At 45.7% G+C, this 144,179-nt stretch overlaps 2 protein-coding genes and 1 long non-coding RNA gene across 3 annotated transcripts; 1 reads left to right on the top strand and 2 right to left on the bottom strand.

Moving 5' to 3' along the window:
* The first annotated feature begins 12,085 nt into the window (after positions 1 to 12,085).
* On the top strand, positions 12,086 to 18,228 carry LOC142559547 (uncharacterized). Its single transcript, XM_075671128.1, has 4 exons — positions 12,086 to 12,331; positions 14,352 to 14,435; positions 15,650 to 15,745; positions 17,197 to 18,228. Exons 1-4 carry the CDS (start codon positions 12,165 to 12,167, stop codon positions 17,648 to 17,650), a joined length of 801 nt encoding a protein of 266 aa, XP_075527243.1. The 5' UTR covers positions 12,086 to 12,164; the 3' UTR covers positions 17,651 to 18,228.
* Positions 18,229 to 39,209: 20,981 nt separating this feature from the next.
* On the bottom strand, positions 39,210 to 116,605 carry LOC142559549 (uncharacterized). The gene is made up of 8 exons (XM_075671129.1): positions 116,438 to 116,605; positions 86,244 to 86,341; positions 73,533 to 73,734; positions 58,718 to 58,769; positions 54,838 to 54,932; positions 48,955 to 49,040; positions 46,034 to 46,259; positions 39,210 to 39,347 (listed from the first exon to the last, which is right to left on the bottom strand). The coding sequence occupies exons 1-8, from the start codon at positions 116,528 to 116,530 to the stop codon at positions 39,330 to 39,332; spliced, it is 870 nt and encodes a 289-aa protein (XP_075527244.1). The 5' UTR covers positions 116,531 to 116,605; the 3' UTR covers positions 39,210 to 39,329.
* LOC142559548 (uncharacterized) lies at positions 87,813 to 103,596 on the bottom strand. Its single transcript, XR_012823153.1, has 2 exons — positions 103,180 to 103,596; positions 87,813 to 87,940 (listed from the first exon to the last, which is right to left on the bottom strand). It is a non-coding gene; the product is annotated as an uncharacterized LOC142559548 (long non-coding RNA).
* Positions 116,606 to 144,179: the final 27,574 nt, after the last annotated feature.

The following is a 144,179-nucleotide window of genomic DNA, read 5'->3' on the forward strand; positions in this document are numbered from 1 at the left end:
GAGATCATACATTAGCTTTACATATTTCCTTAAAGTACGCTCTAATCCTGAAGATCCATGTTTTGATACCGTTACTGATATGACGTGCGCTACACTTTTCAGCAATCGTCCCTCCATAAGACAGCCTTTCTCGCTGCGTGTGAAGGAGCTTAGCGATGAAATGCATGTCCCACTCCTCGAGCATCGCTTAATGCAATTAAACAAGCTCTTACCTCCTTGGGAGTGGCAGGTAATACAATGTGACATATCCTTTATAAAAGTTACAAAGCACGCTCCTGAGGCCGAAACCCGAATGCATTTCCTAGAACTCCAGCACAAGCACTCCTGCGCAGAGTTCTACACAGACGCTTCGAAGTCAAATGCCGGGGTATCCTATGCAGCCGTCGGCCCATCGTTTTCGGAATCCGATGTACTGCAGCCGGAAACAAGTATTTTTACGGCCGAGGCCTACGCATTACTCTCTGCTGTAAAGCACATAAGAAAATCGAAACTTCCAAAAGCAGCGATCTATACAGACTCTCTCAGCGTCGTGAAGGTCTTAATGTCACTCAGCAAACATAAACATCCCGTATTTAATGAGCTATATTCGGTCTTGTGCAAAGCGTACTCATCTAACCAGAATATCATAATATGCTGGGTCCCTGGCCATAGGGGAATCGAAGGTAACGTTCTGGCGGACGAGATGGCCACGTCAATCACATTGCAAGCTGTTAACCCTACCGCTGCGGTGCCTGTCACAGATCTGAGGCCTTTCTTGCGAAGGAGGCTGCGAGATCACTGGCAACACATGTGGGATGAGGAAACGGATAATAAGCTCCACCTGATAAAACCACAGTTAGGATTCTGGCCCTCTACTACAAAATCGCGCCGAACAGATGTCCTATTCTGTCGTCTCAGAATAGGACACACGTTTGGCACCCATAATTTTCTACTCACCGGAAGTGAGCCTCCAACCTGTGGTAGATGCGGGGAGAGGCTGACCGTACTCCACGTCCTCCTGGAGTGTCGGGAAGCCGAATCTGAGAGAAAGAGATATTTTTCCTTAGCATACCGCCGACACATTCCTCTTCATCCTCTAATGTTTCTCGGTCCAGAACCATTTTTTAATACAAACAGTGTCCTAGGTTTCCTCAGAGATGTCGTCTTACATGTTATTAGTCCCATGAACTCGTAGCGCCTCCTCTCTCGAGAGGATGCCACTGCGATAATTGTTTTGCGTAGCACATGCCTCCAGGCCCTTGTGCTTCAAAGGCTCTAAGGAGGCAGTAGTGCTCTGGCATTTCTTATAATCGTGATATATTTTACCTATCGTATCATTCTTTTTATATGCATCTAAATTTTCATAGTACAAGTCATACGTCATCGCCATAATTTTATCATACAGATTTTACGCACTTTAGAGCGTATATTTTAAGGCCTCTTTACAGCCACCTCACACCAACTTCATAGCAATCATAATTACACCGCAAACTCATTACCACAGACATGGCGCTCTTTGGCCACACCTGGCCCTTGCGCCATAAAACTCCACACATCATCATCATCATCATTCGTTTTCTTTTTCGTTTTTTTTTGCAGCGGAATAACATTCTGCGTTATACCACCCACCAGCAAGCCCGTCTTCCAGCGGTATATACGGCTATATTTGGCCAAGGGCAAGATGGCAAACACGCTGTTGTGTGGTAACGCAGGGCAGCGTTTCGTGCCCATCTATGCAGATGGAGATGCAGCGGTGGCGTAGAGGTGGAACACCCACCTCGCGTGCAAGAGGTCCATGGTTCGAATCCCGGTGCTGCGCAATTTTCCACCAGATTAAAAGAAAATCCGCGTGTTGATAAAAATTGCATAAACAGGCCTGGAATGCGGCCTGATCCCGGTGACCAGAACTGGTAACGGAGTCCCTCACCAGAGCAGGATTGGCCACCCTGGGGCAGTACTTGGCCACAACCTCCTATATGAACACAAGGTAGCGAGGCACTGGAAGTGGTAAGGGAATACATCTACTTAGGGCAGGTAGTGACGGTGGATCCGGATCATGTGACGGCAATAATCAGAAGAATAAGAATGGGCTGCGGTGCGTTTGGTAGGCATTCTCAGATCATGAACAGCAGGTTGCCATTATCCCTCAAGAGAAAAGTGTATAATAGCTGTGTCTTACCAGTACTCACCTACGGGGAAGAAACCTGGAGAATTACGAAAACGGTTCTACTTAAATTGAGGACGACGCAATGAGCTATGGAAAGAACAATGATGGGTGTAACGTTAAGGGATAAGAAAAGAGCAGATTGGGTGAGGGAACAAACGCGAGTTAATGACATCTTAGTTGAAATCAAGAAAAAGAAATGTTCATGGGCAGGGCATGTAATGAGGAGGGAAGATAACCGATGGTCATTAAGGGTTACGGACTGGATTCCAAGGGAAGGGAAGCGTAGCAGGGGGCGGCAGAAAGTTAGGTGGGCGGATGAGATGAAGTTTGCAGGGACGACATGGCCACAATTAGTACATGACCGAGGTTGTTGGAGAGGTATGGGAGAGGCCTTTGCCCTGCAGTGAGCGTAACCAGGCTGATGATGATGATGCAGGTGGCACTTGAAGTATAAAGTACTGACATTGACTGATACTTACCGATGCTAAGCGGGCGATGCAGTTGTAAATTAGCGCCGTGTGTGTTCCGTCCTCTTTTCTGTGTCTTGTGTCGTTAGCGCTTTTTTTAAACACTATAAAAAACCACCAACTCGCCCAATCTGCCGATCACTGCCTGTCAGTGCTTATGTCGTCTTCTCGATTGTGCATGCGCTTCGCGCTGTATTTAGTTTGGGAATCGAAATTATCGTTTAAGACAATTGATTGTTCTGGCCTACCGTATAAAAGATCGTCTTAACACAGGAAACATGCACTTGTGGAAGATAACCAACTAATTCGCAGTTAAACATGAGCAAAAAACGTGACGCTGTGAGTGAGTGAAGCAATATTCGCAAGGTATTATCTGAAGTGTAATGGCGCGTATTTGGAGGGGTGCTTGAAGACATGCGTAAATGTAGCAGATGCTGGTGTGTCCCGTGAACTTGCTTCAAGGAATATTGCTCACTCCGACTTCCAGGCTTTGAAAATTTAGGCACATTTTCAGTGTTATACTATAGCATTCGTCACTCTGATCAAACAAAAGAAAACACAAAAATAACGTGCCTATTTCACCGGTAGGCTGAAAGACCTAAGCAAAACGATCGCTACCGTCGAAAAGCCCTTCCTCGTTCCTTTAGTCCAAAGATGGTTAAAAGTAGGCAAGGTAATTTTTTTCTCAGCATTCGATTACGCGCCGAAGAAATTTTCTCCACGCCTGTCACCTTACAATGAACATAGTCAACGAGTGTTAACCCCGTTCGCTTAACATCGGACTTGTTTTAGCAGTTGATAATTTACTGCCATTGTCGCACTGCAAATTGGCAGCCGCGTAATTTTTAGCCACATCATTAAGAAGCTGGCGTCACAGTCAACTGCAGGTAATTTGCTAAACGCGTTAGCCTACCACTGTTCCTTCCAGTACATTTGCATTTCGCGGACGTATTGCGGGCTTTCAGTGGTCCGTGTGACGAAACAAGTGCTAATGCTGAGAAGCGATTTAGCGAGTACCCGGCCTTCATCGCAAAGCACGTGAAACAGCTGCATTTAGCATGGAACACCATTTCGAGTCCTGTATCCTGCTTTTCTCTCCCTAGCTTTCTCTCTTTGTCCATCAAACCATTCAAAGGTTTCAAATTAAAACTCCGGGTATGCGTGTCGTCCCACCCTGTACAACGGCCGCGCTTTCAGCTTCCGGAGGTTTACAGCAGAAATCTGTTGGCGCGTCTTCAATGATTGCAAGCTCCTAATTTTTAGCTTCCCTTAGCCGAGCCAAACCTTTTAACGTTGCTCAAGGAGATCGCATCAGCTTAGGTGCAGTGGATGCGACTTGTTTTTCTTCTGGAAGTTTAGTGGGCCTTTCCTTCGTTTTTCATTGGGATGAATGAACAAGGAGATATATTAACAACATATACTGTCTGCTATTTCTTTTCGCATGAGTTCTTTGTTACATATTGTGCCCTCTTGAGCAACGTTCTCGTGGGGAACATTCTTTTCGCTCGTGTAATACACAAAAGTTAAGTGTCGAATTTAGTCCAGTTATTTTTAGGACTACATATCTTGTCTTGCGAGCGCGTAAACCCGAGATATCTTGCGCAATTTGAAGAAGCAGTCAGTGAAAGTGGGCAGCATGCCAGGGGTTGTAGCGTTTTTCGACATTCGTATTGTGGTTTCTTGTCTCTCTATTTGATTCCAAGCGCCTAGCTCTTAAGAACAACGCGTTGAGGACGCGCCATGTAGTTCAAGTAAGGCAAAAAAAACTACACTTTGGGACGTTTCCTTTGTGCTTAAGGCAACATTTGACAGAAACCTTCTCAGCTTGATTTTGCTTTTAACAAACATGTTTGAGGTCTTCTATGAACTCCGTCCTCATATTGCGGTGTTGGGAAGCAAGCACGTACAGAATATTTCCTTCTTTTTTCGGCTTTGTGATACACTACGGCGCGTTCCTGAACGACAGCTCATCGCTACAAATAAATAAGCAAAGCATGTTTTGATCATCAGGCCTTTAGTAAAACGAATGTTCGCAGCCGTGGATTCCAGCAGTTCGGTTTCTTGCCATCAGAGCAGCATGGGAAGCCAGCGCCAGCAATAAAATACTTCATCACCCGCACGCGAAAACAGCGTTTTTAGGCATTCTTTTCCTCGGGGAATTCCGGGAAATTTTCTTCAAAAAATGGAAGCATAAATAAAAGCAACGTAGCATCTCAGGATCAAATGAGGGCAGTCTTTTAGAGCTCGGTAATTTAAATTCTTGCTCGCTAGCCGAGCAGATAGATTGAAACCGCGAACTTGCTTCATTTTCTCATGAATGTTAGAGCAAATGGAAGCACTGTTCTTGAAGCAGCAAGAGTCTCCTGGGGAACCAGCCTGGTGTGCTCTCGTGTTCCCTTAGGCTGCTTCACCTTGATTGCTTCGTTATATTATAGCAAAAAAGATTGATGCGCAACAGCGCTATGCAATTCAATCAAGCTACAATTCTTTTTTTTATTTTGTGTTTGGTCGCTTATTCTTAAGTTCCCCCTAATCGTATGGTTTAGAAGCAACGTGTAGCATTATTTTTGCAATCATTTAGTCACAGAATCAACCATGCGCATGCGCAAATGTTATGAAACGGAAGACACCTGTTATATATGCACGGCCGGCTTCTATACGTGGAAGCTACAGCTAAATTATTCGTAGAAAAGAACATATTGCTTCCTTTTCTTTGTCGTCCCCCCCCCCCCCCAATGGTGGCATTACAGTACTTTTCATAGGGAATAATTTTGGTCGGGCGTGCGCCGCAATCACGCACCGGCCCACTTTATTTTCATCTTTCTTTTTTTGCATTGCCGACCGAGAGCGCCAACCTTTTAAGCGGGCGCTTCGAGTACTATCGGTCGTTACGTCCGCAAGGGGCGTTTATCGGAAAACTAAAATGAGAAAGTTCTGACAGGGCCCCAGATCTGCAGGACAGTCACCCAACTACATCTATAGCTATAGCCGACGATCGTCCCTCTGCGTTCCTCCTTTCGTGTAACGTGTCCTGATTCCTCCTGTGAAAATGCTTGTAGAGCCTTCCCAGGACAATTTGTGGCACTCTTAATACAAAAAAATAAAGGAACAAGGTGTTCGGTCTGCTGTTTTTTTGTTTAAGTGGGGCCCTTTATCGTTATTCTGTAGCGGTAGCAGTTAAGAGCTCAGAGCTGGTTTTGCCGTGTCGGTCCACATTCGTTGCGCTGCGTTGGCGTTTGAGACTACCTCCTCAACGCAACCCCAAAGAATGGCCCAGTTGTTTGCGCTGTTATTGGATCTACACCACCCTGCGAAAAACAAGCTACACTTCATCCACCACAGTCGCTATATAATCGACTCGAGCCTTTGCACCGATGCCCAGTTAAGGTGCACCTAAGGAAGCCTTACCCGAAATTTGTAGTAAACATAATGACGATCATTTCTATCGTCTTAACCTTTGAAATGGGACAGTCATCAATTGTAACCCTAGCGTGCTTGAGCTCGGTTACCTGAAACAGCATGTTTTACGACGTATATTGTAGTCTAGCATTCTGTCTATTTACGCTTAAACTATCTCGATCTCCTTAACAACTATACCTGTAGTATGTTGTACAGTTACCTATGCCTGTAATAGGTTCCGCTCTGTGGATCTCTTTCCAGTATTTCTTTTTTCACTGCTACTCTAAACGTTTCTTGCTCGTTGCGACGGTTAGCACTCCCATAAGCTTTGACTCGCTGCACTCGTACAAGGTGTGTGTATTCTATCGTGCGCGTGCGCGCGCGTTAGTGTGTGAATGTGCGTGCGTGTGAGCGTGAGTGTGCGTGTGTGTGAGAGAGAGACAGAAAACTGGATACCGCCAACACAAACGAATAGAACTTGAACGTTCCGGTAAAGGAGGGGGAAACAACTGTTAATCGTCTGACGTCATGTCCAACAAATGAATGCAACCACGCCTTCGAGCGGTCGAGTTCTTTAGTTTCATAGGAAGACGTGGCTCGAGCTCCAGCAAGAAGCCGCTTTATCACCCGCCCGTGAAAACAACGTCTTTAGGCGTTCCTCTATTCGGAATATTTGAGGTCGTGCTTCGAAAATGAAAAGAAAGTAATAATAATATGGATAAAGCAAAACAAGAAAGGCAAATTATGAGGTTTAATAGAGGTCAGTCTTTACGGCGTCTTATATTGAATTCTTGTCCGCTGGCAGGGCGGATGGATTGAAATCGAGAAGTTGCTGCATTTTCTTTGTGAACGTTTGAAAGAAGGACAGCGTTGACAAAGGAGCAAAGAAGAGTTTGGTACGCTGTTATGCTTATTTGGGCACCTTTACCTACAGCCTTCCTGCATGCACACACACATGCAAAAAATAATAATTAAAGGGTGTGTTTGTGTGTGAGAGAGAGAGAGAGCATTGCTTATACTATAAATGAAACTGACAATTTTTAATATTATTTCTAGGTTTCGCTTTATTATTTATTTGTACATATGGTTCCAGTTTTAAAATAGCTTCTAATATTATTTGAATATAATTTAATCACGGAATAGATAATGCGCATCCAAAAATGTGATGAAGCGGAATGCACTTGTTATATATGCATGCGCGCCTTCATCAGGTGCTATAGCTACAGCTATATATTTCTGACGAGAAAGTGAGTCATCTCACTCTATTCCAAGAGGTATATAATCACGTCACGCTACACGACGATATTATTTCACCATCGGGGTACATCTCCCGCCGTAATGATCATCGGCACAAGGTTGGCATAAAAAATGCAATACTAAAGCTGTTTTTCAGTCTTACCTTTCCCGGACGTCTGTTGAATTGAACCGCCTCCCTCACGATACTGCAGTCATCGAAGATAATCAAGGATTTCGCGGTGCACTAACAACCTTTGTTTGTTTTGGAGAATGATGAAATTGTGTTTTAACAAAATTCACTCTATTGTATTGATTGTCTTTGTATCCTATATTACCCACTCCCCTTTGTAATGCCTTTGGCCCAGAGCGTATAATAAATAAATGAATAAAAAATAAATAATTCTGAGAGCACAATAATGAAAACCGTTGAAATTTTGAGGCGAGTCAGTGCACTTCCACGTTTGCTTACAGCCTCCCTATTCTGCCATTCTCCGTTTTTGCTCAATCTGTTTCTTTCGAGCTGTAAACAAACATTAGATCTGCTGAATGGTTATCCAGGTTTAGCTGTTATTGTTGTTGTTGTTGGCTCAGAACATGATACGAACCTACTAGAGCGATTGGCCACACTAGGTTGAGAACTGCCCCCAAGAAAACACACAGAGGGCTAAACAAGCAAACTAATCATGCCAACATTGCCCTCCTCTTCTGTCTTTCTTTCGCGTCGCATCTCGAAGTCCTTGCTGCGACGCAAACACAAAAGGTACATAGAGCTGTCACAATACGATGGTTGACATTCTCAGGAAATAAACGAGATGTTTGATGAACTCTCTCTTCGTCATGTGGGGTCATTGGTGTTATTTTGTTGTAGAAGCAGTTAACAGCTGGAAACATGTTTGGCTCTGTCCATCCGAATTTTCGCAGTTACTCCGACGTCATACGACCTCCTCTCCCGCTCTAAACCGACTGGCCCATCAGTTTGCCTGACTACTTTATCCTGGTCACATGACGAAAATCAAACCACGCTCTAACCATTACCATCACTGGGGATTGAGCCCGTGCGCCAACAGTAATGCGGAGATAAGAGCCGGATCTAAACACTGAGCTAGCGCAGTACAATTGTTCTAACAAAATGACGCTGCGCGAGCCACAAAGCAGTTGGTTGTTCTTGAAAACATGACGGGCCACCGCTATCGCATTCTACTGCTGTTGCAGTAAGTAGCATTACAGGCGTGGAATTACTGAAGTACGTTGATACTTCTCAAAGTCATCACCCTTATGAGATCCTTCCCCTTGTTGTTTGGATGTCTGCGGCCGAGGTAAATGTCCGCCGGTCTCCGTCAGAAAAATCCCAATGTCCTTGAGAAGTTTATAAAGAAGTGAATAAAATGGAGTTGAGGTACGATGTTCAACGTCCCAGCCATTTCTAGTAATCCAGTTCAAAGAATGGAATTATGCTGTGTGCCACAGTCGAGGTTTCAAAGCACTGCATTGCCTAAGAAAAACGCATGGTACAAACGTTGTTTTCAGGAACACACCGTTGATAATATAGCTTTGTAGGTTCTCATTGGCGTTCCTTTTTTACGTTCTCCCCATCGCTTCCATACTCTGCTGTTTCAGGCTGTTGGTAAGGTTTCCTTGCTCAAAATGCCATCTATCATCAATGTGTACCCGTTGTTAACTTCAGTTAAGACTTATATTAAACGCCAACAGCAAAAAAATTAACAATTTCACTAGATTTGTTTTTAATGAGTTGTTTAGGCCACTGAAGCAATCTCAGCAAGCCCGTAGCGCTAATAATTGCAGTCACACAAATGTCACCAATGTCATGATGTTATGTCACCGTGAAATTTAATATTTGTGTTTCAAAACAAATGTCCCTCCCAGATATCTCAATGTTGGCTGATTCCTGCGCATGAAGAATCTACCCGCACCTTAATTATTTTTATCCCGCCGCCTACTCTGTCTCGCCTGCCCCTTTCTGCCGTAGTTGGGACATTCCGTAGTTGTGTTTGATCTCAATCCCATGCGGCTGACTTTCCGTCTGCTAACTTTAGAAATGTGTCATTCCCACTTCCCGCATTGCAAACGCTCCTTCTTCGTTTGAATGTTTTTTTTTAGCTAGCTCATTCGTTACAGTTGCTGTTAATTACTACTGGCAGGATGTAGGCGAACTGCGACTCATCGTTTGAAAGTCTTCGGTAGTATCATTGATGGATGTTAACGTAAAACACCTAAGGGCTTTTTTTTTCAAACTGCTATTAATCAAGAACAGCGAAGGGCGTCTAAGCCAATGCATGGATGGGTTAAATGCGCCTATTGTAATTCGCGCCGCGCAGATGGCGACAAGAGCGGGAACAGCCACTTGCAGCAAAGAGGCGCGCCCTGGTGATGTTTGTAAGAAGCCTGATTCCTGTCGTTCGGTGCACGTAGTCTCGCATTCCATGTCTCGGAACGGCCTCCCCCAAAATTGATGAACCATCCGTCGACGAATTCGCCCTGCGCGTTCGAGCTGAATAGAACGAGTTTCGCCGCCTCGTGGCATCCGAATGTAGCTCAACATGTTGATTCAGCTTTGTGTTGCGAGGTGGCGCGACAGTAGAGGAAACTGTTAGCAGTAGCATGACGCTGTGGTTATGCCCTACACCGGCGGTGTGTGCTCGTGGACAAGTTTGTCCGCAAAGTCACGCACTCAGATCTCACACGTAGCCATCGTACTTCTCTCTCCATCGCACTGTGCTCTTCGCGATCAGCCCAAATGGGAAGTTGCTCTACTGTCTACTAGTGCTGCCTAACCGATGCATGTTCAGTTTTAAACTGTACAAATGTGTAGAGCATACATATCATCTCCATATATTCGAATATGCTTTACCGTATTTAAGAATACATACAAAGCAATTAAACCACATTAACGTAAACATCCTGCAATTATATTTACCATAGAACCCTCTTTCTATCTCGTTAGTTCCAGCATCGCGAGAATCCATCACGTATAATTACTAATCAAATACCTGTCGCGACAAAGAATGCTAATCGCGTTACCGTCGCCACTCAGCTCGGTAGTATGAGTGCGCCGTCAACTTTTTTTGTCCAGTTTATTATTTCTTCAGACATTACACATTTCCGTTAAATAAACAAGTAATGCCTCATTTGCTTTCCTTGTTGTCATTGTCCTGTTGGCTTCATCTAGTTGTGACTTACGAAAAACCGTGCCCCTCGGTTTCCCTTCTCCTTGATTACTTCCTAGTAATTAAATAATTTCTTCCGAAAGGTACTAATTGGTCACTGCAGTCCATGACATTCCTGTTTTGAAGTAACTGTAATTTTAATAAATTACTTTCTTTTTTCTGTAATATGTACAATCTTGGCCGGAACCAAAATCTTCGAGACTGCGTGTGGGATATTGGTATAAGCCCATTATTGGCCAATGTCGCAGAATGATTCCATTAAGAGGACAAAAGGGGCCTTAAATATAATAAATGTATAGCTTTCCATCGAGAGTGGTCACTCCATGGATAGTAATTGCAGCAATATCTTAGCAACGGTACTAGAAATAACGGAGGTTGCTACGGAGTTTGAAATGGGTTGCTGCGATTACTGGATGTATTATGTCGTGGGCCCGTAATTTTCTTTGTACCGAACTTTACCCTGATATCTTTGACAAGATTTCGAAGACAACAATTGGTCGGTCGCAAAAAAAAGTCGCAGGCCTGCGAAGCACACGCAGCAGTCACAGCGTATGCTGGAGGAGCGGCTCCTCAGCGGCTTCATTTTCGGTGCCACGCACCACAAGGTCTTCGCGGCGAAGTCTCTTTGTGTCGTTTCCACGAGAACGATCTGAACTGTCCGCCTGGCGTCAGTTTCGAACATATGCAGAGTGTTCTTCAACATTACATTTCGTGACTTATGAAATCACTAAGCGAATTTTGTAAATGACGTGAGGCGCAAAATGCTGTGTAAGGTGGCTCGAAATCGCAAGCGGTTTGAGAGGGAGCAAGCTAAAGACTAGCATAGCTCCCATTCGCGCATGTCGAAGACGCGGCGCGTTGCAGTGGGAAAGGTGATGTCAAACTGCAGTAGCGTAACCGCATCTCCCATCTATAAACCGCTTGACATGACCACGGCGTTTACTTAATATTATTTTTGGAGGGTGTGGGTGGTGGAGAGAGGAGGATTTCCTAAAACATGGTGCTGACGAAAAATAGTTGGGAAAATAGAGCTTGCGAAGCAATTAGCCATTACAGAGGACATGTCATATTGTAGTGACTGTGGAAAAAAAAGACAATGGAACAACTGTTAGTCCCAAAAACTCGTTATTGGGAGAACGTGTGTCCATAAAATCAGCTGAGAATCATGCACAACGGCAGCGGCGAGCGTGGACTTCGATCGTAGAAAAATTTGATATGCGGATTAGACTCATCGGCTATTTTTAAACACGACTAATTGAGCCTTCTAGCGTAATCTCTGGTGCCTACGTAACTACTGCCAATGTACACCACTATTCTCCTCGCGCACACAATCTGATTACACAAGGCTCGGCGACAACATGAACCACCGATAAAGGCAGCGACAACGTTCGACAAAATGCCGATACAGAGATGCCCGTCTTGCTCTGGGCGATTACTTTGAACATCTTGGTTTTAGCCAGGGAAAGCCGGTCTCCGGGAAAGATAGATAAGAACACGTGGCAATATAGAAGCTGGTCTTGCCATGAGGAGCGCATGCCGACAACGTCCGAAAATTGTGCCGAGGGTTGTGGCGCCCTCTGCAAGGCGTGGAAGAGAGCACAGAGTTTCGACTAGTTTCACACAGTTTGCTCTTTTTAACGAAACAGCAGTGATGCTCGCTCGTGTGCCCTCGGCGATAAAACTGCAGTCTTTTCTCGGCTGAGACGCTTCCTCTAAACGGAATGCTGCTGCATGGTGAATTGTCAATCAGTAGCGAACTCGTTGAGGTGGTGTGCAGCAATGGCCGAAGAAAAAAATGCGGGTCCGCCGTCTCCGTTGAACCCCGCGAATGATGACACAGAGCCGAGTACAAGCGACGCCGGAACTGAGGAAGCCTCTAATGTGGAAGAGAACTTCAGGTAAGGCCTGCCACTTTTCAAGTCTTCCACGGACTAAGCTCGCTCAGACTCCACCTGGTGCGCAGTCTATAGTATATTCAGATCCGTTTCAACCGAAATATCTTTATTTGCTGCAAATAGTTTCTAATTTCTTAAGCAGAAAGTGCCTTCAGCAATAAAGGTCCTGTTTCTTTTTTTTTTTTTGTCGGGGCTTGTCAGCGTACGGGTGTTTAGAAAATTCTGCCATGTACTGTAGATCTTGCGTAAATACTGCTACGTAACTTGTCAACATGTCAGAATCATGAGCAGTAAATTAGAAATTAAATATGGCTTGAATTGACTAGAACTTAGACGGCATACACAGCGGTTAACTGCTAAAAGGTTTCGCGCATGCGTAGTAAGCGACGTGTTTAGGGTCGTGGCAAAGCAGGTCATTCGCGCGTTTCTAGAGTACACAGTCTGGTCAGTCTGTTATCCAGTGTTTCGTAGGCGGCAAGAGAATAAAACGAGGAAAAATATTACATCGTAGTTTTTACCGTTTGAGCTCGCGCTTATTGCTGCTTATGTATAGGGCGACGTTTAGCTAATGTAGGAAATCTTAGACAAGTGCGCGAAGTTGGGTGGGTTGGTAAAGCGAACAGATTTTATACTCGTCTTAACAGAGTGGTCTCATGAGATCTCTGGCTTTTTTTTCTTAGTCTCTTTCTTCCACCTGTTTATTATGCGTATTAGTCAGCTGCGCAGTCCGAGGCGAATTGCTAGTGGCCAGCGTAGTACCCTAAGATGGTTTTTGACTGCGAAATCTTCTTCCCAGCGTCCAGCTGGCTAGTACTTAGCAACGACACTGGGGAAATTGCAAACACCAGCCAACACGAGACCGCCGCACGTACTAATGCACGCATATGTGCAGTGCCGTCCACTGCTGAGTAGAGCACGCGAACGGCCGGCTTTGATCTCCGGGACGCCACCTGGCAACAATTAATGGGTCTGAGACAGCGTGCACAGATGCATGCGTGGCCTAATAAGCGTGCAATCTTGCGCGTGTTGCATTTAACCAGAAGGCATGTTCGTAAGCGCCTTTGTTATCTCGAAAAGCCCGTGAGCGCGCTTCATTCGTTGCGAAATGACCGGCGCGCGTTATCAGCCCATGCGCTTGATTCTATATGACATTTGCCGTGCCGCAAGCGCCATCAGTCCGAGTGCAGGCTAGGGAAAACAAAGGCGCTTTTCAACGTCGCTACTCGTCAAAAACAGTTTTGCATGTTTATCAGGCCGCGCATGCTCCTGGGCACGCTATCTCGCATCCAGGAACCGCCGTCAGGTGTCGCCCTGCAGAGCGAAGCCTGCAGCTCGTGCGCTCTACACAGCAGTGGAAGGCACTGTACAGCCACTTTGATAGTTCATACACAATTTGGCGGATGTGCGGCGCTGGCTTAGTCAAAGCTTGCCATCATCCTAAACGCTGGGAGGTGGCGCTATTGATGATGACTATTGTTTATTGACATCACCTTTGAAACGGGGCGGTGACAAATCGCCACCTAGCCTGCTCGAGTTATTCAAGTATGCCATGCGTGCTTGTCTTTCTTTGGTATTTGTATACATCTTATTCTTTTATCTCTTCCTCAAGACTTTACTGCTTACTTGTACCGCTGCCTGTGTGTAACGAATCAGGTCGTATCAATCACTTTCCTGCGTTTTTTTCACTAATACTCTAAATAGTATTTTGCTTATCCCGACTGCTGACCGTTTGATGCTTCCGTTCACTTTAAAGCTCCAAGTTGATGGCCTTTCTGTAGCCATCTGGGCAGCAGGAAGGTGAGCAAAACTTAACTTCATTGCCATAATTTATAACTAACTTAAGCAACAACGCTGCTTGCTCGTTTGCTGTTAGAATATAAAAATGTACTTAAACATGTTTGCGCAATTAAATTTAAAAAAACACTGTTTCCGTTGCTGCTACAATGAATGCCATCCGCGTTAATATGCGAGTGCATCACATGACGTTATCGATAATTTATGTTGATGTGGCTCTATGTACAAGTGCTACCGAAGAGTCAATTAAGGAAGCCGAAGCTTCAGAGCGCCAGCTACCTGAAGAGGTTGGGCCAGTCCAGGCTTCAGAAAGGTGAGCAAAGCTTTCGTTCATAACTCCATTGCCTGATGTCAGAACTCATTTGAACCGACAAACTTCTAAATCGCTCGCTGTAAAATGTGGAAACTTTGCCCTCATGAAAAGGTGCGTTAAAAAATTTTGCTAGTTAAACATGAGGCACAGGCAAAGCTTTTCAGTGAGGCAAATACTTGGCATCTAATTTTTTTATAATATTACGACACGCGGAGCAAACCCTGAAGACCACTGTGTAGTCTGGCACAGCGTGCGCGTCATCCAGCGGCGGTGGAAGGTGGGGGCGCCAGGTTCGTCAGGTTACGGTGGCGCAAGAATCAACCGACCTCATCATAGTCCACCTCCTGCGCCGAGCTGCGGCGCCTTGACGCATGCGCATCTAATGCGAATCTAGGAGCCCCGGGACAATACGAAACTGCGAGCTCGCTGCATTGTGCAGGGGTACGCGCCCCCATAGAGTTTCATACAATGTGCGCGCCGCCACCGACACCGGAGGAAGGAGAAAGTCAGGAAGGAGCATAGCGGAACGCCGTTTGCAGCCAAGCCTGTCGGCCCAACACGTGATCGCACGCGCAGCAGGTCAGCCGAAACGCTAGTGTACTTATAATGTTCCGGCGGACAGCACATACACCAGCAGCAAAAGTAGTAAACTCCTGTCCTTGCTGTATGACCGAGGCCATTTAACGTAGCGTTGACGACGCTCCCTCTTCGTCTTTACTCTTCCGTTCCTGCATTTAACGTCGGCGTCCCTCGACGTAACCGAGCGAACGCAGAGTGCAGCGGGGGTACGAAACACGGCGACAGCGAAGAGCGCACGAGGTGGGAAGCGGAGGAGGGTATGGCGAGAGCGTCAGGAGAAAATCTTAGTGCTGCGCAAGACGGGCTCTGTGGCAACGACCGCCACGATACGCGCGAGAGTAGCGCGCTCGTGTGTGGTCACTGATGGTGCGTGCGTGTGTGTGGGCTGCATGACAAAGCGCTGCATGAGCGGAGGTCTGTCTGCGGTAGCTGCTGTGAATCGCGTCCATGCATCACCCACGCGCTGCCTCTCGCGATATCCTGATTAGGAAGGCGCCTCATTTCGCTCCGTTTGCAATGTGCAGCACGAGACAACTTGTCCGCGACAGCCGATATATCGCATTGGGGAGTTTCGCATAAGGGAGTATCGTAACCATCGGTTAGTTTTGTTCTTTATTTTCTTTCTTTTTTTGCAGCCAAACAGACTTGGCGTCTGTGGAGACTCCGAGCACTCCACGCGTAAGCCAGGACGTCATGGTGGTGGCTACAGCGGTTGTGGCGGTCCCGATTGCGTGAGTGCGTTTTGCGCATCCGTATAATTGCTATCGGAATAAAGAAAATGTTTTATAACAAACGGTTTGTGTTTGCAATTCGCAATGTGGGAAAATGAACGAGAGGTTATATATATGGAACTGAATATATCAACTTCTTTCTCTAGCGTAATTACTGGGAGCGTCGAATATTTTTGGCAAGCAGTTGGTTAAGAAGTAGTAAAACAAACTGTGACTGGCTGAATATGTTTGGTAATCCATAATTCTCTGAGTAATTAGTCCTTGGCGCGACAAGTAGGCGTCTAGCAGTGCATTTTATGATACTTCAGGACGTGTCAATTTCTTTTAATACCGAAGGTGTTAAATCTATGAAACAATATCATATTAAGTTTGTTTAACGTGAATAGCTAATGTAAACAGTCGAGTAAAGGACTTTTTTGTAAAACAAGTTTCCTCTTTAGTGAAGATGTTTGGTGCTACTAAGGCTGCGAATCTACGCACAATCAGTGGATTTTTTTCGTTGATAACTCATTGTAATGCTTTTATTTTTTTTCAATATAAGGCATTTGTTAGAAGTTAATAAATGTTCCGAGGGGCAAAAATACCGAGTTACCTTTAGCTGTGTCAGCAAAGACTATTTTCAATGTAGCCAGAGCAGCAACTTTCCCGAGGTTGTTGTAGTTTTGTTGTATGGTACATTTAGCGGTATCAGTGATTCAGTTCAGTGGAAGCGCGTGATTTTCAATACTTCACGAGTCTACGTCTCTCGTTTAAGCTCTGAAAAGGTCAACTTGCTCATGGAAAGATCTATGATGGCGTAGATTTCAGCGTAAAATCACTATTCGCATCGTGTACAGTCCTCGAGCCGACTCTGTTCCTTAGCCAATTTTAGGAAAAACAGTGATATTTCCTTTGAAGCAGTCATTAATGCAATGTGAAGGGTAATATGTTCCTGTGTAACATGTGTGTTCCTGCGTAACCATTCCATCCCAGTGTAACCGCCAATTTGACTATATGATCAGTCAATTCTCAGAGACAGCATGTCAGAACTCACGCAAAATGCACCTGTTAGACCAAATGAGAAGAAAGGGGGTTAACCGAAGGACCCGATTTTTATTGGTCATACCATAAGAAGCCAACAAACACTGACACCAAGGACACCACAGGGGAAATTACTTGTGCATAGTAAATGAAATAAAGAAGCGATAAATTAATGAAAATCAAATTGGATGAACAAACAACTTGCCGCAGGTGGGGAACGATCGCACAACCTTCACATTACGCTATTACGCAATACGCTGTTAGACCAAAGGTAAATGCCATGCGCGATCCCGCCAGCGGGTGGCATTTAGTTGCTCGGAATCTCGATGAGACGACTACGCTGTTGCGTCCATCCACTTCGTTTTCGGTGAAAACGATGCGCCTATAAGACTACTCCGAAATACCGAGACCGCCTATCCACCCACTTCTAGGGAAGCTGATGGAAGTAGCCAAGACCACCAAGGAAGCAGACGCGTCGGCGATGAGTGCGGCGAGGTCTTCGGCCATTTGCACGACCTGGAAACTCCTCCCAGCACGCCGATGGCTGGGGGAACGTGCGTTTGCGAGGGATCCGGTGGGTCTTCGCCTCCGCATGACGTGCGCGTATTGCGTCGCCGACGACCTACGTGCGAGAGGCTTTACGACTGCGAAGAATGTGCCAAGTCTTTCGTTCAAAGGGGCCGGTGCCTCGCCGTTCACCGCCGCAGGTACAGGTCCGAATGTCTCTTTGAGTGCCCGGAGTGCGATTCTCACTTCGTCCGCAGAGCAAGCTTAGACAGACATCTCACGCTCGATCATCACAAATGTCGTGTGTGCCCAGCCACGTTTCCGGAAATTTCTGGACTGGCAGCCCACCTTATCGCGCACTCGCTTGATTTCATGTGATCACGTTGCGCGTGCGATTGTGATTTCCTTGGCAAACAGCAGGTTTGTTAGCCCTAGCGAAGACTCGACATTTTCGGGTTCAAAGAGTTTCTGGTAGGAATTCTGCGCTTGAAGGAATAAAATATCCAATTCCTGCCGCAAGAAGAGTGAAATGGTATTGCAGAACAATGTCTGCCAATGCGTGTTACCATGCGCGGGCAAGCTTCCGGATGTAGTACATGAACTCGTCGATGTTCGAAAGACAAGAATTTGTTAATGACTTAGATGACAAGGAGCTGTTATTTCACTTTGCTTTGCCTGCCTCATTCCATGTATCCCGCGCTCTGAACAACTGCTAGAATATAAGGTTCCCTGCAAAGTTAACTGCGCTGTTCTTTATTTTTATTACTCGTGTGCAGCCCAAGAATGCCTGCATAGAAATCATGTGTCACCGCCGAATAAACTTCTTTAGAAATGTTTTTGACGGCTTTCATTCCGAAAGTGTTTATTCCTTTTGTTATTGTTTTCTTATCTGTTGACGAAGTGTGAACCCTTATTATCCGTCGAGTAGAAAAAGGCAATAAATATCTGCTGAATTATGAAGTTTATGTTCTTTGTCATGTTGGGTAGCTCATCTCAGTAAAAACATTTGCCAGAAACAGTCACACGATGACCGTTGGCGGTAATGCAGTAACGTAGCGACACAACGTATTGCCACCGTCCTAGCAGGTCACGTGTCTCCTGCCTAGTGATGAAGCCGGACTCATCTCTCGCGCTTCTCTCTCTGATCACGCTGCGCCATCTAATGGCGCTGGCAAGACATCCACGCGCTGGCCTACGAGAAGAGACCCGTGGCGCGCCAGTACGTGCGAACGCTTGGAATTGCTTCTTCAGCGGCCGCACACTTCGTGACTCATACTCGGGGACCCAAGCTGGGTCATTTAAGGGTGGTGAGTCACATACCGAGTCCATGCTTGGCGCAGCCTGTTAGAGGGCCCCGCTGCTGTCCCTGAGGAACCCGCTTGATGTGGCTTCTGTGCCACCCAGCACAGAAGAAATGGCAAATATTTTCCAATATCAGATTCTGCTGGCTCGACGTGGCCCATCTCCAAATCGGCTAGGCGAAACCCAGTCGGGCTCCACTCTCGCACTTCAAACTCCGTGTTTTCAAAACGCGCAGACTTGGTCTAATACATTTCAAGATTTACAAAATTGCTGCGTGCATTCTGCAAGTGATTTGAGGCGTAAGATGCCGTAGAATATGGCTTTAAATCACAAGCGATTTCAGAAAGCGCCAGCTAACGCGTTGCGTAGTACCAGTTTGCGCCGCGCGTTGCAATGGCGTAGCAGATTTCAAGCCACGTTGCAGCGTTACCGCATCTCCCATCTGTGCACAGCTGTTATGACGACGTTTATTGTGTTCTTTTATTCCTAAAGTGCTCACGACTATGTGATGCGAAATCGGCACTTGTGAAAGGATTCCCCGAATTAAGCTAGACCTTCTACTGCCACAATTAAAGATCTGCCGCAAGATTGCTCTATTGTGCTTATTCCACAAATATACTTACACTAATAAACGAATCCGGTTACAGCTACAAATACCCCACTCTTTCTCACGCATACTACATAATCAGTTCAATTTCATGCACATATACGGTAAAACAAATGCATTTAATTAATCTACACTACCTCGTGCCATTCGTCTTTGGAATGATCTCCCTGATAACATAGCCTCCATATCTAACCCCGATACGTTCCGCTGCCAGTTACTCACGCTTTGCTCATTTAGTACCGTTCACGAATGCCCCATCTAGTGCATTTGATTGCGTATTTTTGCAATTTTGTACAGTATTTTCATAAATACTATTCCTTATGCTCTGTTAATGGTAACAAGTGTTCGTGTGCCGTCAGATATTGCTTTGAATTCCGTGTGCCTTGAATATTGTATAACACGGCAACCTTTTTTTATAGCACCGTTCCTGTTGGAAATTTGTACTTTTTATCTGTTTAGTGTTCAAAATGCCCCCGTTACTTTATGCCCTGCCATAGGGCCTGTAAGGTACTATTGAATAAATAAATAAATAAATAAATAAATAAATAAATAAATAAATAAATAAATAAATAGCACATTTACAAGCCACTCTTGCCAAGAGGAGCGTAAGGTGACTGGGCACGACAAATTTCTTTAGTGCTGTGGCGCCCTGTGCAAGACGTGCAACGAAGCACAGTGGTTCTCCCTCGCGTCCCTGTAGCGAAAAACCTAAACACAATTTGTTTAGTTCCCACACTTCCTTGGCACCGCATTCAGCTTGTGGTCGATCAGTAGCAAAGAGATGTATGCACTGGTCAGTCTTGGTGTCCACAAACGGCAGAAGAAAAAAAAAAGCTGGCCTTCGCTTTCCGTCGAACTCCACCAGTGTCGAGGCAGAGCGTATAACATTTTGGGAGGCAGTCCCAGGTAAGCCCTCCTGCTTTTAAAATTTGACGACTGAAGGAAGGAAGGAAAAAGTGGACAAGGAAAGGCACGGAGGTTAACCAGTTTAGCTTAACCGGTTTGCTACCCTGCACATGGGAGAAGGATGGGGGCGATGAAAGATGGGGAAGGGGTAGAGAGAGAGAGAGAGAGCGCGCATAGCACAGCACACACACATCGTTCGTCAGAGTCCATGAATCTGGCATGGTACGTGACATCACTGTCACAGCCGCTTGTCCAACCTCGTCTCTTTCAAATAGCGAAGTAGTACCTTCGTCGCCTTCACCTGCGATGTCTTCTGTCGGCGGCATGTGAAAATCGTGTCGAGGGACAACGGTCTAGCGTCAAGGTGCGCTAGAATAGATGCCAGGGACTGTCGTTGAACATTATATTCAGGACAGTCGCACAGAATGTGTTCCAGCGTCTCCTCGCAAAGACAGGCATTACAAAGATCGTTGTCGGCCATTCCAATGCGAAATGAGTACGATTTTGTGAAAGCCACCCCTAGCCATAAGCGATAAAGCAGAGTCGCCTCTCTTCGGCGTAGTCCAGTTGGCATATAGAGATTCATCAAAGAGGGCAGGTGGTATTGACGGTTGCTCTGGTTGGTCTGGCTGTTTGGTGCGCATCATAGAGAGAGCGTGATCTCCTGTGCAAGCACTCGAAGTCTGCTAGCTGCGTCGGATCGTGAAAGCGGTATGGCCTCTTCTTGTGCGTCTTCAATAGCTGCCCGAGCGGCGTTATCGGCGTCTTCGTTTCCAGTGACGCTGCAGTGACTTGGCAGCCACTGAAATGTCACGTGGTGTCCTTTCTCCTGTGATGTATGGAGTAGGCATCTAATATCGAATAGGAGCACTTCGAATGGCCCGCGACGCAGAGCTGATAGTACAGATTGTAGGGCTGCCTTTGAGTCGCTGAAGATTGACCATTGTCGAGGTAGCTCCCGATTGACGAAACAAAGTGCAGCGCGAAGAGCAGCTAGTTCAGCAGATGTCGATGTTGTAGAGTGGTCAGTCCTAAAGCTGAAGATAATAGCTTTTGCTGGGACAACCACAGCACCGGATGAACACTGGACGTTTGTGGAACCATCAGTATAAATGTGTTCACATTCCGCGTAACTCTCGTTCAGAAGAAGCAGAGACAGTTGTTTCAGCACAGGCGACGACATTTCAGACTTTTTCCCGATTCCTGGTACACTGAGATGGACTGTGGGGCTGATAAGACACCAAGGGGGTATCGATGGTTTAGATGCAGCGGTGAAGCCCGAGGGAAGTTTGTCGTTGTACTTGATGATAGTTTTAGAGAATGATGATTGGTGCCTGTCTGAAGGTAGCGTTGCAAGGTGGTATAGGGGACACGTACAAAATGTCTAATGTGCGTTCTCAGGGCTTCCACCGTAAGGTGAGTTCGCATTGGATGGTCCCGAGCAATCGCAAGAGTTGCCTCTGTTGACGTGCATCTGGGCAAACCAAGGCAGACTCTGAGTGCTTGAGCTTGTGCTGCCTGCAGAACACGAATATTTGTCTTGCAGGTGTTGGTCAGTACAGGTAGACTATATCCTAACAAACCGAGAAAGAGAGCTCTGTAGAGTTGAAGCATTGCGTCTACTGACATCCCCCCCGTCTTTCCTGTCAAGTATTTAAACAACTGTGAAGTTGCTGTCAGGCGCCGTTTCATGTAGGCCACGTCCGGGCTCCAACAGAGGTCTCGGTCAATAATTACGCCAAGGAATCTGTGGGTTCGGACATACGAAATGGTCCGCCCATTGACTGAGATGGCATAAGCCGTCATCGGTTTGCGAGTAAATGCTACTAGTGCGCATGTTTCTGGTGATATGCTGAGACCCTGTTTACACAAGTAGTGCGCTGTCAAAGTGGCCGCTCTTTGAAGCCGCGCACGTATCTGAGGACGTGTGACTGCCGAAGTCCAGACACAGATGTCGTCAGCGTATATTGAAATTTTGATGGTAGTTGGCAAGTATTCAGCAAGTCCAACAAGAGCGACGTTGAATAGCGTCGGGCTGAGAGCACCGCCTTTAGGAACACCCCTGCTGGTAAAGCGTCGCGTAGTTGGGCCATCGTCAGTTAACACATAGAATTATCTTGCAGATAGGTAACTTGCAGTCCACAAAAAACTCGACCACCTAGGCCAACCGTCGCAAGAGCGTCGAGAATGTCCTCATGTAATACGTTATCGTACGCCCCCTTCACATCTAAGAATAAAGCTGGAGGTAAACGCTTACGGGATCTTTTGTGCTGGACATATGAAACGAGATCAACTACATTGTCGATGGAAGAGCAGTCACGTCGGAAACCAGCCATGGAAATCGGATAAATCTTGTGGTATTCAAGGTACCATTCCAGGTGGCCAAGGACCATCCGTTCCATTATCTTTCCAACACAGCTGGCCAGCGCTATTGGGCGGTAAGAGGTGAGTTCTAGTGGGGATTGGCCCTGCTTTAAGAGTGGCACCAGGCGGCTTACTTTCCATTCGCCAGGAACATTTCCCTCCTGCCATGAGGAGTAGTAAAGGCTCAACAATTCTACCCGTGCGGACTCTCCGGGATAGCACAAGGCCCGGTATGATATACCATCTGGACCCGGAGATGATGAGCGCCTGCAGAGAGCTAGTGCCGCTTCGAGCTCCTCCATTGTAAAAAGAAGGTCCATGCGGCAATCACGGGAATGGGGGACGTCAGCTCGAGCTGGAGGATCTGCACGAGTCGATTGGTTTGCAATCCGCACACAAAAGTCTTCTGCGACATTGATGTCTTGCTGCCCTTGGAAAAGCGCTAGCGCCTTGAATGGAAAACGCCGTTCCGGAAGGCAACGCAGACCTTGCACCGTTTTCCAAATGTGAGACGGTGGCTTGCGGGGGTCGAGTGTCTGGCAAAATGTTGCCCAACGTTCCGATGCTAATCTATCCATACGACGCTGAATCTTCTGTTGCATCGTCCTGGCTGCCCTAAGGCCATGGATTGATCTTGTACGCCGATATTGCCGTTCCGCCCGGCGACGAAGCGCTCGAAGTCGCTCTAATTCTATGTCGAAGTCATTTCGCGTGGAAGAGATTGTCATCATGCGAGTGGCGTTTTGCACCGTAATGTTAATCGCTTGCTCTAACCCAGGGGGTAGGCCGTTGCGGCAGGCATCTTCCATCTCAGATTTGAAGTGGGCCCATTGAATCGTCCGAATGGTATTCCGTGGGCCTGATCTAGACGACAAGCCTTTGATGTTCAGATGTGGTCAGAATATGGTCACTCCCACGTGTCTCAATGTCTGGAAATCACTTCACACATCTGGCGAGAGAGTTGGAGATGAAAGCAAGGTCGAGGCAGCTGCCGTATGCCACGCCTCGAAGAAAGGTGGGGCTACCATCGTTCAGGAGAGTAAGGCCATAGTTGTGGGCGATGCTTGGTAATCTTTGTCCTTTTGCATTTGTCCTTGTACTTCCCCATGCTGGATGGTGTGCATTGAAATCTCCTATGATGACCCATGGGGTGGGACAAACACTCAAGATATCCGCAAATCTTTTGGTATCTAAATTGCTGGAGGGCGATATATAAATGCCTATGAGAGTGAACAAGAGTTTGTTCTTTTTAACTGTGATGCATATATTGATTGTCGTCGTGGGGCGCAATTGGTTGCAAAACATAGGTGATTTCACGACGAACAAAAACGACGATTTTGCTGCATGCACCATTTGTTGATGACATTATAAATTCGTATTTGACAGTCTTATTGGTTTCGACAAGTTGGGCTCGAAAATGACGGTGAGTGGGAACACATTGGTGTACACAAACTGACGAAAATCTGAACTTCGTGATTTTAGCCCTCTGGCGTTCCACTGGATGACGGACTCTGCCTTGACTTCTTTCCGGAAGGATGGAGTATGGGTAGCCATCTTTCTAGTTGAGGGATGCAAGCACTGGGCTTAAGGCGTCCAGCACTTTAAGTGCGCTCCAAGCAGTCGGTGTCCCCATGTCCACTAAAAGCGCTGGAATGGCCTCCATGAGAGAACGTAGCACCGAGATGACGGTCTGTTTTAGGTGAATCATTCATGGCCGGAGAAGGCTTAGGTGGGGCCCCGACCTTCTGAGGTTCCTTAGCAAGGGAGCGGCTCGGTAGCGTAGGCGATTCCTCTAAAGATAGTCTTTTCTGCTTCCTTCGTGGAAGTGGTGGGCCTTTTCGCGGCGCGACTAACTGGCACCGCAGCTGAGTGGGTACTGTCGCTTCGCGCATGCGCCTTCTTCGAAGACGTACGATGGTGCCGACGTCGACGCCGACGCCGGACTACTTCGGCTGCCTCCCTGTGGGCTGAATTGTCTCTGGCCATTTGCTTGAGAACCGCGTGCTCCCTCTTGATGCGGGGACAGTCTTTCGACGAGGCCGCGTGAGGGCCGCTACAGTTGGCAAACTTCAGAACCTTGGCACCGCAGGTCTGTTCTGCATGAGGTTCAGCGCAACGGGGACACAGTAGCGAGTTGGGACACACGCCCTTGACGTGTCCTAGCCTGAAACGCTGATGGCATTGAAGCGACTTCTGGATGAATAGACGACTGAAGTCACTCAGAGTCCACCTGGGGTGTAGTCTATAGCATATTCAGATTCAGTTCGACCAAAATATCTTTATTTGCGGCATACAGTTCCTGCTTCTGTCTGCATTCATAATTTTTTCGCGTGGGCGGGCCAGCGTGCGAGTAGTTAGAAAGTACTGCGATATCTTGCGCAACTGCTGCTACGTAATATGTCAATGCACTCTCTTGCAGTAACCTCACCAAAATTGTGAGCAATAAAGTAATACTAAAATGACAAGCTTCATAAATTGAACAAGCTAGATAGTTCGGAGTGCGCGCTCAGCGCGATTCAGCAGGGAAGAAAACTTAAATTGTACCTTGTCGGGGTGCAAGCAAGATCTGTGCGCCAACCCAACAGAATGTGTTCTGCCTCCTTAGCCCTAACATTCAGGAAAAAAGTTCTACAGTAGGTACAGTGGAACATTGCAAAAATCGGCGTCGTCCACTTAGGTCACTTAAAGGTCCACGCTTTCAAAGAGCCTCACGTGGGCTTTCAAACTAGCAGCATTCATTCAGCACTCTAAGAAACATTTGCACCCTTTGGTGTTCATCTCTACCACACAACGATAATCGTCATCTGCCTTGATGCATTTCCAATATTGAAAACGCCGTGTCCGCTACTTTCCTCTCGGGAATGCTATGTCATGCTGATAACGAGCATGCCGTTAGTTACTGGAAAGTACCGGGCTCGCAGCGTTAAAGAAAGGAAACGGGTCAAGGCAGATGGCGATTATTGTTGTGTGGCAGATATACACCCTAACGGGTGCAAATTTTTTCAGAGTGAGCCACTTGGCGCCTAGAATAGCAAGAACGCGCAAAAAAGGAAAATAATAGTACGGAGATATACGCACTTTTTTAGGCCTACATTTTATACCCACAAGTAAGCTTTACACGTGAAACGTTTTCCTGAAATCCTTATTGCTAGTCAGAACACCTATACGCCCGCGTCAACGGGTGAAATTACTTTTCTCTTTAGCGCCAACTGGCGCCGCTCAATGACCGTTTTTGCTCCTGTCAAGGATTGATCAGTTGCCGATGCTGCAATACTCTCAAACCTCCAGGAAGGAAGTTGAACTTATTTGCGAGTGTATTTTTTTATCAATAGTGAAAGGGAACGTGGCAGTGCGTGGCCCAACTTAAGTCACTACGCAACGGTCGCTGTCGGATACAAAGTGGAAGGAGAGCTGGTGTTCAGCTATGCTGTGGCATTGTCAAATCCCTTTGTTTCTGCAGTGCGGCTTTGTTTCTGCAGAGCGACAGATACGGACCGCGCGCCGGATTCTGAGAGCGACACGGTGGCACCCGCGCGTGCGCGTCACGTGACTGCCTCGCCGACAACAGCCTCGGCGACGACAACCCGCCTCGCCCCGAGGCGCTGAGTCGCCGTATATGCTCCGTCTATGGAGAGAAGTGGTTCTTGAGGGGAAGGAGAAAAGGCTAGCGCTATTTTCTGCAACCGATGCGGGAGCACGGCTCAGCGCCAGCAGGGTGGAGGGGATGGGGTTAAAAGAGAGAAATAGAGAGAGCTCCGTCTAGGCGTTCTAGTGACATGGCGTCGCGGTGATGTCCTCTCCCCTCGCCCAACACTTGGCGCGCTAAGGGGGCAGCAGGTGTTCTGATTCGCATGCCCCGCTCCTTGAGGCGCGCACGTGGCGTGTCGTCACAGCTAATGAGAATTTAGGGGCTGCTACGCTGCTACAGACGCCGGATTTTTCGTTCAAGGCGCCGTTTGATGCTTTCGCATCAATAAGTTTGTTGAGCGTCAAACGCAAGAGAAAACGCTTACTAGAAATCGGTAGTTTCGGCAGAAAGGCGAAGCAACGGCAGTGATTGCAATGTTTCGGCATTGTGCAAAAAAAATGAAAATAAGTCGTAGTTAGTCGGCACAGTGGTAACCGACGAGGCGAATTGTAGTAAAACTGTGGGCTTGGACGGGGAAGTTTCTTTGCGATTCCTCGCGCAATTTTCGTGACCGTAGGTGGCGGGTGTTTTTGCAGTCTTGCCCAGCAGCTGTTACCTACAAAAAATGAAATACTTGCCCGATGGTGATATACATCTTCAACTCACCGGCACAGCAGCCCGATGCACTAACAATTAGTACCAAATTTGTTCCTTTTTCTTTCGTAAGCATTTATTTCAGGGACGGAGCAACGGAGTCTTCTCCGTGAGCATGGCGTCGCATACACACGCAGAACACAATACAGTTGTTACTCATCCTTGAAACGTGTTGCTCAGGTGACTGTAGATCTTCGCAAGAAACAGTAGCGTGGTGGTAACGATGAGCACCTTACCAATGCAGAATGCCAACCGAGACAAAATTCAATTTGTTTATGTAGACATTTAGTTGGACGAACATTTGAATGAAATAAGTTGCTGATAAAAATAACAAGCTCGGGCATTTCGATATAACAAGCGCATCTTTCGCAGGATATATCAAACTTGACCCCCAACTTAAGTCAAACTTGACCCCCAACTTAAGTTTAACTTGCATGCTGACATGGTCTCAAAAAAATTGCCTTTGGAATGAGAGTACTAATCCTAACGCGCTCGCATTTTCCACAAAACGTTAGAACTTCACTTTATTACGTATTTATTCATTGTCACCTGCAATACTGCATCTCAGTTTGGGGAAACAGATATAGCTCGCACATAATACATCTACAACATTTACAAAATCAAGCCTTGAGGATCATCAATATCTCTAGTTACATGTCACATGCAGTACCAATTTTCAGTTCTTTAAAAATGCTACCATTACGTTACATGCTCCAGCTCAAATTGGTTTTACTAATATCATCATCATCATCATCATCATCAGCCTAGTTACGCCCACTGCAGGGCAAAGGCCTCTCCCATACTTCTCCAACTACCCCGGTCATGTACTAATTGTGGCCATGCCGTCCCTGCAAACTTCTTAATCTCATCCGCCCACCTAACTTTCTGCCGCCCCCTGCTACGCTTCCCTTCCCTTGGAATCCAGTCCGTAACCCTTAGTGACCATCGGTTATCTTCCCTCCTCATTACATGTCCTGCCCATGCCCATTTCTTTTTCTTGATTTCAACTAAGATGTCGTTTACCCGCGTTTGTTGCCTCACCCAATCTGCTCTTTTCTTATCCCTTAACGTTACACCCATCATTCTTCTTTCCATAGCTCGTTGCGTCGTCCTCAATTTCAGCAGAACCCTTTTCGTAAGCCTCCAGGTTTCTGCCCCATATGTGAGTACTGGTAACACACAGCTGTTATACACTTTCCTTTTGAGGGATAGTGGCAACCTGCTGTTCATGATTTGAGAATGCCTGCCAAATGCACCCCAGCCCATTCTTATTCTTCTGGTTATTTCAGTCTCGTGATCCGGATCCGTGGTCACTACCTGCCCTAAGTAGATGTATTCGCTTACCACTTCCAGTGCTTCGCTACCTATCGTAAACTGCTGTTCTCTTCCGAGACTGTTAAACAATACTTTAGTTTTCTGCAGATTAATTTTCGGACCCACCCTTCTGCTTTGCCTCTCCAGGTCAGTGAGCATGCATTTCAATTGGTCTCCTGAGTTACTAAGCAAGGCAATATCATCAGCGAATCGCAAGTTGCTAAGGTATTCTCCATCAACTTTTATCCCCAATTCTTCCCACTCCAGGCCTCTGAATACCTCCTGTAATACTAATATACCGCACACTAAATCATGAAATAATTTTAGATGCATTTAATAACTCTGCTCTTACCAACATTAACAATAGGAGATTTTCATCTAACAACAATTTTTTACTCCCTCGAATAAACACTAATTATGGAATGTTTACTTCCCTTTTTACGGCCATTAAATACTGGAACAAACTACCACCCCATATTAAAGCCTGCCGCACAACATTAACATTCAGGAGAGATACGAAGAAATATTTACTAACGACACTACTGGCTACTGATTCATTACTATAAGCATATATTGTCTAGAAATCTATTTACCAGTTTTCGATGATTCTGTATTACCTATTGTATCGACAGCCTTTATTTATTTTTATACTGTATCTTCCTTTGTCTTCTTTTTCCTTCTTTCTTAGGCATTTTAAATTTTTTGTCGCATAGTCTATATAACATTTGTACTTTGCGTATTGTAAGCATATATTTGTTTCTAATTATCTGTTAAATTGACCTCGTGTTCTTTGATATGTGTCATTCCTATGTTTCCATAACGTGTCAATTACTACATATTTATTTATTCATACGCTGTGTCGGTTTCATTTGCTTGTGTTTTGAACTTCTATTATTGCAAGCAACTTTTTGAATTTGTTTATTTTTTCATAGCCTTCGTGTTTTCTTACGTCTGTCGCTGCTATGTTGCCATAATGTATTAATACATGCTATGTTAAATTACTAATAGGAGGTCCCCCTGACAGTTCTTGCAACTACGGGACCTCCTCCTGTACTAATGAATGATGAAATATGCATTCACATGAGTAGAAACATATCGCAGCTTAAATCGCCGCAACTATTTGGCACATGATATCACACGGTATGAAGATTTAGAGCAGTCCTTTTTGAAGAGTTTGTTGAAGTACATCCCAAACTTTGGCATTAGCACCGTAGAAGTGTTTAGACAATATAGGAAATATACAGCCCAGACGCGCCACTGCTCTAACTAAACGCTGGGAGAATATATTAACGCATAAAATGGTGTAGAGCGGTGGCAAGCATTGCACTTAAGCACGTGTCTTTCAGAGTTTCGTATTTAAGCACGAAATAAAAACCCTTTAAGTAAACTGATAGTTGAATCTGAAAAATTGATAGTTCAGGTTTTCAGTGTTTGGGCCCCACCCCCACCATGCCTTTCATAGCTTTGTCAAAAAAAAGAGTAACCTTTATTAAATGATTAACCAACACATCGCTATTTAAGTCTCTTGTGCGTGCGTACGTGCGTGTGTATGTGTGTGCGTGCGTGCTTGCGTACGTATATATATATATATATATATATATATATATATATATATATATATATATATATATATATGCTCGCCAATTTTCAGATAATATGTTGAAGTTATTGCCTGTGTTGTGCCCGTCCTTTGTCGCTGTTATTGTGCTTCACTTGCAACGACAAGGCTGGATTTATATCCCCCAGATAACCCTTAATTGCACACAATCACGTTCACAGAACTACACTATTGCGTTTATTGCTTTGTTTTTATTTTAATGTCTTACAATTTGTCTTTAGCTTTTTAGTTCATTGCTTTACTAAATTGTCTTTAGCAGCATTACGAATAGTACAGCTATTGTCCTCTCCCTTCGGAAGGCTGTTGAAGCAAGCAAAGACGAAGGAAACGGACAACGTGTCTGCGATAGGTCCGGCAAGGTTATCGGCCGCCCGCCTGACCTGGAAACACCTTTCGGCATGCAGACGGGCGAGAGACAATTGTTATGCGAAGAATCTGGCAGAAATTCCGGCAGGCCTCTCGGCACGGAGACGGACGAGAGACCATTGGTATGCGAAGGATCTGGCAGAAATTCCGACAGGCCTTTCGGCACGCAGACGGGAGAGAACATTCCTATGCGAAGGATCTGGCAGAAATTCTGGCACTCTTTCGACACGCAGACGAGCTAAATACCATCCCTATGCAAGGGATCTGACTGAAATTCCGGCATGCCCATCGGCACGCAGACGAGCTAGAGACCATTCCTATGCAAAGGATCTGACAGAAATTCCGGCAGGCCTATCGGCACGCAGACGAGCTAAATACCATCCCTATGCAAAGGATCTGACAGAAATTCCGGCAGGCCTATGGGCACGCAGACGAGCTAGAGACCATTCCTATGCAAAGGATCTGACAGAAATTCCGGCATGCCCATCGGCACGCAGACGAGCTAGAGACCATTCCTATGCAAAGGATCTGACTGAAATTCCGGCATGCCCATCGGCACGCAGACGAGCTAGAGACCATTCCTATGCAAAGGATCTGACAGAAATTCCGGCAGGCCTATGGGCACGCAGACGAGCTAGAGACCATTCCTATGCAAAGGATCTGACAGAAATTCCGGCAGGCCTATCGGCACGCAGACGAGCTAGAGACCATTCCTATGCAAAGGATCTGACAGAAATTCCGGCAGGCCTATGGGCACGCAGACGAGCTAGAGACCATTCCTATGCAAAGGATCTGACAGAAATTCCGGCAGGCCTATCGGCACGCAGACGAGCTAGAGACCATTCCTATGCAAAGGATCTGACAGAAATTCCGGCAGGCCTATGGGCACGCAGACGAGCTAGAGACCATTCCTATGCAAAGGATCTGACAGAAATTCCGGCAGGCCTATCGGCACGCAGACGAGCTAAATACCATCCCTATGCAAGGGATCTGACTGAAATTCCGGCATGCCCATCGGCACGCAGACGGGCGAGAGACCATTCGTATGCGAAAGACCTGGCAGAAATTCCGGCAGGCCTTTCGGCTCGCAAACGGGCGAGAGGCCATAGCTGCATAAGAATCGTTTGTCATCGGTGTGTCAACTTTTAAACTGCTTTTCTTTTCTTATGTGCATTTGGTTACCGCTTGTATTCTGTGCTGTTTTCTCTCCTTTTTTTAGCCGGGCGGAAAAAGGCAATAAATATTTTATGAAGGATGAAGTGCCTTTCTTTGTTTCATTTCAGATCGCTTATCTTATAAATACATCAAAGCTAATTCCTTCTTCATGATTCAAATATTGCTACATAGTTCAACAGTAACTAGGGCGTACCAAAGCATTAATGATATTCGCTATAATAAGTATATTGTAAGCGCTAACCAATTATATTAATGCCGGCGGAACATGACTGATTCCTCGGCTGAAAAGGAAGCTTTAGCTCCGGCCCAACCCCGATGCCTCCTATTCAAATATATTTAAAACGCAGAAGCGCTCTTCTGAGGTAACCATTGGGGCGATTTTAATGGTTTGTTTCATTTGAGGGGGAGTTACATTTCAATAGGTGGTGGAAGCGCAATTTCTATTTCGACCTGAATGCTTCAAATGGAATTTTCAAATGTTCGTAAGTTTGCAAAAAAAAAAAAAAATAGAAGCACGAAGGTTACAAATTCGTAGCTCTGCACCGAGAACACATATCGCAGTTCTATGAACTCCATCCATTAGAGCATTCAAAGCGGACAAATTTCATATCAATTTTTAGGTTACTTTAATTTGTAATTTTTTACAAGGGTCTTGTACAGGTTTTACTCGTAAATGGTCTATTTGAAGGCCAAGTATAATACAGAAGTTTTGTCTGGTTTAGGCACACTGTTAGGTGCAATTTACAACATTATAGTTTCGTTTTTCGTTGATGAGTTACATACTTCTAAATTTGATAGTTTAGTCTTCTGGAAATTTTCGATTTTCATGATCTTTTCAAAAGAAAGAAATATTGAGCTAAATCAGGAATTCCCTACCAACAGTAACTAGTTTCTACTTTTTCTTTTAAATGTAACAAGCCTCATCAAATTTGGTGCATTGGGTGCCAAGAAATACTATTTCTCCTTTCCCGTGTGTTTGGACAGGAGGCCCCGAGCTAAAGCTTCCTTTGAGATGCTCGCTTAACCAAGTCACAGAGAATAACGACGCGACAATAATCAATGCAAAATTCCTCATTATTTCGATGTGGATATCTTGTAGGCAGGCAGCGTCTGTTTTCAGGAGTGGTACCTATAAAGCTGTGTGAGTGTCTATGGGTGGGGCGTGCCACAAAACTCGGCTTCCTCAGTACTACATACTTAATCCTTCGCGCTCCTATAGAAAGAGTGTGTGAACGGCAGAGCTGACTTTTATGTTCATTTTGAATTTATGTACATATTGAGTGGAAAACGTTGTTATAAACCGGCGTCGCATACTAGAACATGTATTCACTGACGCTTTCATTCCTGCCTGATTGTAAATGTGTACATTGGAATTAGCCCAAATATTTGCATCTGATTTTTAGACGTCAACGGTACCAGTCTTGGTGAATACTGCAATTAAGCGAACTTGTTCCCGAAGTCTCCTGCACCTAATGATATCTAATGATATTTAGAATACAACGCGTTCAAGAACGGGCTACGTAGACCAAACGCTGCGACTATTTAACACGCTATAGCGCACGAAAAAATGGATGTCATGCCACGCATGCATTTTGGCTACATGCTTCCTGCGTGCTATCAAACCAAGATACTAAATATTTCAGTTATTCAATTCTTCAGCTGCACTTTAGCTTTTGCGCGGAACAACGTGCATGATACAGTTTTGAGTGATACAATGATCGCTTCGCAAATGAAAAAAAAAAAACGGGGGGTGGGGGGAATAGCTTATACATCTGTGTAGTCTTAGTAATTATACTTTAAGGCGAGAACCTTACATGCCCCATGAAGCGACAATTTCGCCGTCCGTCCGGCGTTAACAACCGATGTTACCAACACCCACGTGACCAAGTTATAACGTCACGTTACCGGCGCCGGAGCTGATGCAGCTCGCACTGTGAAGTCTCACGCTGAGAAAGTCATGGTGTCGGACGCGCGCCGTTGCCTACACCCAAAAAACTGACCTGGTCCACCCCTTAAATTAGATTAGGGTGAATGAGAATGTATTAAGGTGGATTAAGACAGGTACAAATTAGAGCAAGGTGGATTAAGGTAGATGTTTAATGTAAGGCGATAACTTCGAGAAGTTATGCTTTCGCGTTGAAATCATCTGACTGTCATTTTTTTGGTTGCTCCAGTGCGTGATGTTGGTTGACTCAATTTGAGTCTGTATAAACTAGGTCTTTCTCTGTTAGTTAGCGCATTGCATGTTATCTGTTGAGTGAAGTTTCTGTCCCGCATGCGAAAACATGTGCATATGGGATTCTCTCTTCTTTGCGGATATGTTGAAATTTAATCTGTTGGCATTTTTCTGCTCACTTGCGCATGTGCACATGCCTGTATCTACTCATGTTTAGTACGGTTTTCTTTCCCGAACTGCCTTGTGTTCCGTTCCACAGATCATTGTCAAGCCGACATGTGGCTTTTGCGCTTGGTCTCCGCGGCATATTGGTGTCAAAAGTAATGTTTTTATTTGATTTGAAATGCACTGATAATCATTATTTGTACATAATTATGACCACATCGATAGGATGTATGTGCTTCGTAGATAATCATGAAGTACTACTTGCCAAAGAACTTGAAAAGAAAGGGGGTTAACCGAGGGGCCCAATTTTTATTAATCATATCACGAGAAGCCAACAAACAAACGCCAAGGACAACATAGAGGAAATTGTTTGTACTTACTAATTTATTAAAGAAATAAATTAATAGCAATGAAAGTGGTGGAAAAAACAACTTGCCGCAGGTGGGGAACAATCGCACGTCTTCGCGTTACATTTGAAGAATCGCACGCGTAATGCGAAGACGTGGGATCGTTCCCCACCTGCGGCAAGTTTTCTTTTTCAAACACTTTCATTGCCATTACTTTATCATTTCTTTAATTCATTTATTAAGTGCAAGCAATTTCCCTCATGTTGTCCCTGGCGTCTGTTTGTTGGCTTCTCATTGTGCACACGCAGACGTCCTATAGACTTACGAGCACCTGAGATACCGTTACTACTGGCGAGGAATGTTTAGCTCCGTCCTAAAACATGTTAGCTCGTGCCCGTAGTGTTAGCGCCTCGTCCGGACGACGCTTTATCACAGCCGTTTCGGTGCCTTCCTTTGGGCCTTCGACTGTGTGAGGAGTCACCTTCATGGGCGGCATTCGCTAACACCCGCGTGTATACGATGGATCGTAGTCGCAGTTGACCATTTTACACGGTACCGTGAAGCCACTCCTCTACCTGCAGCCACTGCCAGTGACACTGCATCTTTTCTACTCCACTGTTTGCTTCTTCTTCCTCGTCCCGACTAGGGAACTGCTGAGCGACCGACGGCATTTCTTTTTCCCGCCGGTGGTTGAAGCCCTGCGAGTGGGAGCCGCTCGGGCTTTCAGCTATTGCTATGCGTTCCTTGGAAATTGGCCGACGCGAACATCAGCGGGATCCGCTATGAAGGCGCTGCCGCGGTATTTAAAAAGATACGGGACTGTCTGACAAATTCTGACCGTACAGTGTGTGACGTAGGGTTGTTCGTTGACAGTGCGTAACACTAGGAACGCCTTTGCGGGCTGCATGACAGTGCCCACAGAAACAGTTCGTCTTACGTGCGTGTGTGTGTGTGTAGGTTTATTTTTTATATTTTTTTATCCTTCTCTCTCTGACCTATCACATCCACTTGCCCCTCCCCCAGTACAGGCTAGTCAACCGGAGATAATGTCTGGTTAACCTCTCCGTCTTTCCTTTACCTTTCTCTCTCTCTTTCTTGCTATGCGTCGCTTGACTGCTTGCTTGCTTACGCCTTACGCTGCCTGATGAACTGTTTGTATTGAAGAAAGCAAGACGACGATGAATCAGCCAAGCAAATCGGACTGTTGGTGGTAGCCATGGAATCCGTTCTTGTGCTTGCCCGGATTTCTGACCGCCTGACGCCCGCCGTTTCTTGATGGTCGCCTTTGACGCTCCTCGTCGTTCCTTGACGTCTACACGTCGATAAATGCGACCCCGTACCAAGAACCAAGTGACCCTGGAGCAAGAACTGCTGGAAGCCCGAATAGCTCACACTCACGCCAAGCCCTGGCGATTCAAATGGCTTTGTCGCTGAACTGCAGCTATCGTGCAGCGCAGCGACCAAGTTCTGTCGTCAGACCGCTGACGACCGAGCACCATATATTCTGTAATTGTACCTTGCACCGCGCTCTTCTCACCCCTTTTTGTTTCTTTTGAAGAGCTTGGCAAAAGCTAGCTGGGGCGCCCTATATATTTCAGTCGGTGCATGATATCGCTTGTTCCGTCATTCATGCAGCATCATCCCTGGCGTTGACAGTGGTTTTGCAACAGCCGTGCTCCAGATGGCCCGATTCGAGCACAGCCTAGGCTCGGTGGGCCTACTGCCGTCGACGTGGAGTAGCGCCTGGTCCGGTCGCCGCAGATAGTCGCGTCCAGAAGGCAGCAGATGTGCGCCCACTGCGCAGGCTGTCAGTTCTTGGAGAGCAGCAGCAGCGAAAGGCGTCGGGCACAACGGGGGCACTTCCATGAAATCGAGCAATTCGAGCTTTCTTCAGCGCCGTCTCTTGAACGCACTCCAGGGTAAGCAAAATTTATTTCGTCCCTCCTACCGCTAACATTTCATTTACGTTGGCGAATGGTTTTAAGTGCGCAAGTACGTTGGCTTTCGTTGTATAGTGCCGTAATGACTCTTAGAATCGTGAAGTTAGGCTTTGGGGCGGAGCTTTTCTGGTAATTAAAGAATTATTGGGTTTCACGTGGCAAAACGACTTTCTGATTATGAGGCGCGTCGTAGTGGAGGACTCCGGAAATTTTGACCATCTGGGCTTCCTTAATGTGTGCCTAAATTTAAGTACGCGGTCGTTTTTCGCACTTCACCTCCATCGAAATGCGGCCCCCGTGGCCGGGATTCGATTCCGCGACCTTGTGCTCAGCAGCCCAACACTGAGCAACCACGGCGGGTCTTCTCGTAAATTAGAATGAAGTTCTTTGTGGAGACATTACTTTCGTTAATAAACGTCGCTGTAAATGTTCTCTAATGTTCTCCCCAGGAAGAGCAAGAATTCTTTTTTTTTAGCTTTCTTTTGCGAGTAATGTTAAGCTGAATACCCATGATGGCACCAGATGCGTCGCTACACTATACTTGCGTATATGTCGAGTTATTTGACCATCTTCCTTTAGCATTTAACGCACCATACATCATAAAAACAGCTCTATTGTAATTCTACCCTTGTCAAAGTGGGGTTTTTAACATATAACACATGCTCGTCTTTGTCGGCTGTTTGTTGATTCCCGTTCTAATGTATGATAGCTTAATATGGAGAGAATGATTGGATCCTATCAGGTTAGGATAGAACCACATATGCATAAGGCCTTCCGTTATATTTAGCGACAAAGAATTCTAGGAAGAAAGGATAAATAACTTTGCTCAACCGAAAATTGTCGGTGCCTCAGTGAGCATCTCCGTCGAAAGCTCGCGGACGTGTTACTTCAGCCTGCCATACATGTAATGTGCTACTTCACGCATCGTTCCTCAGCGATGGGCATTGTACCGTTTGTGTTTTCATAGTTTGTGAAAATGAAAAGCCAAACACGGGTAATGCAAATGGCATTATCGTTTGGTTTTGGAAGAGGGGTCGCCAAAAATGTAGTGTCCGATAACAGTGCTACCTATGCTAGGATAAAACGAAAACGTGACACAAACTCATACTCGACGAACTCTCACCGTCATAGTAGCCGAATCGCGTGAGAAGTAACGTACGAATTAAGAACTCATGCAAAGCACGTCGCAGTGTTCTCAGTCATACACTCAAACCTCTCCCATCGTTGAATACCAGCGAAGTCACTTATTGTCATGTGGCTCAATGCTAAGCACGAAGTGGCCAGATCAAATCCCGGCCACTGGGGCTGCATTTCGATGGCGGCGAAATGCGAAAACACCCGTGTACTTAGATTTATGTGCCCGTTAAACAACCCCAGATGGTCCAAATAATGCCGGAGTCCCCCGTTACGGCGTGTCTCATAATCAGACTGGTTTTGGCACGTAAAATGCAATAATTTAATTTCTTAATTACAACATAATTATGATGATGAACCGTAATTACTTGGCCGCTACTAAGGTGAAAGTGCGTGTGAAGTTTCGCAGTACCAGTCGCAAAATTTTTGCGTGATTGATGGTCATGAAAGCGTATTTATTATCGAGCAGTGCAAACCTACCTAAACAAACGTACCCTTTTGTAGCTAGAAATAGGTGGTGATAATTCTTTTATACTTGAGAACGTGTATATAGCACGAACACTAAAGAAACAAGAAGCTTAAGGACTTTAGGAACTTCGGGACACTTTCTGAGAAGGAATTTCTGAACGCACCAACACGAACAGAATACGAAACACTCGTCCCGGATTAACACCCAACGGCAACTTCCGTCGTTTCACAGCTGGTCCTTGCATCTTATACGGCTCAGCCTATCTTTTTTTGCTGCTGCCACAGGTGGCAGCACATATCGCAGGCGAGGTTCATTCGCTGATGAGAAATACGGCTATATCGCGCAAAGAAACAGGCGACAACCTTGGCCCACAACACCGCTTTCGGAACTCGTGTGCTTTGCTCCATCAGTACGTCAGAAGCATTTGAAGCTAATGAAGGAAATTGAGAAGTTTGGGTTTACTGAATCATGGCCCAAGAATTGTATGTATATATATATATATATATATATATATATATATATATATATATATATATAATGGAATTGGCAACGGATTAACTATGTGATAATATACAGGGGGTTTTTTTAGCAGCACCAAATTTTAAAAAATTGCCTGTGGCAGATAGTGCCATTGTAATCGTTTATCTAAGAAACTCAATCAGGCCGCCATTTCTTCTGCAAAAAAATAGAACATACTTAAAGAAATAATTAACATAACTACGTTAATAATCTTTTTAAATATTCACATTACGGCCACTATTTCAATCCACTAAATATAGGCGGTGAGTTCACAAGGTGCTTTCACTTGGAACGAATTCTCTAGACTGCACCAGTTTCGAGATATTAATTTTCAGAGTGGCCGCCGAAATGCATTGGCGTTCCAGTTGCTTTCTTTAGGGAAACGATGTTCTATTCATTGAACCACAAAAGCGCCCGAAAAACCGTTGCATTTCGCCGGACACCCTTATGGAAACTCTTCTGGAGGTTTCATTTGTGTTCGCTACGGTGAATATTACTGAATGCGCTTGAACAAAATGAGGATGAAAAGGCTTCTGAATGAAGGTCGCTCAAAGTTACTTATACCGTATTTAACATTTTTTTATGTGTGTGCGGTCACCTTGTCAGCCATGTAACGAAAACTATGACGCATTACGATAATCACGCTACATATTCTCTCCATGCACTAAATACGATAAAGTTGGGTTAAATGTGTCAAAGCTACGTATTTTTATTTCGAAGCGCTGGAGCATCCAATCAAAGAAGCAGAACCTCAGGTGATGCTTCACGCTTAATGTAGTGAGTCCTCATAATTTAAGAGGCATTAAATATGGGCCTATTACAGTCAGAAATGCGCATTTTGTTTAATCGAAATAAAGGAATTGAGTAAGCGTTATTCCATGATTCAATAGTATTTTCAAGGAACACGAACAAGCTAATTACTGGTTTCAGACATTACGAGTTAGTAAATCCTATCCTTTTTTCGTCATTGCCGCCGAAGCAGTGCACATTGCTAGCAGCCGTCAAGCATACGTCAAGCAAAGTAATTGTGTGTATATAACAACGCTGAGTACATTCAAGTGAAATGGGGCCACGTTAACTACCCGCCGAGGTAAACTTACCTGAAGGTGAATCCCTGTGATTTTCCTCTCCCTTGTCATCACCGCTGGACAGAACTAAGAAATCACAAATCACATACAGAAATGTGTATACACCGCTGAGGGAAGGTAATGCCTTTCTTTTACTTGAAGCTTCTCCGCGAAGATGTAGGAACGCACGTCAATAACGGCGATAATACTTTATTGAAACTGGAGTATTCGTTTATTTGAGACAACAGATATTGCTAATTACGGGAGCACTTGAAACGAGTGAATGCAAAGAGTAAATTCGTCTTCTACGTGTATGGTACGTCCTACGGCAAAAAGAAGGAAAAAGATCATAAGTTACCGGCGAGAACATGCGAAACTGTTTAGACTTGCACAAAGTACTAGCTTTTTCTGCCTGAGTAAAAAATTGAAGGACGCTTAAGCTTCGCCTTCAAGAGTGGAACGCGACAGCGTTCCCATCGACCCGCCAAGGGGTGTAAGACAATGGGCTACGGCGCAGCGACTACGCGTCCCGCATCGGACGCGGTGAGCGTCGAGCAACGCAGCGTTCGGCGCGACAACGAAATGTGCGCCTGAGCAAGCGACGCACGCCTGAGCCGTAGAAACAGCTCGTTTCTAAGGCAACACCGCGTTCACTGGAGGCGCTTTTGTACCGCTTTGAAGCATCGAACTCGTGTTGATAAAGATGCGCGGCCTGCACGGATGTATTTCAGGGAACAAATGCACTGGTTTGTCGTCCTCCATAAAGCGACAGAGGAACCACCCGAGTGGCTCCCAAGAATAGAGCCGTTGGTGTATTTGCGGGAATTTTGATTAGACTAAGCCAGTACGATACTGGTTGAATACGTGCACAACAGCAAATGTATGTTGTACTTTGTTTTTTGTTACGGTGATTGTTTCGTCTTGTAAATACTTATGTAAAAAAAATCAGGCAATAAAGAAAAAAATAAAGAACTCGTGGCTCAGTGGTAACGTCTCCGTCTCACACTCCGGAGACCCTAGTTCGATTCCCACCCAGCCCATCTTGCAAGTTGTTTTTTATTCATGAAGTGCCTGCTGGGATTTATCGCTCACGGCCAACGCCACCGACGCCGACGACACCGGCTTTTCTGCGACACGAGCTCCTTAACGCTGTCGCGTTAAAACTTGACTCGTACTAACCATATCGCAAGGTAGCTTAACCGGCAGTTAGTATGGTTAGTGCATGAATTTCTAGAAACTTCGTTCTTTCGGATTCAGACTGCTTTGTGACTTTGCAAGTGCACGATTTAAAAAAAATATTGGGTTATATGCAAAACGATTGGCTATAGAATTTCTCGCGTACGCTGACATATATTGCCCTCGTGCAATCAAACAAATTATTGTAATAAAGCGCGGTTAGTCACCCAGCAATGACTTGACCCAACAAACGCTTGTACTTGTTCGACTTGTACATAACCGTTCCTTCAGGGATGGATCCCAAAGCAAGCAGGGCTGCAATTTTGTAGCGATGCAGTCGTTCGATTCTATGCCATTCTTGTAACCAACGCGGGCAGAGCATCATTCTCATCCCTCACGAAGCGCGAAGATGAATAGCATCGGAAAGGGCGCCGCTACGAAATCTTGGCCCTAGGTTGATTTCTTTGACCACCTGAATTGTTGGGCGCAGGGACATGGAAGGCATGCTGAGCCAACCGGGCCACTAACATCTGGGCTCTACATCTATATGGATGATAGGAGTATAAATACATATGTTTCAGAGGCTTCATCCTCGGGGCCTTCCAGGAAATCGCGTAGCCACTGCGATTGTTACATATACGCACGCAATCTCCTGAATTGCGACCTTTGCCAAAAATTAGGGGCCACCCCGCACTTTCTGCGCGTGTGTCGTTTGGCGAGGCTGTATGATGCGGTTCCCCTGGGGCTCCATGCCTCAGAATGGCAAGTGCGATAATTCTTTGCATTTGCCTGGGCACCGGAACTTTTGCCATAGCACGAAAACTCCGTCGAGCAACATGTATTCGTAATGGCCGTCGTATAGGTAATCTAATCGGAGCACTTTTGACAAAGACTACGATGGACCTTCCTAGCTAGAATTCACTACGGAGGCCCGTAGCTTCATTGCAGCTATATTTATTGTTTTAGTGTGCGTTTATAAAAAAGCATGCCTGCCAGATCTATGCAACCTTCAATATGCGCATGCCATAGATAGTGTAAGCTGTTAGGCGGCCCCTTCCCCAAATTGCCGCAATATCCCCCAATCTCCCCCGACATCCGCGAAACTGCATGGAGTTCTGATTACACACCGCATGTTGACCCTTTGTTCTTTGTGTTCAGGCTTCGGTGCCGCAGCCGTAAGGCGTATAGGCTTTTGACTCTATTGGATCTGGTCAGCCCATAAGGAAACCGTGACACTTACTATAGCATTATCAAAGACAGATGCTGTGAGGGATCTTCGTTTACTCGCTCAAACCAAGGCTGAAACCTTGTGGAACACCCCCATTTTCCCGAACTGCCGTCTCCACCGGCTCGATCCTGCATTGAAGCTGCAGATTCCATCGAACTTCTCCCGCCGTGATTACGCTGGCACATTACTGTGCCGCCTTTGATTAGGGGTGGCTTTTACGAAAGCCTACTCATTTCTTATTGTTTCTTGTTGTATCATTTCTACTCATCTGTGACTCGTACAACTGTGAGGAGACGATCGAGCACGTGCTGTGTTGTTGTTATCTGTATAACAACGAACGCGACGTTCTCCGGAGGATGTTACACCGATTAGATAACAGACCATTTTCAGAGACGAAGATTCTCGCACCATGGCTCCACGTGTCGCATGTTTACAAAGCGACGCGGGCACTGCTACGTTAACTGAAAACGACCGGCCTCAGTGACGGATTATAGGCGTAAATTTATGGGCATTCTCACTTATTCACACCGATAGTATCTTCTTCTCTCCCACTCCTTCCTTTTCGTCCCTTAAGCCCCTTCCCCATGTGTAGGGTAGAAAACCGGGCGGGTAGAAACTGGATGGAAAACTGGTTGATTTCCCTACCTTTCTTTCCTTCTTTTTCCTCCTCCCCCTCTGTTGGGTAGCTCTGTGAGGCGCGTATGTGCTGTTGCGGGGGACATGAAATGCAGTCGACAGGCTTTCTTCATGCTATAGCCATGTGGCGAAACTAAGGACGTGTTTACGCATTCCCATTTCATACATCTGTCGGAGAGTTTACATGAACCTGGCACATAGCTGGTCCTATCGAGTTGTCGGACGGAGCTCTGCATGTCGCGTTCATGTACATGCTAACGGGTCAAGCTGAGCTAGCCTCTAGTCCAACGGCGACCATTCAGCTGCATGGGTTAGGATGACTCATCCTGACCCTTGACGCTTCCGCGTTCACGTGGGGGTTGTCATGTAGGACTCATCCTGTCCTACATGACAACCCACACGTGAACGCGGAAGGGTCATTTCGGTGGTTACCAGCGCTGAACGGGACGCAATGTTTTATATTTTCGCTTGTCAAAGCCTCTCGCATGGATCTTGACCCATTCAGGGTACGAATTTACGAGATCATGTAAATGGCGTTGCGACGGGTTATTTGAGTCTGGCTTGGCTCCAACAGCTGTTCTCGAGTTCACACGTATAAACGTAGGCTATAGCTATACCTGCCGGTCTACTGATGTCAGCGCCTCACGAAGCGTTTCCGCTGGTTCAAAACATTTCTTTTACTTTTATATTGTAAGTGCCAGTGCTTCACTGTAGCACTTTGTCTTCGTCAAAGGAACGCGGTGTGTGTATGTGTATATTGGGGGGACGGGGGACAGAGGGGGATGGCTAGTCATGTTAATATGAGCTGCAACGCCGTGCCCGTTGTCGAAGGGGCTCCGATGAAGATGATAATTATGATTGTGATGGATGATATATTGACATCCATCTGAAACTGGCTGGTTACGAATGGTAACCGATCCTGATTGAGGTAATCATGCATGCTATACTTGCTTATTATTCTAGCGATTTTGCATACGTCCCCGTTATCTTCCTCAAAACTTATCTATGTAGTATCGCTTCCTGAGGCTGTAATGGATCCGGTAGCACTAATTTCCTCTCTGCTTTCTTTTTTTTTGCCTATGCTCTAAACGTCTCTTCCATTTATCGGCAGTTCACCGGTTGATGTTTCCGGCCACTTTAAATGGAAGTGTTTCTGGAAGACGTATATTACATATGGGTCTCACTGGGTGAATACCTTCGCAGTATTTTCGGATGGATTGATGGATTGATGGATTGATTGATGGATGGATTGATGGATGGATTGATTGATTGACTGATGGATGGATTGATTAATTAATTGATTGATTGATTGATTGATTGATTGATTGATTGATTGATTGATTGATTGATTGATTGATGGATGGATGGATGGATGCTCTCAACGTCCCCTTTGGAATACGCCGTTGGGTTGTGCCAGCAAGCTGTTCTTAATATATTGTTTAATGTCTTACCTATGTAAAAAGAAATAATAATAAAGAAATAAAAGAAAAAACAACACGCAAAATTCCTATCATTAATCTGTGAACTCCTATTGGGAACTTTGTTTTTGTACGCCTCTTTTGTTTATCGTTTCCCTACATATTGTCCAACAATTTTCCTATCGCCTCTTATAACTCTTTACTGCGCACATGTTTACTTTCCCTCTGCTCTCGCTGAACGCAAGGGCTTCAAGGAGGCCAGGGGTGCCTAAATCAACCGCTGGGCAAAAAACATGCTCCATCGTTGGCATTTCGTTTTTTCCTCTTAAGTAGTTAGTCATGGCAGGTTTATTTTCCATTGCCGCCACCCATGAGATTATTTCAGCCTCTCTCGCTTTCCGCGTGACGTTGTTTGTTGCTGTGTTGCTCACCCTACAGGCCTCATACTTGCTGGTAAGCTTTCTAGTTCTTTTCCTCCACTGTGAATCAATGTTTTTCCTGTACAATTACCTCAACACTCTCCCAGCCCGTTTGCTTTCTTCCATATTCCTCAGTTGTTCTTCATAATCACTTTTACTATGAGCTTCCCTCACTGCAAAACTTGTCTAGCCCATGTAACCCTGCACAGTTTCATTTGCAGTCTTCCCGTGGGCGCCCAGTGTGAGGCGTCCTGCTGACATTTGGTTATCATCGAGTACTTACTGTACCCCCGACTTCAAGCAAACAACCGCATTCTAAAACTAAGTCCTGAAACCATTACATCTTTTCAAATACCCCAGAGCACCTCGTACCTTTTGTATCCCCATAGTGCCCTGCGTTTCATTATGGCCGCATTTCTCTTCCCTTTGACGCTTAATGTTTTTTTCTGTGTTTCCATATATCTATTGCCTTCGTTCATCCATATAGCAAAGTATTTATATTCTTTTACCCGAGGTATTTCTTGGCCCTGAATCGACACTGTCTGTTCACTGTTTTCATTGATTACTATCACGTCATATTTATTACCACCAAATTTCAGACCTAAAGTTTTGCCGTTCTGTCCACAGATATTGCATATCACTTTGCTTGTTAGCTAGACACACCATGTCTTCCACATAAAACAAACCTGGAAGCTGTTGGTCTACAACTCAGATAATAATGAGATAATAAATTATTATGAGATAATAAACAAGATATTACTTCCCTCTGGCGCCCTTTCCATCCCTACCATGCACACCCATCATAAACAGCAGTGGGGATAAAGGGCACAACTACCACAGTCCGTTGCCGATATCAACTTTCTCTTCGTTCCTCATCTTCTCACATTCAATAGAAATGGCATATTCTATGTAAATACTGCTATAAACTTCTATATCCACTTCGAGAACATATTATAAAATGTTGCTGTGAACGTTGTCATATGCTCTTCTAATGTCTAAAAAAAGCCACATTTAACGCAGTCTTTCCCACTCCGCATATTTCAATACGTTGAGAAGGACAAACAAGTTATCGTCCAGACGCCTATAGATTGTGCAGCCATTCTGAAGTTCTCCCAATATGCCATTATTCTCCGCCTATGCTGGCAGCTTTCATTCATTCGCCTGCACCGCTAACCTCTATATTACCGATGTCAACGTTCTATATGAGTGAATTCTACCTTTAATATGAGTGACTCCTTAACACGAGCGAATTCTCTCTAATGCAGCGCGGTGGCGCCGCCATGCAGAAAATTTGAAAGCTAGACACCGTTTTAATTACCGCTGTCGAATATCCAACCACATTCGTGGTATGCCGGGCTGCCGTGCCGTCTTGGTCCCCTTCAGACCAGGCTGCTGCTCATCATGAACGCGATTGCACACCTGCGTCCTATATATATATATATATATATATATCGCGACGTGATGCCTACCGATATAAACTGGCGCCAAGTGCCACGTGACCCCGTTATCGAAATAAGTGCGCTTCGTAATTTTTTTGCGTAAGTTACCGCGTGAAATGCCCGGGCGTCTTTCTTTCTTTCTTTTTTTTCTTCCTACGAGGTGTCGCACACACCACAGCAGGTATCAATGATGGCGCCTTTGTTTAATGCTACCCAGTACAAGCGCAATAATTTCGGCTCGGGTAAGCAAAGAAATAAAGTAAGAAGAAAAGAAAGAAAGAAAGAAAGCACGAAGAAAAGAAAGGAACGAAGAATGAAAGGAAAATGAAAAAGTTTGCTATAAGAATTACTAGTGGGAACCCGGGGGCCGGTATTTACAGAAGTTGCATGGAGTACATATTGCATGCATGCAGCCGCACATGGATTTCCGCTAAATTTTCTTCTTTTTGGCTTCAGATCGGTTTGGGAATTGCAAATTCATCATTCGTCAAAGAATATGTATTGTGTCATAAGTATAACGATTTTCTGCTACTATGCGCGCGCGTCGACATACACATTGCCTTAGTATCCTTAGAAATATGATAGCAATAGAACGCTGCAGGTTACGCCACAGTAACGCCCGAAGCCTCGAACACTAAGATGGGAGAAATCAACGTTCGCACCACATCGAAACTTACTAGAAAAACAACTTACCACATCGAAGTTTATGATGTTCAGGGCTTCTGAGAAGTATACGTTAATGTAGTTCGGTTCATGGGATTTTTGCGGAGCAATGGTCGTGTCGAAATCACTGCTTATGATGTACTCCGAAAATGAGAGGCGAATCGTGTAATGCAGTATCGTGCCGTTCGGAAGGTTTCCATGGCTAAAATAATTCTGAGTTTTTGAACCATTCGCGTGCGTCAATTCGAGCCAGTTTCTGCATAAAAAAGAGAAAGACAGAATAAGAAGTAACCGTAAAATCTGACCCAAAAAAGTGTACCGCCGTCTAATATTTCGTATGTCATTGCGCATATTATATCGGTATGAATTTGAGACCCAATGTTAATGCAAAAGTAGCAATGGAAACGTGGACGTGCCTATGTTAACGCAGGAACAACGAAGCGTTGTCGAAGAGGTGAGGTTTCATTCGTCAACAACACTTCCTAAAGTTATTGATCGATTGAAAAAGCTTTCTTTCGACGCGAAAATTTTACGAGTCGGACGGGAAGGCATAATTGTCCTACCGCCCTCTGGTTTCCTTCGCTGCCAGGGCCCGACTGATGATCTGTTACAGCCGGTCAGGGTCATTGCCATGGAGGATGGTCTCACTTGCTGGAAAGTGGGGAGGGGTTCTACCGGAGTCCATCTTTGGTGGTACTTGCCCATGAACTCTCCGCGTTGAGAGCGTTGCGGTCTGTAATTCTAGGGCGGAACTTTCTTCGACGGGCATATCAGTTTCTTTGCTTCTTGTTCATAGCGGTGACGTTAAGGAATGTCCACTGCGGAGTCAGGCACTAGATTCACGAGAGAGACAGAACTGTGCGACGACTCTTTATTAACCTCTTTCGTGCCAAATATGGTGACTGCATGCCACGCTTCGATCAACGTCTTTGCCGCCACCTTGGGTAACTAGGTTTGTGCCACTGGGAATGTACCACTCTACAATAACAAAAAAAAAAGATCCCTTCAATTTATCTGGTGCTTAGCGGAAACGGGCCCGCGTCACAAGGGTTCCTCAAGACAGCGATTAGCAAGCTGCGCACTCAAGGACAGCAATATCCGGCGCATTAGCAAGCTCCTCCACGAATTAACTAGGTATGTGCCACCATTCAGTGTAAACCTTTCGCCATCTTGGGTTACGGAGTATGTGCCGCTAATTTTGCGGCAAGCGAGGGAACAGTTCACATTGGTTCCCACGCAGCAGCGCGCCACGCCTCTCGTCTCGTACGCAGCTCGCTGACTTCACGGCAGTGCTAGTAGATTTTGCAGCCTGTGGAGAAATAAGGGTGAGCAAAGAGTCCAGTTCTCACTTAACACGTTTCCCAGGGTTCACACGCAGCAGCGCGCCATGCATTTCGGAGGGCACACGAAGATTTCGCAGCCGCTTTGCTAGATGGCGCTGGGTGCTGTTAGGGAAACGTGAAGAAGGTGTCCCACTGCAGTACACGTCTCATAACTACCTCGTTCGACGGTGGGAATGCGTTTTGTCGAGATATAAACCCAATGCTAACGCATTACCGCCGACAATCATTGTGTTCTTACACTACCACCACTACTTTTCCACGTAGTCCCATCGCCGATTCTGGTATTTGTCCAATTGCGGCACCAAATTTGTGGTGCCCCTGTCGTAGAATTCGTCCGGCTGACTGTGGAACCACCGTCGGACTGCTGTCTTGGCTTCATCGTTGCACGTGAATAGCTGCCCTGCCAGGAACTTCTTCAGCTGACCGAAAACGTAGAAATCACCAGGGGCGAGGTCCTCACTGCATATGGTGGGCGGTCCAGACTCTCCCAATGAAATTACCGGAGCTTGTCGGCGGTTCTGATTGCCACGCTTCGTTGCTCGTACGCTGTGGACGTGTGAAGCACAGCCGCCATTTTCAACAACTGACAGCAGCGGCAACGATGTCAGGCAGCGGCGCTACTCCCTTTGCCATTGTTCAACGAGCGGTACCCACACTTGCCGACGTTCCGGGACAAAAGGTCTTTCTTTGAAGGTTAGCCATACAACGCTGGCGGATGAGCAAATTTCTATATCCTCGAAGAAGGCCGCCAATATCGAAACGCGCCGCTAACGCGTACGGGCAGTTGCAGCCACGGTCCGGTGCAGTTGCAGCACCACGCGTTCAATCCACATGATTCAATCCAGCACGATGGGAGCGCAGCGCGTTAGCGACAACTCAGTTGCATTTCCGACAGCTGATGGCACAGGAGCAACGTGGAAGCGGCGTCGCAGTGGCACGCTGCCGCTGAGGCGGCGTGCGGCGCGGCCGAAAGCGCCATCTCGTTTCTCTAGAACGAACTGCTCCGCGAAAAGAGTCAATGCGGTCCAGTCTAACCACGGCGCTCGTTCCCAAATTCGGCGCACGATTTTCCCTAAAACCCCGAAGTTTCTTTTACAGGGCCACTGACGCCTAAAACACGCTAATCCTTATTTGTCATCATTTATTATGCTCCTAAATGGCCCTTGTGCGGCACGAGGGAGGCTATGGGAAATGTTCATTCATCAGTACAGTAAGTTTTGAATAATATGATACATTTGAAAACAAGTTCTGACACGGAAAAGAAAATAGGGAAGAGTACAAAATAAATACACGCGTAGTCAAAAAGCACAGTAAATGAAATAGTTATCAGATGTTAGTAGACTGCGTCTTTCTTTAGCAAGTCTTAAGCTTTCTTTACCTTTTGACCAGGAAAACGTGACGGCTCCTGAAGAGTTGCGATGGAGACAACCAACTGAAACGTTAGCCTTGCAAAAAAAATAACAATTAAAATAAATAAATAAATTTCAAAGTAAGTAAACTCGCTCCTTTTGAGAGTTGCGAAAGGGTGAGTTCGATTTTTTTTTCGACATGTCTTCTTACTGATATATGATGAGAGCATTGGACTAGTACAGCTAAGCTATTACTCACTCCTTAGTATTGTCCACGAGAGCGCACGTGTAAACACCTATGGTTCCCAGTGGCATCCACAGATTCAATAGACAACACCGTCTTCCCTGTAACGAACCGGTTAGACATGTTTAAAAAATGTCTTTTTGCATCTTTCGTATTCTCATTGTATAAGCTTCTAAGAGTTACATTAAATGTCGTAACTCCTTTTTTTATTGAGAAGGTCACTGTTTCTTGTGCAAATTTTGCTTGTAGCATGTACAATATACGCATAAATTACTAGTTAACTTTAAAAAATCTATAATAACGCAGCATGTGTCCAAACGTTCCAAGATTTACGACGTGATAGTAGACTATAGGCAATCTTTTGTTTAAACGGAGAGCCATTGGCTTAGATGGCTCTATAAACCTCGGCACCTTCGAAGATGCGTCCCCCGCTGGGCAGCAAATATATATATAATATATATGTATATATATTTGCTATCCACTAATGGCATACCGCTCTGTACCTTTCTCGTGTGCTCGCTGTGCCTGTTGTTTTGCATGCAGCACCCAAAAATTAGAAGACGACGCACCATCTATAATAGCTCGGGTAGACACTCTCGTCCTGTGTCGTTGCGGCCCTTCGGGACTCAGCTAGCATGAAGACGCCCGCGTACTATGCATCAGCTGCACGTTGAGGAACCCCAGGTGCTCAAGTGAACCCCGAGACACCCCCCCCCCCCCCTGCCCTCGTTACGGCAGGCTTCATCATATCGTCGTTTCGGCTAGTAAAACGCCTGAATAATTCTTTTCTAGCACAGCGCAGCGCAGCTTATTCTCGCTTTCCGTATCTGCACGCATCAGCGTCTCTTGGAGTGTCCGGTACCCTGCTTAGGTACTTTTCGGTTCCAATTGCGTTTGATCTGTTTCCTTTTTAAACTGTAACGGTTATACTGCTGTGTTTCTTCAAAAACGAAGCTTCAGGTGGGGCGCAAAGAAAAAGCTCAGATGTGGTTGCGATCGTCCGAAAGAATATGTACACGACGACACCGCGGTAAGGACACCCGCCTTAGTGGCCCCGTGGCTGTGGCGTTAAGCTTCTGAGCTCGAGGACCTTGGTTTGATACGGGCCATGGCGGCCCCATTTTGAGGGGAGTGATATACGAAAAAAGGCGTTCGTGTACCTAGATTTCAGTGGAATTAAAAAGAACCTAAAGTGCCTGCCCCAACACACCCCCCCCCCCCCCAAAAAAAAAAATCTGTAGTCTCCCACGACGGCACGCCTCAACATCACTTTCTGTTTTGTTTGCACGTAAAGCTCCAGAAATTATTTTTTGTAGTTTTGTTCTGTTCCTCTCTTCTTTCATTTTTACCTCGATTGAAACACGAGTGTTCAAGCTGCGTGCACGCTTCTAGCGCTCGTACCCAACAAGTCTCGTACCCAACAGGTTTCGTACCCAGCAGGTCTCGTACCCAGTATGTCTCCTACCCCGCACGTCTCGAACCCAGCTCCTGACGCTGGGTGACACTGGCACCACCCGCAGCCGACCGCACCACTACACTATCGACAAGTGTGGTTCACGTTGTACGACCGAATTTGAAAAAAAAATATTCAGTTTACCACAACTCAGTGCTGGTCTCGCGAAGCGTGAATCACGGTGCCCATGAGAGCTATTAAAGTTGGTACGCCGGAGCTACAGACTTCATCTGTAACTCATTTCTTCATTTTTTCATTCTCCCTCCCCTAGAGAAAACAATCACTGCTAGCAGGGTTGACTTCTGACACGCATCGGCACACGCGAATCGGTCGTTGTGAGTAATTCCAAGCTGACTTTTGGACGGTCATTTCGACTATATCCTAATAATGAGAGCCAGAGAGAGAGAGAGAGAGAGGGAGACGAAGAGGAAAGGTAGGGAGGTTAACTAAGGCCGCGGCCGGCTGACTACGCTGCACTGGACTAGCCAATTTCTAGAAACCCTAGCAACAATACCACGCAAGAGCTGGAGTGTGTAACCCCGTCACGGTTTGATAACTTCCCGAAGACGGCAACCGTGTGGCTCCAAAGACTACAGTTGTCACCTCGCAATGTGCTTGACTGGCCGACTGAAATTCCCTACTATCTTCAACGTTGGCAGGCATTTCAGCATTTAGCAAATGCGAAATTGATGCAACATTCCCGCTCCGCATGGACGCTTTTCTATTCAAATATTCAAAGCTTTCAAGCGCATTACGGATATTTTCGTACAGTTTGCGGGATCCTTAACGATACGGTAGTACTTAACAGATCAACAGTTGCATACGCAGGAATTTGACGTCACGCAGAGAATACCATTTGGAAACATGCCCCCTACCTCTATGTATAGAGATACGAGGACACTTACCAAGACGGCATATAAAGAAACAAGTAAAATTTCGTAAAGTCTCCATTCATGTTTACCGGTGTACCAACGATGCCAGCGTCTTTCGATCCCGTGAAATTCAGAATCCGAGGGGGTCATTCAAGTGAGCCAAGCGCGTCAGTGCTGTAGGAACTGCAGATGCTTGAGCTTGGTCATTCCTTACTCACCCAACGGTAAAGTTGCAAGTTACATAGCCCAGCAAGCTTTCTCTTGCTAGTCGCGCTAAACCATTTCAGGATACATCTGCAGGCATACTTGCCTTCAAATTAATGGCTATACGCCAAGCTAATCAAACAGAATAATAATTCTTCAGAAAAGAGCAGTCCGGTTAATTAAGAAATTTCATCGTGGAAGTCACGCAGCACTTTTCTAAGAGTGGTCTTTGAAGATGTATCACTTATTCGATGCTGAAATAATGTCGTACATAAAGAGGAAAACTCGGGGAACGCGGGAGAGGGAAATTCAAGACTATAAACAAAACATGAACAAGGTAAAAGCGGGAACTAACGTTTGCACAAGAGGATTTGTCTTTTTCAAGGAGACACGCGTTCCTCGGGACAGTATATATAGGTAGCGTTCTTCAAAAGAGGAGAGGGCGTAAGGTGGGTGGGTGAGGCAACGGCCTAAGGTGTGTTAGTAGCGAGGGTGTACAATTACGAATAAAGGGGGTGCTATGCGCGCGGCAAGTTAGAGGGCCGTGTGTCAGCCGGCGTGTCAAGAGAGGGAGAGAATCAACTTTTATACTCAGCCCTTAGTAAAGGTTGGTGCGCGCTGGCACGAGATGGGTGGAACCTTCTTCTCAGGTCCCATATGCGTCCAGCAATTCCTGGCCCCTAGCCGCCAGCGCGATCTTGGTCGGTAGATCGGGGCTAGACAACGAGGTCTCCCATCGCTCCGGGGGGTTGGGGCTGGGGACGGTGGGCGGTTGGGATGGTGGGGGCTTCTTGAGCTTAGTGCACTCTGCAAGGATGTGGGCTAGAGCGCCTTTTGATCGTCTGCAAATAGGGCATGAATTGTGATGCTCTGTTGCGAACATCTTGTGCAAGAGCACGGGATGCGCTAGCGACCCCGTTTACGTGCGTCGCACGATTGTTAGCTGTATTCGGCTGAGTTGCGGAGGCGAACGGGGAAGCCTACATCTGCCACTTCTGTACATTTGGGTGATTTATTTGTAACTTGTCACGGGGTGCGGTAGCTCTGGCTCGTCCTCGGCCCGTATTGACAGTTCTCGGGAATAGTGGTCGGCGAGTGCGTTGCATTCCACTTGCGAGTGAGCCGGGACCCACGCGAGCTCAATGGCCCGTTAGTGCCGCGGGAGAGATGTTCCCCTTGCGGTAGCTTGTGTAGGCGGTTTAGGAGTCTGTGACCACGGTCCTCACTCCCGGTTGTGTGAGTGCGAGCGATACGGCCCCTTCTGCTTCGGCTGTATTCGTCTTCCACACCGACGCGCCTGTGACCAGTTTATCGATGGTGGTGAAGACTGCCGTTGCTCTGGTTCTGTGCTTGGGAAGCGAGGCGTCCGCGTAGAGAACCTCGGGGTCCTCTTCCAGCTGTCGAGCCAGTGCCTTGGCCCGCGTTGAGCGTCTCTCGTCGTACCTCCCCGGCTGCACGTTCCGGGAGAGGGGCTTGGTCTTAATAATGTCTCTCCACGTTGTGGGCAGTGGCTTCGTTGTAGGTTGCTGTTCAATTTTCCATGCTATCTTGCGTAGGACGGCCCGACCGTGCTCTGTCCGGCTCAGCCTTACTCTCTGGTGGGATAGGTGTGCTTCCACCATCTCTTCCACCGTGTTGTGGGAACCCATTTCCAGAAGCTTCTGCGTTTACGAGTAGACGGGGTTGCCCGTGACGAGTTTGACTGCTTTCCTTATCGTCGTATTCAGCGTCTCGCGGTTCACCTTCGCAAGCTGGAGGCACGGGGCGGAGTACGTTATGCGTGACACGACGAATGCGTGCACCAGGGGCAGTGCGTCTTCTTCTTTGATTCCTCTGTTGGTGACTTTCCGGATCGTGCTCAGGACCTGCTCTGATGTGGTCTTGATTTTGTTGATGGCTTCGTGCGCGTTGCCGTCACTGCGCAACAGCAGGCCCAGTATCCCGATCTGCTGCGTTGGCTTGATCTCTGTGCCGTCGATGGTGATAATTATGTTCGGCGGCGGCTCGTTCTTTGGTCTTCCGGGCTTTACCATGAGCAGCTCCGATTTCTATGGAGCGCAGCTCACGCCGCAGGACGTGGCATACTCGTGGATGGTCGTTGCCGCTCTCTGCAGGGCTTCCTAGCCCCAGGCATCGGACCCCGCGCGGTTCGTCCACACCGTTATATCGTCGGCATATCGTCGATCTGAATGATTAGTTCAACCTGGCACTCCAGGGGCAGGAGTGCCAGGTTGAAAAGCAGAGGACCGACCCCTGCGGGGTACCCCTGTCTCCAAGCTACACAGGGTCTGACCGTTCCTTTCCTCTCCGGATAGTTGCCGTTCTATTGGTTAGGAAATCTTTAATATAGCTGTAGGTCTTGCGGCCAGACCCCGTCTTGTGCAGCTTCTCCAGCACGCTGGCGTGGGATACGTTGTCAACGGCCGCGAGCTCAGTACCCCTCTATCTGCTACGCTGGATACCGCACATATGGTGTGAATTTATGAGATATGAGTTGGCATACTTTCGTACATATGCCCTTCCGGGTACAAGCAATAAAATTATACACATGTTCGCTCCAACATTAAAAAATCGCAGTTTCGCCAGAAAGGCAAAGCAATAGTCTGCTATAGCAAATTGCTAGATAGCTAATTAAGCATAGTACGTTTAGCCGCAGTATAAACTAAGAAACATTCGCTCACCAAATGAATTAACAAGCATGGTGTCAGTGCGCACACGTAAACCTGAGCACATCACAGTCGATGAGCGCGGACAGTTCTCTTCCAAAACACTGGTGTGAGCAAGCGCGGCAGCAGCAGCGAGTGAAGTCACCCTCATGCGGTCGGTCGCTTCAGGCCAAGAGCGGCCAGAACAGAACACGCGCAATCATGCCTCTGCAGATCCCTTTCAACATAGGGCGCACGCCACCGCACGCAGGCGTGCAATGTAGGCACTTGTTGGAGGAGTCGAAGCCACACCGCCCCCTTTCCTTCTTCGCTGCATCCCCGCTTCCCTCAATATATGACGCCCGAGACTGAGCCTTGATCGTTAGTTTCCCTCGCGTGCTTACACTTAAGTACACATAAAGCGCACGACGGGCTGCGACGGTCTCATCGCCCTTGGGCTTTATACGGAACATCACAGCGACGCTGACGAAAAAAAATGCGCCTGGAGTGTCCACATAATTGCCATCGCAATAAAAGTAAATGTTCTTGGCGCTTTACGTGTAAAAACCGGAATGCAATTACAACGTAGAAAGTTGGGCGAGCTGGATGATTCGGAGGCACGCCTTCGCGAGGACTACAAGATAATTCTGACAGCCTGGGTTTCGTCAATGTGCACCGAATGCGCAATATTTATGACACAACGCCATCTTACACAATGACTTACCCAGAGAGGATCCGCGCGCGGAACCGTGTCACTAGTGATGCTCATTCCAAGAAGTATTTGGCCCACGACTTTGATGCGGAAAGTCCACGTGTAGTCTGGGAAATGGGAAAGAAATTTAGAATTGGTGATATAGAGCCATCTCAAGAGGATCAGGATGCTCGTGGCAAGCATGTATTATGCTAGGCAACAGCCTGTAATCGAATAGGGTATTAGCGAAGAATATCTGTCTGTCTGTCTGTGTCTGTCTGTCTGTCTGTCTGTCTGTCTGTCTGTCTGTCTGGTCTGGTCTGGTCTGGTCTGGTCTGGTCTGGTCTGGTCTGGTCTGGTCTGGTCTGGTCTGGTCTGGTCTGGTCTGGTCTGGTCTGGTCTGGTCTGGTCTGGTCTGGTCTGGTCTGGTCTGGTCTGGTCTGGTCTGGTCTGGTCTGGTCTGGTCTGGTCTGGTCTGGTCTGGTCTGGTCTGGTCTGGTCTGGTCTGGTCTGGTCTGGTCTGGTCTGGTCTGGTCTGGTCTGGTCTGGTCTGGTCTGGTCTGGTCTGGTCTGGTCTGGTCTGGTCTGGTCTTCGTGAAAACCCTATTCGATTACCTAGCATAAAACATGCTTCCCGCGAGCATTCTGATCCTCTTGTCATTAATAACATCTACATACGAATCCGTGTTAAGTATGCTCAAGGCGGATTCGCACTGTGGCTTTGGCAGTGTCGCCAGAGTGCTGTCACGCTATCTACTAGTGCTTGCGGATAACCGTCAAACCGGCTATCCGGTTCAACCGGAGGGAAGTGAAACCAGTCTCGAAATCTGGTTAACCGGTTGTCCGACTTTGAAGAAACGGATACTTAGGATATACGGTTTAAATACCTGGTCAGCCGGATGTTCCAACATTCGGATAAAACAATTCCCAAAGAAAAATTTAAAAAGAAAGGCAGACAAGTAGGCTAACGAGAGCAGATATCGGTTTTGCAACACCGGAAGCAGAAGTAATTGCAAATATATAAGAACAAGAGAGAGACGGAGTGGCAATTTCGGCACAAATCCAGAAGAACAAGTTATCCGGCTATCTGAATATTCCGGCACTATTAGGCGAAAAAAAAACGATAAAATAAACGATCACATCGGTTATGCGGTTTTACCAGCCTATGCATAGACTGGCCTGAACGGAGTGGACGTGGTAACCACTACCTTAAATCCATATAATCTTTTGTTTGGGCGCTGGAAAAGGGCGACGGTTTTTCCTTCGGTCTCACTGGCCACACCCTGCGCAGCGCACCAGACCATACGAGTGTCCTGACACGCATTCAGCGTACCGCTGAACCAGGCTTTGTCTTTCATTGTTTCGCCAGCTATATTTTTGTGCCCTTCATTTTGTCAAAAAGAAGTAAAATGCTGAGCACGAACAGGCTTTTTTAAAAAGGTCAACCGTTCCATACACCGACGATGCGGATGGTTGAGTTACAATTTGGCTGTGAACTTTTGTTCAAGTCCCACAGGCATTGGTCTACATGCTTGGTCGCTGTTTCGACGCACACTATATATTTAGGGTTCTGAACGATGCCAGGTGAATTTTTTGTTACAACAACTGAATATTTGAACTCAGGTGGCGGATGTTGTTTGCAATCACCGCTATCTGATCCACAATTCAATTTTGACACGGGTCAACCAGTCAGTGTTTTGCAAGATTGATTGCTTGCCCAATTTTGGCTGCATTTGTATGGGAAATTCGGAGGCCTATATAAGGCCGTCCAAAATTCTGAGGTTGACGCCACTGATAAGGGGACGTCCACAATCGATTACGCTCAACGACGCCATGCGGCGGCGTGCTCCGTATGGAATGTCATTCAACGAACAGGCTGTAACGCAACCTGTTTCGGAGTCCAAGATTTTCGCTCTGAAACTGCTTATCAGTTATTATGAAATAAAGGTCACCTTAGGTATAAAGCAGTCGAAGGTACAATCGTTTCGCGTGGCTTTTTCAGCCAGTTATCCGTATTTTCTCAGGTCGCGTTTTCCTCGCTCCACGCTTGAGGTCGGCTAAGAGTGTGTGCGGCTGAAGCCCCTTAGAGATGGGGCTCATGTTGGGCTGCAACGATGGAAGTGGTCCAGCTGACGTAGTACGCAGCTGACGTAGTAGCTCCAAGCTGACTCTGTGACCGAACCGTCGGTGATCATTCATCGCTAATACCAGCCAGCAATGCGACCCGTAAAATCGATAACAACCTAAGGATTACAAAAGAAAAAAAAAGCCCACAAAAATTCGGAGGACCTGCCCTTTACCTCTGAAAGAGAGCCGAGCCACTTGGAGTCCACTCACAGCTTAACGACACCGGTCTGGGGTGCTATAACGTAAAGCTTTTTGCGACTTTTCCATTCCATTTCTGCAATCACCCCTCCACGATTGGCAAAAAAATTGGGGGGTGGGGGGCACCCCCATTTCGCCTGTGTATCATACGACGTCACGAAACCGCGATAGCTCCCCATGTGATATGATGGGCACTCATAATGTGTAAAGCGCCGTGGTTGCTCAGTGGCTGTGGTGCTGGGCTGCTGAGCAGGAGGCCGCGGGATCGAATCCCGGCCACCGCGGCCGCATTTAGACGGGGGCGAAATGCGAAAGCACCCGTGTATTTAGATTTAGGTCCACGTTAAAGAACCCCAGGTGGTGGAAATTTGCGGAGTACTCCACTACGGCGTGCCTCTTAATCAGAAAGTGGTTTTGGCACGTTAAACCCCATAAGTTAATTTTTTCATTATGCGTAATCAGACTGAAGAAAACAAAAATAATTATTGCTGATTCGGCGTAATTTCGCCATTGGCCCTCTGCTTTTGGTGGTGAGAATTTCTCGGGCTGAGCCCACTTCGCCTGTCTGTCACACCCCCCCCCCCTCGCCCCCAAATCGCAAAAACGCGAAATTTCACAGCTATAAGATGACGTTTCCACATTAAAGATGCAATAATATGCTGAACAAAGCTGATTTTTTTTTTCTGAATGGCTGGGTACTGCCCCGTTCTGAAAGGAATAGAAGACGACTGCGAGCCAATCGCACAGGCACTGGCTACTCACAGCTGCTGGAGAGCATGGATTTATTTGCGTATAATAGAACTTTATTACTGTATGTATTCTTTTATTCCGGTACGGTAGTGCTGCAGGCTCTTGGAGGCGTCTTTCGGCCCCGATCAAACGCGCATGTTTCCTTCTTTCCAAAGGCAGCCAGCTCATTGAAAGATTTCCCACGCGCGTCAAGTGCCTCCTTCTCGCCCTCTTTTGTCGTGGCAGCTCATTTCCTTGGGGTCGCTATGTTAGACTGCGCCGTCTCCGGGATTGGCCCACATTCTTTGGATCTTCGCTCAAACTGCTTTAATAACGCCATGTTTGCAGTGTGCGACGTTGCACCGCCCTCGCAACAGGCCTGATTTGTGGTGTTTTAACATTTTTCGCCAGAGTACAGATGTCATCGTCATTTTAACGTAGACTACATGACCTAGAGATTCGCGCTTAGGGAATGCGAAACACTTAGTCGCAGATCACGGTAAAATCCGCGTTCTTTTCGATAACCCCCGTTGACTGCGTACGCAAAACCTAACGAGCGGCATCTCGTTTAATTGGCGTCGAAGAACCGCGGTAGAAGTCATGCCATCGCGGCCGTACGATCATCTTCACCGTCGTCGTCTTTATTCTGATGTTACATGCGCCCAAGCTCGCGTCGCACACGCACAGACACTGCGTGTACTGGTAACTCTGTGCAAAACGTGACAGGATGCTCAGCAGCCAGCTACTGCGATATGTGTCGGCGTAACATCTATTCTAGCAGTGCGTGACATCAGCGAGCATTTTGTTTTGTTCCGTTTTGGTGCAAGTACCCTGGAACATCGTTTGTAAGGTTACTTACTTATGGTGTTTTCCACGTCGATTTTGTAGAAAGGCTTGTCATTCAGGAGTGCCTGAAAAAAACGAATGATAACCAAAAGTACAATATTTCGGAAAATAAAGGTGTCAGAACCTTTTAAGCAATTTCAATGCATATCTATCGCTCGAAACAGGTATGAATGAGGTCACGCAACATTTCGTTTCTTCAAATAGCTATCGCAGAAAGCGGCGTGGTTCAGTATGGCTAAAAGCGCTATTGGATCTTTGCCAGCTCCCGGCGCAAAGCCTTACGATGATTCATGTATGGCGTTTGCCTTCCTGTGTAAATATGACAGAGCTGTGGACAAATTGCAACCTCCTGGGACTTTGTCGTTTACGAAAAGCTCGTTATGGGAACGTTTATTTTTCTTTCTTTTCTCTTATTCTTTTTTAAATTCATGGCCAAACGAATGTGGTCATCTCGACCGAAAGTTGAATGCACGACCTTCTTTCAGGCAAATAAATTATTCGATTTGATTTCATTTGATTCTGCTAAGCAGCAGCACGTTGTAGACGCAGTGAGATAGCGCCTGGGTAAAGATATTGCTACGGAACAGCCGCCACAGTGTCGTTGCACTGAGGAGAAAGAAGACGACGAGTGCCCGCTTGATTTAGCATCTCCGATTTCGCCTTCCGTTACCTTCCCTGTAAATAAATTGTATATAACATTGGGCTTCAGCTACACATAACAATATTACAACTATATATAGTGCGAGCGTAACATCGCAAATTGCTGCGAAGATTGCAGGTTGACTGGACGGGTTGAAAATAATTACTGATTACTCTTCTGCCATTCACGTCTTGTAGAGGTCCTCTAGTTTGTATTCCTGTTCTCCTCGGTAAAAAAGCAATGCGACGCACGGTGTTTACCTTTCGAGGAATTAGGAAGACTGTTGTGCTGTAACGAACCATATGCGTTTCATCTGTGTAGCGTATTTGCCGACTGCCTAAGAAGTTCTTTATAAAATCGTTCCAGGGTGTCATGCTGCCATTGTCCGCAATGTTTCGAGGAGTCCTGAATAATTCTACAAGACACAAAGTTCTAATTCTGTGAAAAAAAAAAAATTGGGGCATGTAAGGTGTAATGCGTGGCGAAACTATCACGCTCTTGGCTTAATTTAAAACGTTGCAAATAATTACGGAACCCTCGTTTCTTCCTACTTTCGTGCGTTATACCAGGTTTGCGTTTCGTATTTGCGTTTTCCTCGGTGAACTAAACACTGTACCTTGTATATATTCACCCAACATAATGGGAACGTTATGGATGTGTAGGCAAAGTTGAATATGTGGGATTTTTATGCGGCCTTTGCAAGGTGGCTCGTATTCTTGCGCTTCGGAGAGGTATGAGTGTTTTTTTTTGCATAATTAGCGCAAAATTTACTCAGCTTCCATGGTATAACTGCAAATGCCACCAAACGTCCAATTGATCGAGTATTCCAGGAACACTGTTCCATATTTGCGTGCGAAATTCAATGCAGGTACATTAAATACAGCTTTTGCGAAAACATTCCTTTGGTAAGTGCTCTAAAGCGTTATATTGTTATTTTGCGATATGCTTTTCAGTGCGCCGAGGGTACAATAAGCTCTATGAAGTATATACTTACATAAAATAAAAACTATGTTTTTTGGTTCACGTACGCAAAGGCCAGATCGTGAATGTAAATTGCAGCTTTTGTAGTAAGTCTCAAATAATAATGCGATCCTGCGCGTTGTAATAAAATTGCCCAAGAGATGCTTAATTTAGCCCGTTCACCTCGAATAAAGACCAATGCCCTAAGAACAAATATAGAGAACGTGTGGGAACTCTGAAAAAATTACGTACGAAGTTAAATGCACATGTATCAAATACTGTCATTGCAAAAAACAAAATCTGTAATCAAGTGCTTCAACATGTTATACGACCACATTACAGTATATACTTTTTTGCGTCACGCCAAGTCCATATTTGGCAAAACTGAAATCACAAAGTCTGGGTTATGCGTGCACAAACTTGAGTTTGCGCATGGTAATGGCGGCCTTAGTAATAAGTTTCATACTCAAGCGCGTCTTAGAATTTTACAAGCGCTGCATAATTTATCCCGCTGCCGTGGCTTTAATACATATGCCAGCCAGATCAGATTTAGGAAATAATGTATAATTCGTGCGGATATATACAGCCTTTGCAAAACATTCCCTTCGCAAGTGCTTGGAAGCGTTAATGACCATATTACGCTTTGGTTCTTCATGTGTTATGGTTAAATCTCTTTTATATTGCGCTTTTATTCGCCAGAAATGACGGGCTGTTCCTGGGTTACGTGCAGCCGCAGTTCATGGACGTACGCATTAAAGTGCTCAAGAGCCTTGTGACTGTGCTTTACGAGTGGTGCCACATTTAGCATGCGGCCTTGGCATAAATACTAGTGCACGCAAATAACAAGGTTAGCAAAAGTAAGGAAACCACTACGCTAAATCCGTATGCGAAAGTAAATGGGCGTGAATCAAATACCAGCGTGTGCAAAAACTTTTCTTAAGCAAAGGTAAGCAAGCAAATGTTGCCTAGAAATAAGTACATTACACCAAGCTTATATGTGGGGGCAAAGGGGGACATTTTAACTTTAGTCTTTCACAAAACATTTGCATTTCTAGAGTATTAAGCACTGCAAATTATTATGGAATCCTCGTTTTTTTTTCTTTGGCGTTTTCATGCATTATACCCTGTTTGTTGTACCTTTTCTCGGTGTCCTCAGTGAACTAGACTAGGCTCCTCGATTACATTAGGTGAAAGTAAAATTCAGGTTATGGTGGTTGTCTAGGCAAAATTCAAAGAGCGAGGGAGGAGGTGGGGGGAGGAGGGCGGGCTGACTGCTACCTTTGCTATAGTTAAGTTTGCAAAGGCCGCTGCACGTAATGAGTGTTTTACGAGAGGTTCAAATCGGCCCGGTTCAATGAGAAGTCTATGAGCTCAACGGACATCAAATTTCGCCGCGATGACAAGCGGGCTGGGAAGAGGACATAGGAGGAAGAAATTATTCACCAACGTTTCTGCGAAGTAAAGTGTGCGTGGATGAATTGCAACCTTCATCGGAAGAATAAAAAAAGAAAAAGACTCCTTGACGAGCGCTCCAAAGCCACTGCTGTGTGTAAGGCTTAAATCTTGTAGGAGCTGTGAAGAAGAAGACGCTCCTCGAGCCGCAGCCGCATCGCCGACGCGCGGCTCGGCTCGGCTCGCGCTGTTGATCGCTGGCGTCTTTTTGGACAGTGCTTCGGGCTGTCTCGCTGTTCCCGGTTGCTGTGCCTTTGCATTATGAGCCGCCAATAAACCTCTTCTCAATTGGTGGAAGTGCTGAGACTTAAACCATATAGTTTCTCACTATAACAGCTAAAGGGAAATCTGGCGCCACCCTCTATGGGAGTTTCTTGAGGGGGCACCGTGCCGTCATGGGGATGACGCTGTATGTGTCTACGAGGCTCGTGTTGGCTGGTGTTGTAAGAGGCTTCGTCTAAAACGTGGATATGGCTACACAAATAACGCGTTCCCAAAGTAAAATATTCATAAAATGTTTTCATTCACGCATATTCCGTCTTTACTCACCTACAATGCATGAGCAATAGAAGAAAAGCAACAACAGACGACAAACTGTTTCAAAGCGAGCGCGAACCCGTTGATACTTTTTACGTAACATATAGTCGTACACGCAATAACAAGTACTCATAGTTAAGCAAAACATGTTTTTGCGTAATTATAAAGCCAAAACAGCTTTTCACGTGCTGTTTTAGTAGAAAATGAATAATTCCGACAGACGGAACGGTGCTTATCAAGTGCTTCTTCAATGTGTCCTGTCTCTCCGAGAACGATGCCAATCCGAAGTCACAATATACCAGCATTTCCATGTATACCACAGCGCAGTAGCGCCAGATTTCCCTCTAGGTAATGTAGTGAGAAACTCTATGACTGAAACCCCGTCGCTTGAAACCCTGGAGGTGCCATCAAGAACGCTACCGCACGCCATGACCGACAGCTCATCCCAAACGGCGCCGACGCCACAGTCCATCACCTGTACCGGCTTTCCACGACAACGGGACCCCATGATCTTCAGCGGTGCATACGACGAAGACGTGGAAGACTGGTTTGCGTCATATGAACGGGTAAGCGCGCACAAGTGGGATGATCCGGCTAAGGTGATGCAACCCACGTCATCTTTTATCTGGCTGGTGTAGCCCAACTCTGGTTTCACAACCACGCAAGTGACGTACCCACGTGGTCACTCTTCAAGACAACCTTTACGGAAGTGTGCATCCGACCCGCTGTCCGCAAGCTGCGGGCTGAACAACGCTTGCGCATCCGATCACAGCAGACCTCAGAAACGTTCACCAGCTACATTGAAGACGTCGTGGACCTTTGGAAACGAGTCAACGCCGCAATGCCCGAAGCTAAGCGAATTCACCCTATACTGAAAGGCATCGATGACGGCGCATTCCAGATGCTCCTAGCCCGGAATCGACGCACTGTGTCCGAAGTCATCAGCCTATGCCAAAGTTACAATGAATTAAGGAAGCAACGCGCTTCGACTCGGCGTGCTCTGGGAAGCGATGACTTGTTGGCGATCCTTGACAGCATGTATTGACCCATCCTCATTCTTTCAACGGGTCAAGGACTTCGGGCGCGACGAAGTTGCCCGCCAACTTTCTTTTGTTCCTTTCACTCGGGAGCCCACCTCCCGCCTTCCAAACACGCTCCGCACTCTCGTTTCTGAAGAGGTCACTCAAGTTGTCCTTTCCGCACACCATCAGCCGCCTGGATCCACGAATCTCAACTCTGCGCTGGCACTGCAGCCTGTCACCACGCCTCTCACCTATTCGCCGCCAGTCCTGCCTGTGGCCGCGCCTCTTACGTACGCGCAGCCAGTACGTAGGCCTCCGCCGACGTCTTTCGCGACCCAGTGCGAAACGGTGCAGCGGAAGCCCATGCTGCATCTTGGACCGCACCGGGAGCTAATCCTTGGAGGACGCCTGACAATCGCCCCATCTGTTATTCTTGGTGCAATCCCGGACACATCGCCCGATATTGCCGCCATCGCCCTCAAGCGTTCGGCGACGCCTCTCGGCCTTTCCAGTACGGAAGGCAGCCATTTCGCCAATACGACGCTCCTTCCCCCGAACCGTACGCTCGTGCTGACCTCTGAGAATTTCATTCGCGTTCCTCGCCATCCCCTTGCCGAAGCTCGCTCTCCCCAATGCGTCGGCGACCCGCACCATCTGACCAGAAAAACTGAACGTCGCAGTTCAAGAGGCAAGAACTGCGCCCCATTCGAACTGTCTAAGTCCTCGCGCCTGTCCTGCTAAGGTGGTCGAAATTTGTGTGGAAGGTGTTCCTGCATTCGCTGTTGGGGATACCGGCGCAGCCGTTTCTGTGATAGCTGCCAAACTGTGCCATTCGCTGAGCAAGGCGACCGCGCCGCTTTCTGGACCGTCGCTTCGTACGGCAAGCGCGCACCACGTCACTCCGCACGCAGCCTGTAGGGCGCGTGTGTTTATTCACGGCATCGTTTACATCGTCGAGTGCATTGTTCTTCCCACCTGCTCGCATGACGTCATCCTAGGATGGGACTTCTTATCCCATCATAAAGCCGTGGTCGACTGCGCTCGCACCGAAGTTGAATTTTCCCCTTGTGACGCACCCTTGGACGAAGATAAATTCAAATTCAAATTCAAATTCAAATTTTATTTTGCCACCATGGTACAGATGATGGCGGGGACCCGTAGTAAAAGCTGCCGTTGGACAGCTTGACAAGGCCACGGGCCCCCACTTTGACAGCAATACAGTGGTTGTTTTTCTTTCCCTTTTTTTTTTTTCCCTTTTTCCTTTTTTTCACACACACGAAAAAGAAAAGAAAATACAGGAAATACAGATAACAAAGGAAAAAAAAAAATACATATAGCAGAGTTGTTATCCGGTTACAGTAGTCAGCATAAAATCAACAGCATTGTCCTGGCTGGAAAGAAAACTTACAATGATGGTGAAAGAAAGAAGAATTGGGTAGACAAATCACAGAAAAAAAAAAAAAAAAAAAAGGTTAGGTGTAGTGTAAAAAATACTCGAACAGTTTGTGGCGTGTTGTGTTTTGGAGATCAATATCGTTTTGTGCGAGTTTGTTAAGAAGTCGTGGTAGTTTATTTTCTAATGTTTGATTACCATAGAAAGTTCTGTATGTTTTTACGTTCCATTGTGCTATGTTTCTTGTGCTGTACATTGCATCTCGTTTTTCTAAACCAGCTAATTTTGATAGAAAAGATATGTTCTTCAACACCTCGTTTTTCACACACTTGCTCAGACGATAGTCATAAAGTTTAGTAATTGGTAGTAAGTTATACTTTAAGAAAAGTGCGGCCGTATGGTAGGTATGCGGAACATTTTCAACAATTCTTAGAAATTTTTTCTGTAACAAGTGTAGTTTCTGAAGATTGCCTGCTGTTGTTGCACCCCAGGTTAAATGGCAATAGCTAAAATGCGATTGTATCAATGAATTATATAGCATTAGCATTACATTTCGCGGTAGTATCTCACGGTTCTTGTAAAGAAGACCAATAATACGTGAACATTTATTTGTTACAAAGCTAACATGATCATCCCATGACATTCTTTCATTAAATAATATACCTAATGTTTTAAATGAAGGCACAACTTCTAAGGGTACGGACTGAAGGAATATATTCTTAGTGAGACGGACCTTCTTGTTTCTACCTCTGAAAACAACGACTTTAGTCTTTGCTGTGTTAATTCGCAACGCATTTCTGCTACTCCAGTTTTCTATTTGCCTCAGTGCATTGTTTGCAGTATCTGTGAGTTCGGCTGCATTATCTCCGGCAAGAAAAATACTGGTGTCGTCAGCATAGATGATAAATTTAACGAATGGAGTTGCATGTACAATGTCATTGATGTAAAGATTAAACAGAAATGGACCCAAAATGCTACCTTGTGGAACGCCACAGCCTACAGATTGCATATCTGAGAGGAGACCATTTATTGCTACTGCCTGTTTGCGATCCATGAGGTATGACTGCACAAGCGATAGTGCATGGCCGCGGAAGCCACAACGCTCAAGTTTACGAAGAAGTATTGTATGGTTTAATAAGTCGAATGCCTTCGAAAAATCAAGAAAAATACCAATGACTATCCTATTATGTTAGAGTTCGTTCAATATATATTCTCGTTGATCTAATAGTGCAAGTTCAGTAGAGCGGTGCTTACGGAAGCCATACTGAGCTGCTGTTATAATTTTGTGTTTTTCTTCAAACTGCAAAAAGTTTCTAAGTATTACTTTTTCTAGTAGCTTAGAAAACACGGGTAAGATAGATATTGGCCTGTAATTCCCGAGCTGGTTTTTATCACCCTTTTTAAAGATAACTGTTACACGTGCAATCTGCATTTTACGAGGAAATACAGCGGTACTGACACAAAGGTTTAAGATATGCGTGATGTATGGTAAAATAAGGTCAAAAATATACCGTATAGGCTTTATCTGGAGGCCATCAATATCAATGGATGTGCTATTGTTTAGTTCGTGGAAGGCTGTCATTACATCTGCTTCTTCAACCGGTTTGAGAAATATAGTGTCGCTTATATGAACGACATCACTGAGATTGTTATGTGGGACTTGATTTCTAGAAGCGCAAATAAAGTGCGTATTAAACGTATCTGCTAATTCTTTTCCAGTTATACTTACACCATCGATATTTAGCATATTTAATTCACCTGATTTGCTGTTTCTCCCCAAAATTGCGTTTAGCCGCTTCCACATAATGTCGACACGACCACAAGTTGACGTGAATTGATTTGTGTAATAGGCGTTTCTGGCTTTCTTGAGCTCAGTATTCAAGCGGTTTCGATATTTTTTAAACGCTGTCAGATCACATTCAGCTCTCGATTTAATAAACTTATGATATAGGATGTTCTTTGTGTTTATCTTTGCCACCAACTCCGGTGTGACCCATGGTTTGCGACTGTGACGCCTTTGTTTTTTTGTTAATATTGGGAAACAGGCCTCGTAAATCGGCTTCAGAATACCTAAGAATGCCTCGTAAGCATTATTGGCGTCATTTTCTAAAAGGACAGGCCTCCAGTTGTTCTTTTCTACCGAGTTTCTAAATGTCGACAGTGTTTTTTCAGATATAAGTTGGAAAGAATATGTTGAACTACGTTTCTTTTTAGACATGTTTTTAACACACATAAATATTGGCAAGTGATCGCTGATGTCAGAAATTATTACTCCAGATGTGATCATACTAGGGTCATGGTTAGTGATAAACAAATCGATCAGCGATGAAGACGTGATCGTAACACGCGTTGGCATTTTGATTGCATTCAGAAGTCCATGTGTTCTAAGCAATAAATCTAAACTCATTTGGGATGCATCAACCGATAACATATTAATGTTTAGGTCACCACCAAGGACAATGTTTAAATGCTGACTGGTTGCAAATGAAATCAGGCTTTCAAGAAAATTCAAGAATATGGCTACGCAACCCTTTGGTGGACGATAGCACACTACAAAAATAGTGTTGTTCAAACACATTGTTAAGATTTCATATTCTTTCACAGAAACTGTGAATCGCTCTAATATTTCAGGCCGCCACTTCTTCTTAAATGATATGGATACGCCACCACCAATACCAGCGTAACGATTCAGAAAAAATGTCTCATAACCAGGAATTCGAAAGACATCATAATCACTTGTAGACCAAGTTTCGCTGATCATGATAGCGTCAATGGGAACATTTAGTTGTTGAAAGAAAGTGTCGAAATATGCTTCTTTACGTCTGACAGATCGAGCATTGATATGAAGACATTTGAATGACGTCTGGAAAACCGGGCCAAGGTAATCTTTGAAGTTCTCTGGGAGTAGATAATTCTTTTCTGTTACAGTCTGCATTTTTGGCAGGAAACAAAAATAAAAAATCAATTCTCCCTTCTTATTGCAGCTTGCCAAGGTCGCAAGAGTGCTGCACTAGCATTGCTGACGCGCCATCAGTCTTTCTTATCAGAATCTTGCCGTTGCTGTGCCAGACATACTTGTACTGATTTGTTTTTGCCCATTCTTTCACTTCCCTCAGCAGTTCTCGATTTCGCCTGGTCAGGTTTTCCAACATGTGAACATTGGCATCCGCAGTGGTCAACTCCCGCCTGCTAGCCCACCATTTGTCCCTCATGCTCTGTCTCGCGAAACGGCAGATGATGCCAGGCACTTTGTCACGCTTTGCCGGCAATCGATGAATTGCCGTGATGTCGTGTTCTGATAGCTGGGGCAATCCACTTTCACCGGCCAAAGCATTAAGTTTGGACAAAAGATTTTCGCCTTCCGTTTGTGGTACACCATGAATTTCTAAGTTCAGTTTCCGGTTGCGCCATTCGAGGTCATCGAGTTGGACACTGAGCGATTCAAGCTGCTCTTTGTTCATTTCTGTTTTTGCGAGCCTAGTCTGGATTGCTTTAATATCTCGCTCATTTTGTTCTGTGCGCGTCAACAGGTCTGTCATCTGTTCGGACATAAACTGCACCGATTGCTCAATTCCATCGACAGTTTCTTTCAGTGGCAACAAAACATCAAGTTTTCGGTTAATCTCCTGAAGTACGACCAACATATCTTCTACGGTCAACGGTGCTTTTTCTTTCTCATCCTGGTTAACATGTGAGGTTGGTAGCCTACATTTCGGGCATTTCCATTTCTGGTAGGTTGATTTCTTAGATTTTATTGTTGCCTCCGACACTCCTGCGCAGCTTCCTACATGGTACGAAAGCTTACAAGTCATGCAAGATATACTCTCTTTGGGATCCAAGATTTCTTGTTCACACTCAACACACTCCATACTGACATAAACAAGGTTCGCTCCTTTGGCAGCAGCAGTGGCAGCAACACAATAACACCCCCCTTAAAAAAGCCACTAACCTGTAACAGTATGCAGGAGCATTTAGGCAAACGCTCTTCCGAACACTGCTGCTGCCAAAGTGCCGTCTTGGATGCGATGCCGTAGCTTTATAGCAGATGCGTCGATGCAAGCGCCACGCCAGGTGATGCCAGCCGGTGACGTCCGTCCTTGATAACTCTTAGTTGATAACCGGAGTCGAAATGCAGCCTCAGAAAACGTGCGCTTCTCGGCTTATAGTGGTGTCGTCCTAGGATCCAGGGTTATCTGTAACAGTATGCAGGAGCATTTAGGCAAACGCTCTTCCGAACACTGCTGCTGCCAAAGTGCCGTCTTGGATGCGATGCCGTAGCTTTATAGCAGATGCGTCGATGCAAGCGCCACGCCAGGTGATGCCAGCCGGTGACGTCCGTCCTTGATAACTCTTAGTTGATAACCGGAGTCGAAATGCAGCCTCAGAAAACGTGCGCTTCTCGGCTTATAGTGGTGTCGTCCTAGGATCCAGGGTTATCTGTAACAGTATGCAGGAGCATTTAGGCAAACGCTCTTCCGAACACTGCTGCTGCCAAAGTGACCGCCCTTCTATACTTACCATGCGCGAAGACACAGATATTCTACCTGGGAGGGGATTGGATGGACCACGATGGCAAGTGGGTGGGGAAGAGGACATAGGAGGGAGAAATTATTGACCAACGTTTCCGCGTAGTAAAGTATACGTGGATGAATTGCAACCTTCTTCGGAAGAAAAAAGAAAGTAAGAAAAAACTCCTTGACGAGTGCTCCAAAGCTACAGCTGCGTGTAATCTTGTATGAGCAATGTTCTAAAGTGCGATATTTATAGCGAATTCCAATGGCCGATTCGGAGCACTTCCGGCGAAATATTCTCTGCTCTCTTAGGACCGAGACTGCTTCGATGGCAGATCTGGAGCAACACACGAGCGTTCCAATGGCAGTTTAAGAGCACTCGTCGAAGCGAGATCACTCCGTGGAGCAAGCAAAATTGCTCTTTTGAAATCGGTGTAGTGGGCCGGCACTCTTGGCCAAAGTATTTCCTGGTTCTTGCCAGCGTGCCTCTTGGCCTCTGTTTACGTCATTATCGACGGTTGCAATGGACGCCACTTTATGACGCCGTACGCGTTTGGTCTGGCTGCTTAAACGCGCGACAGCTCTCGACGTGAAAGCTCAAGTTCGAACAGTGCAAGGTTGAATTGGACTGCGACGTTGAAGCCACCGCTTACCAGCAAGCCTTCGAAATCCTGATTGCCTTCCCGCTGTGCAAACAAGAGTAGTCGTTTACGTCTAGGACGTCGTTCCCTGCCACTCGCTGTGCAGCTACGTGTGATCTTTAAGGATGCGGCGGTTTGAAGAGAGCGGACTGTTAAGTACCAGCTTGGCATCCTAGGAGGCTATGGTACAAGGTATTCGCCGTGATCCATACAGGAGTACCAAACATTGCTCATCGCAATAGGTGGGACTGGCCCCGCTCATCATTGATGATATCAGGAGGCTAACTGCTGGCGTCGGTTTTGTTATATCCACCTCGAGAAGGGTCGCGCAATCGAGCGTTGTTGCAATGCAGCCTACTGGGCTACAGCTACTAGAGACATAACGTAACTACAGTGGCTGAAGCGCAACCGTGGCAACAAGCAACTGTGGAGGAATAGCACCGGCCCTGGAGTATGCCGTCACTCCCCGCGCACATGTTCTGCGAAGTCTCGTCCCCGCCTTGCCAGCAGTGCTTTCTGCTGGAGTGAGGAAGGGTTTCCCTTCGTACAGACGTTCAAGTTCGACAGTGCCCTCTGTTTTCCTAGAATATCGGCACTCAACACTGTGCACGACGGTGTCCTCATCATATGTGTCCCATTCGCCTCGTCTCTCATCCACCTCTGGGCACATCATTCTCCCTATTCCTATGCATTTCATTAGGCTTTCAGTAATTCGTATGTTCAAATGTCCCTCTACATGTTACTTTCCATAGTGTTTCCTTTACTTCACAGACGCTGACAGCCGTATATGCCTAGACACAACGCGGAAGTCAGCAATATTGTAAAACCTTTTTCTCTATACTTTTATTTTCCGCACGCTTTTAACGCGATAGCGTTGAGGGTCTCGCATCGCCGAAAATCCAGTGTCATCGGTGTTGTCCGTCAGCAAAAAAATTCTCCCGAAACACGCATGCCGAACAACGCAGGCCCTCCGCGTCATGCAAAGGCGTCACTGAAATAAATGAATTTCTGGAAGTTAAATGCGTCACAAAAATCGCAAAGCGTGGCTTACAACCTACATACATGATATTGCCGTACTGTCATTTAATGTACCAGAAAACAATTTTTGTTACGCGAAAACTCGAGCACAAATACCTTTTTCAGCGTTTCAACCATTCATGGAGGGCGCGCCCCCTTGATTCCTTTTAACAGCAACCAGATGGCGCTCGTCTCCGCGCATGCGCAGCACCGGCACAGGGAGCGAAGGAGGAGAAAATGAAAAGCTAAAAGCTCGCCTTCGTACATAGCTTTCGCCACCAGCATTTCCAGGTAAATATTACGGTTAAATGAGCTGCAGTTGCCGGGAAGCGTGAGAATGAATCAGTGATCTTTGAATGGTATCGCGTTCCACTATTAAAAGCCAAGCATAAGCGTCATCCAAGTTCTTTTCCGTTTTTTTCTTTTGGTGCGCTTGCTCGTGTCCATATAGTTTCTCACTATAACACCAAGATGGAAATCTGACACCACCGTCTATGGGAGTTTCCGAAGGGGCGCTGTGTTTTCATGGGAATGACGGTATATGCGGTCTGCGAGGCTCATGTTGGCTGGTGTTGCAAGAGGCTTCGTCTAAAACGTGGATATGGCTATAAAAAACGCTTTCTCGAAGTAAAATCTTCATAAAATGTTCTCACTCACGCGTATTACATCTTCCAGTGACGTTTGCTCACCTAAAATTCATAACCAAGCCAAGAAAAGCAAGATCAGGCGACAAACGTTCCCAAACCGAGCGCGAATCTTGCCTCTGTCCTCCAACTTCAGTGGGCCGCTGATACTTTTTACGTTTCACATAATGGCACATGCAATAACACGTTCTCATATTTAAATAAAGCATGTTTCTGTGTAAAAATAACGTTACAACAGCTTCTTGCATGCTGATTTAGTTGGAATGAACATCCTGAAAGGTGGAACGGTGCTTGTCAGGCGTGTGTTCGAATTCTTGTGTCTCTCCGAGAACGATGCCAACGCGAAGTCACAATATACTGGCACTCCCATGCATACCACAGTGCAGCAGCGCCAGATTTCCCTCTAGGTAATACAGTAAGAAACTCTATGCTCGTACCCTGCCTTTTACAGCGAAGCTGTATACCTTTACCATCCAAGGAAATTGTAGTGTCGTAAGCAGAAAAACTCCCCATACGTGGGCCGATCCCGGAGATAGTGCAATAATGGCGCAGCCCGCGGTGGAGATGAAGTAGGGGTTAAGCACTACCCATACGTGGGCCGATACCGAAGATCGTGCGATGCCGGCCCGACCCGAGGCGGAGGTGAAGCAGGTGTTAAGCACTCCCCATACGTGGGCCTATCCCGAATATACTACAATGCCGGGCCAACCCGCGGCAGAGGTGAAGCAGGCGTTAAGCACTCCCCATACGTGGGCCGATCACCAAGATAGTGCCATGCCGGCAGGACCGCGGCTGAGGTGAAGAAGGCGTTAAGCACTCCCCATACGTGGGCCGATCCTGAAGATATTGCGTTGCCGGCGAGACCGCGGCTGAGGTCAAGAAGGCGTTAAGCACTCCCCATACGTTGGCCGAACCCGCAGTTATTGCAATGCCGGGCCGACCCGCGGCAGAGTTGAAGCAGACGTTAAGCACTCCCCATATGTGGGCCGATGACCAAGATAGTGCAAAGCCGGCAACACCGCGGCTGAGGTGAAGAAGGCGTTAAGCCCGTAGGCCGGTCACGAAGACAGTGCGTTGCCGGGCCGACCCGTGGCGGAGGTGAAGCAGGCGTTAAGCACTCTCCACACGTAAGCCGATCGCGAAGATAGTGCAATGCCTGGCCGACATGCGGCTAATGTGCAGTTCGCCATTAAGGGGCCCACATACTGGCCCACTTCGCTGGTCACCCTTCTTCACAGAATGAAGGGCACCAAGTTTTTTTAAAAATGAATCTTCCATTGCTGCTTGGTGACTGTGCCGTCGCTTCTCTCTAGGTTCCAGTAGTGTAGTGCGCGCTACTCTGTGCATCGCGTAGACGCCGGCGCAGGCGAGTGCAGACAGAGACGAGGTGACGCGCAAATGACGCTGGGTAAGCTGTATATCCGGTTGCATGGTGCACGCGAGCGTCTTCTTGCTCTCGTGGCAGAGCTTGTGCTACAATTGCTCATGTGGGGCGTCTCTTTGCACCTAAGAGGGATGCTCGCTCACGGAACCAGTCGCCCACTGCAATACCGTATTTGGAATTCCACACTAGAGCTACTGAAATTGTTATTGCAAGAGCTCCACAAAAACAGCTCTGCTGGAAATTGGGTTATGATTCTGGAAGGTCGCACAAGTCTGCAGTTCTCTTTTTTCATTTATTGTTCAACCCGCAAATAAACCACTCTGCAACGTTGGCAACATACCACCTTTATTCTTTCCCGTATTCCCGCGAAAATGTTAACACTGCGACTGATATTTTTTCGGAAATATGTGATAACCAGCATATAACGTTTCTGAGCCTTGTAGTGGTATTGACGGCTTCGCTTTAAAATACTTGAACTCGCACAGAAGAAACACGATGTAACTAAGCATGTAGTCATTTTTTGTTCTAAGGCACTTTTCGCACACTCAAAACAATTTGAAAACGGAAACTCACTCATTGTTAAAACGCCACCTGTTTCCATATTAACAGTAGCAAGAGAACTCTCACCTGAAACTCTTTCTTCGTTAGAACTCTGATGCAAAGCGCGTAGACGGAGTCGTCCGGCAGCGTACCAACAGATTGTTTATCGTCCTTTATTGTGAAACGTTTTCTTCCCGAGTACCATACGCTTTTGTCTCGAAATTCGGTCACAAGATGCCATGTCTGGCCAACGGAACTCTTCCACTCTGTCGCTAATTTTGCATAGCCTCTGAGGAAGAAAGAAAGAAAGCGAAAGATATAGAGACAATAAAAGATGCACAAATTAAGATTAAATTTCTTTAGTTTGGTTATGTCGCTGTAACAGGAACACATACAGTATATGTTCAAACCTCTATATGCGTGTTAGAAGAGAAACTTCGGCGAGTCGGTGGTGATTCACGTTTCGGAAATTAACAGCGCTAAACCGACAAGGTCATGTTCTTCTTCTCCTTCGCACTTGTTGGTCTTGAGCTGTTAATTTCAGAAACAATAATCTATCTGCGTTATTTCATGGTAAGAAGTTAATTACCATAAGAATCGGGAGAAACCCAACTCATGATGAATGTCCACCCACTCTCATTGAAGTAGTGTGGCGACATACCGTAGTGCCACCTCCAAAACGCTGCTGGGGGCTCCTGTCTCGCGCTTCTCACTAGGCACGTTGTGCAACTTAGCGGCGCTGCCACGAAGTATGACATTGGCGTGTGCGTAAAGATGTGTTCACGCTGAATTTTCATGCGTGTTCTATTTCACCATGTATGTCTCTAACCGATTTCCCGGCAGCCTAGCACCCTGGGTAGTCCCTGGTCTGATGGGTAGAGCATCGGGCTGCTGCGCTAAGAGAACCGGGTTCGAAACCACCCATCAAGCCAACTTGGGTTGTGAACATGTGACATTATGTGTGTGCTGCTCTTCAATAGTCGTCTTTCACACACACGCGCACACACACGCACACACACAAACGAACTTGGGTGACTGGGCGTAGGCAACTGACTATATGTCGGTCTTCAATGAAATTCTACCGCTAGCTCGGGGCACTGGTTATATGCCGCTCGCTATGTGCTCCTCTTCTATAAACCTACTTGGCGCCAACTTGGGTGGCTCTTTATGTGCCACTCTTCAGTTAACTGCTTGGAGCATAACTTGGGGCGCTTGGTTTTTGTTAGTGGGCATGTGCCACTCTCGAATGAACATCGTTGAGGCTACCATGGGGCACTCGGTATGTGCAACTCCGTATTTGCCGCGCTTCAATTAAACCCTTTCACGTCGACTTCGGCCTCTCGGTATGGGCTACTGGATCGTGCCGCTCTTCAGCGAACCGTTTGAGGCTACCTTGGGGCACTCGGTATGTGTTACAGGATATGTGCCGCGCTTCAATTAAACTGTTTGACGCCAACTTCGGTCACTCGTTATGTACTACGGGGTCGTGCCGCTCTTCGGCGAACCGTTTGAGGCTACCTTGGGGCACTCAGTATGTTCTACTGGGTATGTGCCGCGCTTCAATTAAACTTTTTGAAGCCAACTTCGGTCACTCGGTATGTGCTGATGGGTCGTGCCGCTCTTCAGCGAACCGTTTGAGGCTACCCTGGGGCACTCGGTATGTGCTACTGGCTATGTGCCACGCTTCAATTAAACTTTTTGACGCCAACTTCGGTCACTCGGTATGTGGTACTGGGTCGTGCCGCTCTTTAGCGAACCATATGAGGCTACCTTGGGGCATTCGGTATGTATTACAGGGTATGTGCCGCGCTTCAATTAAACTGTTTGACGCCAACTTCCGTCACTCGTTATGTACTACTGGGTCATCCAGCTCTTCAGCGAACCGTTTGAGGCTACCTTGGGGCACTCAGTATGTGCTACGGGGTAGGTGCCGCGCTTCAATTAAGCTTTCTGATGCGAACTTTGGTCACTCGATATGTGCTACTGGGTCGTGCCGCTCTTCGGCGAACCGTTTGAGGCTACCTTAGGACATTCGGTATGTCCTGCACTTCAATTAAACTCTTTGACGCCTAATTCGGTCACTCGATATGTGCTAGTGGGTCGTGCCGCTCTTCAGCGAACCGTTTGAGGCTACCTTGGGGCACTCGGTATGTGCTACTGGCTATGTGCCACGCTTCAATCAAGCTTTTTGCCGCCAACTTCGGTAGCTCGCAATGTGTTACAGGGTATGTGCCGCGCTTGAATTAATATGTTTGACGCCAACTTCGGTCACTCGCTATGTATTACAGGGTATGTGCCGCGCTTCACTTAATATGTTTGACGCCAACTTCGGTCACTCGTTATGTACTACTGGGTCATCCAGCTCTTCAGCGAACCGTTTGAGGCTACCTTGGGGCACTCAGTATGTGCTACGGGGTTGGTGCCGCGCTTCAATTAAGCTTTCTGACGCCAACTTCGGTCACTGGGTATGCGCTACTGGGTCCTGCTTCTCTTCAGCGAACCGTTTGAGGCTACCTTGGGGCACTCGGTATGTGCTACTGGGTATGTGCTGCACTTCAAATATTCTTTCACGCCGACTTCGGTCTCTCGGTATAGGCTACTGGATGAGTGCCACTCTTCAGCGAACCGTTTGAGGCTACCTTGGGGCACTCGGTATGTGCTACTGTGTATGTGCCGCGTTTCAATTAAACTTTTTGACGCCAACTTCGGTCGCTCGGTATGTGCTACTGGGTCATTCCGCTCCTCAGCGAACCGTTTGAGGCTGCCTTGGGGCACTCGGTATGTGCTAGTGTGTATGTGCCGCCCTTCAAATAAACTCTTTGACGCCGGTGTGCGCTACTGAGTCGATGAAGAGCTACTACGATGCTACTACGATGAACAGAGGTATCGTTCAGGCTTGTTTGCATAATGCACTAACGAAATCCTGTTATCATTTGATAGAACCTAGTTTCAGTTCGCAGGTAGCTCGGTTGAGGGCGGCAGGGTACCCGAGAAACCTTCTTGTCTCAGTCTTGGAGAACTTGCGTAGTAAGTTTAACGCCGATTCTTACAGCTTTGACCCTCAGGTACATGTTCGAAGAAAACAGCTGTTATCCCGTACATTCAAGGAATCTCCCACAAACTTAAGGAAACCGGGCGACGAGCAGGTATCGACGTTGTATTCTCTGCTCCAAAAAAACTTGCCCAGCTTTGTGTCAGAACCAATCCGGTTGCTTAGGAACGTAGGATTTGCAATAATAATGATAGAAAATAGTATACAGTTTGTTCGAAAGGGGGTTTGTATAAAATACGTGTGGAATGCGGTCGGTCTTATGTAGGGCAGACAAGTAGATGCCTTAACGTTAGGTTACAAAAACACAGCAATAAAGTGCGCAAAGGGCGGGAAGGGTTTCTAGGTGTTCATTGCGCACAATGCGGCTGTATCCCGCTTTTTGAAGAAACCGCTATCTTAGCTAGGCATTCTAATGAATGCACCAGACTGATCATTGAAGCAGCAGCGATTGGCGGTGGTGACTCAGTTAGCAAGCCATCAATTTCATTAACAGACAAAGAACTGGTTTTTCTGAGGTCGCACATGCGCTCTCGTTCATTGTAGGTCATGAATTTTGAATGCATACTCATGTCGGGTTGATGCTTTGTAGGGGGCGCTTTTGTCTTGGTGTCACATTATATATATGTTTGTTTCTCAAAATAAAAATCAGTTGGAAGTCAGCGCTTGTCTTCGTCGTCCTTTTTTTGTCCCTCGTCTATGTATGCGCTGTACGTGACCAAGGTTGAACAAGAGCAGGAGCACCTTCCGAGCCTCTTCGCCAAGATTACATAGGGCACGGTAGGTTATACCGTCGGGTCCTGGTGAAGATCAACGCTTGCACAAGGCCAGTGCAGCTTCGAGTTCCTTCATGGAGAAAGGACGGTCCATGCGGGAGTCGCGTGAAATCGGTGAGTGGTGGAGCGTCGATGTTCCAGCGGGACTAGTTTCGCCAGCAATCCTCCTGGAGAAAGCTTCCGCAACGTCAATCTCGCTGCATTGTTAGTGAAGTGCCAGAGACTTAATAGGGTGGCGCTGCTGATGGGTTCCCCGGAGACCACGAACAGTTCTCCATATGTGAGACAAAAGTTTCCGCGGATCCTAAGACTCGCAGAATGACTTCCATCTTTGCGATACGAGTTTGTCCATGCGGCGCTGAATTTTCTTTTGAGTTCTTCTGGCCAACCTCAAGTCATGTACAGACTTCGCACGCCTGTATCTTCTCTCTGCACGGCGACGAATTACACGAAGCTTCTCTAGCTCGATGTCGTAATCGGTGCTGTATACGTTCTCGGAAGCGTATGCTTGGCAGCCTCTAGGGCACCCTTTATGATGTCCTCAAGGCTAAAGGACAAGTCATGACGAGAGCCGTCTCCGACAATTGACGAACATTGGCTATTCGATACATTGTGTGGCGTTGGCCAACTTGGAGTTCGTCAACCCTTCAATCCTAAGTTAAGTGGATAGGTGGTCACTCCCGGCGTTTGAATATCCAGAAACCACCTGACCTTTCTAGCGAAGGAGCGTGAGTCAAAGGTGAGGTCGAGGCAGCTAGAGTAGGCAGTTCCACGCAGAAAGGGGGCGCTTTTGTCATTTAACAAGCACTGTTCTTGTTCGGAGGCAAATGACACTGGTCTTCTGCCTCTCGAGTTTATGTTAGAACTTCCCTAGAGATGGTGGTGGGCATTAAAATCTCCAGTAATCATCAAATGCTGCGGAGGCGCTGTCGTGATTCCCCGTACCCACTCGCAGTCCAGACGACTTGAGGGCGATATGTAGGCTGCAACTAATGTGAAAGTGAGCTTGCCTTTTTTCACTGTCAGGCATACGTACTTATTTTCTTGGTCAGGTGACACTGGATGACGGACAAACGTAAGATCTCTTCGTATGAATACGATGATCTTGCTGCATTCTCTTTGGGTAGCGGACTTGAAACACTCATACCCGGACTGTCTGATGTTATCTGATGTGGGCTCGCAGGCTGAGAACTTATTTGCGAACGCAAACTGTGGAAAGTCCGACATGCGTGACTTAAGTCCTTTGGCGTTCCGCTGAAATATGGACGCGTTGCGGACTTCGTCACGAAAAGACGGCTTTTAGAGAGCCATGATTTTAACCAAGAGCTGCAAGTACTCTACTCACAGTGTCCAGCACCTGTAGCGCGCTTTGCGCAGACGAAGATTTCATGTTGGTAAGTATAACGCGAATGGCATTCATGAGCGACCGCAGGATGTTGATGAGCTGGAGGTCGTCAGCCAGCGTCGCTTCAACAGTTGCCGAAGCCGTCGAAGTGGGTGCGGTTTGAGGTAACTTATCAGGGAGTAGTGCCCTCGGCAGCTCAGGCCATTCTTCAGGACGGGCGAGCCTCTCCGCTTTGTTTGCTTTCCTTGTATCTGACTTCGGGGCGCTGTGCAGGGATGCGACAGACCTTCTGACGGTAGCTGGCGTATCCCTATCTGCAGTTGAGGAATTTCGTGAGCGTTTTTGGTGTCGATGCCGACGCCGCCGAACAGCGGCAGCAGCCTCTCGGTGCGTTGAATTGTCCCGTGCCATTCGTTTTAGGATCCCGAATTCCTTCCGCCCCCACAGGCAATCCTTTGATGAGACCTTGTGAGGACCACTGCAGTTAGGGCACCTTAGAACATGTGTGCTGCAGGCGTCTTCTGAATGGGACTCAGAGCACTGCAGGCACGCGACGTTGTTCACGCAGACACCCTTTACGTGGCCAATCTTGCAAAACTTGAAGCACTGGAGAGGCTTCGGTACGAATGGCCGTACCGGATGGCGGAGATGACCTACTTTGACGTGGGAAGGAAGGCTGTCTTCTTCAAACAAAATCTTCGCACAACGGGTGTTTCCCAGTCTGAAAATCCTTGTAATGAAAATACCTTCTATCGTTGGCATTAACTGTATTGGCAAGTCGTGATTAGGGATGGCAACGTCGACGTCATAAATTACTCCCGCAGTACGATCGCCGCCTGTAGGGATCATTGATCGCACCTTTACATTGTCTATTTCAGTTATATTACGTAGGTCCCGTAGGGCGCTGCGAAGCAAGACATCAACTGCCACGACATTTTTCCGGGAGTTTATTCCCATGTCTTTAATCTCATTTGGTGCGATTCTCTCGAGTAACGAAGAGAGGACGTGCCTGTTCAGTAGCAGCAAATTGGTCGCCGGGTCCGCGGGCATAAAGAGCACAGTGTGCGGCCAGCGCAGCAGTGCATTCTTCACGGTAGAAGAACTGAACGCCGAAGATGCCAGCAGTAGTCTTCTTTGCGCTGATCTACTCATCACGACCTGCAAGTCATCGTCCGACGAGTCGTAGCTGTCCGAGCTCGCTGAGACGCCTTGGCACACGAACGCGTTACCTATGCCCACACTTTTTATTTTTGAAATTGGCTTTTTACACAAAAACTTGCGCTTTGGGTATTAATTAAAAACCCCTATTCATTTATATTCAATTGGCTTTAAACCTGGCATGCACTTCTGCAGGTCCAGGTGCACGCGGAAACCGGTGCCTCAGGACGCGGTTTCGGTGCAGGTAATGGATAAAGAAGCTCCTTTCATTACTACAGATGAATTTAGAAGGGCCTTCCACTACATGTACCGCAGAAAAGCGGCAGGAGAAGACGTAATAACAGTCGATCTAATGAAAGATGGAGGGGATAATATACTTGAAAGGCAAGCGACCCCTACATATAACGGGCCGCGGGCTTTCCAGTTCATGTCGTGTGGCATTGAGTATACTCGGTGGCTGGAAGTGTGCGGATAGCTGGAAGAATGCCAAAATACTAATCCATACGAAGACAGACATCAAGTAATTCAATTATAGGCCCACTAGCTTGCTTTCAGTATTTTGTGCAAAGTCACGCAGATAATTTCCAATCGAATCATGACACTTGATTTCAATCGACCAAGAGAGCAGGCCGGATTCCGGAAGGAATATATTACAAAGGATCACGACCATGTTATATAGCAGGTACTTGAAAAATCTGCAGACGGTAATAAAACTCGATGTACGGCTCTCGTAAATTACTAAACGGCATTTATTCAGCACATATAGCGGCAGTCCTAGGTATTGAGCAATCAAGGAGTACAAGAGGCATACATGAATATCTTGCGAAATATCTACAAAGACAACTACGCTAATTGTGCACACAGTAAAAGAATAAACAGGTCTGTCAACTGCACCGTCTGCCTGCATAGCGAACTGACTACAACACTATTCGGCCTTCCTCCTTTTGCCGGAAGGGGTGCTTCAGTGTTGTGCGGTCATCATTTTCTGTCATCTGCTAGCCGCGTTGCTCGCCTGTCAACACGGCTTCCATGTCCAGTGACAAGCCTTCACAGCGATCCTTCTGAACCGCAAAGCTGAAGCCGTGAACTCGGTTTCCCCGTACACTACACGAACAGAAACTACAGAAAAGGTAGACATGGCATTGGTACTTTTAGACCCAAACACACCAAGGATCCACTGTGATTCTAGAGCAGCCGTCCGAGCAGTTGCCAAAGGAGTCATCTCTCGACAGGCCCTGGCAATTCTCGGCAGAAAGGCCGTCAAGCCCCGCGCGATCGTCTGGTTTCCTGCTCATATGGGAGAAATCACCGGAGCTCCCCGAACCTCAACGAATCTGCCCACACTGCTGCACGAGGACTTGCCAACCGTGCAGGGACAAGGAAAGAAGGCACTGAGTTTTCAAACTGCAGAAACCACCTCCTCACGTAGAACGAGCTAGCTAACGGCTTCTACCCATGACGCACGGTCTTCCCCCCTCCGCACAGTAAACCAAATAGAGCTCAGGCCATTACGCCAAGGCTCCTGCAAACAAGAACCTATCCGAACCCGCTTTAATTAAAAAATACCTATCCGCTGTTCTCTACACGCAAAACATGCGATAAATGTAATGAAACCATAGATCTTAGGGTTATGCTCTGGCGTTGCTCCATGTTACGCAGTGGCAAAGACAACACTGAAGAACGGTGGGACGCAGCTCTACGCAGTCTCACATTAGAACAGCTATGGGCAGTCCAAGGGGATCGCGAGGCGGCCGAAAGGCTGGGCCTTTTGGGCTGCAACGTGGGAGGGACCCGTTTCGGGATAGGAAACTGGCGCGACCTAATGACCTTATTAAAGTTTTTCCATCCATCCCCAGTGATGAATAGGCTCTACAGTGGATTTTCACGAGTTACGAAGCATGTTTAGGAGTCGCTAGCAATACTAAGATTAGGTATTCAAGAGGATATATACCTAACCTCACTTCCGAAAGGCTCGCCAGGCGCTTAGACTAGTGCACGAACATATACGACACAATTGCCTAACGGTACCTTTATTCGCCCGCATGTTCGAGGAGCCCAGCGCGGTGGGCCTGCTGCTTTAGTTCACGATGGATGGGTGAATGGATGGATGTTATGAGCATCCCCTTTGGAACGGGGCGGAGGGTTGCGCCACCAAGCTCTTGCTATTATACTGCCTAAAGTCCGACTGAAGTTAAAAAAGAGAAAAAAGAAAAAAAGAAAAAAAAACCTACGAACTCTTACAACCTCATTTTCTGAACCCCAATTGCGAACTTTGCTTTTGTACGTCTCCGTTTTCTGTCGTTTCTCTACTTTTCTTCCACCAATCTTCCAATCGTTTCACACTAATCTCTGTAGCGGACATGTTCACTTTGCCCCTGCTTTCGCTGAACCCAAGCGCTTCAAGGAGGCCAGTGGTGCCTAAATCGACTTCTCGGCAGATGTCTTCACATTCTAATGAAACATGCTCCATGGTTTGCCTGGCTTTACTGCAGCAAGCACATGCTTATTCTTCCTTCTTATATCTCGCTTTATAGGTGCGTGTTCTAGGGCATCCTGATCTCACCTCGAAAAGTAATGAGCTTCCCTTTGAGTTATCGTAAATTGTTTCTTTCCTGATTTCGTTCTTTCCTCTTAAGTAATTACTCATGGCAGGTTTCTTTTCCATTGCCGCCACCCATGAGATTATTTCAGCGTCTCCGACTTTCCTCTGGACGTTCTCTGTAGCTGTTTTGACCCCTCTAGAGGCCGCATTCTTGCTGGTAAGCTTTCTAGTTCTTTTCCCCCCTGTGGATCAATGTTTTTCCTGTACAGATACCTCAACACACTCCCAGCCAATTTACTTTCTTCCATATTTCTCAGTCGTTCTTCATACTGAATTTTACTGCGAGCTTCCCTCACTTCAAGACTACTCCAGCCCATTTCAGCCTGCACAGCTTCATTTGTAGTCTTCTCGTGACCACCCAATGCGAGGCGACCCACTGACCCTTGATTCCCGTCGGGTCCTGATTGTACCCCTGATTTAAGCAAACAACCGCATTTCCAAAAGTAAGTCGTGGAACCATTACACCTTTCCACATACCTCGGAGCACCTCGTAGCTATTGTATCCCCATAGCGCTCTGTGCTTCCATTATGGCTACATTTCTCTTCCCCTTCATTGTTCTTGTTTCCCCCCCCCCCAATCACCCACGCCGTCTGCCGAGTGAGAGTTGAACCGCGACCGGAAAAATCGTCGGCCGCGGCAGCCTCGTTCAGACACGTTGTCTATTTTTCCACCCTGATTCCGCGCAATATGCAGGAGACAAAAGTATTGTGCAAGCAATAGCCTCGCAAGTAAAGAAGAATCCATGACCGTCAGCCGGCCTCAGTCTGTGCCAGAGTACGTTTATCTAGGTCTATATCTTAAAGGGGACCGTGATAGAAGAATAAAAATGACTTAGAGTGCGTACGGCAGGCATTGCAACATCATGACTGGGAGCTTACCACTGTCATTGAAAAGAAAAGTGCATGCAATCATTGCGTTCTACCCTTGCTAACATATGAGGCAAAAACTTGGTGTTTAAAAAGGGAGCTTGAAAACAAGTTATAGGACTACGCAGAGAGTCATGGAACGCAAAATGTTTAACGTAACGTTAACAGACAGTAAGAAAGCGATGCGGATAAGTAAGAAAACGGGGACAGCCGACATTCAAGTTAACATTAAAAGAAAAGATAGGAGCTTGGCCATCCATGTGATGCGTAAGCCAGATAACCAGAAGGCTATTAGTTTTATAGAGTGGTTTCCCTGGAAAGGGAACCGCAGTCCAGGATGGCAAAGAGTTAGGTTAGGTGATGAAATTAGAAAATTTGCAGGCGCAAGTTGGAGCCATCTAGCACGACAGGTGTAAATGGAGATCGTTAGAAGATGCCTTCGTGTTGCAATAGAGATAAATGTAGCATGATTTGACAATGAAGATGAAGATGATATAACTAAGCAGGCTCGAAACGCGTCCTTCATGATAGCGCTGTTAGACGGAAGCGTGTCCAACGGGAAGCACGAGGCAGGAGCCCAGCTGCTTACACGCTTCATGCATGACGCGTTTTGGGGGTGGCAAACTGTAGCGCTGTATTGCTCAATGCCAAATGCGTTAACGTCAGCCCTCGTCGTGAGGTGGGTTCTGCCGAACTTTTCGTTGTCACTGGGGAGTGGCGCATACCCTGTAGCACATACGGAGTGACCCAAATTGGCAGAAGATATACTCACTGAAGAGGTACACCTATCCGGTGGCACATATCCAGCGGAACGTACATGAATGGGACGCATCTGGTGACCCAAGTTGGCGTCAAACACGTTCACTCAAAAGCGGCACATGCCAAGTTGCACGTAGCCAGTGACTAACCTAGCGGGAAAACGGTTACAGACAGACACAGACAGACGTGTTTTCATTTCGCAATATATTGGCTGGCGCGGACAATCGGTCTTGCGTAGCACGTTGCAAACGCGCAGGCTCTCGCTAATCTGGAGCTCGCGAGAGGCGCCGCGTTGGTGACGCGTGGACGCGTTTCACACCAGCTGCCGCCGTAGGTCTGCCAGACGACGCGCTACTCTGGCGCCATGTCCTAGCTATTGTCGCCGCACTTCTTCTCCAGCTTTCACCACACCCTCCTCCTCCGCCTTCCTCCTCGCATCTTTTATCCCCAGCTGCACTTCGGGTTCGCTCTTTCATCCTTCGTTGTGCTCGTTCGCTCGGTTACGCCGACGCTCGCCACTGGAAGGGGCGCCTAAGGGCTGCGCTCTAAAACTGCGCTGATCTCGGAAGCTGTGTAACGCAAGCTGATGACTTGGTGGGCCTATTCCTGACATCAGCGGAGCATGTGTGTCGAAGTGCCATTATGAATTTGGTTTAGACCGCAAGCGGATCCTCAAAGCAGTGCAATTCTTGTTCCCTTAAGACAGTGGTATCGCAGTCGCTCGAGTGTGGCCTGTGGACAAAGGATATTTAACAGGGAGAGGCAGGCTAGTTGGTAGATCCAGGTGCATATCCATTCGCCGAAGAGCCGAGGCCGAGGTCGTTGTGGTACCGACGTCGAATGATATTGCGCTGAGTGAACGTGGACACTGAAATGCTCACAAATTCGGCATTCCTTCAAGATTCCGTGTGTCTTTTCTTAACGAGCGACTTCTCTGTAACATCACTGGGAATTTCGGGGAGCGGCATTCCTTATGGCGGCTTGTGTTGTTCATCTCTCCCTCTCATCGCTGGCGCAATGAGTAAGGTGTCCGCGCTTCCTCTTTCCGCGAGCATCTCAAATCGTGAATGTACAGCACGAAGGTTAAACATGTACGAAACGAGAAACAAGAACACGCATGAATACGGCGCATTGATAATAGAACTTCATTTGGCAGTCTGCGCTTGCCCTTGTCACTTGTCTTGTCCACGTGTAACCTTCGCGCTGTACACTTACGATTACCAGTCACCAACATGTCCAATTATCCTTTCTACTAAGCATCTCAAAGCCATCGTTTTGCTCAATAAAGTTGTTTTCTATATCTCAAAGGCGGCGCGATTGCTTTGTGTTGACCTACTCCTCCTCGACGTCTGCATGACCACCATAGTGGCAGATTATGACGAGAACTGTTTGCTTAGCAAGTGATCGCCGGAAGACGGAGGGTCTTTAAGAGACATCCTCTGTGTGTGGTTCATGCTTTACCAGAAAGATTTAGCGTGCGCTGTGCTCACGTAGAAGAGCTCCGAGGGCGATGTAGCTGCAGGCAACGCTGTTGATATGTAGAGTACTCAACATAACTAGTTAGCTCGCTATATCTGTACTCCGACAAATAGGGTAACAACACGAGCCGACTACGAACAGCATGCCGTTGGCTTCTTTCGCCTACGATGTAACACTTTTTCTCAAATCTGGCATCATATTTGAGGAAAAGATCTGGCACCTGGTACAGAAAGCGATCATTCGAAGTAAATGTTACGCAGAAACTATCCATGATGACTGTCGGAGTAAGCGAACTGCTTTCTGAATCCCCTGAATTTTTTGCGAAAGTTGTTTTCGCAACGTTTCTTCTCCTTCCTCGGCGGTCATTGTTGCATCCCGTTGATGCGCAGCCCACGTCGCATTTCCAATTTCTGTTCCTCTTCTGCCAGTCGTCGCAGCAGCATGCACGGCCACTGCATCACCGACACAGAGAGTTAAAGCTCTCCTGTGACGTCGGCGCCTCTTTGACCAATCAGGGAGCTGCAAGAACATCGCCTCCATTCATTCTATCCGTTGAGCCAATTTCTCCCCGCTGGCTCCACCAGCGCGACAGCCCTCTTCTCTACACCTCGCTATACTCTCTCGCTATTCTATCGGAGCAAACAGTCCACCCGCCGGCATTGGGGAAACGGTGTAAAAATCAAAGAAAGCAATTCGCTTTGGTTCAAAGGTCCCTCGGTTCGCCAAGAGCTTCCACTGGTGCGAAACATTAACGGGCACTTACGATTGGTCCTTGTTGTAGAGGAAAAGGCGGATTGTGAAGCCCAGGAACAACCTCTTTGGCCCAATCACCACCTGCTCGTCTTTATATTGCGCGTCGTCCTGGACAAAATAGAAACGATACATCAGAACAGAAGCATATCATAATAAAAGAAGCAATGCCTTGTAATAATAGACAGCTTTAGTACAGCGTATGTTGCGTGCGTAACGGCATTGCGTACGCAAGATCGCTACGTCCTGCAAAGTGCGCCTGCGCCGAACGCAACACGCACGGTTTGTGAGGCAAACGCGGCCGCTGCTTATAGGCATGCATCCGATTCTTGCGTGCGTACGTGGGGAACCATGCGTGCTGCTCTCGTGGTTCTCGTTTGTTCGGGAGTGCATGAGACAAAAGACTTTGATATTTCGCGCGCCTAGGTGACAAGGCGTCACAGCTGGGCATGCGCCGTGGTAGCGGCGCAAGCGTTATCACTCTGTCTTTGGTTGTGCTTAAAAGCGGCGGCATTCAAGCTGTCGCGCGCTTTCATTCCTGCTACATAGAACCGGGCGGTTCGTCTAACACTGTTAAGTTGATGGCTAAATAAAGCCTTATTGTTTTCGCTCCACCGTTGCGCTGTCCTTCCCTCAGTCACGACAAGTTTCGCAAATTGTCGGCGTTGAAGGCGACCAACGGAAGGTTGTACTTTTGAATGGCCTACTATTTGGCTTTGCTGCGAGAAGTGAACGCACCGAAGCCATTTCCGGATCCAGCACGGTGGGAATTCATACCAAAAAAATATGAACTTTGTTTTTGAGAAAGTATTAAGTGTATGCTGTTCGCGCGAAAGGCTCGACCTCCTGTTGGCGCAGTTCGTCGCAAATGACCGTGCCAACCTGAGAAAGTGACTACTCGGTTTTTATTTTTCTCGATATGATTCGTGTATTGCATCCGTATTAAACTTAGAGTCTCTTAAAGACCTAAATATAGTTCGACGTTCCGTTAACGAGCCCACACGTAACATAACGTTGGCGAGATCTACAGCGTCAAGTTAGACAGACGGTTCGACGTTCTTGGGGACGCGGCCAACGCGTTCCGACGCGCCCAGCGTCTAAGTGAGTGAGAGAAAACTTTTATTGTCCATAATGGGTGACACCGGAGCTCCCGTACCGCTCGTAGGCGTCCAGGGAGCCCGATGTCACCCTAAGGGGCAGGTGTTAGTAGACGAAGCGGTTTGCCGCTTCGGCTGCCAGACGGACAACGTTGGCCTGTGCCGCCGGGTCATAGAGAAAGAAATTTCAACAAGAGCGGACACTCCCATAGAGCCCAGCGGCCGAATTGACTGTAGCACACCAAGCGGATGTTGTTGACTCCTTCCGGTTTCGGTTTTGGGCGCGCGCGTTTTGAACACCAGTTGGTACACGCCGCGCCGGCTCCGCTGCTTGGTGCGGCATTTTTTTTTTTTCGCTTCTGCTGAACCTCGCGTGGCATTGGCGCGGAATCGTTTCATTATTAAGTAGAAATGATTGCGATTGATCTTTACAAGACTGCGCCGTATCTGTCAGGTGCAATTTCATAAAGAAAACGAAAGACGCCTTCTGAAATGATGAAATGTTTATTTTGCTCTATATAAGTGCTCGTTCCGGGCTTCTGCATTCATCCAAAGTTGTGGCACCAGGTAAGCAGCAGTCGTTGCCGTACGATGCTCCACCGGATGCCATCAGCTGAAAGAAAGTAAATTACAAGCATGTATCATTTCGGTATATTGACCTAACAGGAGTATTGCGTATAGAGGCGAAACGTGCGTAAGTGGTGAATGAGCGGCATTACAGATAAATTCACTTTTTCGTACATTTTGCAGCAAAGACTCCTCCCAAACAATGCCATAAAATCTGAACATCCGATCTCAAGCACCCCTCCTCTCCCCGGCATTATTTCCTGCACTTTAAGTGCACAAATACACGGGGGACTGCGCGTTCCCAAAACAACTTGGCCTCAGTCGACACGATGGTACGCCAAGTACACAAAGGTGGCTACAACAGAGGCTCAGCCAGACCATGTTACACGCTCGCAGAATGCCTTCTCATCGCACTCAAGTCAGACTCGTGGGTGCAAAGCCTGTTTTCAGTCGCTCAGAATACATAAATGTCATGATCTTGAGCTCCTCCGTGTTATCTTTTACGCGTCCTGCCGGCGCATGCAACACTGCCGTGTTATCACTCTCGGCAATCGCTCGTCGAGTTTTCGAGACGTGAGTACGGAAATAAGGTATATGTTGTTGCAGGGCTATAAAATGCGTCACAAACTTGTCCCACTATAATTCAGTACACGCAAAACTAACTCACTATGGCCGGCTTGCTTTTTTGCTAACACCTTCACAACCCCAGGCGCGGCGAGCAAGCCTCAAGATATCCCAAAAAGTTACCAAATAAATTACAATACTTTTTCGGGTCAGAGAATGCGTCACGAACTTCTACCAGTAATATTCAGTACACGCGAAACTAACTGCGGCACACAGCCGAGCTGCTTTTCGCTAACTGCGCCACTACGCTGAGTGCGGCCACTGTGCTTGAAAAGTACCCCAAAAAGTAGTGAAATTAGTTACAATAATGTCTTGGGTCAGAGAAAGCGCCAAAACTTGTCCCGGTAAGATTCAGTACACGGGAAACTGCGTCACACGGCCAAGGTGCTTTTCGTCAGAAAGCCAGGTGCGGCGAGCGTGCCCAAAAACTACCCAAACAGGTTATAATTATGCTTGAGCTCATGGAAAGCGTCGCAAACATCTCCCAGTACGAGTAATTAACTCATATTAACTAGGCTTGGACTGCGGAGCTGTTTTTCGATAACTGCGTCACTATATAGGTTCAGTTTTGTGCAGTAAGCCTAAATGTACACTCTTAAAAAAAAGAGAGTCAAAAGAGGGTCACGACTACCTCGACTCTCTTTTTTCAGTCGCTGACTACCTTTTTTTCCAAGGGTAGTCACAAAACGAAGTCAGGAATGACGCATGAAATGGATGACTCCCATGCTGCTTGAAGGGAGTCAGTGAAAGGCACATATGATGTTATAGGTTGCAGTGAATGTCGATTCGTTGGTTCACTCAATCAAATAACTGATTGACTATACCAAAGGAAAGAGCACGATATGTAACTACCCGAGTTCAACTCTATAGCCGCAAAAAGTAAAATGCGTTTCATACAGTGCTGTATTACAGCATAATCAGGATAGCAAGAAAGGCAAATTGTTTTTTTAATTTTTCAGTAAGAAATAATTGAAGCAGGGTGGTACAACATCAAACTCCAAAAGTAATAACACTGGTTGGTATATTTATGCAACGCACTGTACATTAATATGTATTTTGTACATAAAGATACCTTAAGGGGGGGGGGGGGGAGTGCATGAATATTGATTGCCCATGCACAGAATGGAAAAAACAAGAAAAAAATACAACACGAATATACACACAACGTCAACAGAACACAAACTGTGAAGTACACCCACTTAGAGTTCATAACATAAAGCTAAGCAAATATTACAATTTTTAATGAAACCACTAATTCACATCTGGGTACCACTTTCCCTGCCAGATAAAGATCGAGGAACTCTGGTAATACCTCATCTTCTGGCTGCGCCGCACAGACTACATTGCGTTTAGATACCTTACGTGCTTATCGATGTCTCCTGAATTCAACAAGTCCTATCTTGTCTAACAAGAACAGAACCTCATCCTGAGCCGCAAAAATACCTGCAATCTGTCCAAATTGTGGGTCGTCTGCCTTACCCGTCGTGGTTGCTCAGCGGCTATGGTATTGGGCTGCTGAGCACGAGGTCGCGGGATCAAATCCCGGCCACGGCTGCCGCATTTCGATGGCGGCGAAATGCGAAAACACCCGCGTACTTAGATTTAGGTGCACATTAAAGAACCCCAGGTGGTCGAAATTTCCAGAGTCCTCCACTACAAGTGCCTCATAATCGGAAAGTGACTTTGGCACGTAAAACCCCATAAGTCAATTTCGTCTCCCTTGGTCATTAAAAGCACATCTCCCACATGGTATGCCATTTGCGGCATAGTGACTGACTTCGCCTGCCATACGTTACCTGCAGGCAGGCGCTCCTCAATGCACGTATGTAAAACAGATCTTCGCACAGGTTTCAGGCCTGACATGGTGTGGCGTTGGTTGAAGACAATCTCACGGAATTCATAGCTTTGAGAAAGTTGGTGAAGCTCTGCAAGTGTTTTACATATGTTTTTGAAGTTTTTCATCTTTGATGCCTTGAACCTCATACGCCAGATTTGTTTGAGTGGTCCGAAAAGAGATCATGCGTGGGTAGTGCACAAGGTAATGTAATTTAGGGATTATGCGGGCTTCTGGGTAGCGGGTAACGAATGAACGGAGAAATTCTTGAATTTTCAGCTCCATATAAACAAGAGACTCTGAGGGAAGCTCATCATACAAAAGCATGCCTACAACTTCCCTGAATAGGAGGTAAACCTCCCAGCCTTCGTTTCCCTCTATAATTTTAGAAGCGAAAATCTGAGGTAACAGTCCGAAAAGGCACCACTTCTGTGAAGCAGTGTCCTTTAGAGGGGTATTGCCTCGTACGAAGGCTTCTGTGGGGCGTGGTGGTCTGTCAACGCTTTAGATTTAGAATCTAAAAACGTTGTGGTCTGTTTGTACCATCATTGCGGCCACAATGGAATGTGCAAACTTTGTGCACTGTTCTGCAAACCCCTGTGCAAAAAACGTGCAAACGGCTGCTCTGTTCTTGCTCAAATTTTGTAGAGCGATCGCATTTTGGCGTCGACTTTACACTTGGCACAGTTAAGTGCCTTGCTTGTAAGAAAAAAAACGCAAATTTGCCTGTGCCCTTGAGGCTGCAAACAGCTGCCGTAACGGCGCAAGCATAAACCAGTTTCGCCGCCTGCCGTCAGCTTTAAAAAGCAGCGTCTAACGCAGGACGGTCGCCTGTTCCAGGAGCAGGCAACACGCGGCAGCGCTCCCTGATATGCTGCTTTCTGCAGCTGACGACAGGCGGCGCTACAAGTTTATGCGTACACCGTCGCGGCAGCAGCTCGCATTTTCATGAGCGCCGGTAAGTTTGCATTAAAACAAAGATCAGGCAATTAACTGTGCTAAGTGTTATACTAAACGAAGTAGGCACCAAAATGTGGTCATTCTGCCAAATTTGAGCAAGGATAGTGCAGCGGTGAGTGAAAACTGTTTTGCGAACGCGCGCAGCGAAATATTCAGGATCCAGCACATGACTTACGGCTTTCGTATTTACTTCGACTTTGGATTCGCAACTATGAGAAGCACGGCTATGGCTCTGTCGGCACCTTGCTATCTACGGCGGTGAACGAGTATCTAAACGCGAGTGGCATTCCTCTCTTGCTTGCGTTGTGCCTGTGAAATTTGACAGCGGTGGCAGCATGTCGTCCGATCCGCCTTCAACTGAACTCTCGCCGACTGATGCGGAAGGAGCGGTTTGCCTCTTGTTTGCGTTGCGCCTGTGAAATCCGACAGCGGTGGCAGTATGGCGTCCGATCCGCCTTCAACTGAACGCTCGCCAACTGGTGCGGAAGGAGCGGTTTGCCTCTTGCTTGCGTTGCGCCTGTGAAATCTGACAACGGTGGCAGTATGTCGTCCGATCCGGCTTCAACTGAACGCTCGCCGACTGGTGCGGAAGAAGCGGCTTGCCTCGTTTCGCAGGAGCCATCAAAGAAAATCGTGAAGCTCACAGGCGCCCGGAAACTCGCCGACCTCCACGAAAGCCTGCGGACGGGAGGGTTCGTGTACCTAATGACAGGCAACGATCTTCTAATACAGGTGAGCGTAAATGTACTGCACGTTATGGAGCGCAAAGAGGATTTGGTCATTGTTTGGTTCATTTTATGTTATTTTGTATACAATGTTTTTTGCAATGTTGTTTGCCTTCCTTCCTTATTTTGTGATTTGCCTCTGTATTTATTTTGCCCCTCCCCTCTGCAATGTACAACCGTACCTTGAGGGTATGATAAATAAATAAATAAATAAATAAATAAATAAATATGGGCAAAGTAGCAACAGTATACGTAGCGGAAATGTCGAGCACGATTAATAACTTCGGTTGCCGCGCTTTGAACTGACAGATCGAGTCTTAGGAAATTGCTCTGTGTCACTTCACTGTGCTGCCAACTACTAATATTTTTGTTTCGTCGCAGCCAATGCACTTGACCTTAAATTGAGAAGTGTAGCGCATACTTGCCCGTACGAACACAACGTTGCTCAACTATAGTTATTGCCGTGTCGAGAAGCCGCAAGGAAACTAGCCTTTTCTGGACTTCCATCTTCTGAAAACTTCTGCAGTTAGTTTACTACTGATATTGGGGTAAGGTGTGCAATCGCTTCCCTATCTGGTAGGAGAGGGAGTAGTAACAGCTTCAGTCAATGTAATGGTGCTTTAGTTAGCATAACTGGTCGCAGTATGCCATATTCTGCAAATTTCTTCAGCGTTTAACTAATAAAACAAGCAAGGCGACGAAAACGGACTTGTTGTTTGCCTGTTCAATCTTTGTCGTCATTTGTGCGCTGCAACATTCACACAGCAATGAAGTTAAATTAAACCAACTGAGGAAAAAAAATTGCTGGCATTTTCAGCAATAGGACTATGAAAACCTTGGGCAATCAGCAATATGGTTCTATCTTTGTGAAATCATCTGTTCTTATACACTGGTGGTTGCTGACATTGCATAAATAAGCTTAGCCTTGTTAGCTTAATGCGTCCTGTACTTAGCTCACCTATGGGCAGCAGGATTAGTGCTGTGCTGTGCTGTGATGGCTCTAAATAACAAACCTGTTTGGGACAGTACAGCAACCATAAAAAAAGGCTATTTAATTAATCAGTGCCTGTTCAGTGCCCACAGCTTCACTTCTAATGTGCAAAACTATTGATAAACCATCTGGGTGTGCTTTCAGATCTTCCAACGACCGGTTCCAGTGCTACGTCGACATGGGTGAAAGCACGACGGTGTGTGATGGAGCATTGATTAACTTGGTTGTCTCTCCAAGCCACGCCGAAGCATCATAGGCACCAAAAAAGCTGTATGCACCCGATCTTATTTAATCTGTACTCATGCATTAACTCTGTATAACATTAAAACCTGTCGTATGCTGGAAAGCTATAATATCGCTATTAGCAGTACTTTAAAGAGCCCCTCACCAGGCCACATAGCTAATTTAATTATACGCTGGAAGTTGTTAGGTGCCCTCTTGGGAGCATTCTACTGCAAAAATTTTCAAATTGGCTCATTAATATCTGAGATAGAAATATTGCAGTTCCGCAAACCCATGATTTAAGGAGGCGAGCGTCACAGCCAAAAAACGCTTGGATGCCCCTTGCCAAGCCACTAGTGGAGAAAAGGCTGCATGTTGTTCCATACATGCATGAAGTGGCCCACGATTTAAAGAAAGTGGCCAGCAGGTACAAAGTACCTATTATTTTCTTGGCTCCATGGAAGCTTACTGGCCTGCGCCCACGCATCTCAGACCCACAGAAGCTGACCCTTTGTGGTAAAAATCAAAGGCCATATGTGACTTGCGCGGTCAGTATGGTGTACGAAATTCCACTTAATTGCGGCAAGGTGCATATCAGCCAGACAGGCTGTTGCACCAACGATTTGGCAAGGGAACATGAGCTGTCTGCCAGGAATAAGATTAATGCACATTTGCCTATGCACTGCAATTACTGCACGTGTGAGCCATATCTTTTCCACATCCGCATTCTTGGTAAACGCAAAGATTGTCTGCATGGGAATTAATGGAGGCCTGTTTCATCAACATGAAATGTGACGTCTATGTCAGTGATACATCTGTGGCTTGAACTGAATTGAATGACAGTTTCTGCACTGTATGACTGAATAATAATGGGCAAGCTTGTTTGAGTATTGCGTGCAAACGTATGTGCGCACATGGCCACCTTCACCTATAAATATGAACCTGTTTGCTTTCAGTAAAGTAGTAGCAAGGGACACTCATTCCTGTCCTAAAGCTTTTTTCTGCCCCTGGTTGTATCTTAACTTTGGGGAATAAGCTCATGGGAATTTAGTAAACAAATAAATGCATGCCATAGGGGCAATTCCACTATGTAAAAATAAAATGTTTTTTCCCCCCTAATATTTTTATGTATCTATATAGTCCTAGTTCCACTTTTATAGCATACCACTGTCCTTGTTAAATATTGGAATGCTCTGCTACTAATAGATATGACAAATGAGGTGTATTTATGAAAACATAAAAACAAAAAGCTGCAAAATATTTTTTTTAAATTTTGTGCAGTCTAGACAGCCCAAATATAACTGATGATATATGAAGAGCTTAAGAAGCACAATCATGTTTGCGACTCCTCAATCCTTCCGTATCATCCTTCAAAGTCTTATCCGACCTTGACATTTGTATCTATCTCAGTAGCTCAGATTTATGTAATGCTGAGGGAAAATTTGACTTCCTGTTTGAAATAATAGCCATGTTTCACCAAAAAAGCTTATAAGCAAAGGCACCAAGAAGTTATCAGAAAAAATGCGTTCATTGAAATATTAATTCATTAGCCACCAGAAATGTGATAGGGAGTTAATAATGTTTGGATAAACACAAGCGGTCTAGTTTGTGTATTTGAGAACCAGAATGTTCTAGTATATTTTTGTTCTATCAAATCATCCTTGGCCTTCATATGACCTCCTTTTGTTCTCTGTTTCTGGTCCCAAGACAATGCTAGTCTGGTCTTGGCACTTTATGGCCCAGTATTTGTCCTTCACAAAGCAATACCTGTGTAGACGATTTAGTTAGCAATAAGTTTTCCTCAGAAGAAATGTTTGCAGGTGCGTCACTATGGTTGCTTATTTCACCTTGGTGGGGGAGCTTCTTGCTCATGGTACCAATGTCTGTGAAGGGACCAATAATGCGCCTTCCTTGTGCATGGTACCAATGCGAAAAGGGGGAGAGGGATCATGGTGTGTTAGTAAGGAGGTATCTGTATAGGGGGTGATAAAATTCCTCTTTCAATTTCGTTTTAACAGCCCATTCATGCTGTAACGAGTCAGTTGTCTCAGTCAGTGATTTTTGCTGTTCGTACATCATTATCCTTGAAAATCAATGGGCTCTATTTGCTATGGCAAATGTGCCCATATTTATCAAGAGCCCTTCCTGTATTCTTAGCTCGTCACTAACTATATAGTAGGTAAATTTGAGCATGTGAAGTGATAGTCTGTGATACCACATCTTATGTTTTTCTAGCACTGGATTTTGTTGTTGATTTCAATGAATACTTCTCTTTTTAAGGCTGTCTGGTAGTGCAGTTCGACATGCGGAGAATGCAGTCAAAGGAGAGTACAAGGAATGGAAAGAGTACAAAGGAGTACAAGGAAGTCAACGTAGACACTGCCTCCGATGCCCATTGACGTTGCTGCACACCTCTGAAATATTACAGCAGGAGGCATGCGTGACAATCTTCAAAAGAAAATTGAATGGATTGCCTACAATTCGTCATCTCAGACAATGTAAGTCACAACAATTACCTGGATGCATTGGTCAGCAAAATAATGAGAACTCACACTCACCAAAATTCTATTCAGCCGGGTTCATTCGGGCTAAGACCTACAGAAATTCAACTCAGTCGGACTCACTGAGACTCACTTTCGAGATCAGTCTGAGTGAGTCGACTCATGCATCAGTTTGCCAACCTATGGCAGATGTAAATAAAGTTGGGATAGAATGTACTTAATGAGAATTCATTCCACAGTAATGTCTCAATTATGTTCAGTCGTGCATTTTTCCCAACCTTGTATTGCAATATGAATGGTAAGCACAATGTTAATTAGCGTATTACGCTCCATTCTCATGCGGTTATGTCACTAAGGCAAGTGGAAGGTGTCTATAATCAAAACAAGTTTTTGTTGTCTAATTCATGATTATAACTTAGTTGCTGCGTAGTTCCCCTTGAAAACGCTCGATAACCGAGGGGAAAAAAATTGTTTTCCTAAAGCTTTGCATTGGGGCAGTGAACAATGTCCAAATTGTGCAGTGCCTTTTTAAGTGTTTAGCAGTGTATATGGCATTGTTGGTTCGAAATTTTTTTATCACTGATACATCGTTGACTAGTTCTGAATTACAGTTCATTCATAACCTCGAAATTTAAATATTCAATGGCAATGTCGACATTGCAGCCCTGAGCCCATTTTCTTTATTCTGGCGAACAACATGAACCCTGACACTAGCAGTGCTACATTTTATGCGGGTATACAAATACCAACTGAATTGGATGGAAAGACAGTTGTGGCTAGATGAATTCGTACAGTGCTGCATGCGTCATGTCAAATTTGCGAGTTCGGTTGCCACCAGCAGCATTTCTTCTACTTCCATTCCTTTTCCTTCACAAAAAACAGTCATGAAAGCTACAGGAAGGTTAACACTCAGTCATAATTTATGTCATGCTTCAATGGAGCAATATCCTCCGTGGTTTCCTTGCCATGAGTCTTGGTTTAATGAGTGGGCGAGGGCGCTAGAATGGCGCGTTGAATAAAGCTTCTTTAGCTGCTGGTTACAGTTCTTATAGGTAGTGTACACCACAAAGGTAAACGGTACATAGACACAAGTGCCGACTGTCAACAGAGAGGTTATTATTCAGTGTGCCGAATTTACACAAGCAAGTGAAAGAGCTATCTGAAAAACATTAACTTCTGAAGATAGAACAAGAAAAGCAGACGAGTGGCCAAAAAATGAACTATGCTGGAAATCGAGATACAAAAAAAATATGATTGCATCACAAATACAGGCCGTTCACGTGACTTCCAGAATAACTTTAGCTCTTTTTCTGATAGGGCAGTCAGAAAGGCATATGCAAGGTCAAGCGCAAGATTTGGCATGTTGAATCCACATAAAATGTTGTGTACGAAATTTCTCTTTCATGCGGCGCTTGTCATATGGGGCAGATTGCCAGATGCCTTAATGAGAGGTTGTGCGAACATGCATATAATGTGCGCAATGGCAGAGAAAGTTTTTTTGGCACATCATACTAGCATGCGTGGCTGCACTCCTTGGTTTGAAAGAATGTCAGTTATTCACAAGCACAGGGATGGTCTTACCCATATCATACTTGAAGTAGCACAATTGGCATGGGAGCTGAGTGCATGCATCAACAAGCCATCCATTGCCTTATCTGAAAGAGAGCTCAAGTTTCTGGGAAGTCAAACCTACGGCCAGCATTTTTTACGCAACTCTACATTTCTTCGTGTGCCTCTTGATGGTCTGCTTTGTTCTTTTTAGTAGTTATTTTTCAGATAGCTGTATCACTATTGTGTGTATTCAGCAATAAAACCTCCATTGGTAGTCAGTGCTTGTGTCTATGACCTCGTTTAACCTTTGCACTGTACACTCACGATAATGGATCAACAACTAGCTTAATAAGCTGCCCTTGTAAATTCTTATAGGAGATGCTCCTTCAAGTTTGTATTCATGGCTAATTTTCCCTTGTGTGCATGTCTCAGTAATAAGCTAATTTGAAATATTAATTAAAACCTTTTATAACATCTTGTTTGGTGAAAGTATTTTAAGAGTTTGTGAACTCTGGTCATGATTATCCGTTTATCTTGGCTATTGCAGGACAAAAGGATTAAATGTTACCCCTGTCCTGTGTCAAATCCATCTGATCAATTCTCTAACCTCGGTCTTGTCACGTACCTAATGCTTTCATGGTGCAGTTTACTTAAATTCTCCCATCTGATGACTCACAGTTCAACTGTTTGATATTATTTCATGGAAATGTTGCATATTGTTTTTTGTGTATTGTTTGATGTCGAAGGTTGATGCATGCTTTTTTAAACATCATGTACCCAAATAAATTGTGCAATGTTGCTGCAAGGAGCCTCGTAAACAAGTACCCAGCTCTGAGGGACACATTGCACCTTGGCCATGTAATAGCATTTTCTTATAACTTTTTATTATTTCTTTTGCACTTTTAGATGTTAAGCGTATCCTGGCCAAGGCAGCCGCATTTCAATGGGGGCATAATGCAAAAACACCCGTGTACTTAGATTTAGGTGTACGTTAAAGAACTCCAGGTGATCCGAATTTCCGGAGTGCCCCACTACGTCATGTCCCTTAATCAGATCGTGGTTTTGGCGCATAAAACCCCATAATTTTTTTTTACATTAAGCATGCTGCCAAAGCCTTTCTTACTACTTTGTAAAGTTTATGGCCATCCTTGCTTGCAGCTGTTCAGGTCTGTGTGCTTGTGATTGAGTAGAGATGTGGTGGTTTTAAAGCTTTGCAGCTTAACTGAGTATGAAGATATCAACAGCACCTCTGCATCTGGCATGCATATGGCCACCTCTTGTAAAATTAATTGCATGCTCAGCTAAATATGTATTTGGTTAAATAATACATTTTTGTACCTGTAGCCGTTTTCATGCATTAAAGTTTTGACCAACACCAATACTGAAAGTAATTCTCAGATATTGTGTTGGAAGGTGTGCTAAAATAGCTCACTTGGTACATTTTGGAACACGAAGGAAACAGTGCAAAAAGCAAGCTAAGGTTAGGGCAACTCCATGTTTAACTGTGCTGTGTTTGCAGTTTCTTTAAAAACCTGAAAACTGGAAGTCATTGAACTGTTGATTAGGTATGTAAAGTCAATTTCTTTCATTTCATTCCAGTTCTCATGGTATATGTGCCCAAGAAACAAGTACAAAAACATGCGAAAGTGAATGCCACCAGGATGCCCTGAAGTCGATGCAGAAGTGAAAGCAAGAAAGGCAAGCGAAATTGTGACACATGCTCAAAATCTGGATTTTGAAGACGGGTGATCAGCTGCAAGTTTGCATGCATATTTCACTAGATAAACTGACTCTCCTTTGTTATGTGGCTTAGTTGAAACATTAAGTTGCTTCTCTCGATGTACTTGTTCGTTTCATTTACATTTTTTCTTTAACAAATGCAAACATACAATCCAGCTATAGCAACTATATCTGCAATGCTGTCATAGATTTTGTAGGTGATCAAAGAAGCAAAATATCATATCGCATCGCCACCTTGAACCTAGAGTGAAACATTAGTTCAAGATGTAGTGGTAGATGCATTTATAGACTAGTAATACAGCATTCGTACTGTAATGTATATTGATATACATACTAAGATGTAGTGAAAAGTGTGTGGCTATGCTGCTCTGACACTTCAGTTGTTTTAACCCTTCATTGATGAGTTCTGCATACAGCATACCAAAAAATATAAATTTTTCTTGCTGATTTTTGGCATTGAGTAAGAAGTTTCTTGTTAAATGTATTGAGCCAACACTGAATGGCAGCAAGTGTCATTTGTCGGTTTAGAGCAGGAACACAGGATGGGAAAAAAAGGACATGGGACTCATTTTCTTTGGAAAGCACGGTCAGAGGAGACAGACCTGTGCAAGATCTGCTGTAGTGACCTCAGACACACAATGCAAAGAGCTCTCTGTACAGATTCCAAACGCAGCCATATGTCGCTTGGGGAGAAGCCCACTTCTTCCCCCATACTACTAAAGGAGTTTCTCTAAATAATATCCTTTATTTTCGTTGATTATGCTTATTCTCAATGTCTTTTGCACATTTCGGTATAAAATAATTTGTTTTGTATTTATATGCTTGCTCATTAAAGGGTTAAACAAATAAAGTGGTTCCAATGAATGTGAATGTATAACTTTAGCGACTCTAGTCACAATGTGTTGATCATTCCATAATCTTTGTGAGACCACGAAACAGGAACTAGGCAGCATGAAAATCACTCAGCAGTACCAAGAAGGAAGTTTCAGCACTTATACAGTACTGCAGAATACACTTCTATGCTGTACCTGTGGTGTACTTTTTATTATGTGGTCTTGATCCCACTATGGGGAAATAACTGCTCTACAAGTGCATTGCAGTACTTTAATGCTTTAACTGCTTGCTGCAAAAGGAAAGTGCCATTAGAGTATTACATAAGGATAATGTGTTATGAGGCAGTCGCTAGACGTGGTATGTCACAGCACTGAGTTGCCGGCGGCCATTATAATTAGCTGTTTTCTGTGGCATTTTTAACTTGACAGAACATACTGAGCATTATTTGATCAATAAACAATACTACATAATTCTGGCCCTTATTTGGAACTTTGTCTCATCTCCGTGATGAGCGCAACCCGCTTTTGATGTTACTGAGATGGAGTGACTCCTTGCAAAGCAGCAGGGTAGTCTTGTTAATGATGCTGTCATTCACACTTACGCAGATTGTTTAGTAGGCATTAGCTCAGTGCCATTCCCCTATAGAATCACAGCTTGCATTTCATTCATGTATAATAGAAACATTCTGTAGATTTCATGTGAAAATGTGACATTGGAGGGCATTATGCTATAAGTTCACAGCAGTGAGCCCCATTATTGGAAGACAGCTGTTGTCTCAAATTACTTACAGCAAAGTGAAGCCATGTACAATGTACATGTGCAGTTTAGTATGGGCCACAATGACCAAAACAAACATAAATAATGTTCTCGTATTGCAAAAGAAAATTGTTCGAATAATCGCTAATGTTGACAATACAACTACCTCCAAGTGTGCTTTTGAAGCACATAACACTGTCCGCATCAATCACTTGTATAACTTTAAGTTGTTAAAAAAAATTTATTTCTCAATGGCATCCACTGCCAATTTTCATTCTACTCTGGCATCTTTGGACATGTGTCGTGCTAACATACACATAAGACCTATTAATACATGGAATATACCATGTTTTTGCGCTAATTATAAATTTCAAATGTTGTCTTATAACCTGCCCCATGTTCTAAACACGTATAAACATACAAAAGGGTATACCAAAGCTGAGCTGCGGAAATATTTTGTTGAAATGTGATTTTATGTCTTTGCTAGTAGATGCTGCATGTTTGCTTGGTTATTACTTTTATTATTTCTGAACATATGCGTGACCATTTCAGCGTTTCGATTTTACTGTTCAAATTTTGTGCAAAGATTAATAGACTCTGTATGCATAAATAGTGAATGTTTCTCTTTATTGAATGTGACTATTCTATGTGTGTCTGTTGAAGATTTCCTGCACCACTCTTGTGCTACTGCTTGTAGGGGTTTTCTGGACAGTCAAGCTGTGCAGGCAGCTTTTTGCCAAAAACCTACCCTCCAGTTGAATCTGGAAAATGAATTTATACATATATTCTTATACTTATTTAAATATGTTCTGCCTATTGTGTATCCACGTGTGTGGGCTTGTGATATGCCCTGATGGCAAGGCCATTTATGGTTCATTCAAAGAGAACATCTACGGATGCATTATAGCTATTCTCTGGCTCCTCTCTTCCTGCTGTAAACTGGATTCTCTGCTTATAAGAAATAAGTGTTCCTTGTGATTACTATATGTGCTCTTGCTAAAGGTTACTGTAATGTGTTCATGTTCTTATTGAATAAAATGTTTACAAAGTTTTAACAGTTGTGGTGTTCTTTCAGATCTTAACCGGAGCAGGCAGCATTTGACGCAAACATGGAGGCAGTGCTAATGGAAACATTTAGGAGGTGAGACAATAGTCTTTTTTGACAAATTGGATGAAATGACGGCCAAGAAGTTGCACTTTTGAAACATTATGGGATGTACTTACTATGCCGGCACCACCAGGATATTGAACTGGCGCTATTTATAATGTCCGGTTTTGCATTTATCTGGCCTTTAGGCATATTTCTTTTCTTCCATTAGCATCAATGCTGTATGATTGCTTTGATTTGGTGAGATTGTAAATTTTTCGCTTAATATCAATATTGAAATTTAATTCCTCTGTCCATGTATGCCTCCATGGCATATTGAAATAAACGAGTCCTTTGTCATGGCAAAGGATTAAATCCTTTTTCAAATGCCTGAAATGCTAAATTACCTCATAAGTTTGGACATATTGCAGCTGTTTAGTATGCTTTGTAAACTGAAGCATAATGTTTCTCAAGGTTGGCCATTGATTCCAATTTAGCAAATCAGACTGTTGTCTTCTGTTTTTGCCAGGTATAGTCCATTGATGAATTTGAGGTTAATACAGTGATAGTAGCGAAATATTTGCTCTTGGTGTTTCACTCAATGTAGTGTTATGTGCTCAGTGTTTTTTTTTAGTTGTTTATAGTATTGCAGTTTATCATAACATATAATGGTGGCTGAATAACTACGCATTTGTTGCACATGCAAACTAAAATCTATTATGTTGTGAGCTTCCATCTTAGTGTAGAGATAATCTATTCACTACCCAGGCAGAGGTCACAGCAGTTGCTACAAGGGGTCTGGTTAAGTACCAGGAGGTAGTTTCACCAACTCTTGTGTTGGTAATCATGTACACCACCATTGTGAGTCTTCAAATGACTACCCTAGGAAGGGTCATTGTTGCCATTCCAAAGGGTACCACTGACTACCAAGGGGTACTTGCATGGACCACTGAGGTAGTCGCATCAACTCCTGCTTTGGGGTTAATACATACACCTCAGTAGTTCTTGCGGGAGAGTCACCGTTACTGAGGGAGTCGACCACACTGTGTCTCCAAGAGAGTACGTGTTACCACCCAAAAGGTAGTTTAACCAACTCTTGCCATGGTAGTCATGTACACCACCATTGTGAGTCTTCAGATGACTACCCTAGGAAGGGTCATTGTTGCCATTCCAAAGGGGTATCGCTGACTACCAAGGGGTACTTGCATGGACCACTGAGGTACTCGCATCAACTCCTGCTTTGGGAGTAATACATACACCTCAGTAGGTCTTGCGGGAGAGAGTCACCGGTACTGTGAGGGAGTCGCCTGCACTGTATTTTCAAGAGAGTACGGGTTACCACCCAAAAGGTCATCATATGTGCGACGAGCAGATACACCCCGAAAAGAGTCGCTTGCGACTACCTTTTTTTTAAGAGTGTACTTGAAGTGCGTCGCAGACTGTCAAACAAAATTCCTCACCTTGCTGTTGTCCAGTAGTGCAGCGGTGCCGTGTCGAAATGCAGACGGAACACAAGAGAACGCCGGGAACCCAAAAAACGGGCTACATCGAAAAGAGACGGCTCGCCGAGCACGCGAGCTTCACATGCGCAGCCGGCCTCGCTCACTCCTGCGGCTTGTCTGGCGTATGACGTATGCACGCGCGTCTGGCGTGCCGCTAGCTTGTTGCTAGGCAACGCAACAAGAAGTTGCAAAGTATAAGTTCATTTACACGCAAAACTTTTTCACCTTTAGTGGGAAGGAATAAAAAAAATAAAACGTTGTCTGGAAGCTTATTTCACATTCTTTTTTTCTGATGCTCGCGTCAACTAACGGATGTTGTTGAAACTAGGCGTGACGTCTTTCCTGTTGCCAGTTTTTGAAGAGTGTCCCCTCTTGTTGAATTTCTTTCTCTATGGCCGGGTCTTCGCTATGAAGCGCGGTCTCCCGTGCTTCTTCGTCGTTGAATAAATTATATCCCGGGGAGTAGCTGCACTCCCATAGGTCCATAAGAATTGGTCCTCCGGATTTCCTGTTTGCGTGAGGTATCTCCATCTGGGAGACATGTGGTTCTTGGCTTGCAAGCGGCGCCAGGTGACTGCCTCTGCGGACGTGAGGGACCTATCCGGGAGTGGATATTTCCGACGCCCTAATCTGTAGTGCTCTGTGACCTCGTGGTAGGTCGCGAGCGTCTCGACCTTAAAGTAAGGTTGAGGCTGCCGTCTCCCCCCCCCCTGGATAATGAGCGCTCGGGTGAGGGTGTTGGCGGCTTCGTTTCCTGGTACGTTGGAGTGAGCGGGGTCCCAGGTTATGGAGATCCCTCTATCTATGTTACCTTTCGATATTATGCTGTACGCGTATTCTGATATTTTGCCTTTGCATAAATTCCTTGCAGCCGATTTGCTGTCGCTAACGATAACCCTCGCGTCCGTACTAACGCACGCTAGGGCGATGGCTGCTTCCTCCGCTGTCGTGGCGTCTACTCCGCTTGTATATATCGCGCCCTGTTCTGCTCCGGACTCGTCGACTACCACTGAGACGGAGCTTCCCTCTCCGCCAAGGGCGGTGTCCGTGAAGGCAACCGCCTCGGGTGGCATTCTGCTTAGCTTTGTTGCCAAGTGTTTGGCTCTGTACTGGCGTCTTTCCTGATCGTGTTGTGGGTGCATGTTCTTAGGTGTCGGTGCGACCGTGAGGGCTTTCCTAATTTTCGACTCAATGTGGAACGTCTGGTATTTGGTTCCTCTGTTCGCTTGTAGTCCTACGAAGTTTAGAATCTGCTGTCCTGTTTCGGTTAGACTCAGGCGCTCGAGTTGTACCTTTCCCGTCGCTTCCGCTAACCCCTGCCATGTGTTATGCACCCCCTTCCCTCTAGTGCTTCAGTTGAGGCCGAGATTGGTAGTCCCAGTGCCCGTTTCGTGCATTTCCTTATTATGACGTCTAACTTGTTTCTTTCTACTTTTTTAATGTTAAGGAATAGAGTAGCAGATCAGCCTTAACTTGTTCTTCTCCTTTAGCCCTGTGCCTCTGGCCGAGATTCTTCTAATGATGCTTACCACTTGGTTTGCGTGCGTGTCTAGCTTAGCTATAGTCGTGTGGTTGTTTCCTGTTTTGCTTAAGCATGCCCAGAATTCGGATCTCATCTACTTGCGGAATTTCTTTCCCGTCTAAGTCTCTAGAGATTTTGGGAGGAGATGCGTTGTCTGTCCTCGTCCTGGGCCTGATGATTAGTAGTTCCGACTTCGTCGGGGAGCAGCTCAGCCCTTTACTTTTGGCATGTAAGTCTATGATGTCGGCTGCCCGCCGGAGCCTTTCTTCGATAGACGCATCGCTGCCCTCATTGAGCCAAACGTTGACGTCGTCTGCGTAAACGCTCGTCTTTAGTCCTTCGATCCTTCCTAACTTGCCTGGGAGGTCTTTCGTAAGTAAATAAAATAGGAAGGGGGATAGGATGGTTCCTTGCGGGGTGCCCCTGTTTCCTAATTTAATCTCTTCTGAGCTGAGGCTCTGCATGTAAGGGTCGCTGTCCTGTCCTTGAGAAAAGATACGTTAAGATCTGACAGGCAGTCGAGGATGGCCGAGTGGCTGACATTATCAAACGCTTTGGTTAAATCTATGCCCAATATTGCTCTCGTACCTTTGGTCTTTCCTTTGTGTATAATATCGTGTTCCAGTCTTAGCATGGTATCTTGAGCCCTAAGGTGCGTTCTGAAACCTACCATCTCGTGAGGCCAGATGCTGCTTTCTTCCGCGAATTGAGTTAGTCGCGTCTGAATTACCTTCTCCATAAATTTGCCTAGACACGAGGTCAGTGAAATAGGCCTGAAATTTTCTATACCCGGGATTTTGCCCTTCTTGTGGAATAAAATGATGTTGGCGTGTTTCCAGTCTTTAGGGACTTCCCCTGATTCCCACACTTTGTTCAGATAAGCTGTAAGGTGAACTACAGAGTCTTCGTCTAAGTTCCTTAGCATACCGTAGGTGATCTTGTCTGGGCCAGGGGCTGTGTTCCTTTTGAAGTCAAAGAGCGCGGCTCTGACCTCTGCTACTAGAATCGGTTCGTCCAATAGCGGATTCTCCGCTCCCTGATATTCTTTATCCGCTGCCGGGCATGCGGGGCCTATATAAATTTAGGTCGGTCGATGAGCTCTTCATCGGTTCTGTCAAATTTGTATCTCGCCATGATTTGCTCTATGTTGGCGTGGGTTTTGGTGTTGGTGGGGTCTATGAGGTGGCGCAGCATCTGCCACGTGTTGGGACGTCTCATATTCTTCTCTAGCTCGTCGCATTTTTGATCCCACCTTTTCTATCCTAGTTTGAAGGCGTAGCTCTCTATTTCTTTATTGTGCTCGGCTATTTTCTTCCGTAGGTTCCGGTTACATTTCTGGCGCTTTAGCTTATTCTCGATGGTTGTTTTTCGATTCCACATTTTTCCCAGCTTGTTGTCTAATCTGAATGGGAGCTCATCTGCATCTACCATTTCGGAGGCCTGTTTCACGTGTGAGACGACGGTTGAGGTCCATTCTGTTATGTCTCCGATTTCGCCTAAGTCTGCTGTTGATCTGGTATCACTGAATTTATCCCAGTCAGTTGCGGTGACCTGCTTTGGCTTATGTACGCGGGCACCCCTAGTTTCCTATCAATTTGTATTTCGATTATAAAGTGATCGCTGCCGAAGTTTTCACCCGTGTTCTTCTACGATGTTTTGCCCGTCCTGTGCCTTAGTGCTAGGCGCACTCCCGTTGTTCGCAAGCTCAGCTCGATGGAGGTCTACGGGGTCTGGGATGCCATCCACCCTATATAGACCCCGCTACGCCAGATAAGAAATGGACACAGAGGACGCGCGACCGTACCTGGATGAAAGAGAAGGCATTTTTCTGTAATTTCAATTACTACCCTGCAGTTCAACCTCTTTTCTGGCAGTTATTGTAGTTTGTGTGAGCCTCTTTCTTTTTCGTTCAACAATACGTTTCCGCGCATCAAAGCCGCACAAAAATGCGCTTATTAATAGCGACATTTTATATATGTTATATTACTATGGACCACAACAATAAAAAAGGAGCTTCTGTGTCCACCGTAAGTTTTTTTTCAACTGGTGCCTTGCGCAGACGCAATCAAACATATTTTGAACGTAATTGTGATGGTTGCCTGCATTTAGCGGGTTTGTAGCGGAATTTGGGGGCTCGATTAGCTGGTTTTTCTATTTGCTGGTCGGCAACACTGGTGCTCGGGCTCACAGGACCACATAGCCATCCGAGAGTGAGAAACAGAGTGTTGCGAAGAGGGCTGTTTACCTTATTCAAACAAGTGCGAAATCTAAAAAAAAAAAAACATGCTCTCCTTACAAGGCTGCATAACCGATGTAATCGAATGGCAAAGGAAGGTGAAACTTGTTTCATATATATCAAGGCGCCAAATTACCGGCGAAAACAAAATACTAACTGGTCCAGACGCGTTCCTGGCTGGTGGGTTCACTATAGTGGCAAATGGCGCCAGAGAACAAGATAACAGACGGACACGATCACAAGTCTCAATAACAAAGGTTCATTTCTTGGACGCGCAGAATTTCTAATGGTTGTACAAGAATGAACCGAATACACTTTCCGTTGCCACTTTGCAACCAGTAATTAATTTTGACCAGCTGCGGTTCCTTCACGTGCACCCAATGCATTATTTAAAGGCGTTTCGAATTTCGCCTGCATGTAGCAGTGCGGCCGCCATGGCCAGGATTTGACTCCGAACATTCGAGCAGAGCAGTGCAGCGCCAAGACCACTATACGCCACCAGGATGGGTTAACGGGAAGTAAAAAAGTGGTAATGGCGGCCGCCGGTAATTTTAAGGTAGGAGACAGAGCTCATTGGATCCAATGAATGCGCTTCACGCTGCAGCGTGCCGCGGTTGATATTTCTAGCTCTCAATTCATCATCATCATCATCATCATCATCATCATCATCATCATCATCATCAGCCTGGTTACGCCCACTGCAGGGCAAAGGCCTCTCCCATACTTCTCCAACAACCCCGGTCATGTACTAATTGTGGCCATGCCATGCCTGCAAACTTTTAATCTCATCCGCCCAGCTAACTTTCTGCCGCCCCCTGCTACGCTTCCCTACCCTTGGGATCCAGTCCGTAACCCTTAATGACCATCGGTTATCTTCCCTCCTCATTACATGTCCTGCCCATGCCAATTTCTTTTTCTTGATTTCAACTAAGATGTCATTAACTCGCGTTTGTTCCCTCACCCAATCTGCTCTTTGCTTATCCGTTAACGTTACACCTATCATTCTTCTTTCCATAGCTCGTTGCGTCGTCCTCAATTTGAGTAGAACCCTTTTCGTAAGCCTCCAGGTTTCTGCCCCGTAGGTGAGTACTGGTAAGACACAGCTATTATATACTTTTCTCTTGAGGGATAACGGCAACCTGCTGTTCGTGATCTGAGAATGCCTGCCAAACGCACCCCAGCCCATTCTTATTCTTCTGATTATTCCCGTCTCATGATCCGGATCCGCCGTCACTACCTGTCCTAAGTAGATGTATTCCCTTACCACTTCCAGTGCCTCGCGACCTGTCGTCAAACATTATTTTAGTTTTCTGCAGATTAATTTTTAGACCCACCCTTCTGCTTTGCCTCTCCAGGTCAGTGAGCATGCATTGCAATTGGTCCCCAGAGTTACTAAGCAAGGCAATATCATCAGTGAATCGCAAAAACCGAGGTATTCTCAATTAACTCTTATCTCGAATTCTTCTCTATCCAGGTCTCTCAATACCTCCTGTAAACACGCTGTGAATAGTATTGGAGAGATCGTATATCCCTGCCTTACGCCTTTCTTTATTGCGATTTTGTTGCTGTCGTTATGGGGGACTACGGTGGCTGTGGAGCCACTACAGATATCCTTTAGTATTTTTACATACGGCTCGTCCACACCCTGATTCCGCAATGCCTCCTTAACTGCTGAGGTTGCGACCGAATCAAACGCTTTCTCGTACTGAATGAGAGCTATATATAAGGGGTTGGTTATATACCGCGCATTTATCTATCACCAGATTGATAGTGTGAATATGGTCCATTGTTTAGTAGCCTTTACGGAATCATCCCTGGACCTTTGGTTGACAGAAGTCTAAGGTGTTCTTGATTCTATTTGCGATTACCTTAGTAAATGCTTTGTAGATAATGGACTGTAAGCTGATCGGTCTATAATTTTTCAAGTCTTTGGCGTCCCTTTTCTTATGAATTAGGATTGTGTTAGCGTTCTTCCAAGATTTCGGTACGCTCGAGGTCATGAGGCATTGCGTATATAGGGTGGCCAGTTTTTCTAGAACAATCTGCCCACCATCTTTCAACAAATCTGCTGTTACCTGATCCTCCCCAGCTGCTTTCCCCCTTTGCATAGCTCCCAAGGCTTTCCTTACTTCCGGCGTTACTTGTGGGTTTTCAAATTCCTGTAGACTCAGCTCTCTGCCATTATCGTCGTGGGTGCCACTGGCACTGTATAAATATCTATAGAACTCCTTAGCCACTTGAACTATCTCATCCATATTAGTAATGATATTGCCGGCTTTGTCTCTTAACGCATACATCTGATTCTTGCCAATTCCTAGTTTCTTCATCACTGCTTTTAGGCTTCCTCCGTTCCTGAGAGCATGTTCAATTCTATCCATATTATTCTTGGTTATGTGAGCTGTCTTACGCTTGTTGAGTAACTTGGAAAGTTCTGCCAGTTCTATTCTATCAGTAGGGCTAGAGGCTTTCATACATTGGCGTTTCTTGATCAGATCTTTCGTCTCCTGCGGTAGATTACTGGTGTCCTGTCTAAGGGAGCTACCACCGATGTCTATTGCACACTCCTTAATGAGGCGCATACAATTGGCGTTCATTTCTACAACACTAAGGTCATCTTCCTGAGTTAAAGCCGAATACCGGTTCTGTAGCTTGATCCGGAAATCCTCTATTTTCCCTCCTACCGCTAACTCATTGATCTGTTTCTTATGTACCAGTTTCTTCCGTTCCCTCCTCAAGTCTAGGCTAATTCGATTTCTTACCACCCTATGGTCACTGCAGCGCACCATACCGAGCAAGTCCACATCGTGTATGATGCCAGGGTAAGCGCCGAGTATAAAGTCTATTTCATTTCTAGTCTCACCATTCGGGCTCCTCCTCATCCACTTCCGGCTATCCCGCTTGCGGAAGAAGGTATTGATTATCCGCATATTATTCTGTTCTGCAAACTATACTAATAACTCTCGCCTGCTATTCCTAGAGCCTATGCCATATTCCCCCACTGACTTGTCTCCAGCCTCCTTCTTGCCTACCTGGCATTGAAGTCGCGCATCAGTACAGTGTATTTTGTTCTGACTTTAGCCGTCGCCGATTTCACGTTTCATAGAAGCTTTCGACTTCCTGGTCATCATGACTCGATGTGGGGGCGTAGGCCTGTACGACCTTCAATTTGTACCTCGTAATAAGTTTCACAACAAGACCTGCCACCTTCTCATTAATGCGACAGAATTCCTGTATGTTACCAGGTATATCCTTATTATTCAGGAAATCCACTCCTAGTTCTCGTCTCTCAGTTAAGACCCAGTAGCACGGGATGTGCCTGCTTTTTAGCACTCTATATCCTTCTTTTGTACTCCTAAGCTCACTGAGCCCAGCAATCTACTATTTGCTGCCTTCTAATTCCTCCAATAGCACTGCTAGAGTCGCCTCACAAGATAACGTTCTAGCGTTAAACGTTGCCAGGTTCAGATTCCGATGGCGGCATGTCCGTACCCAGGTGTTCTTATTCAAACACCGACCCTCAGTTCCCCGCAGCAGCGAAGCAACTGACCACTGCAGCCATCAGTCCTGTGACGCAGCAGAGGATGCTAAGAATTACATGACCTGCCCAGCTCCATTTATTTTCCTCTTAATGTATATTAGAATATTGGATATCCTCGTTCTCTCGCTGATCCACACAGCTCTCTTCCTCTCTCTTAACGGTACGCCTAACATTCCTCGTTCCATCGCTCTTTGCGCGGTCCTGACTTGCTCTCGAGCTTCTTTGCCAGCCTCTAAGTATCTGCCCCGTGTGTTTACACAGATAGAATACACTGTATGTACACCTTCCTTTTCAATAATGTTGGTAAGCTCCCAGTCAGGATCTGAAAATGCCTGCCGTATGCACTCCAACCCATCTTTATTATTCTGTAAATTACGTTCTCTTGATCAGAATCCCCTGTGAGTAATTGATCTAGATGAACGTGCTCCTTCACAGCCTCTATACTCGCGGACAATTTCTTGTGGCTGTGAAGGTAAAGCTACTGAAGCGAAGCGCGCACAGGTGAGAGCGCTTCTGAAAAAAAGTCCCGCATTTTAATCCACATCAGTTTAGGCTGGTGAAAAGAAGACGTAAACGCCGTACTAGCAGCAGTGAAATAATACAGAACACACCACTGAGTGTATGCGTTAACTTGTTTTCCAGCTTTTCCCTTCCGCGTCAGGGGAAACTCGAAACCATCGCACGTGGAAGCTGCGTCTATTCAGCGTCTGTTCCGAGCAAACAAACGCACTGTCAACTCTGCCGGAATACTTGCCGCGGTAAACATGTGCAGCAGCCACGCGGCCGGAGCTTTCCCTTCATAGCTTCACAAAGTTGCCCACCAGTAAAGAGGCTGGTTGGCGAACTTGTGCTCTTCTTCCCTTTTCAGGTCATTGATGATTATCTTTGTCTTCTGCATATAAAACAGAACACACTTTTCCACCCCACTCCTACACTTTCTCTCTTAAGGTCCTCAAGTATTTGTTGTAATTCGTCCCCTGTGTTGCTGAACAGCACAATGTCATCTGCGAACCGAAGGTTGCTGAGATACTATCCGTTGATCCTCACTTCTAAGCCTTCCCAGTTTAATAGCTTGAATACTTCTTCATGATTATATTGCGCTTAGTGTTACACTGACGATTTTAAGTGAAGGACAGGGCGTGGACGTACGTACGTACTTAAAATATTCAGAGTAACATTAAGCGCAGTATAATCGTGAACGTCCGCAAACTTGCTCCCTTCACTGCTTTACATCTTGAATACTTCTTCCAAGCACGCAGTGAGTAGCATTGGTGAGATTGTCTCCTTGCCTGACCGCTTTCTTTATAGGTATCTTTCTAATCTTCTTGTGGATAACCAACCAATCTCTGGAATCTTTGTAAGTATTTCCCAAAATATTCACGTATGCTTGTGTACACTTTGATTATGTCATGCCTTTAGGACTGCTGGTGTCTACTGAATGAAAAGTCGTTTCATAATCTATGAAAGCTATTTAGAGAGGTTGATTGTACTGTGCGAATTTCTCCATTACCTGATTGATGACACGGATGTGATTCATTTTAGAGTATCCCTTCATGAACTGAGCTTGTCCTCTTGGTTGGCTGAAGTCAAGCGCTCCCCTTATTCTATTGTAAACTATCTTGGTGAGTATATTATAGAATACCGAAAGTAAGCTAATAGTCGAATAAAATTTTTTGTATTCCTTAAAGTTTCCCTCTTTGTGGATTAGTATAATGTTGTCTTCCTTCCAGTTCTTTGGAACAATTGAAGTCCTGAGACATTGTATTTAAATGCTCGCAAGCTTTTTAAGCAGGATATGTCTATCTTTCATTAAATTCACTGTTATTTCACCTTTTCCTGTCGCTTTTCCCCGGGTCATATCTTGCAAGGCTCTTCTAACTTCATCGTTAGTTATAGAATGAGCCTCTGTATTCTGTTCACTGCTGCTTCGAATGAAGGTAGCGTGGCTCCTCTGGCTGCTTTACAGGTCAGTATAGAATACTGCCACTGCCTTTACTACATCCTCTAAATTACTGATGATATTACCCTTCTTATCTTTCAGTGCATACATCTTGGCTTGTCATATCCCAAGTTTTCTTCTCACTGATTTCATGCTGCGTCCATCTTTTACTGCTCCATCGGTCTTTCTCACGTTATGATTTTGAATATCTCTTGCTTTCTCCTTGTTGAGCAGTTTAGATAGTTGTGCGAATTCCGTCTCATCTCTTGAGTTGGACAATTTCGTGATTTCTGGATAGTTTGTTAGGTCCTTTGTTACTTGGGTGAGCTTACCTACTGGCTGTCTTGGTGCCTCAGCTCCCACTTCCATTGCTACTTCTCAAGCCAGTCTACTTACTGTTTCGTTCATTACCTCTATGGCCTTTTCATCCCTATGTTCTAAGGCTGTATATTTGTTTACAAGTACCAGCCTGAATTCGTCAGCTTGTACCGTTACTGCATCTTGGTTGGTTTGTTCCTTCTTGAGTAATTTTACTTTTCCTCTTGATATAGAGAGAAACGCTGCAGATAACTAACCTATGACCTCATCAGGCTAGAGCGCGAGAGGAGCAGGCGGCATTCATCAAAGCGTGGCGATACATTACGAAGCTTAAGGGATTTTATCCTTAACAGCTTCGCTTGAAAAGTATATCATGTAGAACCCACGCACTGCTGTGATTCGAGGGAGGCGAAGCTTCGCTAAACTGGGAAGGCCACAGGGCGCAGTTGCGTTAGAGATGCGCGCATCGGGCGTCGGTTATGAACACGCCTCGCAATTGTCAACCAGAGCGGCGAAGGCAACGGCCACAGCGCCACCACAAACCGTAGCATCGTAGGTAGGTTTACACTCTTATTTAACTTCAGGGGCTTAGATTATTTCACGGAGGGTGTGAGGTGACGAGAAATAAACCGATTTACAGCCTCGTTCACTTTTGAGGGTGTAAATTATTTTACAGAGCACGTCAACCTTCGGATACACGAAAGCTTTCGCGCGAGAGTGCGTGCGTGTGATGGAAATGTTGCGGTTATGCATTCCTCGCGCTACTGCTTGCACTTGCTCTCGCGTGCACGTGGTGCTACGAGGTATGACACGTTCAGCAATCGTCTCAAAGAGCTCATCGGCAGGAGGCATTACGCGTGCGCCCTTTTTTCTTTCTTTTTTTTTTGCCTTCATGCTTTTTTTATGCTGGGGGACCGCTGTCCATTTTCTTCACGTGAGCTGTTCGGCGAGAACGCAGCAGCGTTGCCAGTAGCAGTGGACAGCAGCACAAGATATGCGGTCAGCAAAGTCCACGAGGGTTCGCTAGGGAAGTATCGCATTAAGCCAAAGCAGGACGTGCGCTGACTGTCTGTCGCTTAACGCGCACGCAAAAATGGCAGGTGACAAGAAGAAAAAAAAAGAACCTTTATTATTGAATGTCGGCGCGAATAACGTGAGAACATGGTTGCACTATCAATGATGTTTCATTCCCACCAGATACTTTCTCTGTGAGCGCCAACCTCTGGCTCTCAAACTCGGCTCTTCTGTCCAAACAAGATTAGTTTTTTTTTTGGCGTTCTCCTGAACCTCTTTGTACACGACATACACGCGACATCAAAGCGCAAGCTCCGTCCACGTTTTTGACATCGATCAATACAAGATGTGGCGGCGAGTCTTTACGCGAAGCATCCTTATCATACCATCCCGGACATTGCAGACTGTCGGATGCGCACAAGTAGCAGAGAGGGAGAGAGAGAGAGAGAAGGGAAGACGGAAAGGCAGGGAGGTTAACCAGACTGAGTCCAGTTTGCTACCCTACACGTGGGGAGGGGAATGGGGAGTGAAAGAGGGAGAGAGAGAACTTAGGTGTCGGATGTCAATAGTCGGGCACTCAAGTCTGTTGCCCTCAGGTAGCGATAAAGCGCTCGAACTGCTTTCTTGGCCAATGAGCTGTGAGGCCAGGCTCCCAAGATCTTCGCTTCCGTAAATGGCCTGTCATACAGCCTATTCAAGGCACACTGGAGAGTCGCACGTTGAATGTCGAAGCGAGAACAGTGGCACAGAAGGTGACTGATGGTGTCTTCACACTTGCACTTAGCGCACATCGGTGAATCCGCCATTCGAATACGATAGCTGTAGGAGTTGGTGAGTTCTTTCGTTAGGCCAATGAGGCAGGAATCACACAGTCAAATGGTAGTCAACTTACCAGCCATCTCTCGCGTTGTACTTATCGTTTCGGACACCTCTCATCGCAGTTCTTCTTGAGGAAAAACATCAAACGTCGCCTTGTTTCTCGTCCAATCGCTCCGTCGAGGTCTAACCATGCTCACTTGAATGAACAGCCGCTTGCATTTTGGCCTATCGTGTGAATGGTGTAGTGCTAAACCTAAGCCTTGCTTGAGATTGTGCGCTGTATAGGACGACGATGGAAACAGTTGTGTGCATCCTATTTGGTTTTATGGCATTTCACTAAAGTATACAGCTGCACTAGACTCTCGCATTTTGGTCAATCGGTAACAAATGAGTGGTAAACACAGCTTAGGCAATCTTAGCTATTCTTCGGAGCCCATAAGCATTCAATTTTTTCTTTCGACATTAACCTGCGAACATCTAAGGAGACGATGTGTACACGTAGTAGTTAGCGGATACGACGGGGGTGCCAGCCCGTTGCCTCCGAGATTTTTTCAGCGTGCCGCGGGCCGCAGCGAATGACGCTTCATCTCGGGGGCCATAAGAAGCAGCCGCACGTTCTGAGTTATGCGTCATTAACGGCGTGCCGTAATGCTCGCTTTTTTTTGTTCGTGTTGTTTTAGTTTCGTTAAAAGAACGTCTATATTTCTGAGTAGTTCGCGACGCAAGTGCTAGTATTTCGAACGTAAAATTTTGCAAGAAGGCTCCTCTATATCTACAGTACGTAGAGTTATCGTTGAAGCTGGCCTTGAAAGTGCTTCACGAAGAATTCTTTTCGGGTGGATTTCAACGTGTACGCTGCATCTACATAATTTGTTTTGTTATTCACGGGCTCTTCTAGAAGGACCTGCGTTAAGAAGACGTCCACTTCGTTCGATTTAGAAAGAATCGTCATACAGTGTGATACTGTTCGCGTCCATTACACGCGCAAAGAAGGCAACTTCTGGCGTCCCGTTGCATTTGTCCGGGAACATGCTTTCCGTATGCAATTGCCGAGCACATGCTTCTGAGCTTCGCAGATACCTCGAAGTACTACGCAAGCACCGTTGGGCGCATCAAATTAACTAGCCTACCACTTCGCACTTAGAAGATCGACCACATCTAATGCACCTTCATTGTTTTTGCACTGAAATATCGACTTGAAGAGCAGATGAACGATCACATTACCGAGCTTCCGCTTATATTATTATGTGATTCTTAGCAGTTGGTGTCGCCTTTGATTGGTGCCGGCTACTGCTTTTTACCCAGAGATGTTAAAAATAAATCGCTTAAACGCCTTTGAAGGAAACGTCACCTCCAAAACCACAGTAACATAAGTAAACGCGCATTTACTGTGTCTAACGTAATAGACCTACTTAACCAGCTCCTTCGGCCCTATAGCTATTACAGTGCCTAAATGCATTCCAGTCTGTTGGGTGTTTACTCTGGCGCTATAATCGATCAAGGGTTCAAGTATCAAATAAACTTTTACGCGTCCGCTTCCCAGTGGGCGCTACAGGATCGTATACCTTAGGTTCATCTGCAATGAACCCTGCTTTCCATTTTCCACAGTCCTTAACGTACAGCGCATCGCTTTTATCGTTCGCCCCCTCAATTTCCCTTGAAGCCTGTTTGTAGAGAGAGAGAGAGAGAGAGAGAGAGATAGAGGTAAGCGCGATGGGTAAGGAAGTCATGTTAACTGCATGAAATTCCGGTTTGCTACCCTGCACGGGGGGAAGGGGAAGGGAAAATGAAAGACGGAAAAAGGGAAAAGTAAGCATCTGTAATGCTTACGTGATAGAAATAGTGGTGTCCCTCCTTGTGCATGATGTCGACCATATATTCCAAAAATTCTTGCGGAAGATCATGGAGCTTGAACATAGCCATGTCTACTTCGGTTTAATATAGGCCAGTGCGCGATTTGAAAAACGACCAAGAAGCGTTTGGGGCTGAGTAAACTGCGCTGACTGTTCTGGGAGGGTTCTGGAAGCAGCGCTCGCGCTCCCTTGGCAACAGCACAGAATGGGGTAATTTTTCAGTTTGGATAAATGTGCATAGCTTCTCGAGCCCCATAGGTTCGTTGAGAGCATTATGCAAGTGTAACTGTGTGGCAGCCTCATCAATTGACGCTAACCCATGGTAGTTGAGGCTGCCATAACTTTTGTAGCTGCGAATAGCTCGATCTTCTTGCCGTACTTCGAGCGCCAAATTTACTGATCGTTCATAGCCATAATGATGTCACTTCTCGTATTTGCGCATTAGAACCCATGATACTACTATGGCACTAATTATCAGTATTATTGGACTATAATGTCTCAATTTTCATTTATGGTGCAAGGAGTACAACTTCCAAGATCATCTGTCTTTCTTTCTTTCTTATTTACTTTTTTTTCGATGATTTCTTCATTTATCGAGAAAGAACGCTCTGACCGGCTTTAACAGCGAGAATCGAACAAATTTTGAAGATAAACGCACATTATAGACTCTGTGCGAAATAAAGATCTCGTTAAGCGGGTAATTACACATTGTATTGCTGTTTCGCTTGCGCATTGCGTTGTAGCAAAGCGATCACGTGCCTCTCCGGCCATCAGCAAGACACGGAAACTTATCACGCGCCCCACACGATCTACACTGTAAACAAAATTTTGTCTGTTTGGAAATTTTCGTGGGTTTTGTGCCCCAAAACTGTCCATCCATGAATGTTTACTCCCATATATGTGGCAGTATAGCAAAATTTCAAAATTTCACTGCGGTCGCTACCCGCCGTAGCAAAAAAGCCACGTGACGTAATCTTGCTACGTATTAAAATATTTTGTTTTCCTTTGTGGAAACCTAGTACAGGCGGTCTTAAAAAGCGACCCTCACCGCATGACCTTAGAGATGCACAACGCCTGCCAGGTTAGCATATTAGCTCAGGCCCGCCGAACTCGTTTGGTCACGTGGCCGCTTGCCCGGAGACTGTTGGCGCTGGCGGCGACTAGCGTCACTGCTCGCGGCTTTCACGTATGTGAACTGCTTCAAGCGCGGCAGTTTCTTTGGACTGTAATTTCTTTGCCTACTGCCTTAAAAAAGGTGTTTTAGGCTTGCCTGACGCACACTGTATCTCAGCTTCGTGTGTGTTCGCTGTTATCACTTCGGTGACAACCACGAGTTGGGTGCAATGGCGGTGCTTGAAATCGCGGGAAAACAGTTACGTACGACGCCGAAGCTCACAGACGACTAACGATGTCGGCCCAGGTTTCTGGCCGTGTTTTCGCGTTGGCTGAGCGCGACGTTTGTGTTTGAATGCGTGAAATGCGCCTTTTATAGTCACGTGAGCATGCTGACAGCGTACAACGTACGCTGTGGTGCTTTAAACGTGCCGCCTTGTGATGCCAGAAGCAACCACTGCTCGAGGAACGGCGTCCGCGCTGGTCGCACATGAATGCCGTATTCGCATTCTCTTGTGACGCTGTGTTGCCAGTGAGGCTGACCGGAGTGCTACTTTTATATTTATCTTTCTACTAGCCTCCTCGCCCACGATAAATTGTAGATCGTACCCCCAAACAAAATCTTACTGAGCCAGCTGAACCTGATCGTTACCGCGAATATCTATTTTCAACCCGTTGTTATTGCTTCAACGGGCGGCTCTAAGCATGTGCGCACACCGACTCAGAAGCATATCTGCTGGCTACGATTGTGCGAATTTGCTCGACAGAGCAGCGATATAACTTTGCTTTATGATTGAGAGGCAATCAATGTGTGCCAAATAAACGGTGTGGTCAAAAAACAAATGTATGTATCCGCACTTTTTCATGTAACATGGTTTGTGACGGGTCATGTTCAGGCGAAATGAAAATTTTTGTTTTATGCAAAGACTATATGTGCATTAATAAATGTCTTTGTTTTATTCAACGACTAAATATGCATTCGTAGCTATACCGTGGGGCTATGTGGACTTCTCCCATCGCAACATCATAGCTTGCGATGGAACAATGCTCCACATTAGCGAGTCCTTAGCGCTTTTTCAATCGGTTTTCTTGTACATGCACAGAAAGTACGGTGTACAGGATCACCGTGGTAGGGCTTTCGCTGATAGTAAGTATGGTTGTCTTTGACAGCCTGTAACTTTCCTCGAACATCTCATGTTTCTCGGAAGCTCATGTACGCACTTGATGACCGCCTCTTCATTACCCTTTTATATAGAAGTACCTGTTGACGGCACCGTGCTCGCCAACTAACTTGTAAGGCTCACATGCTGGTAGAACTCGAGATGGTTATAGCGCTAGAAACACCTTGATCCAAATTTCTATTCACTTCAAATGCCTCGGATCCGTGTATACATCCAAAACCGTCAACGAAGCACTTCTTTCTTATATCTGCTTCAAGCTAACAAATATGTTACAAAGCGGCCACCGCAGACGTACATTCAATTGAAAAAGTTTAGAAAAACTTATACGTGGTGCTCAGCCTGAAATTGCGAAATTTTAACGCGATTACATGAAAATGGTTCACTTTCTCTGCTTAGGCCAACGATGCTGGCTACTGCATCCTTCTTTATTTGGGAAGCTTCCTATGTAGCGGTGTCAAGTTTTCAAAAAAATATTACCCCCTACAGTCTTTTCCTCGATAGCTTCGCCTTTGCCTTCCATTGCTCTTTCATCTGAAGAGTGGCAAAGTTAATCATGTATTGTGCTACTCGATTGGGGCGTGAGGGCAACCTGCGAATGCTGTCAATGTCAGAGTAAGTAATTTCCTGCAGCCCCAGTGTCTCAGCCACAGAGCTTTTACTACGGCCAACAAATTCTCATTTGTTGTTACTTGAATGTCGTAAACCTCTAGGTTCGGTTGCCTACTATATTAATTGGCTTAGTTCAGCTTTTTCTTCAACCACGGTATTCCTTCGCTTCAATTTTCCGCTTTAATTACGGTCACTATTTTCTGAAGAATACTTAATGGCTGGTCTTTCTTGTACAACCGCGTTACAAGCTCATCATATTTATCAGAGTACTAGCACAGAACCTCTCAATGATATCAATCGTTTCTTTTCCTTACAGCGACGCTGTTAGCCTCTAGTTGGTAGGAATTTTTCGTATCCGTCAACAAAAAAGAAAGTCCATATCTCCTTTGGAATCTGGCATATAACACACAGCTCAGTATTCATTTCAATAAAAAAGCGCAATACAAGCGTGAAATCTGCATAATGGCGCTTGTGAACAATGCGAGGCACGTTCTTTCTCCCCGCGTGTGTTTCCCGATAAATATTACGGTTGCATAAACTGCTCTGTAGAAGGGGCGCATTTTGCCCGAAAGCCGAAGCGTAGATTGCGATAGCAAATTAGTGGACATCTGTACGAAGTAAGCATAGTACTTTTTTCGGCCGTAGAAACTTGTAAACATAGGCATACTAACAAAATGAACAAGCATGGTGTTACATGACAACATTTCGCTCGAGGACCGCGCAAAGTCGCTGTCGAAACGCTGGAGTGAGGCAGCGCGGCAGCAGCAGCGAGAGAATCGACCTTCGTGCTGCCTGTCCCATCAACGCGAACACAGCAGCGAAAACAGAGCTCACGGGCGGACTCTGTCCCCGTCGCAGCTAACCTTTGAGATACAGCGGCCCAGGCGGACGTGTGCCGCCGCCCGGGCCTCCTGGAGTAGAGCGCCCCCCTCCCCCTCGAGCTTCGCGCGCGACGGAACACGGCAGGCTTCTTCCCCGCTTTCCTAGATTGTGTGCCGTCTTCCGTCGCGCGCAAGTCTCCAGGGGGAGGGAGGGGGCGTTCTACTCCGGGCAGCCCGGGACACCTGGAGTAGAACGCCCTCTTCCTCCCCTCCCCCTAGAGCCTAGTGCGCGACGGAAGACTGCACGCTTCTTCCCAGCTTTCCTAGACTGCGTGCGCGAAATTGAGATACCATTGCCGACTCACTCTCGCACGCTTTCACTCGCACATACTGCATACGGCGCGCCGCGAAGATTTTATCGCCCTTTAACTTTACATGGCCCCTCACGTCGACGGTGACAGCAGAATTGCGCCTTGGGTGTCCATTAAATGGCTATCGCAATAAAAAAAGCGGTCTTCTTTACCTACTGTAGAAACCAGTAGCTTTATATTAATCCATTCGCCCGTTTTCGTGGTCGACGTCAGACAGTTGGGTGGACAGTGGGGCTAGTTTCGGTACGGGCAATAAAGCGTCGTCATGACACTGGTAGCCAATGAAAAATTCAATACCTTTTTGCATAAGTGGTTCAATCTATTCAACCTACATAACAATAATGTCAAGCGATGCAACTATGTGGCGAAATAAAATGTGTTTTGGCTGTATTCTTTTTCGGCGTCTTATATGTTTGTTTGACCGCTTTATTTGTTGCGCCAAAGGGAGGCGCTTTCGCTCTTATCGCTTGTTACATTGACTTCCATTCTCTCCGTTTTCTATGCATTAGAACGTTTCTTGGCATGCTCTGAAGTTTAAAACTTTCTTTCTATGCCTGCGAATGTCCCGACAATGTCGGAAGAACTGAGGAAAGCATACAAAGCACGCTGCGCGGCTGTGTGGTGTGGCAACTCGGGGATCAACACCAGGGAGAAATTTTTCCGTTTCCCAGCGGACGAGAAGTAAGCGAGCTTTTGATGCGATCGTTATGAATAACCAAGCGCTGTGCTTATCACAGGAGCTATAGGACGCGCCGAAAGATCTTCCGCACTTGTTTTCAATTGAATATGTTTTTTGTTTAGGCGTGGCGCATTTTTCTGCCGTGTTGTAAGAAACTGAAGCTACTAGGCCGATTGATGCTGGCTGATGTTCAGACGGAAATTGTGCTTCAGTATATGCTAGCGGCTGCTCTCCACTTTTTTCCACTAGTAGAAAACTTGCAATTTATATGAATGCTTTGAATTATTTGAATTTGCAAGGTATACGAATAGTTGCTGCACAAACTGGTTACGCTGGAGAGCATTCCGGTTGCCAGGCTTTATTATTACATTACCCCCTTCAAATGTTCCTGAACGCAGCAGAAGTAGAAAAAAAATACCTAGTCGCCCTTTCCGTTTCGAATTACAAGAAGTTCTGGTTACATATGTGGCGATACTGTGGCTTCACTTTTCAACCTTTGCCTAGAAGGGCAGAATTTTTTAGTCGCTTCTGCGTACTCTCAACTTAGGTTTCGCTTTTAATTGTGCTTTATTCATGAGCACGCGGTATATTGCGCATTTTTAGACGTGACATAGGGCGAAATTATGCTAAATGAGTAGTCATGACGGGGCTGACGAGAGCAGATGTATAACGGCTACGGCCTCTGCTCGGACCACTTCAGAGGAAGGGACTACGCCGACCCTGTCTGTCTGGTTGGCTGTGCCGACTGTTCGAGTGGATGAGTGGTCCTTGATCGATGTGGGTAAGGAAAGCAAGCTATTAGTGGTTGCGAACCGGTGCCTCTGTGCTTCATTATTTTCGTGCAAGAACCACTTGACAGGGGACGGCGAAAGTGTCATGAGCACGGCGAGCGCTGTCTTTTCCCAGCCGTTTCCTACGGCGCCGGGTAGCGGCGTATTTACAATTGCTGTGGGGTACAGCGGCGCGTGGCACTTGCGGATACGCCGGACGATTGCGCATGCGCGAGTAAGAACGGGTGTAAGAGAGGAAGTCTGGAGGCTTTTGCTTGAATATATGACTCGGCCTAGGCACTGCGGAGGAGTTTCTTAGCGCGTGTTGTATACGCTTGTCCCTAGTCATGCCGGCAGAACTCGCGGGGCGCGGCAGTGCTGAAGTGAGCGTCGCAAGTTGGCGGCTGGACGTAATTATATTTCTTCAAGCGTGTTTTTAGCAAAGTGAGAGAATGAGTCATTATTTCGAATTATTCGCGGCGCCTGCAGGACACTACAGCGGCAACGGGGACATCAAAGCTAGAACCCGGACGCCTGCATGTGCCAGGGGTGTATAAAATTGGCTGTCCACTATCATGGACAGCCGATTTTTTATGCGAACATCCCCTATAGCACGCTTGCGCCTCCGCGGCCCCAACACACGGGCCGCCCTGCTTCCAGCTTGGATCCCCTGGCTACCCCTTGGGTGCCCTGGAGATCCTGCACCGCCAGCTTTAGTATACTCTCAGGTGCTCTCTGAGGCATCCGTTTGCCGGTCAAATGTGCCCTCCTGGAGCAGTGCTTGTAAAAAATGCAATCTATCGTCGCGACGAAAGAAGCGACCCACGACTTATACAACACCAGTTAGAATCTTGCCCCTTCAGACACAGCGATCACCAAATGGGGCACCCGTTCCCACTGCCTCACAGCGCAAGACAGCCAGCAGTGGAGCGCAAACAGACTCGACCGCACTCCGCAATGCCGGCATGTCTAGGGGACAAACGCATACAACACGCGCTAAGAAACCTCTTCCGTAGTGCCTAGGCAGAATCCCATATTCAAGGAGCAAAGGTCCCCAGATTTTCTCTGTTGCACCCGCTCTTACTCGCACCTGTGCAGAAACCTCAAGCGCCGTGAGAAACGCCACGCCCCGCTGTACCTAACAGCAATTGTAAAAATTCGCCCGGGCCGCGCTGTCTTGAAAGCCAGATGCGATGGCGAGAGAGTCCGCCGCACGCTCTGTTTTCGCCGCATAGTTCGCGTCGGGATGCGAGAGGCAGCACGAAGGTCAATTCGCTCGCTGCTTTTGCCGCGAGTCCTCAATCCAGAGTTCTGAGCGCGAGTTTCCGCGATCATCAAGTGAGATGTGTTCATGTTTGCTTGTGCGCTCCTAACACTATGCTTGTTAATTTAGTTAGTATACATATGTTTACAAGTTTCTACGGCCGATAAATCTATCATCCTTACTTTGTATATCTGTCTACTAGTTTGCCAACGCAATCGATGCTTCGCCTTTCGGACGAAACTGCCACTTCTTTTTATTGTGGATATAAGTTTTCTCGACGCTAAAGTGTCAACTTCAGAATTCACTGGCAATGCGAATTTCCTTTTGTGCATAAATAATTGCTCTTTCCAAGGTTACAAAGGTTTGAGGTTACACTTGTAGCCTTTGCAACATCGCATCACTTGTGTCCCTTAGAGTAACAAGGCATCAATCAGGGCCCCTGAAGGTCTCATGTGAGGAAAAACTATAACGAAGTACTTCAGCAACGCAGGACATAAGTAGGAGTGTTCCAATCACAACATGTTTGAGTCAAGTTGAATATGAATAGTTCAGAAAAACGACGTAAATATTTGGGAAATGCTATTTTCTAATATCGAATCTAATATCTAATATTTCCTATTTCTAAAGAAAATGAAACGTCTATCATGAGTAAATCATGTTTAGTAAAACAAGGTTTACTTAGGGTAACTTGAAACGCGTAATACCACGAACAATTGGATGGGAAGTCAACTGAGCAGATTGTAAATGATAAACGACTTCTTTCAGTTATCTGGTGAACAGTGGGAAAGGCAGTAATGCACAAGAACAAAGCAGGTCACCATATGTGCACAGAGTAAAATGTGTGAGTTTATTAGCTGGATGTTATACTACACCACTGCAGATAGCTTTAACCTACTGTGACTCAGTGTCAAACTTCGAGGAGATCGACTTTCATCTTTTTCAATATCAAACCAGAAACGATATGACAGGAGATTTGGGTGCAACGCAATCTATAAGGCAGTATACAGTATATATCACGCACCAAGATTTAAAAAGATGCAAATGCCACATAGCTGGATAGAAGCGAGCTAATGTTGCTCATCGTCGCTTGTAGGTACTCCGATTATGGTATGCATTTCCCCTAATTACATAATTAGTCTTGATTATTTATTCAACTTCTCAGATATTGAGACGAAAAGAACCAATGAGGCAATTGTAGAGCAACACGAAAAACTCCCGGTACAGCTTTCTGTTGCTCAATACGTGCTACGTAAAAGTGTTTTTTCGAATGTGAACGGCGCCCGCGAATACACGCAAAGTGGCCGCGTATCTGGTCGCTCGAGGCACTTTTGTGTATTTGGTCGGTCGGCCCGTCCGTCCGCCCATCTGTCTGCGTGTCTAGATCGCCAGCCAGATCTTTCGCCACCACTTCCACAGCTGAAATTTTATAGATTGCATTGCCATTCTATATATTACCGACGTTACTGCAATAAACGAGAAGGAGGAAGTTAACCGAGGGGTCCGTTTTTATTAGTCATATCATAAGAAGCCAGCAACCACTGACACCAAGGACAGCATGGGGAAATTCCTTGTGCTTAGTAAATGAAAATAAAGAAACAATAAATTATTGAAAATGAAATTGGGTGAAAAACAACTTGCCGCAGGTGGGGAACCAGGGTCTCGAATCCGGCAACATTGATGCCTTCACGTAGCATGTGTGTGTTTATTGACCGGTTGCCTTCACCCAAAAAGATCACGTCTTGGTGACGCCTCCGGCAGAAAGAATGGTCCACATCCGTCGCTAAGGTCTGTGAATGGTGACGCTGGCTAACACTCCCAGCATTCTACTAGGAAACATAACTACGCTAGAAAGTGGATGGGGAAACGGCGGCGCGGTAGCTCAATTGGTAGAGTATCGCACGCAAAATGCGAAGGTTGTGGGATCGTTCTCCACCTCCGGCAAGCTGTTTTTTAATCCACTTTTACTTCCATTAATTTATCGTCTTTCTATTTTATTTATTGCGCACAAGTGATTTCCCCTATGTTGTCCTTGCTGTCGGTGTTTGTTGGCTTCTTATGATATAACATTACTGTAAGTGGTTTGTACGAGCTTGTCTTATCTTTATCACACCTGTCTTTATAGATCAATTAACCTTGGTTTGACACCTGCAGATGAGTGAGTGATTGAAAACTTTATTGATCTGTACTGTGTTCTTCTGCAGCTGGGCGGATTCTTCAGGGGCGAAACGTAATTTGCTTTATTTTAATCACTTGCTCTATGCACAAGTCATCTATGACTTGCTCTTTGAACCCAGATGTTTGATTAGGTGTATTGAGGCTCCAACTGTTACTGCTGCCATGTCATTAGACACATTTCCTCATTTTTACTCTAAGAACTTCGCACATCAATTTTTTAGGTCTCATGTTTCCTTCTTGCTGCAACTCTTTGAGCGTATATTACGCTTCGCTTCTTGCCGATGTTATCAGTTACATCTCTCATCTACCGCAGTGTATCGTCTCCTTAAAAGATGCTACTGCCTTCATCTCTTATAAAGGTGTGGGAGTCCTTAATTGATGCTTCGGGTGCCCTAACATGGCTGCACAGTCTTCTTGTTGCGTTTTTGTTGCTCTTGCGGATGTTATGCACCGAGCATTTACTCACGCATTTATTATCTTTTGACGACTAGTTCACCTTTTTTTCATCCCGGTACTTGTTCCTTGCTACGAATCGACGTGCGACCAGGGCAACTAGATTCTTCCTAATATGTTTCCCGCCGCACGCAGAAGCGCCGTCGTGGCCCATTTACATTGACTGTAAAATTAATTGCTTTAGCTAGTGCCGAAATCTACCTATTAAGTGCCAAGCACTTCCCTTTCAGTTTCACTTCCCTGCTCCAACCTCCGACATTGCGCACCCACTGCGATCTGCACTTTCCCGGAAATGGTCCTCAGTTCAGTAACCCCTTCAGCATTACGTCAGTTCCTCCGACCTTTAACACCACTTTGGTTTCGTTCTGCCATTGTAGCCCCACATCTGTTCCGTGTTGTGACGTATAGACCTATCGGTAGCCCTATAAAGTGTTTGAAAGTATCAACAGTTTAAAAAATGCGAGCGATGGCAATACTAATGAAAGCACCATTGATAATAATAAATTTTCCCGTCAAACTATCCGCAGTGTAACTAAAATATTCGGTACAACCCATCTCGCGATGACTGTCGGCAGTAATTCGTATGGACTTGAATGACCATATAGCGACACAACGCATTTGCACAACCGAAACGAGTTACGCATGTGGCACGTTCTTCAGTGGGACTCCTATTTTGCGCTTCCGCAAGGACACTCGGCGACGCCTAGTGGCGCGGCTGAGAAAACCACGCGTGGCCTCCGAGACTACAATCACGGCGGTCGGGCGCGTGCGAAAGCTGAGAATTGTTTTCTGGCTTTGCCTCTGAGACGGGAATCACGGCGTTCCGGTGGGTGCGAACGCAGAGAATTGTTTCCTGGCTTTGCCTCCGAGACGGGAATCATGTCGCTCCTGTGCGTGCGAACGCTGAGAATTGTTTCCTGGCTTTGCCTCCGAGACGGGAATCACGGCGTTCCGGTGGGTGCGAACGCTAAGAATTGTTTCCTGGCTTTACCGCACACCCAGCGGCACATTCAATTGACCCGCCGTGGTTGCTTAGTGGCTATGGTGTTGGGTTGCTAAGCACGAGGTTGCGGGATCGAATCCCGGCCACGGCGGCCTCATTTTGATGGGGTCGAAACGCAAAAACACCCTTGTATTTAGATTTAGGTGCACGTTAAAGAACCCCAGGTGTTCCAAATTTCCGGAGTCTCCCACTACGACATGCCTCATAATCCGAAAGTGGCTTTGCCACGTAAAATTTCATAATATCATTTCAATTTTAACATTCAAGTGACCCAACTTGGCGAGAGTTGCGTTGAAGAGCGGCTCATACCTACTGCATTCTTGTTGTTCTTTTTTTTCTTTATTGATACTGTTAACACTCGCTTGAGGGTTGTTACAGGGTGGGAAGATAGTAGAACACAAGCTAATTTCAGATTTCGTAGCATCAGGTTGGGTACCCACGGTACAAAATATCAATCAAGCATTCAAATTTGTGCACATCTGTCTGATCTACAACAACATCAGGTAAGGCATTCCACATTTCAATTACATCCGGGGAAAAAGACTCCGTGAAAAAAAACGCCATGAAATAACATTTAAGGCGCAGCTTGCCAAAGTGTCAGACTGGTGTCCCTGGGGAACCTGTGTGACGCGGATTCGAGCCGGCCAAGCATCGCATAAATTTAAAGGGCCTTTTTGTCATTGTAGAGCTGCACACACCTACTGGTGTCAAAAGATTCTGTTGAGGATCGACACCTACGTACATACCCACTGCCACATACTCAGTGACTCAAGCTGGTCCGATGCTCGATTTCGAATCCTGTTCCCTCAGCACAGTAGCCTGATGCTCTGGCCATTCGACTATGGGCTACACAGAGAGCCAGGTTGGCAGGAAACCAGTTCGGTACAAACATACAGAGTGTTTCAGCGAACACTTCAAAAATTTTTAGAAGGTTGCCTGTGACATATGGCATAATTGGATTTCAATACGTGGCCTCCACGAAGCTGTGGACACTACTTGCGCAAAAGATTGAAATGCATAATCGACTAATTAACAAAAAGAAACGCTAATTAACTTTCTAACTGATTACCTATGGCCCATATTGCAATTTACAGATACTATCCGTGGAGTTCGCTAGGCGGATCCACTTGGAATGAATTCTCAGGATGGCACCAGTTTCAAGATAATAATTCCCGAATTTTGCGGAGAAATGCAGTCGCGTTCCAGTTGCTTATGTGCTTGAATGGATAAAAGAATGTTTTGTTAAGAAAGAGTTTGTTCGCCTCGCTGCAATCTCCTATAGATTCGAAAAGCGCCATTTGGAGAAAGTTCATTGTCGTTAAGGTTGGCTAGGACGTATTTCCCGTTTGAATACTTGTTCTCTGACCCGGCTTGCTGTGTAACCAGCGACCCACGCTTACGTCAACCGTGGTCCTCTGACGTCAGCGTCATCCACATAAGCATCTGGCATTAGCAGTCGTGGTTCGCGAGCTCCGATTTCCAAACATGCATCGGCAGGGCCCGTCTAAATAGCACCTAATTTTATTTTTAGTTCCGTCGTGTTCTAATGCCTTTTTTGTGTGTGTCATATATGTAATTTACAGAATGGCTCCAGGAATAAAATAGATTTCAACTTATTGCATGACTCCTTGATGGCACAAATTTCAGCTACGGTGTGCACAAAAACGCAAAAATGCTGGATCAAAAAAGCGCGACAGTGCGTGAACGTGCTCAGTCGCGTACTGTTAGACAGAAAAGCTGCTTTGACTTGCCTTGCTTAAGAACGATTTAAACGGTATCTTACAATTAATAGACGAATTACTATGACGATCGTTGGATTGATATTCGCGTCGAGTGTGTATTTGAAAACGATAATGCAGCAACATCAGTGAGATAATACAAGGAGCTTGCCAGATCACTACCACTGATAAAACGAAGTGGGCCTAAACACAAATTAATACACTCTTTCTCCGTCCCAGTTATTTTGTTGCTTTCTGTACACCGCGCATGGCATCGTAAAATAAACGCTAGGGAACTAATATGAAATGCTACAAAATGGAGGCACCGTAAGAACTCAAGTAGGGTTTGGGTACCGGCTAGTTGGTATTCCACTGCAAACATTACTTACAGCGTGAAAATAGACATAGGCACCTCAGGTAACGTATTTCAAGCATAACACGACGTTTCATTATGAATAGCCTATAACGCGATTATTTTCGGGAACATCTATGTGTCCTTAACGCATCGATACGCCTAAAGGTTTAATCTTCGACATTCCGCTGCTACGCCTTGAAGCAACGCTGATTTGTCCGAGCTGCATCAAAACAAACTTGAAATGTTTTACTCTCTAGCTTAAGAATAATGTTTGAAACATGCATAACACCCAGTGCAAATCTTCGTCTAGCAGGATTCCTTACTCATTCTCATATCCTTTCACCGCTGCACAAAAGTAAACACTCAACGAATTGCACTAAATTGTTAATATTTTTCACTCTGGATATTGCTCGGTGGGTGATGTACAGTTAAGGCATTACTTCTACAGACCTGATGAGTCGCGAAAGCTGCCCAAATTGCGACCGCTGCCATGTGCCGCAGTACTACCGAAAATATTCAGCCTGTGGCAAATATATATGCCAGAGTGACAGACTAGGGCCTCCTCCCTAGGAACCAGCAAAGCAAGACCAGCCTCGATGGACTTTATCCTGGATCCTTAACGCCACCTGAGATGGGCTACACTAAGAGTATGAATCGCGGTAGAATTATTACACGACACCTGCCACCAGCCCAAGTGCGCTTATCTCTCATTAACCAACATTCATCACACCTCTATATTGTCATCACCGTCTTCCATCCCGCATTCGGTTGCTCTTCTGTTTACTCAGAACGCAGCTGCAGGTAAGCTCGTATAAGTTCAGGCTGACCTCTATATAAGTCAAATTTCTCCTCGTCCTTGTGAACTTAACCAAGGCGGCTGTCATTAAGCGGTTGGAATGCTCGGCTTTAAGCCTACGATCCTAAAGCCGTCTGCTTCGCCTTCTTTAAATCAAGACGACGAGCATTCCTTGAATGAAATACGAAAACTTGAATTATGGGGCTTTACGTGCCACAATCACCATCTGATTATGAGGCGCGCGGCGGTTAGGGACTCCTGGTTAATTCTGATTTCCTGCGGTTCTTTAACAGGCGCCAATGCACGGTACATGGGTGAATTTGCCTTTCGCCTCCACTGAAATGCGGCTGCCGCGGCCGGGATTTGATCGCGCTAACTCGTGCTTAGTAGGGCGACGCCACAGCCTGTAAGCCACCACAGGTGCTTTGAACGAAAGGGAGAGGGAGAGAAAGGAGGAAGGAAAGGCAGGGAGGTTAACCAGACTGAGTCTAGTTTGCTACCCAACACGTGGGAGGGGGGCATTTTGGGCTAGTTGGTGATGAACCTTGAACGGAACGAATGCAAACACCCTCTACGTCCGGCTTACGTTCTCTTTGACCTTTACGCTGTTCAATTATAAAGATTTTAAAGCACGTACACGATGTGAGCCGTAATTTCAGTTGACTGTTTGTAGATAGGCGCAGTATTTTAAACAGGAAAAGAGCGATGCTAAAAGAAAGATACACCTCGCTTTCTTCAGAATGCGAAATTACGTCAGTGATGGGGGAAGTGCCGCGTAAACTTATACAAAATAAAGAACGTTACGCAAAACTTGTCATGGTGCGGTGATGCAAACTTTCCGCTTGACGATAACCCTCATTTCATTTCCAGCCAAGCTACTCGAATTTATTTTAAGGCAAAGTATTCTTTGCCTCATACTAAGCACTTTGATGTAGGTAGGTACGTAGGTGCCCGTATTGGCCTCATCTCGGGTCGCTTCAGTAAGAGAAAAGGGGTCTCTGGGCACAACAATGCGATGGTCTAACTACCTGGCGACAATCACATGCACAATCCTCCCATGCGAACAGGCGACCCGCAACAAAGTGGCGCATTAGCCCGTGCCCCTGGCATAGGGCCATTCCATAGGCGGAGATAGGCCGGCCACGGCTGGGTCAGCTGCTATGCCACCTAGGTAAACGGTAGTTGCGTCAAGAGCGCTAATTTTTCCCCTGGTGCTTGGTGGGCCGAATTCCGAGAGGGAAGAAACAAAACAAAAACTGTATTTTGCTTCCATGGTAACGTTTCTTTCTTTTTCTCTCTCTCTCTCTCTCTCTCTTTGTGATGCGCGAGGGCGATACGCCATCCCGCTTGTCGTCTGCTATGCGCTCGACGAGTACACGACTTTCTCAGCAGGTGCGAACGGAAACCAACACCACTTGCATTAATATTTTTCAGATTGTTTTCCTTATTCAGATGTGTTTTTCAGCACCGTTCGGATTATAATGTTCTTTTCTTACAACATATGGGCAATGCATCTCCGTGAAAACTTACATTTTTCTGTTCAGAACGCGCGAGCCAGTATGCCATGCCATACGGCTATTTCGCTTAGGCAAAGCATAAGTTGGCACGAAAATGTTGTTTATTCACTGTTTTATTGGCAACCTATCGCAGAGCAACGGATTTTCTACAAAGTGCAATAACGTAAAGCTGAATATACCATTAGTCAGTACAAATGGGCGTGTTCTTTACTACAATCGCACATACTTAAGACAGCCTCTTAGAACTTCTCGTAGATAGAAAATTGCTACAAGGGCCATGTTTGTTTGCTGCGCACAACACGACTCTACCAGAGCAATTTTTTATCGCAACAGTTTTTCGTGAACAATAAAAAGGATATCAAGAAGAGCACCTCCTGATTATTCGCATCCCGGTAAGAAAAACTTCCCTTTTATTCCATACAACGGGTATACTTGCTAGAGAAACAAGCTATACCTAGTCAATTTTCTGCATAGCTCTCCGTGTGCCAATGTGCCGAAAAATATTCAGCAAATTATATTGGAAATGCCTATACTCTTTTTGTTTCATATGTGCCTTTGTTTCGCAATACAATAGCTAAAACATTTAGGGTTTCATTTAGATGTGCCACATTGCGAAAAAAGGTACCAGTACGATATTCCTCGTGAGCTTACTGCAGATGTTTCTTAATATTTGCAATACACTTCGTTTGTTCTTTCGTCATCTAGGCATAATTGGCACAGTTGCAAGAATGTAACAACAAATAGGGTTAAGTTTTTGTGTTGAGAAACAGTGAATGCAGGAGAAGCATGTGTCAATCGCCGGTTGATAGTCAGTAGAGGTTGGGCAAGAACACAGTGATGCACAAAGGTATTGTTGAACGCGTAGCTTCGGGACATGGAGAAATATTTTCTAAAAAAAATGCAAGTCGGTTGCATTCAATGCATCAGGGCAACCTGTTCAGAACCATTCTCCCTTGAATGGTTTTCGAGACCTTCCTCTAATACACTGAATGTACATCGCGCACTTTCTTTAACAGAGCCTAAAGGCTCGATTTCGTGCTACTTGTTTCAAGCATAGGATAGGTGCTTGAGCTATGGTATGAGTTTCATCATTGGCTGGCAGCCAGCCGACATGACAATATCGGTGTTGACACAAAAACAGGGCGAAACCATTTCAACTTTTCTAGACAACTCATTTCTGGCATAGCATGCTTTCTTTGCTTATTAGGGTTATTCTTGACTTTGGCGCAAGGAGACATCCCCTAACACACACACACACACACTATATATATATATATATATGTATCTATATATATATATATATATATATATATATATATATATATATATATATATATATATATATATATGGAGGGGCGTGTACGTGATTGTGTACATGTGCGTGTTTGTGAAGAACTAGGTAGAGTGGGCGTAGACAAGAAGAAATATACAATCTTATCGACTCTCGTCTATAGACAGTCTATAGACTTTCTATAGACAGTCTACACTCATTTTTGTGACGATTTTCGCATTTCACCACCATCAAAATGCGGCCCCCGTGGCCGGATTCGATCCCGCGACCTTGTGCTCCGCAGCCCAACCCAATAGCCACTGAGCAACCACGGCGGGTCTCCTGGTAAATTAGAATGAAGTTCGTGTGGAGGTATTACTTTCGTTCATAGCCGTTACCTTAAATTGTCCCTAATGTCCTTCCCAGTAAGAGCATGAACTCTTTTTGTGTCTTGCTTTTTTTTGCGAGTACTGTTAAGCTGAATACCCATGATGGCGTCAGATGCCTCCCTACAGTATACTTGCGTATATGTCGAGTTATTTGACCTTGTTTCTTAGCATTTAACGGACCCTACTGCCTAAAGATAGCTCTCTTATAATTCCAGCCTTGTCAAAGTGGGGCTACTAAAATATAACACATGCTTGTCTTTGTCGGCTACTTGTTGATTCCCGTTCTAATGTGTGTTAGCTTAATATGGAGAGAATGAGTGAATCCTATCAGGTTAGGATAGAACCACATATGTATAAGGCCTTTCGTTATATTTAGCGACAAAGAATACTAGGAAGAATGGATAAATAACTTTTCTCAACCGAAAATTGTTGGTGCCTCAGTGAGCATCTCCTTCGATAGCTAGCGGGTGTGTTACTGCAACCAGCCTTACATGTAACGTGCTACTTCACGCATCGTTCGTCAGCGATGGGAATAGTACCATTTGTGTTTTCGTAGTTTGTGAAAATGAAAAACCGAACACGGGTAATGTAACTGGCATTATCTTTTGGTTTTGGAAGAGGGGTCGCCAAAAATGTAATGTCCGAGAACAGTGCTACCTATGCTAGATAAAATGAAAACACATAACCGAACGTGAAATAAACACATACTCGACCAACTCGCACCATCATAGTAGCCGAATTGCGTAAGAAGTAACGTACGAATTAAGAACTCATGCAAAGCCCGTCGCGGTGTTCTCAGTCATACACTCAAACCTCTCCCATCAATCAATAGCAGAGAAATCACTTATTGTCAATTGGCTCAATGCTAAGCACGAGGTCGCGAGATCAAATCCCGGCCACGGCGGCTGCATTTCGATGGGGGCGAAATGCGAAAACACCCGTGTACTTAGATTTACGTGCACGTTAAACAACCCCAGATGGTCCAAGTAATTCCAGAGTCCCCCATTACGGCCTGCCTCATAATCAGATTTGTTGTGGCACGTAAAACGCCATAATTTAATTTCTTAATTACAACATCATTATGATGATCAACCGTAATTACTTGGCTACGACTAAGATGAAAGCGCGTGTGAAGTTTCGTACTACCTGTCGCATAATTTATGCGTGATTGATGGTCATGCGTCATTGAGGGTCATGAAAGCATATTTATTATCGAGCAGTGTAAACCTACCTAAAAAAACTACCCTTTTGTGGTTAGAAATAGGTGGTGATAATTCTTTTATATTTGAAGACGTATATATAGCACGAACACTACAGAAACAAAAAAGCTTAAGGACTTTAAGAACTACAGGACACTTTCTGATAAGGAATTTCTGAACGCACCAACACGAACAGAATTCGAAACACTCGTCCCAGGATTAGCTCCCAACGGCAACTGCCGTCGTTTCACAGCTGGTCCTTGCATCTTATACGGCTCAGCCTACCTTTTTTTTGCTGCTGCCATAGGGGGCAGCACATTTCGCAGGCGAGGTTCGTTCGCTGTTGAGAAATAGGGCTATATCGCGCGAAGAAACATGCGACAAGCTGTGCCCACATCACCGCTTTCGGAACTCGTATGCTTTCCTCCATCAGTACGTCACGAGTATTTGAAGCTAATACAAGGAAATTCAGAAGTTTGGGTTTACTGTATATATATATATATATATATATATATATATATATATATATATATATATATATATATATATATATATATATATATAATTTAAAGAAATTGCCTGTGGCAGATAGTGCCATTGTAATCCTTTATCTAAAAAACTCAATCAGGCCGCCATTTCTTCTGCAAAAAATAGAACATACCCAAACATATAATTAACATACATAACTACATTAATAATTTTTTTAAATATTCACATTACGGCCACTATTTAAATCCACTAAATATAGGCGGTAAGTTCACAAGGTGCTTTCACTTGGAACGAAATCTCTAGACTGCACCAGTTTCGAGATATTAATTTTCAAAGTATCCGCCGAAATGCATTGGCGTTCCAGTTGCTCTCTTTAAGGAAACGCTGTTTTAATCATTGAACCACAAAAGTACCTGGAAAAGCATTGCATTTCGCCGGACACCCTTACGGAAACCCTTCTGGAGGTTTCATTTCTGTTTCCTACGGGGAACAATACTGAATGCGCTTGAACAAAATGACGATGAAAAGGCTTCTGAATGAAGGTCGCTCAAAGTTGCTTATTCCGTATTTAACTTTTCTTTTTGTGTGCGTGTGGTTACCTTGTCAGCCATGTCACAAAAATTATGACGCATCACGATAATCACGCTACACATTCTCTCCATGTACTAAATACGATAAGGTTGCGTTAAATGCGTCAAAGCTACGTATTTCTATTTCGAAGCCCTGAAGCATCCAATCGAAGAAGCATAAGCTTAGGTGATGCTTTGCGCTTAACATAGTGAGTCCTCATAATTTAAGAGGCGTTAAATATGGACCTGTTACAGTCATAAACGTGCATTTTGTTTAATCCAAATAAGGGAATTGAGTAAGCGTTATTACAAGATTCAATAATTTTTTCAAAGAACACGAAGTAGCTAATTACTAGTTTCGGACATTATGAGTTAGTAAATGCTTTCCTTTTTTCGTCATTGCCACCGAAGCAGTGCACATTGCTAGCAGCCGTCAAGCATACGTCAAGCATAGTAATTGTGTGTATATAACAACGCCGTGTACATTCAAGTGAAATGGGGCCAGGTTAACTACCCGCAGAGTTCAACTTGCCTGAAGGTGAATGCCTGTGATTTTCCTCTCCCTTGCCACCACCGCTGGACGGAACTAACAAAACACAAATCGCATACAGAAATGTGTATACACAGCTGAGGGAAGGTAATGCCTTTCTTTTACTTGAAGCTTCTCCGCGAAAATGTAGGAACACACGTCAATAACGGCGATAATACTTTATTGAAGCAGGAGTATTCATTTATTTCAGGCAACAGATTTTGCTAATTACGGGAGCACTGGAAACGAGTGAATCCAGAGAGTAAGTTCGTCTTCTACGTGTATGGTACGTTCTGCGACAAAAAAAAAGGAAAAGGATCGTAAGTTACCGCCAAGAACATACGAAACTGTTTAGACTTGCACAAAGTACTACCTTGCACTGCCTGAGTAAAAACTTGACTCGTACTTGACTTGAACCATATCGCAAGGTAGCTTAACTTGCATGTAGTGCGGTTAGTGCATATATTTCCAGAAACTTAGTTCTTTTGGATTCAGACTGCTTTGTGACTTTGCAAGTGCACGATTTAAAAAAAAAATATTGGGTTATATGCAGAACGATTGGCTGACGCTGACATATATACGACGCTGACGCTGACATACGCTGACATATATTGCCCTCGTGCAATCAAACAAATTATTGTAATAAAGCGCGGTTAGTCACCCAGCAATGACTTGACCCAGCAAACGCTTGTACTTGTTCGACTTGTACATAACCGTTCCTTCAGGGATGGATCCCAAAGCAAGCAGGGCCGCAATTTTGTAGCGATGCCTTCGTTCGATCCTCTGCCATTCTTGTAACCAACGCGGGCAGAGCATTATTCTCATTACTCACAAAGCGCGAAAATGAATAGCATCGGAAAGGGCGCCGCTACGAAATCTTGGCCCTAGGTTGATTTCTTTGACCAGCTGAATTGTTTGGCGCAGGGACAAGGAAGGCATGCTGAGCCAGCCGGGAATTCGGTTCAGACTCCATGCGGTTACGTTGCTAAGTTCAGAGAATACAGATTATTTGCTCTTCGGCTAAATTTAGTTTTTATTTTGACGTCACGTTTATTTTTTCGTTTCGTGATTTATCGATTGATATTAACCAGCTCCTACTACCCGGTTCTCGACTTCACCACATGGGAAGCATCACTTCGACAAAGACGACTCTCGCTAGAGTTATCACCATTTATTTATGTTTCCTTCTTTTCAGTTGATCAATGCCCCAGAATAGGTACGTCCCATTGAGAAAGGAGATACCACAGCTGTTTAAAACTAAAACTAATTTCTTTTTGTCATGAGAGACGTTGTTCTTGTTTTCGTCGTCGCTGATGTCGTTGTTGACAAAATCATGGTGTCCGGAGACAACAGACCACCGCAGGCCCAGATGTCCAAATCATCCAAGAAAAACTCAAGCGACTAAAGAATGTCGGAAGTTGTTTAAATCTGGGTGAGTTAGTGGTCCTCCCATCTAGAAATCGCGCGAAAAGCGTGCATCTGCAGAAGAAGAAAGAACCGTGACACTTGCTATAGCATTATCAAGGACAGACGCTGCGAGGGGTCTTCGTTTACTTGCTCAAACCAAAACCTTGTGGAAGACCCCCATTTTGCCCAACTGCCGTCTCCACCGGCTAGATCCTACACTGAAGCTGCAGATTCCATCGAACTTCTCCAGCCGTGATTATGCCGGCACTTTACTGTGCCGCTTCTGGTTAGGGGTGGATTTTAAGAAAGCCTACTCATTTCATATTGGAATGTCCGACACACCGATCTGTGACTCGTGCAATTGTGAGGAGACGATCGAGCACGTGCTGTGTTGTTGTTATCTTTATAACAACGAACGCGACGTTCTCCGGAGGATGTTACACCGATTAGATAACAGACCATTTTCAGAGACGAAGATTCTCGCACCATAGCTCCACGCGTCGCATGTTTACAAACTCACGCGGGCACTGCTACGTTTCCTAATCTGGGTAGAAAGTGGGTAGCAAACTGGTTGACCTCCCTACCTTTCTTTCCTTCTTTTTCCTCCTCCTCCTCTGTTGGGTAGCTCTGTGAGGCACGTAGGTGCTGTTGCGGAGGGACATGAAATGCAGATGGCAGGCTTTCTTCATTCTATAGCCATGCGACGAAACTAAGGACGTGCTTACGCATTCCCGTTTCATACATCTGTCGGGGCGTTTACATGAACCTCGCAGGATTCATGTTGTCATGTAGGACTCATCCTGTCCTACATGACAACCCCCACGTGAACGTGGAAGGGTCATTTCGGCGGTTACCAGCGCTGAACGGGATGCCATGTTTTATATTTTCGCTTGTCATAGCCTCTCGCATGAATCTTGACCCATTCAGGGTACGAGGTCATGTAAATGGCGTCGCGACGGGCTATTTGAGTCTGGCTTTGGCTCCAACAGCTGTTCTCGAGTTCACACGTATAAACGTAGGCTATAGCTATACCTCCCGATCTACCGAGGTCAGCGCCTCTCGAAGCGTTTCCGCTGGTTCAAAGCATTTTTTGGCTTATATATTTTAAGTGCCAGTGCTCCACTGTAGCGCTTTGTCTTCGTCAAGGGAACGCGGTGTGTGTATGTGTATCTCAGGCGGAGCGGGGGAGAGGGGGCGATGGCTCAGTCATGTTAATATAAGCTGCAACGCCGTGCCCGTTGTCTAAGGGGTTCCGATGACAATGATAATTATGATTATGATTATGATTTATTGGCATCCTCTGAAACTGACTGGTTACAAATGGTAACCCATCCTGATTGAGCTAATCATGTATGCTATACCTGCTTTTTATTCTAGCAGTTTTGCATACGTCCCCTTTATCTTCCTCAAAACTTCTCTATGTAGTATCGCTTCCCGAGCCTGTAATGGATCCGGTAGTACTAATCTCCTCCCTGCTTTCTTTTTTTCGCCTATGTTCTAAACGTCTTTTCCATTTATCGACAGTTGACCGGTTGATGCTTCCGGCCATTTTAAATGGAAGTGTTTCTGGAAGATGTATGTAACCTATGGGTCTCACTGGGTGAATACCTTCGCAATATTTCCGCATTGATTGATTGATTGATTGATTGATTGATTGATTGATTGATTGATTGATTGATTGATTGAATGAATGAATGAATGATGCATGCATGCATGCATGCATGCTATGAATGTCCCGTTTGGAACGCGCCGGTGGGTTGTGCCGCCAAGCAGTTCTTATTATATTGCATTATGCCGTACCTATGTAAAAAAAATAATAAAAAATAAAAGAAAAAAAAACACGACAAATTCCCATCATCAATCTTTTTGAACTCTTATTGGGAACTTTCTTTTTGTACGCCTTTGTTGTTTGTCGTTTCCCTACATATCGTCCAACAATCTTCCTATCGCCTCTGATTACTCTTTACTGGGGACATGTTTACATTCCCCCTGCTCTCGCTGAACCCAAGGGCTTCAAGGAGGCTACGGGTGCCTAAATCGACCGCTGGGCAAATACCTTTTAATAAAACATGCTCTATCGTTTGCATTTCGTTTTTGCTCTTCAGTAGTTCGTCATGGCAAGTTTCTTTTCCATTGCCGCCACCCATGAGATTATTTCAGCCTCGCTGACTTTCCGCTTGACGTTCCTTGTTGCTGTGTTCTCAACCTACACGCCGCATACTTGCTGGTAAGCTTCCTAGGTATTTTCCTCCAGTGTGAATCAATGTTTTTCCTGTACAATTACCTCAACACTCTCCCAGCCCATTTACTTTCTTCCATATTGCTCAGTCGTTCTTCATAATCAATTTTACTATGAGCTTTCCTCACTGCAAAACTTGTCCAGCCCATATAACCCTGCACACTTTCATTTGCAGTTTTCCCGTGGGTGCCCAGTGATAGGCGTCCCGCTGACATTTGGTTATCATCGAGTACTTACTGTACCCCCGACTTCAAGCAAACAACCGCATTCTAAATCTAAGTCCTGTGACCATTACATCTTTTCAAATACCCCAGAGCACCTCGTACCTTTTGTATCCCCATAGTGCCCTGCGTTTCATTATGGCCGCATTTCTCTTCCCTTTGACGCTTAATGTTTTTTCCTGTGTTTCCATATATCTATTGCCTTCGTTCATCCATATAGCAAAGTATTTATATTCTTTTACCCGAGGTATTTCTTGGCCCTGAATCGACAATGTCTGTTCAGTGTTTTCATTGAATACTATCACGCCATATTTATTACCACCCAAATAATTGTTAGCTAGACACACAATCTCGTACGCATAAAGCAAACCTGGAAGCTGCTGCTCTACAACTCTACCCGTCTGTTTGAATGACGTCATAAACCCGACATTACTTCCCTCTGGCGCCCTTTCCATCCTTACCATGCACATACATCATAAACAGCCATGGCAATAAAGGTCACAACTACCACAGTCCCTTGTTGATATCAACTTTCTCCTCACTCCTCATCTTCTCCCATTCAATAAAAACGGTATATTCTATGTAAATCTCTCTTAACAGCTCTATCCCCTTCGAGAACATATAAAATGTTTCTGTGAACGTTGTGATATGCTCTTCTAATGTCTAAAAAAAGCCACATGTAAAGCACTCCTTTCTACTCCGCATGTTTCAATACACTGAGAACGACAAACAACTGATCGTCCAGACACCTATAGATTTTGTAGTCATTCTGAAGTTCTCCCAATATGCCATTATTCTCCGCCTATGCTGGCAGCTTTCATTCAATCGCCTGCATCGCTAAACTGTATATTACCGATGTCAACGTTCTATATGAATGAATTCTCTATAATGCAGCGCGGCGGCGTCGCCATGCAGAAAATTTGAAAACTAGACACCGTTTTAATTACTGCTGTTGAATATCCAACCACATTCGTGGTATGCCGGGCTGCCGTGCAGTCTTGGTCCCCTTCAGACTAGGCTGCTGCTCACCATGTACGCGATTGCACACCTGCGTCCTATATATATATATATATATATATATATATATATATATATATATATCGCGACGTGATGCCTACCGATATAAACTGGCGCCAAGTGCCACGTGACGCCCTCTTCGAAATGAGTGCGCTTTGTAATTTTTTTGCGTAAGTTGCCGCGTGTAATGCCCAGGCATTTTTCTTTCTTTCTTTTTGTTCTTCCTACGAGGTGTCGCACACACCACAGCAGGTATGAATGATGGCGCCTTATTTTAATGCTAACCAGTACAAGCGCAGTAACTTCGGCACAAGGAAGCAAAGAAAGAAAGAATGAAAGAAGTAAAGAAAGAAAGAAAGAAGAAAAGGAAGAACGAAAGAAAGGAAGAAAGAAAGGAACGAAGAACGAAAGGAAAATGAAAAAGTTTGCTGTAAAAATTACTAGTGGGAACCCGGGGGCCGGTATTTACAGAAGTTGCATGGAGTACATATTGCATGCATGCAGCCGCACATGGATTTCCGCTAAGTTTTCTTCTTTTTGGCTTCAGATCGGTTTGGGAATTGGAAATTCATCATTCATCAAAGAATGTGTATTGTGTCATAAGTATAACCATTTGCTGCTATTATCCGCGCGCGTCGACATACACGTTGCCTTAGTATCCTTAAAAAAAGATAGCAATAAAACACTGCAAGTTACGCCACAGTAACGCCCGAAGCCTCGAACACCAAGATGGTTGAAATCAATGTTCTCACCACATCAAAACTTACTAGAAAAACAACTTACCACATCGAAATTTATGATGTTCAGTGCTTCTGAGAAGTGTGCGTTAATGTAGTTCGGTTTCTCGGATCCTTGCGGAGCAATTGTCTTGTCGAAATCGCTGCTTACGATGTACTCCCGAAATGAGAGGCGAATCGTGTAATGCAATAGCGTACCATTCGGAAGTTTTCCATGGTCAAAACGATGGGAAGTTTTTGAACCATTCGCGTGTGTCAATTCGATCCAGTTTCTGCATAAAAAAAGACAAATACAGAATAAGGAGTAAGCGTAAATTCTGACCCAACAAAGTGTACCGCCGTCTATTATTTCATCTGTCATTGCTTATGTTATTTCGGTATGAATTTCAGACCCAAAGTTAATGCAAAAGTAGCAATGGAAACGTGGACGTGCGTGTGGAAAAGCACGAACAACGAAGCGTTGTCAAAGAGGTGAGCTTTCATTCGCCAACAACACGTTCGAAAGTTATTGATCGATTGAAAATGCTTTTTTTCGACGCGAAAATTTTACGAGTTGAACGGCAAGGCCTAATTGTCCTGCCACCCTCTGGTGTTCTCCACTACCAGGGCCCGACTGATGATCTGTTGCAGCCGGTCAGGCTCATATTTGCTCCGGAGGATGGTCTCACTTGCTGGAAAGTGGGGAGGGGGTTCTACCTTAACCCATGTTTCGTGGTACTTGTCCATGAACTCTCCGCGTTGAGAGCGTGGCGGTCTGTAATTCAAGGGCGGAACTTTCTTCGACGGGCATATTAGTTTCTGTGCTTCTGCGGAGTCAGGCACTAGCTTCTCGAGAGAGACAGAACTGTGCGACGGCTCTTTATTAACCTCTTTCGTGCCAAATATGGTGACTGCGGGCCACTCTTCGATCAACGTCTTTGCCGCCATCTTGGGTAACTAGGTTTGTGCCACTGGGAATGTTCCACTCTACAATAACAAAAAAAAGATCCCTTAAATTTATATGGTGCTTAGCGGAAACGGACCCGCGTCACCAGGGTTCCTCAAGACAGCGATTAGCAAGCTGCTCCACGAATTAACTAGGTATGTGCAGCTATTCAGTGAACCTATCGCCAACTTGGGTTACGGAGTATGTGCCACTAATATTGCGGCAAGCGAGGGAACAGTTCACATTGTTCCCACGCAGCAGCGCGCCACTCCTCTCGTCTCGTACGCAGCTCGCTGACTTCACGGCAGTGCTAGTATATTTTGCAGAGTGTCGAGCAATAAGGGTGAGCAAAGAGTCCAGTTCCCACTTAACGCGTTTCCCAGGGTTCACACGCAGCAGCGCGCCATGCATTTCGGAGGGCACACGAAGATTTCGCGGCCGCTCTGCTAGATGGCGCTGGGTGTTGTTAGGGAAACGTGAAGAAGGTGTCCCACTGCAGTACATGTCTCATAACTACCTCGTTCGACGGTGTAAATGCGTTTTGTCGAGATATAAACCCTAGGCTAACGCATTACCGCCAACCATCATTGTCTTATTACACTACTACCACTACTTTTCCACATAGTCCCCTCACCGATTCAGGCAATTTGTGGTGCCCCTGTCGTAGAATCCGTCCGGCTGACTGTGGAACCACCGTCGGACTGCTGTCTTGGCTTCATCGTTGCACGTGAATAGCTGCCCTGCCAGGAACTTCTTCAGCTGACCGAAAACGTAGAAATCACTAGGGGCGAGGTCCTCACTGCATATGGTGGGCGGTCCTGACTCTCGCAATGAAATTACCGGAGCTTGTCGGCGCTTCTGATTGCCACGCTTCGTTGCTCGTACGCTGTGGACGTGTGAAGCACAGCCGCCATTTTCAACAACTGACAGCAGCGGCAACGATGTCAGGCAGCGGCGCTACTCCCTTTGCCATTGTTTAACGAGCGGTACCCACTCTTGCCGACGTTCCAGGACAAAAGATCTTTCTTTGAAGGTTAGCGATACAACGCTGGCGGATGAGCAAATTTCTGTATCCTCGAAGAAGGCCGCGAATATCGAAATGCGCCGGTAACGCCTGCGGGCAGTTGCAGCCACGGTCCGGTGCAGTTGCAGCACCACGCGTTCAATCCACATGATTCAATCCAGCATGATGGGAGCGCAGCGCGTTAGTGACAACTCAGTTGCATTTGCGACAGGTGATGGCACAGGAGCAACGTGGAAGCGGCGTCGCAGTGGCACGCTGCCACTGAGGCGACGTGCGGCGCGGCCGAAAGCGCCATCTAGTTTCCCTAGAACTAACTGCTCCGCGAAAAGAGTCAATGCGGTCCAATCTAACCACGGCGCTCGTTCGCAAATTAGGCGCACGATTTTCCCTAAAACTCCGAAGTTTTTTTGCACGGCCGCTGACGCCTAAAACACGCTAATCCTTATTTGTCATCATTTATTATGCCCTTAAATGGCCCTTGTGCGGCACGAGGGGGGATATGGGAAATGTTCATTCATCAGTACAGTAAGTTTTGAATAATATGATACATTTGAAAACACGTTCTCACACGGAAAAAAATAGGGAACAGTACAAAATAAGTACACACGTAGCCAAACAGCACAGTAAATGAAATAGTTATCAGGTGTTAGTAGACTGCGTATTTCCTTAGCAAGTCTTAAGCTTTTTTATCTTTTGACCAGGAAAACGTGATCGCTCCTGAAGAGTGTCGAAGGAGACAACCAGCTGAAACGTTAGCCTTGCAAAAAAAAAATAACAATTAAAATAAATAAATAAATTTCAAAGTAAATAAACTCGCTGCTTCTGAGAGTTGCGAAAGGGTGAGTTCGATTTTTTTTCGACATGTCTTCTTACTGATAT

This window comes from Dermacentor variabilis, chromosome 10 (genome assembly GCF_050947875.1).
Source record: "Dermacentor variabilis isolate Ectoservices chromosome 10, ASM5094787v1, whole genome shotgun sequence".
Lineage (NCBI taxonomy): Eukaryota > Metazoa > Arthropoda > Arachnida > Ixodida > Ixodidae > Dermacentor > Dermacentor variabilis.

Coding starts and splice junctions, on each gene's coding strand:
- LOC142559547 (XM_075671128.1), top strand. CDS start 12,165: ATGGTGAATTGTCAATCAGTAGCGAACTCGTTGAGGTGGTGTGCAGCA. Junction 12,332..14,351: donor AATGTGGAAGAGAACTTCAG/GTAAGGCCTGCC, acceptor TCTATGTACAAG/TGCTACCGAAGAGTCAATTA. Junction 14,436..15,649: donor CCAGTCCAGGCTTCAGAAAG/GTGAGCAAAGCT, acceptor CTTTTTTTGCAG/CCAAACAGACTTGGCGTCTG.
- LOC142559549 (XM_075671129.1), bottom strand. CDS start 116,530: ATGGCTATGTTCAAGCTCCATGATCTTCCGCAAGAATTTTTGGAATAT. Junction 73,735..86,243: donor CTCTACAACAAGGACCAATC/GTAAGTGCCCGT, acceptor TTTCTTCCTCAG/AGGCTATGCAAAATTAGCGA. Junction 54,933..58,717: donor CGACGTGGAAAACACCATAA/GTAAGTAACCTT, acceptor CCCATTTCCCAG/ACTACACGTGGACTTTCCGC.